General features: G+C 49.4%; 3 protein-coding genes across 5 annotated transcripts; 2 read left to right on the forward strand and 1 right to left on the reverse strand.

Annotated features, from left to right (window-relative positions):
• Positions 1-11,161: 11,161 nt before the first annotated feature.
• LOC123378588 (butyrophilin subfamily 1 member A1-like) lies at positions 11,162-71,776 on the reverse strand. 2 transcript variants are annotated; one of them, XM_045032602.1, is made up of 10 exons: positions 71,638-71,776; positions 54,462-54,609; positions 52,713-52,954; positions 43,133-43,249; positions 37,865-38,212; positions 28,915-29,196; positions 24,853-24,969; positions 15,396-15,416; positions 15,265-15,291; positions 11,162-11,925 (listed from the first exon to the last, which is right to left on the reverse strand). In XM_045032602.1, the coding sequence occupies exons 3-10, from the start codon at positions 52,768-52,770 to the stop codon at positions 11,363-11,365; spliced, it is 1,533 nt and encodes a 510-aa protein (XP_044888537.1). In that variant the 5' UTR covers positions 52,771-52,954; positions 54,462-54,609; positions 71,638-71,776; the 3' UTR covers positions 11,162-11,362. The 2 variants fall into 2 exon arrangements, with proteins under 2 accessions (XP_044888537.1, XP_044888538.1); XM_045032603.1 differs by lacking the exon at positions 43,133-43,249.
• Positions 71,777-78,225: 6,449 nt separating this feature from the next.
• Positions 78,226-98,082, forward strand: LOC123378312 (E3 ubiquitin-protein ligase TRIM39-like). Its single transcript, XM_045031905.1, has 8 exons — positions 78,226-78,665; positions 80,767-80,862; positions 82,772-83,002; positions 83,833-83,855; positions 83,944-84,047; positions 89,907-90,459; positions 97,623-97,872; positions 98,020-98,082. Exons 1-8 carry the CDS (start codon positions 78,243-78,245, stop codon positions 98,080-98,082), a joined length of 1,743 nt encoding a protein of 580 aa, XP_044887840.1. The 5' UTR covers positions 78,226-78,242.
• Positions 98,083-105,322: 7,240 nt separating this feature from the next.
• Positions 105,323-140,090, forward strand: LOC123378587 (butyrophilin subfamily 1 member A1-like). Of its 2 annotated transcripts, XM_045032599.1 has the most exons (17): positions 105,323-105,565; positions 109,683-109,795; positions 112,726-113,073; positions 114,395-114,676; positions 119,598-119,702; positions 122,145-122,165; positions 124,231-124,251; positions 126,544-126,564; positions 128,969-128,989; positions 130,624-130,644; positions 133,123-133,143; positions 133,392-133,412; positions 135,151-135,171; positions 136,381-136,401; positions 137,192-137,212; positions 137,333-137,359; positions 138,751-140,090. In XM_045032599.1, the coding sequence occupies exons 2-17, from the start codon at positions 109,696-109,698 to the stop codon at positions 139,260-139,262; spliced, it is 1,584 nt and encodes a 527-aa protein (XP_044888534.1). In that variant the 5' UTR covers positions 105,323-105,565; positions 109,683-109,695; the 3' UTR covers positions 139,263-140,090. The 2 variants fall into 2 exon arrangements, with proteins under 2 accessions (XP_044888534.1, XP_044888535.1); XM_045032600.1 differs by lacking the exon at positions 119,598-119,702.
• The last annotated feature ends 1,950 nt before the right edge of the window (positions 140,091-142,040 follow it).

Genomic DNA, 142,040 nt, shown 5'->3' on the forward strand with positions numbered 1-142,040 from the left:
GGGCAGGAGCAGCGTCTTAGCCTCTCTGTGTTAATTCTCACTCACACACAGCATCTCTGCCCACCTCCCTTCCTGGGACTGGCTCCAGGTGTGGGGAGAGCTCTGGGGGTTCAGACACAGGCAGGGGTTTAGCACCAGAGCTGTGTGTGCCTCAGCAAGTCCCCCAGAGTCCACAGACCCTGAACGCTCCCGGTAATGCTGTGAGAACTTCCCGTTCCCTCCAGACATCGGCCTGTCCCACGGGGACTCAGTGACCACGTTCCCATCTGCTCACATCCCACAACTCCCCAGCAAACCCTGGGCTCAGGTTAAACTCAAGACACACCCTTTGTGACAAATACTGCCCCAGTCCTCAGGGCACTGTGCTCATACCTGATTTCACCCCCTGAGCAGGACTCCCCATTCCCAAACCTGCCCTGATTGCCCAGCTGGAAGCAGGGGAAGAGCCGTGGGTCCTGGCTCCAGTGTTTTTGCCGCCCCAAGCAGTGGGTGGGGGGAAGCCGTGATCGGCGGCACTTCGGCGACAGCTCTACCACCACTGCTTCATTCTTCTGCGGCAATTTGGCGGCAGGTCCTTCCTTCCGAGAGGGACTGAGGGACCCGCTGCTGAATTGCCACCGAAGCCCCAGACGTGCCAGCCCTTTCCATTGGCCGCCCCAAGCACCTGCTTGCTGCGGTGGTGCCTGGAGCTGGCCCTGCGTCCTGGATCTCCAGGCCTCTGAGGAAATTAACATCCCAAAGAGGCACCTGCGCAGGTGAGGAGTCAGTGACACTGACACAGAAAGTATCTGGCAAATGAAGGGGAAATCTGAAAATCCCCAAATGTGCTATAAGCCCCCTTCAGTGATTGCGTTGTGTTTTCCCTCTTTGCTACTCCCCTTTGTGTCCTTTCTGCCCTCCCAGGCACTGACTCCTGCCTGGATTCCCTCTCTCTCCCCCAGCAGGTGAGGAGACAATGAGTGAGAACGAGGAGGGGGATCCACAGCAGGAAGGTCCTGAGGAAGTGGAACTGCGGGGGAGGTTTCTGAGAGGAGCTGAAGGGAATTTTTCCCAGTGCTGGGAACAGAGAAAAGCCTGGAGTCATCGGCACAGGTCAGAGAGGAAGCTGGGAAACAGCCCATGGAAGAAAGTGGATGAATCCATTGAATGTGGGAGAGGAGGCAATGGTGCCCAGGAAACCACAGCCCAGCAGACAAATCACAAAGAAAAGAAACCCTAGAAATGCTTGGAGTGTGGGAAAAGCTTCAGTCGGCAGTCTGGCCTTTTTAAAGCCTAGGAGAATCCACACTGGAGAGAGACCTTATGAATGCGTAAATGGTAGGAAAACCTTCAGTCAGCTCTCAGGCCTTATTTGCCACAGGAGAATCCACACAGGCGAGAGGCCATATAAGTGCTTTTATTGTGGGGAAAAGTTTCAGTGCAGCATCAGCCCTTACTGTACATCAGAGAATCCACACAGGAGAGAAACCCTCTAAATGCTCAGACTGTGGGAAAAGTTGCAGTCAGCGCTCAGCCTTATTAAGCATAAAAGAATCCACACAGGAGAGAAACTCTTGAAATGTTTGGACTGTGGGAAAAGTTTCAGTGAGAGCAAGCCTTATTAGGCATGGGGGAATCCACACAGGACAGTGACCATATCAATGCCTTGAGTGTGGGAAAAGCTTCGGTCAGCTCTCAGGCCTTATTTGCCACAGGAGAATCCACACGGGAAAGAAACCCTATAAATACTTGGACTGTGGGAACAGTTTCAGTCAGCGCTCAAGCCTCATTAAGCATGGGAGAATCCACACAAGAGAGAGACCCCATAAATGCTTGTGTAAGCAGAGTCAGGATGAGCTCTACCCTGACATCTGGTGGTGAATTATAGTGAGTGTGGAAAAGAATTTCAGGGGCTGATCTTGTTTGCATAGGCACACCCACCCCACTTAGCATGAGTCCACGGCAGCCCAAAATGGTCACTTTGACGGCTGTGGGATCCCCAATTTCTCTGTTATTTGGGCAGGAGGAATAAAGTGTTGTAACCATGATTATGTGAATGAGAGACTATGACACTGTTTTATGACAGAGGGTCTCACCATCACCTAAGTAGCACTCGCTAGACAAGGGACATGGGTTCCAAAACCTAGTGAATTGAGAGAGGTTGGGGGCAGGTATGTGTACTTGATGGTATGGGCGCTCCTTCTTGAGGGCCTGGAACACCAATTGCACTGTTTTCTCTTTTCACTGTTGAATAGCTGAGCTAGTTTTGATTCTATTAGGAATCCATCTAGAGGCTGCTGAGCTGAATTCATTTTGTGCCAGTGGTGCACCAGCACTGGGGCTCCACTACTACAAGCTGAAATCACTAAAAGAGCTAAACTTACTGTGCTGAGTTCAGTGAGTGCTGTGTCACCTAGTGGGGGAGCCTGAAGATATATCACTAAGTGGCTGGCAGAGCTGAGCAGTTTGCAGGATAGTTGGGCAGCCCACGGAACAGTGAGTGAGCAGAGTGGACCAATTTGTGGGGACGTCTGGAACGGCTGGTGGAGTGGAGCCAGTCGTGGTGAAGGCTGCAGCAGAACCCCATGGAGAAGCGGGGCAGTCAGCCTTGGACCATGTAAGGTGCCCCTTAACACCCTGTGTGCCCCCCACCCCATTTGCACCCAGGCTGGCAGGGGGGTGGTAAAACTCTGCAGATGAACTTTTGAACTCTGGGGCAGCACTGACCAGGGACAGGCTTTTGGGTTGTTGGACTTTGAGGTGATTGGACTTAAGACCCTGAGGGGAAAAGGACACTGCCAAAACTTAATTGGTGGGTCTTTTGCTCATGGTTTGTGTTATGAATCCTGTTAGTGGTGTTTCCATTGTTTCCCTCCTTTATTAAAAGGGTTTTGCGACACTCAGACTCTGTGCTTGCAAGAGGGGAAGTGTTGCGTCCTAGAGGTGCCCGGGGGTGGTGGAATGTAATTGTTCCAGGTCACTGGGTGGGGGCTCGAGACGGTTTTGCATTGCGTTATTGAAACGGACCCCCTGGATACTGAACCCGGCCCTTGTTGCTGCCAACTCAGAGGGGCAGAAGGGTTACACTTGGATGAAAGGAAAAGCTTCAGTCCCAGCTCATAACTTCGTAAACATCAAAGTTTCATTTGAAGATCAAACCTTGCTTGACACCAGACAGTCCGCACAAGAGAACCTTCAATAAATGCAGGAAAAGATTCAATCTGAGCTCACACATTATTCCCCATCAGGTAATTCAGAGGAGAAGGAGCTTGAATGTGTTGGAAGCTTCATTTGGTGCTCACATGGCATCAAGCCTCAGCAGATCCACACAGGGAAGAGCCTCTCAGATGTCCTTAGCGTGGAAAATGCTTCCGTTGGAGCTAACACCACACTGGACATCAGAGACTCCTCCACACAGGAGGGAAATTCTCTCAGTGCCCTGACTAGGGCGGGCCGTAGTAAAATGTCCATTTCCTAATTCCCACGACCAGCAGGGGCATTTGGTTCCCAAGTATCCAGTTGTCCATGTCTGGGAGCAGGTTCCAGCAGCAGCTGACCCGGAGCTGATGAGTGACCCTCTGGTTTTGCCTGGTCTCAGCAAAGGCCAGGCAGAGGAGAAGTCCTGGTCAGCCCCTCCTCCCTGCCACAGCCCTGGCTGCTGAACTGCTGGGTCTTCCTGCCGACCTGCTGGGGGAAGGGAGAGAGAACCTGCTTTTGACACCACACCCCAGATCTGTCATGATGATGCATTTAGTACCAGATGGGTCGTGTAAGGTGTCATTGGTAAAGTTCTGATTTGCTGAATATGAGTATCCTGTTCATATGCATGTATCAGTTTGGTAGCTGAAGTTATGAATATTGACTCTGTATCTTTATTTCAAATGTATTTACACCTGGTGACAACCACTAGGAAAGATGCTTCCAGTGTAGACAGCTGGTTGGGAAGGGCCAGCAGGGGAAACAATAGGCCTTAGGAGAATCTTACCCCTACCTGGTGAGCCTGCTGGAGAATGCTCCAGGCAGCCTCTGAGCAATGGGCTCAGCAAGGTGGGCAAGGGCATGTGACCAGACCACATGACACTGAGCTCCATTTTGGGTACCCGTGTTTCTCCACAAACTGGGCTGGGAACCAAGTTTGGAAGAACGAGTTTCGGCCACATGGAACAGCTCTCTAAGGCAGGGAGTGACATCATCGGTTGTTCGTTGCTCTCCCGTTGCTAAACACCTGAGAGAAGCTCCGAAAGAAAATGACTTGGCGCGGGGGTGGGGAGCCCAAGCTGGAAAGCGAGTGCAGCTTGTGCCTTCAGCATCTGCAAGCCTGTGTGGGTCATCAGTCAGGGTGAGCACTTGCTAAATCAGACCCAATCTTCCTAGGCTTTTAGGCTTTGTTTGCAGTTTTGTTTATTTACTAGGTAATCTGCTTGGATCTGTTTGATATCACTTCACTTCTGGTTTCTGTAGTTAGTAATCTTGGTTCATGTTTTAATCTGAACTCGTGTGCTTTGGAGTCAAGTGTCTGGGGAAATCTGCAGCCAGAACCTGGGATGGGAGGAGAAGGGGACAGACGGACAAACGTGCACAGAATGTTTCTGACCCTTCCCCCAGTCACCAGGTCAGTCTGTGCAGAGTCAAGTGATAATGGTGATGTCACCAGTCCTTGATATGTCCTTCACGGTGTAACCGTGGTGGCTTTGTGGGACACAACTGAGGGTGCCAAATTCAGGCTGAACTGCTGAGAAGTAGGGCAGACGCCCTGAGGCTGGTGGCTAATCCTCCCTAGGATTTACCAAACCAGCAACAAAAGCAACTTCTGCTTCACCCTACTGGCTAACAAGAAGTCATCAAAGCAGTTTCGCCAGGCATTCCAGTTTCTATATCACCACCAAAACCACTGGGTTCAGAGACAAGTGATTCTTTACAACCAATCTCATCTGAAAAAAAGTTCTTCTGATCCCAAAGCTCAAACCGCACACCCAGGTCAATGTAGAACTTAGATCTTATCCCAGAATCATGCTGATGCCAGTCCTTTAGTGTCGGAAAGCTAAAGGTTTGTTCACAATAAAAAAATAACATGAGAACTAAAATTGGTTAAAGGAATCAAATACGTACAATAATTGCAGTGTCTGTGTGTCTGTGTGTGTGTGTGTGTGTCCATCCCCATTACCCCAGCCCTTTCTGCCTCTGCCCACCCACTGCCTCTGTGCTCTCTCCTTTTGTAGCAGAGCTTGGCTCCCTTACTGGTTGCAGCTGTTATAGGGGCCGATGCCCGTTCTGGCCCGGGGGTGCTCGGTCCCTACCCCTCCCCACAAGGTCCTGCCCCATTCCACTCCCTTCCCCAAGTCCCTTCTCCCATCCTGCCTTTTTCTGCCCCTGCTCTGCCCTCATCCGTATTCCACCCCCTTCCCAAATCCCCGCCCCGCCTCTTCCCTGCCTCCTCCCCCCAAGTGCGCTGCATCCCCCCTCCCAGAGCATCCTAAGTGCCGCGACACCAGGCCTGGAGCTCCAGCTGTGGTGAGAGTGGAGCGCGTGCCAGGGATGTGGCTGGTTACATGGGCAGCCCTACAGCTGGGTGCAATGTGACCGAGATTTAATGCATTTTGCACTGGGGAATTCGTATGTTCTTGCAGCTGGATGGTGGGGGTTGGGGAGGGTTCGGACTTTTTGCAGTGGCTGGAGCCAGCCCGTGAGATGGAGCCTTCCTGTGAGGGGAGAGACCTGGGGGAAAGGGCTGGGGCTGAGCAGGAAAGTGAGTCTGGAGCTTCAGCTCTCACAGCCCCAGGGAGGCACCTGGCCTCAGCTCTGGGCCAGATCTGCCGCTGGGGCCAAAGCAGAGGGTTCTTTTGGTTCAGGTCTTGGGTAACCTGCATTGCGCTGTACGCTCATTGCTTACAATCACTTCAAGCCTCTTTGCGTAGTTACTAACTGTGTGTTCTATTTCCCCCTAAAGCCCTGTGTTTTGCTAGATGTGCTTGGGGCACCTGCTCAGGACCAGAGACTGGTGCATGATCCTCTCCACTTGGAGGGAGGGGCAGACTGGGGAATAAACTGATACCGTCAGGCTTTTGGCCAGGGCAAGACACTGCAGCGCCGGGGACCTAGGCTGGGGAGCTGGGGAGAAGCTTCATAGTCCCTGCAGCTGGGTGTGTCCCTGCCTGGGCAAAGGTTTGTGTGAGTGCAGGCCCGGGAGTGATCCGCATCTTCTCCCAGCAGCAGAGTGAGAGGGAGCCCAGGCTGGGGAGACAGAGGGCTCAGCGGTACCCCAGCTCTAGGTTGCACCCCAGGGGGTCCCCTCACTATAACAAATAAATTAGTGCATCTCTCCCCAAACTAGTTCTAGAAGCACAAAGAACACCATGGAGACCAGGCCTTTACACATTAGGAACCATCAGAGCTAAGGTGACGTGTACAAACTTTGTGCAGTGCTGTTGTGCATGCCTGTTATGATACAGACTCACAAGTGTGGCCCTGGGGTGAATTCCCTGCCCCCCCACAGCATCAATTTCCTCCAGACTACCAAGGGAAGTGGTGCTTTCTCCATCCCTTGAGGAGGTGCCTTTCTGGAGTCTGCTTTGGTCCAAAACTCGCTACTGCACCATACAGGAGGCCTGTGATGTGCAGACGGGTCAGATGAGATGCTCTAACCGTCTCTTCTGGCCTTAGTCTCCAAATCTCTGCAAAACTGATTGTGGCACATTGAGAGCCTCTGAGGTTTCCATGTGCTGCCTGCTTGATCCCCAGCACTAACCCTGAGTGCGTGGGGGTGTCACAGGGAGAGCAGCTCAAACATGCAAAGGGGCTGGCCAGGGGCAGGACATTAGCCCTGCAGGGCAGGGGTGGGTGTGGTGGTGAACTCACAAGGGCCTTTTGCAGCACCTCAGCTGATTGGTCAAAGGAGGTTGGGAGGCGGTGATCTCACAGAGCGTCCATGACAACGGCCAGGTAGGACAGGCTGCAGGGCTGGGGCGATCTCAGAGACCCCCGGGGCTTTGCTGCGGAGAGTCTCCTTCTGTAGGTCTCTCCTTGAGGACTGAGAGAGGATTCTGGGTCAGGCCTGTGATCATGAGGAGGAGCCTCCTTGGGGTTTTCCCCTTTCCCACTGCTAATTGAGCGAGAAGACAGACGTCCCTGTGGAACAGGTAAGAGCCCCAGAGAGGTTTGGTACCTAGGCAGCCTGACCCACCTGGTGCTGGCCAAATTCAAGGCGTGGAAAACACTAAGTTAAGATGGGAGAATTTTTTTACCACCTAGGCCTTTGTCCATTAGAGTCAGGGGGACATTGGGGTTCATCATTTTTGGTTTCCCTTTTTCCTACTTCCCTCCCTCGACTGGCGAGGAGGGGGCTGCTCTTTAGCCCTCGTGGAGGGAGGCCGTCCCAAAGAGATGGGACAGGAAGACTGCTCTGAGAGCGATCCTCACTGGTGACCTGAGCCATCCCTGGGCCGTCTGGGGAACCCTCAGCCTCCGCCAGCGTCTCAATGCTGATTGGCTGAGCAGGGGATCTAGTGACAGGGTGGAGACTCAGGACTTTGTTGTTCTCTTTTAAGGCCCAGCAAATAAGCCAGAACCAATCATCTGCTTGGTGAATTGTTCTCCTTCCTTCTCGCCATTGGCTGTCTCTGAGGCGTTCCTGGTTCTCTCGGATGGTCTAGTGCTTCTACAACACGTGCTGAATAATCCGTGTGAATGGTGGTTGGTCTGTAGCTCGTTCGAGGTCACTTTGTTCTGATCATTCAGTGTGTGAAACTCCAGACTGATGGTTAGTTTGACAGTCAGGACACCTGGGTCCTGTTCCCAACTCTGTGCAAACAGGCTCTGGGATGTAAGACAAGGCCCTTCGCCTTTCTCAGCCTTCGTTTCTCCCTCTGTCGGTTAGGGATAAGAAGCCTCTCACAGCTGCCTCCTGGTGGGGGAAGGCTGGGGAGCTGTGGGGACCTGTCTGAGTGGTCACTAGTAGCAGCGTAGCACAGGAGGTGTCCTATCGGGTTGAGTCATTGCAGATTATGATGTAGTGCAGCAGACCCCCGTTTTGCCAACCTTGCATTATGCAGCTTTCCACGTTAACCGAACCACCAGTGCACACAGGTGCAGCAGCCGGCGATTTGTCCCGTGGCCGCTAGGTGGCGCTGCAGCCTCGCACTGTCCCGTTCCCCCGGGTATCCGAATGTTTGATAGGGTGACCTGGCCCCACCCGGCCCCGGTTAGATGCCGTCAGTGGGGTCTGCTGTGTAAGGGCTGAAAGAGTCAATTTTACTGGTATTTTATCATCTTTCAATCAGTAAGGGGAGCAACTACGTACCCTGACTGACGCATCTTATCTCGTTTCTAAATCAAAGCGTCTCCTCTTTGTGGGCGAAGAGACAGTTTAAGGGGACGCCACAAACGGGAGATGCTTTTGGTTTGGAAAACAAAACATTTTTGCAAAGAATTTTCATCCAAATTGATTCATGATTCCACAAACCAAACTTGTTTAATGTTCATGGGATTTTCTAACAGAAATCTGTGTCGATGAAAATCCGCCCTCCCCCGCCAAATTGATGGGCTCTGTCCCTCCCCCGGGGGGCTTGTTGTCTGCTGATGACAGCGAGAGTGAGAGCTGTTGGCTTTTCTCTCTAGCTCTGCCATGGCTTTGCCGTGTGACCTGGGGTAGGTCATTTCCTCTCTCTGTACCTCAGCATCCCCATCTGTGCAATGGGAAGAGAGACACGTCTGTAATGGCTGGCAGGAGTGAGGCTGGGATAGAGAACGGGCATTAAAGCACTTTGGGGAGGAGAAAGAAAAGCTACGTTCAGGACTGGTAACTAGCCAGCACCTGTAGAACATTTGCTGTGAATGGGTATAGGTATTAGCTATTGGTTATAGATCAAATTATCATAATAAACGTGGCATCTTTGCCTTGTCCCCAGAAATGATCCTGTGTAGTTTTGTCTGCATAACACTTAAAGTGACAGGAGGAAAATAATTTCCCCTCTCAACTGATTAAGAGCCAGATTTCTAAAGGTATTTAGCTGCCTAATGACATGGAAAGATGCCTAGATTTTCAGAAGTGTCTAGGTGTCTAACTCCTATTGATTGGCATCTTTAGGTGCCAAATCTATCTTTTAGATACTACATTGGTTGCAATTAGCACAACAACAACAACGTCTGAGATACAATAAAGTTTCATTTGCCACATTTCTTGGATGTTATAAACCTACCAGTTCTCCTATTGTCCACAGAGTCTTTTAGAAAAATTTGGGATTTTAAGACAATTTTTAATTTTTAAAGAAGAGCACAATATCTCCTAGGCCTCTTTTATTGGTCAGAAAAAGGCAAGAATGGTCACAAAAAAAGTCATCTGTAAGTCACCCTTGTAAATCCTGGATGCATCATTTCACAGCCTGAAACTCAGCCCCTGTGAGTATTAACTTGAAGGCAGCAGGGTTTGGCTTTAAGTTTGACACTAGAGACCGAGTGGCTAGCCAGCAGTTCTGCAGAAAAGGACCTAGGGGTTACAGTGGACGAGAAGCTGGATATGAGGCGACAGTGTGCCCTTGTTGCCAAGAAGGCTAACAGCATTTTGGGCTGTATAAGTAGGGGCATTGCCAGCAGATTGAGGGACGAGATCATTCCCCTATATTTGACATTGGTGAGTCCTCATCTGGAGTAGTGTGTCCAGTTTCGGGCCCCACACTACAAGAAGGATGTGGAAAAATTGGAAAGAGTCCAGCGGAGGGCAACAAAAATGATTAGGGGGCTGGAGCACATGACTTATGAGGAGAGGCTGAAGGAACTGGGATTGTTTAGTCTGCAGAAGAGAAGAATGAGGGGGGATTTGATAGCTGCTTTCAACTACCTGAAAGGGGGTTCCAAAGAGGATGGATCTAGACTGTTCTCAGCAGTACCAGATGACAGAACAAGGAGCAATGGTCTCCAGTTGCAGTGGGGGAGGTTTAGGCTGGATATTAGGAAACACTATTTCACTAGGAGGGTGGTGAAGCACTGGAATGGGTTCCCTAGGGAGGTGGTGGAATCTCCTTTCTTAGAGGTTTCTAAGGTCAGGCTCGACAAAGCCCTGGCTGGGATGATGTAGCTGGGAATTGGTCCTGCTTTGAGCAGGGGATGGGACTAGATACCTCCTGAGGTCCCTTCCAACCCTGATATTCTATGATTGTATGACTGAAGGATACCAGAACTGTACTTGGCATTTTCCAGTTGAGGGACTCACCCTCAACAGAACAGCACTCACTAGGCATGGGACATGGGTACTCTGTCAACATGAGCACAAGAAATTGGGCTCTGGGGACAGCCATAGCCTGTTTTGGAACATGTGGCTATTCTGTGCCAGCAACAGGGCATAGCTGGGTCACAGGACGGGATGGGAAGAGCTATATGTGTCCCCCACTGAGAGTGCCCAGCCCTGGTTTGCCTAGTCCCAACTCAGCTCTCCATCCTTAGCTGCTAATCACCACTTTTCCCCACAGCTGCTCCCTCCAGCTGCCTCTCTGTCTCTGTTAATGCAAAGTCACCCAGGGCTCTCTGCTGCCCATGGCAATGGCAAGGCTAGGGGGACTAGTTATGTATTCAATATTTATTTAAAAAACTCCCCATACTCGTTTCTGGGCTATGGTGACTTCTCTACCGCTGACCTCACACTGGGGCTATGGAAGATGACAGGGGAGGGCCTGACGCACACACAACTGAATCTGTCCCTTTTTCATCCCAATTCAGCTCTTTGGTCGGCATGTGGGCCAGAAATTACAGCCAGAAAAACAGGAAGCACAAAATAATGGGGTTGTCAACGACACCTTTATTGGGTCTATGAAATCACAGGGGTTAACGCCATGCTCAGCATCCACATCTTAGCACATAAGCATGGGCGGTGAGTTGTATGGGCCAATGGTGGCCACGCTCCACCAATATTTAGAGCACGGGACCTAACTCCACCAAAGTTCAGGGCTGGGTCTCTCCCCCAGACCCGCCTCCTGCCACCCCTGCGCCTCCCCAGTGTGATTTTTCACTGCCACCATTGGCAGTGCAGTGGGGCTAAAGCGGCTTCCTACTCGCCTGCTCCGTGCCTGAGTCATACAGGGCCCTGCTGGTGCCTCTCTCTTGTGATCTGGGCTCTTCCCTTCCTGCTGCTGCAGCCCCCTCTCCACCCCACCCTTGGCCACAGCATCCACCCCTGGCATTACACCCACACGTCCCCCTCTGTACCTGCACCCTCACAACCCAGCAGCCTGCTCCCCACACACCCGTCTCTTCCCCCTCCCCCACCCAGTACACAGGCCCGAGACTGGGAACTGGGGGGGGGGGGGCAGGTGATGCCCTTTGTGCCATCCCCATAGAACAGACCTGGGGGCTGGTCAGCGCTGGGAGGGGACAGTCTCTGCCACGGGTGTCACTCTCAGGGACAGAGATTCCCTTTGGCCTGAGCTGGGACAGGGAAGATTATTAGGGGAGCAGTGTTTTTACCCTCCTCTTTGTAACCAACATAAAAATAGGGGCGGAGTGTCCCTGAGAAGGTGTCAGTGAAAGTGGAGAGATGGGACCTGTCAGTCACATTGTAAAATGAGACCTCGCCCCCCTCATAGTCCAGGAAAACCCCCACCCGGCTGGGCCTGACGCTCACAGAGATGGGGGTCCTTGGGGAGGAGGTGCAGGCCTCGTATTTCCCATCCCTCAGCCACACTGTCCAGTATCCATTCCCAGGAGTGAGTCTGACCTTCCCTGTCCTGATCACAGATTCCCTACAAACCCCCACAGTCCAACTCGTTTTGTCCCCCACCTCCACCTCCCAGTAAAACCTCCCGCCCGTGAATCTGTTTGTGCCCAGGACAGTGGGAAAAGTATTAAATCTCTCAGGGTTGTCAGGCAGATCCTGTCGTCTTTCATCGTATGTCACAGTTTTCTGATCCTCAGAGAGAATGAGGTTAGGATGAGCCGTGTCGGGATCCAGAGTCACGTCCACTGGGGAGAGAGTCACAGAGTCAGTGCTGGGGGCAGGGGCTGGTCACTGGGATCAAAGGGAAATTAACCCGCGTCCCCGTTAATCGCTGTGACATGGGGTTCGTCACCCTTAAGGGGAGTCAGGAGCTCAGCTAATGCCAGGGGGACGGGGCAGGGGGAGGGTGGTGGGGAGCAGGAGTGGAAGGGAAGGAAGGGGGAGAGCTCCAGGGGGGAGCAGGGGTGCACGAGGCCGGCACCAAGGCATCAGAGGGGGATGAAAAGGTGGTGTGGGCACCAAAGGGGTGGAGGGGAGGGGAGGGGCGGGTGCCAGGGGGTCAGGTCAAGGGGAAGGACATGGAGGTGGGCAAGGGATGGAGAGGAGACGGGGAGGGTGTGTTGAGGGGGCTGAGGGTGGGTTGCACTAGGGGAGCAGAGAGGAGGGGCAATGCCATGGGTCTCGGAGGAGGGGAGTAGTGGGGACAGAAGAGTAGAGAGGGGAAGGGACTGGCACAGGCAGAGGAAGGTATCAGGGAGGCAAAGGGGGAGGGGCAGGCTGTATGCACACGGGTGGGAGGGGAGGGGAGAGGAGACGGGCAGGCACGGGCAGTGGATAGCGCCCCTGGTGCAGCCACTGCCAGCCTGTCCCCAGCCACCCAGGCCATGGTAGTCCCGCCTGCGCTCTGCCCCTCCCCGAGGCCCCCACTGCCTGCTGCTACCGGGTGAGTGAGCCCGTCCTCTCTTCCCCCTCCTCCGCTCCTGAGCTCCCTGCCCCCCTGCTGCTCTCTTCTCCTCCCCCCTCCTCCCCCATGAGACCCCTCTGCCTGCCACTCACCGTGTCCCTCATCCCCGCAGCGGGCGGGGGTGCCTGGGCTGAGGGGAGACAGGGAGCTAGCCTCCCCCAAGGTAAGCTTCACCCCCTGCTCCTGAGGGCAGGTGCCAAGGGGCAGAGGGAAGGTGCTCAGAGGTGGGGCAGGAGGCAGACATTGGGGGCAGCAAAGGAATGGGAGGGACAGGTACTGTGGGAGCTGCAGTGGGGCTTAGAGGCCACTCAAGCTGGTTCCCCATTGTGCTGGTTGCGACACAGGCAGAGCGGGATCTTCACCTGGATTTGAGTGACTGAGGGGCACAGACCCTAGTGACTGTCAATAGGACGTGGGCTCCAGAGTCCCATAGTGCTGCACAAAAGTTACTCCTGGCCTAAATCCCTGGCTTCAGCTTCACTGTGATGAATAAACCTCCTGCTGACCCCATAGGTGCCAAAACTCACTCACCGTCTAAGTTTGTGCAGTAAATTTTCCTTCAGTGCCTGTTTCTCCCTCTGGCCGTGACCATGGCTGCCTCCTCCAGGCGCCTGGACGCCTGTTCCCCTGCCTGGGCCCAGCGAGCTCCACAGACTGGGGGCAGAGAGGTGTCCAGCCATCCCAGGCCGTTTGGTAGGTGAGCTCAGGGGCTTGCTCGGATTGGGACCCTCAGGCGAGGCCACACACAACAGCTGGTGGGGACGGGCTTCCCTCGGAAACTTTAGCTCAGTGGCTACAGCATTCCCCTCGGATGTGGGGGCTCTCGGTTTAAACTCCCCCTCTGCCCAAGGGGGAGGAGGGATTGGAATAGGGCTCTGCCGCTCTCAGGGGAGAGCTCTAACCGCTAGGCTATGCTGACGTGGGGGGCTCCTGCACTCTCTCCTGTTGAGGACTGTCCATGGTGGATAAATAATTAAAGGCCCATTGGAGCAGGGGGCTAGACCCTGGCTCTCCCACCTCGCAGGGGGGTGCTCTAACCACCCAGCTGTAGAGTCAGTCGCATACTCACTCTCTCTGGCCCAATCACAGGTGCTGACTCCGTGGGTGCTCCGGGGCTAGAGCACCCTCAGAAATTTAAAAAGAAAAGAAAAGTGGGTGCTCACCAGCCACCCTCCAATCAGCTGTTCGGTGGGCCCTGCTGATCAGCTGTTTGGCAGTGGGTGGGAGGGGCTGGGGGAGGGGGCAGAGTGGGGGCAGGAAGGAGTGGAGCAAGGGTGGGGCCTTGGGGGAAGGGGCAGAGCGGGGCCTCGGGGTGGGGATGGAGCACCCACCCAGAAAGAAGAAAGTCGGCATCTGTGCCCAATGACCTTTAACTATTCAGTCCATAGTGGAACAGCTTCCAGAGAGAGGAAGTCTCAGAACAGAGTATCTTATACCCCAGGGGTAAGGGCCCTCCCCTGAGAGACAGAAAACCCCTTGGGCAGAAGGGGGCATTGAAACAGGGTCTCCCATGTGACGGCTTTAACTACGGGGCTAAAAGTCATTGCCAGCTCCTCCACCCCTGGCTGGTTTGTGTGGAGTGAAGAAGGTGTCCAGTTCATTCCCACAAGATATGCCGTAGGTGCTAAGCTGCCTGACTCCAAGAAGGGGGGTCCCTCTGTAGATCACTAAGCAGAGACAGGTGCCTATCTCCACGAGAGAGGCAGGGCCTAGCACACACCACTGTCATCAGCATCTCCTATTGTCTAGCTTAGGCATCTCCTCACCTCATGTCTTGGCTTTTGTGAATCGCAGTGTCAGGGCAGGTCTTCCCGTAGAATCCTGCACCGATGCAGATGTGCCACTGTAGCACTTTCATGAAGATGCTCTACACTGACAGGAAGGCGCTTTTCCCATCAGTTCAGGTAATCCACCCCTCCCTCCCAGCTCAGTGCATTCAGATACCTGGCATGCGAGGAGCCCTGGCTATGGTGCTGCAATGTGTGTGCACATCCACTGGGCTCTCTGATCCCTGCTGGAGCTGCCAGCCTCTCCCGGCCTGCACCAACACATACCCATGGTCAGGCTGGGTGCAAACACACACACAGAGCCACTGCTGTGGACAGAAAAGCTGCTGTGTGGGCACGATTTGTTGCAACTGGGTCAGGAGACTGTCACAAACTGGTTATAAAAACCTGCCTGTCCTTGTAGTGGGGACAGGGCCTGCCTCACCCCAGAGCCAGGGAGACAGTGAACAGCTCTTGTCCGGTCCTGTTACACTAGAAGGACATTGTGGCTAGATCTCGGTCTGCGCATGGAAATCCTGCCATTGGGAAGAGCGAGTTTTGCAGTTCAGTGCCAATTATGGGCCGATAAGAATGTCCATTGTGCATAACCCAGGTATGGCCCTGGAAAGGTGACACTGGGGGCAGCATTCCCTCACCGATCAGCCCTTTCCCAAAGAGTGTGTGTCCCTGTGCTAGGCAATAGATCTGCATTTCGTCTGCCCCCCCCCCCGTGATATTGCTGTTTTTAGCCTATTGAATTTCATAGGAAAATGCTCTGTGCAGGGAAAGGAGCAGACAGCTCCCAGGGCAGGTGGGTCTCACCATAGATAAAATACCAGCGGTATGTACAGTACCTGCGTAGAGCTGGGCGCTTCTCCACCCTGCAACCAAACACAGACAGAGGGGTGAGAACGCCCCTGGACACAGACACACTGAGCAGGGGACAATGTCACACAAAGGTCGTACTGGGGGGAATGGAACTTACTGAGCTCAGCCTGGAGTTTGTCTGAAAATAAAACACAGAGAAATGAGTCAATGTAACATTATTGTGCAGAAGGGAAGTGAGTCAAAATGGCCTTAAAGCACGGAAGCCCCCTGGGTAACAAAGGAAACTGGAAAGAAAGAAATACAGTACAAGGAGCTCATCTGGTCAGGTGCAAGAGGTTGTTAGAGCCAAAGAGGGAACCTTCTTTGGGGGTTACTTGCTGTGTGCTGAGCTTGTGTTTGTCAGTCTGTTTGTTTGTTTGTTTGTTTGAAGGATCATGTGCCGTGGCTGGCAGTTGGAGGCTGTGAGCTTCAAAGGGAGGTTTGAAAGCTCGAAGCCTCTGGTAATTGGTTGAGTCTTAATCAGTGGGCGGGGCATTCACCCAGGGCTTTATAAAGCCGCGCACAAGCGACCAGGGAGCTTTGCATACAGGGGCTGCTAACAGGGAGTTTCGCAAGGGAGTTTGGAAGGGCAGTGGGAAGGGAGCGGGAGTCCCTAGTCGTTCCTAACCCTTCCCCTGTAGTCCCCTTAAAACCTATAAACCAAACCACATTTCAAACCCCCTTTCTGTAAACCACCCTTTCACTAACTAGGAGACAATGCAGGCAGAAGCCCAGCAGCAGAGTGGGGGCTATCCAGTGTATTGCACTGAGTGTTGCATGTATGATTACCTGCCCTGTGGGCGGGTGGCGTATGTGTGCAGTCGGTGCAAGGAGCTCCTGGCCCTCAGAGACCATGTACGGACTTTGGAGGCCAGGGTGGCAGAACTGGAGGAGCTAAGGGAGGCAGAGAGGTATGTTGATGAGGCTTTCCGGGACACTGTAGAATTGTCCCACCTCCGCTCAGACAGCCCCGTGCTGTTGAGGAGGAAGAAAGGCCCAGGGAAGCAGAGCAGTCAGTGGGAGCAGCGGGAAACCTTCCCGTAGTTGGGACCCTCCTTCCAGATGGTGCTGGGGTTGCCTCTCGCACTGAGGTTGCCTCTCCGGGGGAGGGAACTCCAGTTTCTAGGAAAAGGCAGGTGTTAGTAATGGGAGAGTCGATCATTAGAAACGTAGATAGCTGGGTCTGTGATGACCGGGAGAACCGTATGGTGACTTGCCTGCCTGGTGCGAAGGTTGCGGATCTCTCGAGGCATCTAGACAGACTTATGTGTAATGCTGGGGAGGAGCCAGTGGTCGTGGTACATGTAGGTACCAATGACATAGGGAAGGGTAGGAGAGATGTCCTGGAAGCCAAATTTAGGCTGCTAGGTAAGAGACTGAAATCCAGGACCTCTATGGTGGCATTCTCAGAAATGCTCCCAGTTCCACGCGCAGGGCCAGGTAGGCAGGCAGAGCTTCAGAGTCTCAATGCGTGGATGAGACGATGGTGTAGAGAGGAGGGGTTTACGTTCATTAGGAACTGGGGAAACTTTTGGGATGGGGGGAGCCTATACAGGAGAGATGGGCTCCACCTAAACCAAAGTTGAACCAGACTGCTGGCACTAAACATTAAAAAGGTTGTAGAGCAGTTTTTAAACTAGGAGATGGGGGAGAGCCGACTGCTGCAGAGGAGCGTATGGATCGGACACAGACGTCTCTTAGGGGAGAGTCTGATGATAGAGAATCTCTAGGGTATAGTCAGGAGCAGAGGACAGAAGAATATAATGTAAAGGCCGGATCAGATGATAAACAGTCACATAAAAAAGAAATTGGCACATCAGAAAATGGCAGACAAATAAACAGGGACAAGTTTTTAAAGTGCTTGTACACAAATGCTAGAAGTCTAAATAATAAGATGGGTGAACTAGAGTGCCTTGTGATAAAGGAGGATATTGATATAATAGGCATCACAGAAACCTGGTGGACTGAGAGCAATCAATGGGACACAATCATTCCAGGGTATAAAATATATCGGAAGGACAGAACAGGTCGTGCGGGGTTGGGGGGGGGGAGTGGCACTATATGTGAAAGAAAATGTAGATTCAAATGAAGTAAAAATCTTAAGTGAATCCACATGTTCCATAAAATCTCTGTTGATAGAAATTTCATGCTCTAGTAAAAATATAACATTAGGGATCTATTATCGACCACCTGACCAGGACAGTAATAGTGATGATGAAATGCTAAGGGAAATTAGAGAGGCTATCAAAATTAAGAACCCAATAATAGTGGGGGATTTCAATTACCCCATATTGACTGGGAACATTTCACTTCAGGACGAAATGCAGAGATAAAATTTCTTGATACTTTAAATGACTGCTTCATGGAACAGCTGGTACGGGAACCCACAAGGGGAGAGGTGACTCTAGATTTAATCCTGAGTGGCGCGCAGGAGCTGGTCCAAGAGATAACTATAGCAGGACCGCTTGGAAATAGTGACCATAATACAATAGCATTCAACATCCCTGTGGTGAGAAGAACACCTCAACAGCCCAACACTATGGCATTTAATTTCAAAAGGGGGAACTATGCAAAAATGAGGGGGTTAGTTAAATAAAAGTTAAAAGGTACAGGGACTAAAGTGAAATCCCTGCAAGCTGCATGGGTGCTTTTTAAAGACACCATAATAGAGGCCCAACTTTAATATATACCCCAAATTAAGAAACACAGTAAAAGAACTAAAAAAGAGCCACCGTGGCTTAACAACCATGTAAAAGAAGCAGTGAGAGATAAAAAGACTTCCTTTAAAAAGTGGAAGTCAAATCCTAGTGAGGCAAATAGAAAAGAGCATAAACACTGCCAAATTAAGTGCAAGAGTGTAATAAGAAAAGCCAAAGAGGAGTTTGAAGAACGGCTAGCCAAAAACTCCAAAGGTAATAACAAAATGTTTTTTAAGTACATCAGAAGCAGGAAGCCTGCTAAGCAACCAGTGGGGCCCCTTGATGATCGAGATACAAAAGGAGCACTTAAAGACGATAAAGTCATTGCAGAGAAACTAAATGGATTCTTTGCTTCAGTCTTCACGGCTGAGGATGTTAGGATGTTAGGAGGATGTTAGGAGATTCCCAAACCTGAGCTGGCTTTTGTAGGTGACAAATCTGAGGAACTGTCAAATGTGAAGTTGCGGAACTATTAACTAAGGTTTGTATCCTGTCCTTTAAATCGGCTTTGGTACCCAATGACTGGAAGTTAGCTAATGTAATGCCAATATTTAAAAAAGGGCTCTAGAGATGATCCCGGCCATTACAGACCAGTAAGTCTAACGTCGGTACTGGGCAAATTAGTCGAAACAATAGTTAAGAATAAAATTGTCAGACGCATAGAAAAACAAACTGTTGAGCAATAGTCAACATGGTTTCTGTAGGGGGAAATTGTGTCTTACTAGTCTATTGGAGTTCTTTGAGGGGATCGACAAGCATGTGGACAGGGGGGATCCGGTGGACATAGTGTACTTGGATTTCCAGAGAGCCTTTGACAAGGTCCCTCACCAAAGGCTCTTACGTAAATTGGGTTGTCATGGGATGGGGGGGGAAGGTCCTTTCATGGATTGAGAACTGGTTGAGAGACGGGGAACATAGGGTAGGAATAAATGGTCAATTCTCAGAATGGAGAGCGGTAACTAGTGGTGTTCCCCAAGGGTCAGTCCTCGGACCAATCCTATTCAATTTATTCATAAATGATCTGGAGAAAGGGGTAAACAGTGAGGTGGCAAAGTTTGCAGATGATACTAAACTGCTCAAGATAGTTAAGACCAAAGCAGATTGTGAAGAACTTCAAAAAGATCTCACAATACTGACTGATTGGGCAACAAAATGGCAAATGAAATTTAATGTGGATAAATATAAAGTAATGCACACTGGAAAAAATAATCCCAACTATACATACAATATGATGGGGGCTAATTTAGCTACAACGAGTCAGGAAAGAGATCTTGGCGTCATCGTGGATAGTTCTCTGAAGATGTCCACGCAGTGTGCAGAGGTGATCAAAAAAGCAAACAGGATGTTAGGAATCATTAAAAAGGGGATAGAGAATAAGACTGAGACTATATTATTGCCCTTATATAAATCCATGGTACGCCCACTTCTCGAATACTGTGTACAGATGTGGTCTCCTCACCTCAAAAAAGATATTCTAGCACCCCACACTCCAAACCTCTTCCCTAGCCCTGAGCCCCCTCCTGCATCATGTACCCCTCGCCCTCAGCCCTCACCCCTGCACTCCCTCCTATCCCCAAACTCCGTCCCAAAGCCTGCACCCCCACCCCCTGCCGCAGCCTGGAGCCTGCATCGAGCACAGAGCCTGCATCCAGACCCCCTCCCCCACCCAAACTCCCTCCCAGAGCCTTAGGCAGTAAATCTAAGTGCGTGTTTTGTCCTTTGAGTGAGGTGCATTACTGAGTGTATATATTTATTAAAACTGCGCGCGCTTAGGGGAGGAGGTGGAGAAGAGACAGGGCAGGGGCGGGGCCTCATGGAAGGGGTGGATTGGGGGTGGGGCCAGGGGCAGCAAGGGGGCGTGTCAGTGATGCGGCCCTCGGGCCAATGCACTAGTCCTCATGCGGCCCTCGGGGTCATTTGAGTTTGAGACCCCTGAACTAGCCTCTGTTTGTCAGAGGATGGAGATGGATGGCAGGAGAGAGATCACTTGATCATTGCCTGTTAGGTTCACTCCCTCTGGGGCACCTGGTATTGGCCACTGTCGGTAGACAGATACTGGGCTAGATGGACCTGACCCGGTACGGCCGTTCTTATGTTCTTATGTTCTTCAGCAAATGGAAAATATTAATGCTGTGAGGCCAGTAGAAAGCCGCGTTAAGTACATTGGGTGAAGCAAATGATAGGAATTAGGGGGTTAAAATGGAATTAGAAGAGGGAATAGCCAAAGATATAAAACAAATAAAGGGAGGTAACGACAATGCTGAGAGTGATTTCTTTGCAACAGTTTTTACCATACTGAGTGTGTTGGGAAGAGACCAGCCCTGCAGCTGCTCTTTTCAAGAAAAAAACATCAGGGATTGAGGTGTGCGGCAGAGATAGTAGAACAGACTGATGAATGAAAAAGCCAGAAGTCACCCAGACCAGAGGAGATCCTTGCCAGGCTGCAAATGCCCAATAGTTGTGAAATGTCCTAAAAGCGATATGGCTGAGTTGTTAACAATAATATGCATCTCATTAAAATCAGCTACTCTTCTGGAGAATCGAAATGTTGTACCCAGCTTTTCAAATTTTGGTAGGACTTGTCCTGAGAATTACAGCCCAGTGAGCCTTACTTCAGTACCTGGTAAATTGGTTGAAACAATAACTAGAATAGAATTCTAAAACAGTTGTATGAGCATGATATACTAAGGTCTAACCAGTTTCTGCAAAGGAAAACGAGGTCTCATGATGGTAAAAATCAGAAAACGAGAAATGCCTGATTTTAGTGGAAATCAAGCTTCTTCTTCAATTAGATGCAGCCATGACTGTGCGTGTGCCCAGAATACCGGTGCCTGGACATTTGGCTTCACACTTCCCATAGAGGGGTGGTGCTCACGCCATGTGGCCTTAGCCCCTCCCTTGGCTGTATGAGGTGGCACTGCCCCAACCTTCCACAGTTCCTCCTTACTTCCCATGGCTGGAGTCAGAGCTCTGTGTTGTCTTGAGCTGGCAACCTCTCAACCTCTTCTCTTCTTGTATATAGTTAGTAGTAACTTTAGTGTTAGTTAGATTATTCATAGGTGCCGATTCTGTGGGTGTTCTGGGGCTGAAGCACCCACGGGAAAAAATTAGTGGGTGCTTTGCACCTATTGGCAACCAAGCTCCCCTCCCTCCTTGCCCTATCTCCTCTTCCTCCTCCCTCCATCCCTGAGTGCGCTGCCTCCCCGTCCTTCCGCCTACCTCCCAGCGCTTCCCCCCGGCCACCTCCAAACAGCTGTTTGGCCGTGTGCTGGGAGGGAGGGAGAGGAGTGGGAATGTGGCGCGCTCAGGGGAGGAGGCAGGGCTGGGGTGGGGATTTGGGGAAGGGATTGGAATGGGGGCGGGGCAGGGGTGGGGCCGCATGGAAGGGGCAGAGAGGGGGCAGGTCCAGGGGCGGGGGGGGGCCAAGCACACAGGGGAAAGCAGGGCAGTCGGCGCCTATGGTGGTATTAGTTATGTTTTCCTCGGTGATGCCCTCATCAGGGACAAACACTGTCATTCATGTCGGAGAGCAGTCCCCAGCGGTGATCCTCTCACACGGTGCTTGTTGTGCCCGTGCGAGGCCCACATTAAAGAAATGTTGCTCAATCATGAAATGGACTCAAGCGGCTCGAGACCTTTGCCTAAAGCAGCACCTGCTTGAACAGGCTATGTGACCTGCTTTGGTTTTGAGGCCCTTGTCTGATTGGAAGTGGCCCTTGGGCTCTGAGAGCACTGCTGCTTTGCAGTCCAGAGCAGGTGACCCTCTCAAGAAACGGAGGAGCCGTTCCCCATTGCATGCACCGAGGAAAAGGTCTCATAAGACCAACTGAGACCACACCAGGTCTCAAGGAGACTCTTTCACCTTGCACAGTGTTGGTGCTCGTGTGCGATATGGCATGGGTGCCTCTAACCTTTCCCTGGTACCATGTAGAGAGATTAGAGACCTGGCATTATGGGCTCTGGTTCTGGACCCAGGGCATCTGTTGAGTCTGCTACCAAAGAGGATGATGGTGCTACTGACTGTCTCCATGTCAGCAGCATACCAGGCAGCTACAGACCTCCTTTGCCTTTCACCCTAACTTCTCCTTTGGTCCAGGACTTTGCCAGGGCTATGCCATCTATAGCCCCATTGGCTGAACAGGCTGTTCAATCACTGCACCCTCATGTTCCCTTCCACAGGCTGTTGAATCAGAGCCAGTATCGGGACTGGTGTGGGAGACCTCAACAGCTTTCACCATCCTTGGCTTCGGCACTGTCAGCCAGTCCAGTACAAGAAGTGGAAGATTGGACAAATGACCAGGGAGGAGTATAAAAATATTTCTCAGGCATGCAGGAGTGAAATCAGGAAGGCCAAATCACACTTGGAGTTGCAGCTAGCAAGAGATGTTAAGAGTAACAAGAAGGGTTTCTTCAGGTACGTTAGCAACAAGAAGAAAGTCAAGGAAAGTGTGGGCCCCTTACTGAATGAGGGAGGCAACCTAGTGACAGCGGATGTGGAAAAAGCTAGTGTACTCAATTTTTTTGCCTCTGTCTTCACAAACAAGGTCAGCTCCCAGACTGCTGCACTGGGCAGCACAGCATGGGGAGGAGGTGACCAGCCCTCTGTGGAGAAAGTAGTAGTTCGGGACTATTTAGAAAAGCTGGACGAGCACAAGTCCATGGGGCCGGATGCACTGCATCCGAGGGTGCTAAAGGAGTTGGCGGATGTGATTGCAGAGCCATTGGCCATTATCTCTGTAAACTCATGGTGATCAGGGGAGGTTCCAGCTGACTGGGAAAAGGCTAATGTAGTGCCCATCTTAAAAAAGGGAAGAAGGAGGATCCAGGGAACTACAGGCCAGTCAGCCTCACCTCAGTCCCTGGAAAAATCATGGAGCAGGTCCTCAAGGAATCAGTTCTGAAGCACTTAGAGGAGAGGAAAGTGATCAGGAACAGTCAGCATGGATTCACCAAGGGCAAGTCATGCCTGACTAACCTAATTGCCTTCTATGATGAGATAACCGGCTCTGTGGATGAGGGGAAAGCAGTGGATGTGCTATTTCTGGATTTTAGCAAAGCTTTTGATACAGTCTCCCACAGTATTCTTGCCAGCAAGTTAAAGAAGTCTGGGCTGGATGAATGGACGGTAAGGTGGATAGAAAACTGGCTAGATCGTCGGGCTCAATGGGTAGTGATCAATGGCTCCATGTCTAGTTGGCAGCCGGTTTCAAGTGGAGCGCCCCAAGGGTCGGTCCTGGGGCCAGTTCCGTTCAATATCTTCATTAATGATCTGGAGGATGGTGTGGACTGCACTCTCAGCAAGTTTGCAGATGACACTAAACTGGGAGGAGTGGTAGATACACTGGAGGGTAGGGATAGGATACAGAGGGACCTAGAAAAATTAGAGGACTGGGCCAAAAGAAATATGATGAGGTTCAACAAGGACAAGTGCAGAGTCCTGCACTTAGGACGGAAGAATCCCATGCACTGCTACAGACTAGGGACCGAATGGCTAGGAAGCAGTTCTGCAGAAAAGGACCTAGGGGTTTCAGTGGATGAGAAGCTGGATATGAGTTGACAGTGTGCCCTTGTTGCCAAGAAGGCTAACGGCATTTTGGGCTGTATAAGTAGGGGCATTGCCAGCAGATCGAGGGGCGTGATCATTCCCCTCTATTTGACATTGGTGAGGCCTCATCTGGAGTACTGTGTCCAGTTTTGGGCCCCACACTACAAGAAGGATGTGGAAAAATTGGGAAGAGTCCAGCGGAGGGCAACAAAAATGATTAGGGGGCTGGAGCACATGACTTATGAGGAGAGGCTGAGGGAACTGGAATTGTTTAGTCTGCAGAAGAGAAGAGTGAGGGGGGATTTGATAGCTGCTTTCAACTACCTGAAAGGGGGTTCCAAAGAGGATGGATCTAGACTGTTCTCAGCAGTACCAGATGGCAGAACAAGGAGCAATGGTCTCCAGTTGCAGTGGAGAAGGTCTAGGTTGGATATTAGGAAAAACTTTTTCACTAGGAGGGAGGTGAATCACTGGAATGGGTTACCTAGGGAGGTGGTGGAATCTCCTTCCTTGGAGGTTTCCAAGGTCAGGCTTGACAAAGCCCTGGCTCGGATGATTTAGTTGGTGTTGGTCCTGCCATGAATAGGGGGTGGGACTAGATACCTCCTGAGGTCCCTTCCAACCCTGATATTCTATGATTCTATGACTGCTGTGAATGACAGAGCCCAGCAGGGCAGGTTTAAGTCCACTCTGAAGGACAAGTTCTCCAAAAGGATGGATTAAATGGGCAGGAAGATTTACACTTGTTCTTCCCTGCAAATGGGGATTGTATGCCAGCAGGCATTATTGTCCAATTATGACTTCATAAATTGGACAGTGATGCCTAAGTTTGCAAACATTTCAGGAATCTGATTTTGGACAAAATCTACAGGGTTCTGACCAGTGTGCGGGGTGAGGGGCTAAGACTACATAAGCAATGAAGTATGCAACCCTCTAGTTTAAAAAAAAGCCACATGATTTTGCTCCATGATCTAAATTTTCACTGTGAGATTCTGTGCTCGGAACCTGCAGCATCAGTGCACGTAAGAGCTAAGTTATGGACAAATTTAGCATTCCTGGCATCCGCCTGATCCTGGGCTGCTCTGGTGCCAAAGCAGCCCCTGAATTAAGTCAGGGCTAGTCCACATGGGTGTTGCAGTGAAGTCATCTCCAGAGCACTGTCTTCTAGCATAGGGGGACTTGCAGGCACACCACCCTCATTTCTATCCTGGGGCTCCCTATGGTTTTTTTTTTTATAGTCCAAAGCACATACAATAAATTTCCCCTTCTGGGGGGTTCTGATACATTATAAATTAATTATTTATTCATTTTCTTCCCTCTTGTCACTTTACCTTTCGCTCTGTGTTGCCTCCAGAAGCAGTAACCGGCCAGGACAATGAGAACAGCCAGGAGAGGCAGGATCAGACCCAGAGCCACCCTCCAGGGATTGACTCTTGGGAAAAACAGCTCTGCAAGAGAAAGTGCCATTGACTTGGGAACAAATATGTACTTAAGAACACAAGAACGTCCATACTGGGTCAAACAAATGTTCCATGTAGCCCAGTATCCTGTCTTCTGACAGTGGCCAAAGCCAGATGCTGCAGAAGGAATGAACAGAACAGGGCAATAATCAAGTGATCCATCCCCAGTTGCCTGGCAGTTAGAGGTTGAAGGACACCCAGAGCATGGGACCACATCCCTGCCCATCTTGGCTAGTAGCCATTGATAGATCTATCCTCCATGAACACACCTGATTCTTTTTTGAACCCAGTTATACTTTTGGCCTCCACTAGATCCCCTGGCAATGGGTTCCACAGGTTGACTGTGCATTGTGTGAAGAAATACTTCCTTTTGTTTGCTTTAAACCTGTTGTCTATTAATTTCATTCCTTGGTTCTTGTATTATGTGAAGGTGTAAATAACATTTAATGGTTCACTTTCTCCATACCAGTCACAATGTTATGGACCTCTATAATATCCCCACCTAGTTGTCTCTTTTCCAAGCTGAAAAGTCCCATTCATTTTAATCCCTCCTCAGAGTTAAGCTGTTCCATACCCTTAAACATTTTTGTTGCCATTCTCTGTAGCTTTCCATTTCTAATATATCTTTTTTGAGATGGGGCAATCAGAACTTCCTACAGTAGTCAAGATGTGAGTGTGCCATGGGTTTATATATATTTATTATGATATTTACTGTCTTATTGTCCACCCCTTTCTAATAGCTCCTAACATTCTATTAGCTTTTATTAATACCACTGCACATGGAACAGATGTTTTCAGAGAACTATCCACAATGACTCCGAGATCTCTTTCTTGAGTAGTAACAGGTAAGTAAGACCTGATCATTTTATATGTATAGTGGGGATTATGTTTTCAAATGTGCATTACTTTGCATTTATCAACATTGAATTTCATCTGCCATTTTGTTGCCCAGTCACCCAGTTTTTTGAGATCCCTTCATAATTCTTCACAGTCTGTTTTGGACTTAATTATCTCGAGTAATTTTGTATCATCTGGAAGTTTTAACATCTCATTGTTTACCCCTTTTTCAGACCTTTTATAAATATGTTGAACAACACTGGTCCCAGTACAGATTCCTGAAGGACATCACAATTTACCTCTCTTCTTTCTGAAAACTGACCATTTATTCCTACACTTTGTGTCCTGTCTTTTAAGCAGGTACTTGTTAGGATATAGATATTCAGGCCTGTCTGCAAAGGCCTGTACTTTAAGAATTTAGGTGTATTCTTATCACTTAGCTAGTTATAGAGGTATAAAAGAAAGAATAAAAAATCACTGTTTGTGTAGTGGCCTTCTCTTACTGTGACAGTCTGAGGCCTGGTTCTTTAGCAGCCATAAACTGGGAAATGTATGGTCACGTCCTCACATTCCAAACTAGTCATATTAAAATAAGGCAATCTGGGGCTGTTAGGAAGGTGATTCAGTCTATCACCTCCAGAGAAAGGAAAGAGCCTAGAAATTTAGTTTGATAGTTTTCTCTCTGGTAAGAACTCACTTATCAATAGACACAGCTGCAGAACCCTTCTGTCTGTATAGATGTAGTTGTGAAATCCTCACTTCTGTTTATATGTTTTGTATGTTTATTTGCATGGTCTCTGTCTGGTTCTGTCATTGTTTCTGACTGCTGTATAATTAATTTTGCTAGGTGTAAACTAATTAAGGTGGTGGGATATAATTGGTTAGCTAATCATGTTACAATACGTTAGGATTGGTTAGGTAAATTGTAGTAGAATGATCGGTTAAGGTACAGCTGAAAATATTACTATATAAATTAGGGGCAAACAGGAAGTAAGTTGGGATTCGAAAATAAGGAAAAGGAACTTGAATTTAAGCTTGCTGGAAGTTCACCCCGATAAACATCGAATTGTTTGCACCTTCGGACTTCGGGTATTATTGCTCTCAGTTCATGCGAGAAGACCAGGGAAGGGTGAGAGTGAAGGAATAAGCTCTCTAACAGTACTGATCCATGAAAACACCTTCCCTCTTTTCTCATAACAGCTTACTTTACTTAAGAGTCTTTGGTGAGGGGCCTTGTGTGACGTTATGAGTGTGATATAATATCACATTGAAAGATGACAGGGCCAGAAAGAGTTAATTAACTCACAGACTGACCTGACCCATGGCCAAACTTTAGAGACTGGTTAGGAAGATATGGAAATGAACAGAGCTTTGAAATGCAAGTCTGCATTGTTAGAGGTAGAAGGGTAGATGTTTGCTCAGGTCTTGTGATGTAAGCAAACAAATCTTGTCTATTGCTATAGCTTTGATTCAAAGACCAAAAAGTAACATTTAGGAAGATACTTGAGTGAAATAGTATTATTGTCTATGTGTCTCTTTGAAGGTTGTGGTAACCTGTATCTGAAGGGTTTAATGGATAAATTACCGTGTGCTAATTGCCAGGATGTTTGGGAAAAGGAGAGTTAAGACTATTGTTTTCTCAGGCCAAAAGGCTGCTGGAAATGTATAAGAACCCTGGGACACGATCCTTCTTCATCTCAGAGCTGCTTTGGGTTTCAAGAAGGGGAAACCTTAAGCCATAAGGATTGAGATCGGCAGTCACTGACTGGAGCCGCCCTGAATATGGACACTGGACTATAACCTATGGACTATTTCTAAAAGGACTTTTGGCAACTACAAACTCATCTCTACTATGTATCTGAACCTTAAGAATTAAATTCTAGTCTGTATGTATATGGATCTTTTAACTAACACTCTCTCTCTCTTTTCTTTTTAAATACATTTTAGTTTAGTTAATAAGAATTGTCTATAGCGTTTATTTTGGGTAAGTTCTAAGTTATAATTGGACCTGGGTATGTGGCTGATCCTTTGGGATTGGAAGAATCTTTTCTTTATATGATGAGACAAGATTTTCAGTAATCATCATCATATCTGATACCCATGTCTGGATGGAGGCCTGAGACTGGGCACTTTAAGGGAACTGCGGTATTTGAACTTCTAAGTAACCAGTGAGGTACTGTAGAAGCTGTTTTGTGCTGGCTTGGTAGATCTAAGTATTAGAATAACCACCAGCATTTGGGGTTTGTCTGCCCTGTTTTGTTTGCAGTTCACCCTAATTGAGTGACCTCAGCTGGTTCCCACGGGCAGCACTGTCATTCCTTGTCAAAGGCTTTCTGAAAGTCAGGTACCGTACATGCACTGGATCACCCTTCTCCACATGTTTGTTGACCCCCTTCGAAAAATTCTAATAGATTAATGAAGCATGATTTCCCTCTACAAATGCCACGTTGACTTTCCCCCCAACAAATCATGTTCACCTATGTGTCTGGTAATTCTGTTCTTTACTATAGTATCAACCAATTTGTCTGGTACTGAAATTAGGCTGTAACTGCCAAGCTTGCTTCTGGAGCCTTTTTGTCTTTAAATAAGAATTCTCCTCATATCCCCATGGAGAACTGTGATGTTCCAGCACATAGAGAGAGACGTCAGATATAAATACTCTTGCTTGAAAATTGCAGCGTAACACAATTTTGTTTCTTAGAATCCAGAATTTTAACACACAAGAACCCAAAACAGAGAGGGGGGCAGCTCCCTAAGGCAGCAGGCACAATAATAATAATACTACTAATAATAATAACTCCCACCTTAAAGGGTCCTAGAGCTTGGTCTCTCGTCCAAGCCCAAATGTCTACACTGCGATTTAACAGCCCCTTAGCCCAAGCTCCACAAGGCTGAATCAGTTGGTATGGGCCAGCCGTGGGTTTTGAATTGCAGTGTAGACATATCGAAACAGAACTAAGCTTATTCGGAAGTTACTAAGAATTGCTCAACATGTTGAAGGGCCAGGCCAATACACAGGAAACACAACGATAAATACTCTCTGCCCACATCGGCAGTGTCCCTGTCCATCCATGTGCAGCACAGATGGGCACTGACCTGCTATGGAAATCACTGACTCTCTCTCCTGGTTGAGTTGGGGGTTCCTGATACAGCAGGACACTTTCTGGCTGGACTCTTCTCTTAGAACCATGGCAATCTCTGTCTGAAACAGGCCACCAGCCTCTTGGAATATGTTTTCAGAGGCTGATGGTAAGAGCTGCCCCTGGAGATCTCTCCACTGAGCCTCAGGCTTTGGGTACCATCCGGATGATCGACACACCACCCTGATCCCTCCGTCCTGATGTCCCTCCACAGAGATGTCAGGATCAGAGCCCAAACCTACAGAAGAAATAAATAAATTTGTGATAATCCTACAGTGCCCAGCAATGATCCAAAAGCTTTACTATACTGTTATCAAAAGCCATTTCCTATCAAACTAATAATTGAATATGAGAGGGGTAGCCGTGTTAGTCTGGATCTGTAAAAGCAGCAAAGAGTCCTGTGGCATGTTATAGACTAACAGACATTTTGGAGTTTAAGCTTTCGTGGGTGACACATGCATCTGAAAAAGTGGGTATTCACCCACGAAAGCTCATACTCCAATATGTTTGTTAGTCTATAACGTGCCACAGGACTTTTGTCATTTTTTAATAATTGAATGTGAGTCCACGAGTGCAGCTGGTCATCTAATTTGGCCAGATTCCTATTTGATATAGGGTAGAATTCATGTTATTGTCAGGGCTGTTCTATGCACACACTTTCTCCAGTTTAGTTAAACTGGTTTAGTTAAGTGCAAATCCCTGTGTGTACACTCTTAAATCAAGACTTAAACTAAATCAATATAAGCCATTTCCAAACTCATTTAAAAGGTTCTACCTCAATGTTTGCACTAGTTCAGCAGTTCTCAAATTTTAGGAACCCAAGGACTCCCATTTTTATTTCAAATTTTTAGCAAACCCAGCACCAGGCCCTGCTTTCACTCCACCCCTTCCCCCAAGACCCCATCCTTGCCCAACCTCTTCCTGCCCCTGCTCTGCCCTTCCTTTTCCCCACCTCTTTCTAGCCCCTCCCCTGAGCACACCCCGTCTCTGCTCTGCCCCCTCGCACCCAGCGCCTTGTGCACAGCACTGAACAGCTGTTCCCTGGCATGCAGGAAGCACTGGGAGGGTGGGGGAGGAGTTGATCAGTGGAGTGAGAGGCCCCAGACATGATTCCGCCCCCTCTCCCAGGGCGCCCCGTCTCTGCTCTGCCCCCTCGCGCCCAGTGCCTTGTGCACAGCACTGAACAGCTGTTCCCTGGCATGCAGGAAGCACTGGGAGGGAGGAAGTGGTGTTGGGGGAGGAAGGGGCAGGAGTTGATCAGTGGTGTCAGTGCACCCCCAGGAATATCTGGAGGTCCACAGACCCCAGTTTGAAAAACGCTTCACTAGTCAATTGAAATCAGTGCACATTATGTGAAAACAAGATTTAAATAATTCACTAATAAAAAAAGTCTTTATAGGGGGATTCAGGTTGCCTTGGCAGGGCCTTGTATCCTTCCAGAATGCCAAAATGGGTAGCAGAAAACTGATACCCCTTAGAGCCAGGAAATACACTCACCAAAACAGAAACACAAACCAGGGGCAGCAGGAATCAGAGGCAGGGGAAAGCTGAGCCTCCCCAAACAGCCAGGATGTGGCCTGTCCACACTCCGCCCCTTCTCCCCTTCCTGCTTCTCACTCTGCAGGTGTCCGGCTCTTCCATAGCTGTCAGCCTCCGGGGCCGGGGGAGCTGGGGCTGCTCTGCCTGGCTTCCAGGTCCTGGCACTCTGGGGCCGGGAGGGCTGGGGCCGTGCTGCCCGGCAGCCCAGTGATTTGGAGACAGGAGGGCTGCAGCCACGCTGTCTGGCCTCCTCTGCTCCAGGGCTGTGTGGTGCTCCATGGCTGGGAGGGCTGGGGCCATACTGCTTGACAGCCTGGTGCTTTGGGGCCAGGAGGGCTGCGGTCACGCTTCCTGGCGTAATGGCAAAAACACAGCCGGAAAATTTTCCTACCCCTGCGCTCCAGCCCTCTGGGCCCCAGAGCACCAGGGGGAGGAGAATTTGCTGGCTGCTGTTTTTGCCATTATATTGGCACTCCAGCTTGGAAAGGCTGGAGCTGTGCACTGTTTGGCCTCCTGGTTCTCGGGGGGGGGGGGGTGCTGCTGTTGGTGTCACTAGGCATGACTCTAGGTAACTCAGGAGGGTGGAAAACCACAGTGTCAATGAAGCCTTCCTGTACCAGGCCTGAATGAACCAAAGTTATTCTATGATTGCCCAAAGCGCTTCCATGTTTAAACTCTAATCGACCTGACAGGCCAGCAGCAGAGAATGGAATGTGTAGCAGCTGGGTATCAGTGCGACACGGGTACCAGGAGGCAATAATGAGGCCTGCCTGCACCTGGCTAAGGGGGGCAGGATAACAAATCAAAGGGAGTAAGACAAGATAACGGTTCAAGAAAAAGTTACTAACGAGCTAGACAGTTTGCTGCCAAGTATGATTTAACCTGCTTAATGTAATTGCTACTGCAAAGTGTATCTGCTACATGGGAATGTAAGGGGGGGGAGGGGGAGTAGAGGGGTGGGGGGTAATAGAGACAGCTTAGCTGAAGTTGTGTATAAAGAGAGAAAAGCTGCTTGTAGGTGTGTGCTTGATCTGAGACGTGTCTGTCTCTGGGCACCGCTTTGAGATCTCAAATAAACTTTGTCTGCTTCTCCACCTTGGTGTGTTCATTGGAGCAAAGCACACCGGGCAACGAACCGCTGTTGCCCCCTCGGGCCCTCTGTGCCGGCAACACTGCTAACCTGGGGCAGAGACCAGTGGCTACAATGGAAGGAGCCTGGGGGCACAGGCCAGTGGCCACAATGTGGGCTGGGCTCTGTTGGGCACAGAAGGGATGGTGCCTCAGGTGGAAGGGGCAGAGCTGGGGGCAGGTGGGGGGCTATTGCAAACACTAGATAAGGTCACACATTCCACACCAGATCACACTTGGTGGGGAGTTATTACCGATGAGCTAAACTGAAATAAAATTATCTTAATTTGAAGCACGTGTCTTGTGAATTCAAATGGATTTCTTTATTGCAGGGTCAGTCTGTGGGCAGAGGGGCCCTTAGGCTGCTTGGAAATTTCACATAGATCATCCTAGAGAGGGAAAACAATTGCCCAGGAGAAACAAAGAAGGGATGGGTGTCTGGTGCCATTTCCTCTCGGGATTCTTGACCAGAAAAGCACAGGCTAGCAGGGGTCTCACAACAATTTTTTTGGTGGCTTAAGAATGAAAAACCCATCTCTGACCTGCAGCCCAGCCTGAGGAAGGTGAGTCAGGAACTCACTGGCAATCTGCAAACTCCTAGCCTCCCCATGCCTTAGCCGGGCAGGAGCCGGGCAACTGCCCATGGGAGTGCCCCAGTGACTGAACCCTGCAGTCCCTCCACTGACAAGAGCCGCCTCCAGTGCCATTCACGCTGGCCCCACATGTCTCCGGAGGCACTACCCAGAGCCCCCAAAGAGGCTGGATCGTGCAGGGCCCTGATCCCTGCTGGCAGAGCCAGCACAAACACTGAGGAGGTGCATCTTGCTGCCTTTGGCAACAGGTATTCAGGAGCAACAGCTGGGCACTGCTTTGCCTTCCGCAATCCCTGCCCACACGTTAGAGGCTGTCATGACTGCAAAAAAATCCACTGGCGGCCACAGCTGAGAAATGCTAGGCTAAGGAGTCCTGCCTCTTTCTGAAGAGCTGTAACTCACAGGGCTTTGCTCCAACAGACTTGTGGGAAATGCCCAAGAGCCACAGGCAAGAACTGAGATTATAAAGCCTAAGATGAAAAGTATATGTAACCTCCAATGCTTCTGTTGCTGTTTCTTTTAAACCATAGTAGTCAATTTTTTTTCCTGCCAGAAGGGTGGAGCAGCTGTTCACTGACTCCAGCTAGTCGGGGACTAGCAGGTAAACAAAGGAAAAAGTCCATGAGCCCTCACAGCATGTTCAGTGGGCATCTCCAAGTGTGCGGGTCTGTGCTATTCCCAAGTATAAAGAAAAAAGGTGCCAAACTCTTCAGAGAGCGACAGCCCTACCAGAGGGGAGGTGAAGATATTGCCAAGAGAGCTGATACTCACAGACCTGCTTTTACTCATTGCAGCAAGAGGATAACCACAAAGAGAAGAGCTGGGTACTTGCTGCTGGTTCAGTTCAGGGCAGCATGGTTACTGTGATAGACCCAGGCCAGTGGGGAACAGCAGAGTAGTCCTATTAGTATCCAGGAAGTGGGCGGGCGAAGCCCACTGCTAAAGGTCCTCCCCCCAGCCTCAGGGGAGGATCCACAGGTCCGGGACACTAACTAATTACATGGAACAACCAATGAAAAAAACAGGAGCGGGAGTGAGGTCACAGGGCTAAACGAAGGGAACCTGACGGGGACACCGAGCAGAGAACCCCAGACAGCGCCCGCTGCTCCTTGAAGGTGGCAAGGGAGCCAGCGGACACCACCCAGAGGAACTCTGCCTGGATGCGTGAACGGACGGAGGAGTGGAAATAGGCCCCACTGTCACAGGAAATCCCGTCGGCCAAACAGAAGAGTAGTCGATAGGAGATATACTGGCCACTGGATTAACAGTTTTCTGTTCCGAGTGACCAGAGCAGGGGCTGCTCCAGGCTAATGAGACCACCTGACTCTAATTAACCTGCAAAGAGTCAGGTGAGGCTGTTAAGCACCTGACTCTAATTAAGGCCCTGCTGATACTATACAAAGGGCTCACTCCAGTCAGGCAGGGGAGCCAGAGGAGAGGAAGTGCGGCTGAAGGGCTGGTTACTGAAGACACCCTCAAACCATCGTTAAAGGAGCCCTAAGGTGAGGGTGAAGAAGGGAGAAGCAGGAGAGCTGTGGGGAAGTGGCCCAGGGAAATGTAGCAACTCTGGCAGTGAAAGGTTGGCTGCCAACAGCTGCTACCATTAGGGTCCCTGGGCCGGAACCCGGAGTAGAGGGCGGGCCCGGGTTCCCCCCAACCCACCACTACAGGAACAGCTCCTGGGAGGGGAAGTCAGGCCCCTGTCAGGACAGGAGGCTGAACAGAGACTGTGGGAGTTCTCTCCCCAACCTCCTTGCAGCCTATGATGAAAAGGGCTCAGTAGACTGTAACCCTGGCCCTAGAGAGAGAAGGGCTACGTGGAGGGTCACAGTGAGCCACTGAGGCAGCATAAACCACCTAGAAGCGCAGGACGCACGGGAGCAAGGCCGGAGCTCTGCCACAACACCTTAATACCAAATCAATAGTCTATATTTTAAATGCATAGGATTTGAGGCCTGTGACCCATTTGGTACTGAAAAAATCTGTATGTTTCATTTTGCTGTTTGCAAAGTGTTTGTCATATTGATGTCATGATAAAATTATGTTTAGATTTATGAGGAGTCTGTTACCCCTCAGACTGTCCTCTTGTGAACCTAAAGATTGTTTTAGTTTGACCCCAGCTTTACTACACTGTGGTGTCTTTATTCCAAACTGAAGTCACAAAGGGTAGGGGCTCCATGACTGTCCAGATGTGCATATTTATCTCGTGTGTTATCCAGAGGTGGGAATTCTGCTCTGAACCCACTCACTATTCCCACAATAAAACAGAATTACAGTGGGTGCTTGTGTAACCAGTTTGGTGGGTTACATGTACAGTACAGAAGGGAATGGCCTTGTGGTTAGAAAGTGAACTCTGGGTAATACCCAGGTGTGGCCACGGCTGGCAGCTCAGGTTACCCATAGCTGACAGTTATTGTGCTGTGGACGGGAGTGAGTGGCTGGAGAACGTAACACTGTCAGTGCATTACGAGGAGGAGAAGCACAAAGTACAAGTATAGCAGAGTTACTGGCTATGATTGTTTCTCTTATAGTGGCGATTAGAGGCCCCAGCTGAGACCGAGTCCCCAGTGTGTTGGGCATTGTGCACACATCACAGGAGACAGTCTGCCCTGAAGAGTTTACAGTCTAGACAGGCATGATGGAGAAAGGAAACAGAGGCACAGAGACTTGCCCAAATTCACGCACAGCTCAATAGCAAAGAAAGGAACAGAAACCCTGTCCCTTGACACTCAGTCAACAGCACTATTCACCAGGCACCCCGGCCTCACCTCTCCTCTATTGCTCTTCTAGCTTATGTGCACATGCTTCATATTGTCTAATGATGGTGGTGAGCTGCTCCATAATCCTGCTGGTTCCTGAGCAGGGACAAGGGACCAGCTCTCCCGTTTAGGAACACAGACAGTGCCTCTCCCTGCACACACTTTGTGGCCGGAAGCTGGACCGCAGTCTGGGGAGCCCAGGCAGCTGTGTGAAGCTGTGGATCCTCCACCTGCCCTGGGTAGGGAGTCAATATCAGTCCCTGCCCCTCGGACCCCCACCCAGGGCAGATGAAGGGTCCACAGCTCTTACCATGGTCCGGCTGTGGCTTTTTGACCCCCAGGACCCTACTCCCCCATCCAGGCCACAAGCCGGCGCTACGTTGGGGTAAGAGCTGCTTGAGCATCTATGGGGAGCCCAACCTGGGGGGCGGGGGCTGGGGTCAGGGACATGGGCCAGGGACTGCTCTCCGTCCCCCTCCATCCTGGGCAAGTGTAGGGGCCCAGGTTCCCTGGCCTGGCTCTGTCTTCTGGCTTGGCAGGGGTGGAGGGCCTAAGGGGAAGAGAAGGGGCAGGGCCACAGTGGGGGGGGGCTCTTGACCCCCCTCTTTTAGGAAAAACACATCACCCCTTTCCAGGGCTTGTGACTTTGCATTAGGAATAAGGAGGGAGGCTGTTAGCCAGTTAAATGGGGAGGTGGTCGCTCTGTGGGGCTTGCAGACAGCGGCAGTAGAGGGCACAGGAGGGGTTCACTGGGGACAGTTCACTGGCACTGAAGACGACCAGAAGCCCCCAGGATTCACAGCTGCACTGGAACTCTACCCAGGATCCCTGAACAATGAATGCAGCTGCAGTGCTCAGCGTCTACCCTCTCGTATGGTGGTGCCCCGGGGCCGTGAGTCCTCATGTTGGATCTAACTGCATTTTACTGCTCCCCATGTATATATTTCCTTTTCCTCTATTCATTGTACTCCTCTGGTGCGTGTGTGTGTGTGTGCGCGCGTGTGTGCGCGCGTGTGTGTGCGTGTTTACACCAGGGGGTTGGAGCGGGTGCTCCAGGGGGGGAAGGGACTTACCCCGCTGTGCTCCAGTTCATGCCTGTTGGTTGCCAGAAGAAATCCCTGGAGGCACAGAGAGCTGTAAACCTGGAAAGCAGCCATTTATTGCCACACATAGCAACAACAAGGTTCTATTACCGCGACAATCAAAGACAGAGCAGACTCCATCTCAGCCACAAGGGCGCTATAGTTGCATATTAATTCCCAGCAGAGACCTGTCAATGCGGAAGTTAGGCTGCCCGGCAGTGCCTGGTTCCTTTCCAAAATGCAGAAAATGGCTAAACTTGAATTTCCAAAACCCAAGAGATACATAGTAACGGTGCACAGCGTCCCAGCCCTGCCACCTGAGCTCTGCCTCCTGGGCTGGCAATAGGTGCTGGGCACGACTCAGTAAGGGTGGTGCTATAACACACAGATGTGAGGAAGGGCGATGGGAAGGTGCCACTGCTGGTGCTGTGTCTCTCGGATTTGGATTCCCGCAGCCATCTGCCTGCCGCCCACTGCCTTCCCCGTGTTCCCAGTCACTGTAGTGACTGGGGGAGGCCCAGGCGCTGGCTTCCAACTTTTCCCAGGGGTGCTCAACCCCCGCCTGGTCCCCGCCTGGTCCCAGCCCTGTCCCCACTCCACCACTTCCCCCAAGCCCTCATCCTGGCCCCGCTTCTTCCCACCCACTTCTGCCTGTTGTGTCTTTGATTGTCGCGGTAATAGAACCTTGTTGTTGCTATGGCAACTGATTTGGATTATTAGGGGATAGGCCAGCCGGTTTTGGCTGGTTTGGTTAGTTCAGTGTGTGGCAATAAATGGCTGCTTTCCAGGTTTACAGCTCTCTGTGCCTCCAGTGATTTCTTCCTAAAACTGTTTCCCCCAAGGATACAACACTGCCCTCTCCCCTGATAGTGCCCACTCCATCCCTGCATGGGAGGCACTGTGAGGGACAGGGAGGAGTTGATCAGCGGGACCACTGGCAGGCAGGAGGCAGTGGGGCAGGGGGAGGGGAGGTTGGCTGCCATGGGTGCTAAGCACCCGCTAATATTTTTCTGTGGGTGCTTCAGCTTTGGAGCTCCCATGGAGTCAGCTCCTGTGGGTAGAGGGATTAATTGGAGCAGGCTGGCTGAGCTGTCACTGCAATATGAGGAGAGGTGTGTGTACCTTGAGGGATCATGTATGCCTCATTTCAGCGCTGAGGTCTGTAGGGTGTCAGTAGAAGTGCACCAAGGTGTTTGTGTGCCATGGGGACAGTCAGCAGTCTGGTATTCACTACACCTGCCCTAAGCCTCATGTTACAGAACTAGCTGCACCAGTCCCCTTGCCGTTCTCTCTGGCAGCAACTTCAGGGGTCAGACCTCCTGCTTTTACATGTCCTAGTGGGGGGATTTCTCAACTCTCCCACTCTTAGACCAGATAGTGGGCTACAGGACCCAGTGTATCCATCACCGTTATCCTGTGCCTGCCAGACATGAGGCCAAAATCAATCAGAACTGGTGAGGTTAGTGTGAGGAGGATCAGATATTGTTTGGCCCCAGGTGTGCACAAAGAGCTGTAATACCCACAACATATTCATATCACCTGACTTTTTGGGGTGTTTGTGTATTTTATTCACCTCATAAATTTAACCCATTAATGCTACCCCAGGCTCCAAAGAATCACAACACTCTTCAAGACAATCTGTGTGGATTTTAGCGCCCTTAGCAAAAACAGTAAACTAGAATAAACCTTAACCAGAGCAGAGCTGCTGCCGCGCTATAAGATAAATCAGGTGTCATCTCACAATGACCCTCTGATCCACTTATTACCCCGCTGAAGACGTCAAAGTACCACAACAAGTTACTGACCTGCCACCTGCAGTTCCAATAAAGCTTCTTCATAAGTGACACTGGAATGAAAAAAGCATGTGTACTGTCCCTTGTCGGAGAGCTGGATATCACGTATTCTCAGGGAAACTCTCCCATTGGTGATGTCGTCCCTCAAGAGCTCAGTTCTTCCTCGATATTCCAACATCTGCTCTGCATACTGATCCTGCCCATCGCGGTACAGGTGCACCACTGCAGAGAACTGGGATCGGAACCATCTCACCTCCATGTTCTGAGCGCTCATCCTGGGTGAAAGGTGGCAGGGCAGGACGGCCTCACCCCCTAGGGAAGCAGCGATTGGATGGTCAGGTCCAGTTACGGTAAACTGTGCTGAGAAATATGCAATGAAAATAGAAATTAAATTGACAGGGGGTTGGAGGTAGCATTAATTTAGCAGCAAGACAAAATAAAAGAGCATCTTGCATTAGAAGTGAACACCCTGTATCCAAGCAGTGCCCTTGGCATGTCTATGAGTGCAGAGTCTCACATGCTCGGGGTAGCTGCATCTTCGAATCCCTCTGGGGTCTACTTAAGGATGGTCCCTCAGGTCTCCAGCTGTCATCTTTCTCTGGGCAGGGACCCACGTCCCTCTCCTTCCACTGGGGTTTAAGGCTTGCAGTTTCCTTGCAATTCACTGTGGTCTTCCCACCAAGTCTGACCAAAGTCCAGCACCTGTGCTTTGCTTTCTGTCCCAGGGCTATGAACAGTGTGTGCCAGCGGCTACCAGAAACCAAACAGCTCTTCCAAACAGGGAACATTTATGGACAAAAGCCTGAGAGATAAATGTTACCACAAACAAATCAAACTTCTGAACATGTTACACTTATCGCAAAGGATTCTCATCTGACACATGGGGACAGACTCTCTGTCAAACTTTTCTCAAGGGTTTCTCTCAGTTTGTAGCCCAAGATCCTAGGCCTCTGGTTAGTTTACATCAACTTTCATACCAAAAATCTTCATTCTGTTTGGTTTCTGGGATCTGCTCTGAACTAGTTTAACCCCCTGGGGTGGTACTTCTGTGGAGCTGTTACCTGTCCCAACAGAAATTACCCCCCATCATTTGAATATCCTGCAGGAGATGGGATAACCCTCCCCCATGGAGTAGATTACAATCCGGAGCCCACAAAGTTACATATAGAACGGATAGATACTGTGATGTTGCACGCCATATGCTTTATGAAAATAGACTTATGAATCTAAAAGTGACATAGCTGGAATGTGCTTTATGCAAAAGGTCTCTTGTAACATATCATTGAAAAAGTTTAATGTGCTGAATTTGATTTTCCTATTTGTATGCATAAGAACGGCTGTACGGGGTCAGACCAAAGGTCCATCTAGCCCAGTATCTGTCTACCGACAGTGACCAATGCCAGGTGCCCCAGAGGGAGTGAACCTAACAGGCAATGATCAAGTGATCTCTCTCCTGCCATCCATTTCCATCCTCTGACGAACAGAGGCTAGGGACACCATTCTTACCCATCCTGGCTAATAGCCATTTATGGACTTAGCCACCATGAATTTATCTAGTTCCCTTTTAAACATTGTTATAGTCCTAGCCTTCACAACCTCCTCAGGTAAGGAGTTCCACAAGTTGACTGTGCGCTGCGTGAAGAAGAACTTCCTTTTATTTGTTTTAAACCTGCTGCCTATTAATTTCATTTGGTGACCCCTAGTTCTTGTATTATGGGAATAAGTAAATAACTTTTCCTTATCCACTTTCTCCACATCACTCATGGATTTTATAGACCTCTATCATATCCCCCCTTAGTGTTCTCTTTTCCAAGCTGAAGAGTCCTAGCCTCTTTAATCTTTCCTCGTATGGGACGCTCTCCAAACCCCTAATCATTTTAGTTGCCCTTTTCTGAACCTTTTCTAGTGCTAGAATATCTTTTTTGAGGTGAGGAGACCACATCTGTACACAGTATTCGAGATGTGGGCGTACCATGGATTTATATAAGGGCAATAATATATTCTCAGTCTTATTCTCTATCCCCTTTTTAATTCCTAACATCCTGTTTGCTTTTTTGACCGCCTCTGCACACTGCATGGACATCTTCAGAGAACTATCCACGATGACTCCAAGATCTTTTTCCTGACTCGTTGTAGCTAAATTAGGCCCCATCATATTGTATGTATAGTTGGGGTTATTTTTTCCAATGTGCATTACTTTACATTTCTCCACATTAAATTTCATTTGCCATTTTGTTGCCCAATCACTTAGTTTTGTGAGATCTTTTTGAAGTTCTTCACAGTCTGCTTTGGTCTTAACTATCTTGAGCAGTTTAGTATCATCTGCAAACTTTGCCACCTCACTGTTTACCCCTTTCTCCAGATCATTTGTGAATAAATTGAATAGGATTGGTCCTAGGACTGACCCTTGGGGAACACCACTAGTTACCCCTCTCCATTCTGAGAATTTACCATTAATTCCTACCCTTTGTTCCCTGTCCTTTAACCAGTTCTCAATCCATGAAAGGACCTTCCCTTTTATCCCATGGCAGCTTAATTTACGTAAGAGCCTTTGGTGAGGGACCTTGTCAAAGGCTTTCTGGAAATCTAAGTACACTATGTCCACCGGATCCCCCTTGTCCACATGTTTGACCCCTTCAAAGAACTCTAATAGATTAGTAAAAGACGATTTTCCTTTACAGAAACCATGTTGACTATTGCTCAACAGTTTATGTAAGAATGATACAAGATTTGAACTTGTATTGCTGATGTAGTCACACCAAGTGAGGACCGTCAATAGGGAATCAGGAACTGGATGGCTTCCACTGACAGCACAGCTGGCTGTAAATGGCCTTGTTTACCTTAAAGCCTTCCTGTGTGTGGGCGGGCCACCCTAGGAAGAATGGCGTCTGGGATCTTACAAAGACGTATGACCACGTCATCTGATACTGAAATCCATCTCAGAGATGGTACTTTTCCAGAGGGGGTTGGGGGTGGGATTCCAAACAAAGGTTTCCCCACCTGAGGGAAATTCTAGATAAGGCAGGGAAAGTAAACAATGAGGGTCTTCATCTGTCTTAAGAGACGTTTCCCCACCCCAAGGAGATACCTGAAAGCATCTGGAAACAAAAGAACTGTAACCACAGGGGTGGGAGAGAACAGGCTGGACTCAGGTCAGAAAAGGCAACTGACCTGGGAAGGATTTTACCTGAAGTAACATCTAGGGTGAGAAGTTCTCATTTGTAACTGATTTCCTAGTGTATTAAGCTTTGCCTTGTGTGTTTTGGTTTATTTTGCTTTATGATTTACTTTGTTCTGTTATTACTTAAAACCACTTAAATCCTACTTTTTATACTTAATAAAATCGCTTTTGTTTATTAATAAACCCAGTGTAGTCATTGTTACCTGGGAGGCAAATAGTTCTGTATCTCTCTCTATCAGGGTTATAGAGGGTGAACAATGTATGAGTTTACCCCGTATAAGCTTTATACAGAGTAAAACAGATTTATTTGGGGTTCAGGCTCCCAGAGAGGCTGAACACTGGGTGAGTCCCTGTTAACCGAGAAGCCCCAGGGCTGGGTGAATCTCAGAGTCTGAGGAACTGCAGAGGAACGTGGCCCATTCTCTGAGTCTGGGCTGGAGCTGAACTGGAGGGTCTGGCTCAGCAAGACAGAGGTGAGGGGCGCCCGTTCTGGCAGGAGGGTTGTTCTCAGTGGTACCCCAGAGCATCAAGTGACAGTCTCAGGGGGGTCTCTGTGACCGAACCCATCACAGATACTATCTACAGAGAGGGTGCAAAATAGACAGAATATCCGTGATGTTAATTTGATTGTCCCCAAATACAGCATGTGGTTGCAATATCTATCACCCAGAGTTCGCAGGTGAATGTAGACACTGTCCCTATTATCTCTGAATATGGCTGAGCACTTCTCACAAGCACCTTGGGTATAATGGATAATGTGTGTGGGGGGAGGAGGGATCTAGTTCTCTGACACACCAAGGACTTTTCATGCTGCTCCAGTGCAGCGCCCTCCCTGACTGGTGGAAGGATGGTGGAAGGACTGGCAGGACGTGAAAAGAGATCATTGCCACTGTGCAGGTAAAGTCAGAGGTCAGATAATGAACAGGGAGAAGAAGGCAGACAGAAAAGTGCAGGGGGCAGAGAACAGGCCATTGTGGAACTGAACAGAAAGGGTTGGGGGGTCTCAAGGCAGAGACTCAGCATCCGGAGAGACAGAGAGAACTGGTTAAATTAGCAGGATGGAAACCACAGCAGGAGGGAACCAAAATGCCTGAGTAGCTGTGGGGGCAACCCCGGGGGTTCCATGGGATACAAGAAGACTTTCACTGAGGGCACAGAATGAAGAAGTCAGCAGAATATATCCTTACATCCTCATTGTGAGATGAGGTCTCGCTCTCACCCATAGACGGCTAAGCCTAGTGCAGTGTGAAGGACTTGTGGGTTTTCATTTCATAACTGGAGAGTTGGGAAGTCGTGATTTATTTGTGGCTGAAGAGTTGATCTATGACTTACATGGTCTAGCGGTGTAGTGTAGCGGAATTGTGTAGTCTCCCTTTAAATAGTATGTGAGCCCTGTAATGGTGCTCACCATGTTCTATGTCTTAGAAGCCTCCAGTCAGAGCAGCAGCGTGTACGTAGCTGGGCCTGACTAGATTGCGTATAGATACATCGTCACTAGGATCCAGCTGTGCTCTGCAGTTTATGGTCGTTGTGTAAAGAGCAAAAGACCAGGGCTGGATTTAGGGGTAGGTGACCCAGGCAACCACCTGGGGTGCCAGGATTGATGGGCACCAGGTTCAGGGGTGCCAGCCTTGGGGTCCTGTGCTTTTTAATGACGAAAGGGAAAACAGAATGTTTGAAGTGAAATGTTTCAGGTATTGATGTTAGTACATTCCAGTTATTCCTAAAATAAAAAAATTTCTTTTAGCTTAGAGGAAACAATTTTTTTTTGCATATATATGGCATGAATAAATACAGACATACAGATCTCAGCATGCACATTTATTGTCTTATATGACAGGGCTAAATCATGCATGCAAATCATGCATCAAAGTAATGAAATGGGATACAAATGCAATCAAAGAAAAGGTATTCAAAAGTTTGACAAATAGAAGGGGTGGGGCAACAAAGAAACGCTCCTCGCCTAGGGCACCATTTGGTCTAGGGCTGGCCCTGCAAAGAACAGACGTGGTTTACGAGACACGGCAGTGATGTAAGATGGATGTTAGTGAACAGCAATAGAACAGCAGCAAACCCCGCGAGGAGGCCGGAGCTCCTACCTGACACCAGCCTGTGAACCTGTAGGGCGAGGCAGAGAGTGACGTAGCCAGGCAGAGCAGAGCCCACTGTGGAGCCCAGGGAGAACGAGGGAACCTTCCCCATCATCATAGCTGGGTCTGGGGAACAGGAGAAATAGCAAACTAGACGGTGAGTGAGAGAGAGGGATGCAGTGACAGCGCCACGGGGCAGTGGGAGGAGGTAACAAGCCTCTCTGCTGCCCAACATAGACCAGAAGGGAAGGGAAGGGATTTCCCCCACAGCCCTCGTCTGCCCTGGCTCTGGGCAGGGTCAGATGTCCCTGTGTCAGGAGCCGGTCCATACCACATGCCCACACCATGGCTGCACCTGTGAGTAGTATACCGCTCAACATCATTCATCACCATGCATTTCTGAAAGGTTTCAGTGCCCCATCTGGGGCTTATGTCCTGCTTTCCCACCCTGTTTCCACTGGCACTGAAGTTTGCAAAGGGCAAAGATAGAGAGCACATGGTTGAATCAGAAAGAGAGAGAGAGAGAATTCTTACCTTTCCAGTCTTTCGGTAGAATGAGACAACTTTCCTGGTTCAGGCCCTCCCAGACTTGTTATCACTGCCTTTGGATTGGACCAATTAGAGTTTGTTCTACAACAGCATCATAGAATTCATTTTCCTGAACCAATCCTAGAGTCCCAAGATTTTAAGCAAGAGCCATCTCCCTCCTCTTTCCCCTCCCTTCTTCCCCAACCTTTAACTGTCTTATTCTCATCTAAAGAAACAGACCCCCAGCATTTCCCCTGCCACGTAGCCCTTTTACAGAGGGGTTTTTATAAGTGTTAAAACCATAAGCTTTTAGTAACACACCATTTTAAAAGTTTTCCCCTAGGTTTTAAACTAACATGGGTTATTTTTTAGTAATGAACCAACAGGCTTGTGCAGCAAAGCTCCTGTTAGCAAAGCAACCTCTCTGAGTCAGTGGATCACAGAGAAGGAGTTTGCGTCTTTACCTGCTTTTTAACAAACACATGTTAAAGTTACATTAAGTTTTGCCAAGGTATAATGACTTGAAAAGACAAACCTATCTGAAGACACATCCCTTTATTTACAGGAGTGTTTCAATTAAAAAAAGAGCAGGCAGAAGCACCCTAGGTTTAAAACCCCAGGTTTTTAGTAACAGACAGTTTATAAACCCCTTATTTTGTAAACCATTGGATTAGAAAGAAGAAGAAGATTGCTTCTTCCCCCACTTTTTAACAAATAGAGGTGAAAGTTATATTAAGGCTTTTAAGGGAATAAACACTTGAAAAGACAAACCTATCTGAAGACACAGCCCTTTTCTATGTGTTGTAATAAAAATAGCATGCAAAAGCACCCCACGCCTAAACCCCAACTGAGGGCTTGGCTACACTTACAAGTTGCAGCGCTGGGAGTTACAGCGCTGGTCATGCAGCTGTGGAAGGGCCAGCGCTGGAGTGTGGCCACACTGACAGCTACCAGCGCTGCAGTGTGGCCACACTTGCAGCACTTTCCAGCGCTGTATTGAGAGGTGCATTGTGGGCAGCTATCCCACAGAGCACCTCGTCCCGTTTTGGCGCCGTTTTGGCGCTGAGTATTGTGGGAAGGGGAAGGAAGTGTGCGGGTCATTCCGCTTCCTGTTTGCCAGCGCCCCGTGGTGCATCGCTTCACATCCCAGCATTCACTCTTTCCAGCAGCGTTTGGCGCCATTGTGAGTGTCTTTCTGTTACTCTCTGTGTGAATCGCGATTTCTGTGGCAAATGGAGCCCGATCTGCTGAGGACTCTGCTGATGAGTGTCACCAGCACAACACGTTTGGCAGTCCAGCTATTCCTTCAGCTCCAAAGTGACAGTGAGGATTCCGACGATGATATCAATATGGATTTGCCTGCCGCGTGTGACACTAAAGTGCTTGCGGCATTTACGGAAATGCTCAGCACCGTTGAACGCCGCTTTTGGGCTCGGGAAACAAGCACTGAGTGGTGGGATCACATCGTCATGGAAGTCTGGGATGACGAGCAGTGGCTGCAGAACTTTCGTATGAGAAAAGCCACTTTCATGGGACTGTGTGCTGAGCTCGCCCCACTCTGCGGCGCAAGGACACAAGATTGAGAGCTGCCCTGACGGTGGAAAAGCGAGTGGCTATTGCAATCTGGAAGCTGGCAACTCCAGACAGCTACCGGTCGGTCGGGAACCAGTTTGGTGTGGGAAAGTCGACCGTGGGAATCGTTTTGATGCAAGTTTGCAAGGCAATTAATCGCATCCTGCTAAGAAAGACCGTGACTCTGGGGAGCGTGCAGGACATTGTGGATGGCTTTGCACACATGGGTTTCCCTAACTGTGGAGGGGCGATAGATGGGACGCATATTCCTATTCTGGCCCCCCCCACCTGGCATCAGAGTACGTTAATCGGAAGGGGTATTTCTCTATGGTTCTCCAGGCGCTTGTGGATCACCGCGGGCGTTTCATTGACATTTACACAGGCTGGCCTGGAAAGGTGCATGATGCACGCATCTTTCGGAACAGTGGCCTGTTCAGGAAGATGCAGGCAGGGACTTTTTTCCCAGACAGGAAGATCACAGTAGGGGATGTCGAAATGCCCACTGTGATCCTTGGAGACCCCGCGTACCCGTTACTGCCTTGGCTCATGAAACCCTATACAGGGAAGCTTGACAGGAGCAAGGACCGGTTCAACTACAGGCTGAGCCGGTGCAGAATGACTGTGGAGTGTGCTTTTGGGCGTTTAAAAGCCCGCTGGCGTTGCTTGTATGGGAAGCTAGACTTGGGGGAAAGCAGCATCCCCGCGGTTATATGCGCTTGCTGTACCCTCCATAATATTTGTGAAGGGAAGGGTGAAACATTCAGTGAGGCATGGACCACCGAGGTTCAAGTCCTGGAGGCTGAATATGCACAGCCAGAGAGCAGGGCTAATAGAGAGGCCCAGCACAGGGCTACAAGGATTAGGGATGCCTTGAGGGAAGAATTTGAGGCTGAAAGCCAACAATAATGTTTGCTGCCTTGCATGGGAGTGAATTGCACTGCTTACACTGTTATGCTATTATCCATAATAATAATATGATTTGTAGTGCCTCTTTCTTTACTGGGCTAAGGTATCTTTCACTATCTGCTATAATAAAGACTGTTTTCAAAGCCAAGAATTGTTTTATTGAAAAGAAAAAAACTTCCTTGACAGACAGACAGACACACAACATTTCATGAACACAAGAGGGCAGGGGTGTGGGTTGGTGAACTGTACAGTCACAAGTTTGCATATGCCCTGTCTGGATTGCTGTTTAATGAATCCTGCACTTCAGGGTTCATATACTGCATGGTGATGGGGGTTGAATGCAGAGGGTAAGGGTGGTGGTAGGTATCAGGGCTGGTTGGGGAACGTACAGGTGTTGGAGGCAGCTGGTGGTGGTAAGAACCTGGATGCTGGGGAAAGGTGGTTTGAGCTGACATTGGGGCACAAGGCACAAAGGACGGGGCGGGTGGGGGAGTAGCACGGTAGTGCTCTGCTTGCATGGCAACGAGTGACTCTATAGACTCCGCTTGGCGCTCCAGGATGCTTAGCAGCCGCTCCGTGGTTTTCCTCTTGGCCACTGCATTTCTCTTGCGTGTCCTGCTTTCTTTCTCTCGCCAATCCTTCAAGTCCTTACTCTCTCGAGCAGACTGATTAAGAACAGTTTTCAGCATGTCTTCTTTGCTCTTTCGGGGATTTTTTCTCAAATTTTGAAGCCTCTGTGATGTTGAACATCTGGGCAGTCCAGTAGTCAAGGTCACTGTAGAAACAGAAATGACAACATTTAACACGGGCAGCATTGTATCCACTATCTCCAGACATGAATTGTTACACTGAGGGAGTGAGTTCTTATTTAAGCATTCTTTTACCCACACGCATAACACTACAGAAGCCACGACATGGTGAGTGAGCAGTGCTTATATGGGGAGAAGTGGGGCTTGGGTGTAAGAGGGGAGCTGGTTGCTTCGGGTAATCTGGAGTGCTAGAGGGGTTGAGTGAAATGAAGATGCAGATGCAGGGGTGATCTTATCTCCCTATCTCTTCACTAAAGAGTCTCCCAACATTTTTCACAGGACTTAATCCTGGAAGATGTCTCCCTACTGCGAGTCACTAGGGAACAGCGGGGGGCTCTTTTAGAGCAATGTGGATTCCGCCCGGGACCCTATGCGGCTTGCCTGTGTTCAGAAATGGTCCCCCCACCACTGGCAGAAGAGTGGCGCGGACGCGTCACCGTCACTGGGACAAGGGACACAGTGGCTCTGCCTATAAACCTGCGCAGGCATATTGCCCACGCTCTGGATGAAGCTTTTGCTGAGATAACTGAGGCAGATTACCGCGACGTGATAGACCACATCAACGGGCTATTCCACATCTAGAGGCTGGCATGCATGCATCCATAACCCCCCCTCCTCTCCAGAAACATTTCACCCAGAAAATAAAAGCCGCTTACCGGTAACACGCTCCTCTGCTTGTCCTTCTGCAACTGCTGGCTGCTGCGATTGCGTGCTTTCCTCCTGGCTTGAGAAGAGCTCCTGGCTGCATGCCTCCAGGGAATCTGCGGTTTCTTCCCCCATGCCAGGAGCTTCACTCGCGGTTTCCTCCCCCCCCCACGCCTCCGCCTCCGCCGCCTCCTCCTCCTGTCCCCCAGCCTGCTCAGAAGTGTCCATCGTTATCCTGGGATTGGCAGTGGGGTCACCCCCAAGTATCTCATCCATCTCCCTGTAAAAACGGCAGGTCGTGGGAGCAGCTCCGGATCGTCGATTCCCCTCTCGGGCTTTGTAATAGGCACTCCGCAGCTCTTTAATTTTCACCCTGCATTGTACTGCGTCCCGATCATGGCCCCGATCCAGCATGGCCCTTGATATCTGCTCAAAGATATCGTAATTCCTACGGCCGGAGCGCAGCTGTGCCTGAACAGATGCCTCACCCCAAACACTGATGAGGTCCTGCAATTCACCAGTGCTCCATGCTGGGGCTCGTTTGCCGCGTGGAGGCATGGTCACCTGTAACTGATTAAAACTGATTGCACTCCACACCTGGCTGCAGCAAACAGGAAGGAGATTTTTAAATTTCCCGGGGCATTTACAGGGCGGGTCACCTGAGGCAAGAGCAGTAGAGTGCAAACTGATGTGCAGAGTGGCTGAACAGGAATTCTGGGATAACTACTTATTCCCTGGAGGACAGGTAAAGCGCTGGTGAGTGTCCACACCTGCTGGGCAGCGCTGGATCACCAGCGCTGCACTCCTTATACCCCTGCCGGGATGGGTTTTCAGCCAGCGCTGCAACCAGGGAGTTGCAGCGCTGGTTGTGCCCTGCAAGTGTGGACGGGGTGTTGTTGCAGCGCTGGAAAGCCTCCACCAGCGCTGCAACTTGTAAGTGTAGCCAAGGTCTAAGAAAAAGTTTTTCCCTGAGGTTTTTAGTGAGAACAACTTAAAACATCCTTTTGAAGGCACTGAATTAGAAAAGAAGAAAAACGCTTTGACAAAACAAGGCTATCTGAAGACACATTCCTTTATTTAACCCCCTTGGCAAAGGTGTTTCAATAAAATGTGAGTCTGCAGAAAAAAACCAGGGTTATAAAATTAATGTATAGTGATAAAAATGTTTTCCCCTATGTTTTAGGCTAACGTGGATTATTTTGTAGTAAAAGCAGCCTGCTTTTTCAGCAAAACCATTGTTAGCAAAAACAGCCTCTGTGATGAGAGATAAGAAGGCCAGAACATAACAAGAAAGCCCTAGGCCTGCTTTTAAAACAAAATGATACCAAAAACTTGTATTAGAAAGAATAGTAACTTTAACTGTAAATAAGCTTACTATATAAAATGAACTTTTTACAATAAAAGTTTTAAAAAGCTAAAGTAAGTAGCCAGAGGCCCTCCCACATTTTCACCAGAATAAAACTGCTCTGCTCTTGTCTAAACAACGAGGACCTTCTTTATTTTTTTCCGCCCTGTAACAAAAGCTGACCAACGCATAATATAAACCATTTAAAATGTGTTTAAAGTAATGCCTAAAAAAACCCTCTTCAACTTATTAACAATGTAAAACAATAAAAAGATAACAAAACCCAACCCTCATGGCCTGTAAGTTGTGCAAAAAGCTTTAAAAGCCACAGTTACAGTTGGCATGGGTTGTAACTGGACTTTTTAAAAAAGGGTTAGAACATAAATTTTTTTAAAACCCACAGTAAAACACAAAACACAGCAACTTTTCTAACAATGTAAAATAAGACTTTTTGGGGGTTTAGTAATAAATTTAACAGAGATTATTTTTAAATGAGCAAACTTCCTTTAAAAAGCTATAAATTAAAGAATACAGGTTGCAGCTTTTAAAGACTGCTGGTTACAGAGATGTTAATGGGTATATTACCAATTACAGTGTCTTTTTATTAACTGTTTAAACACATTTATTATAGAAAATAAGAATTTTTTAACCATTAAAGTTTAAAGAAGCTAAAGTATATAGCCACGTTTCTCCCCCCACCCCAGAAGATGGTATGAACTGTTTTTTAAATATGTGTTTGAAATAACGGTTGTTGAAAATAGTGTACATTTTTAGGGGTTGTGCATTAACATGGGTATTGGGATTTATGTTTGTTGTTGTTAGTAAAAAAGAAGCTGCCCCAAAGGTTTTACTGTTGCAAGCTCCTGCAGAGATGCCAGATACGCCCCAAGCAGTGGGAACCATAGACCCAGACTACATTGTGAGCAACCAGGCAACTGCAGAGATTGACAGGGATGCTGAGCTGCTGCTAGCCGAGAGATGTATGGGAAGCACCTTGTGGTAGGAAGTGACCCCGGGAATGCCGTAGAAGCTGATCATTAATCCCTTAATGTGGAATTCCCTGGCTCCATCGGGCCCTGGGTCAGAACCAGTGGAGCAGGATGGGCCCAGGTTACCTTACCACCCCCACCCCTTGCCACTAAGTTTGGCTACTGTTTGTTCTGCCCTGTCCAGAAGGTCAGGAACCCTAACTGTTATTGTCAGCCACACGCAGGAGGCTCGGAAGCTACAGACTGCTTGTTCTACCCTGCCTGGGGACTGTGGGTTGATATTTGCTCAGCCCAGCCAGGAATCCTGAGACCTCACTGTTGCAATTATTCGATCCCACAGGGAGTCCAGGCAAGTGTGTGACGGCATGGGTGGTGGGCGAAACCTGCACTTGGAGAGGCTAGCCCCTGGCCTGGCCCACCCCTCTGCCTGAGGCTCCTCCCCGCCTACCAGAGCCCAGAGCCCCCCCCCCCCCCCGGCATGGCCGCCAGCACCTCCTCCCACTCCCGGGCTGCCTGAGTGCCCCCAGCCGCGGAGTGCCAGGTGGGTGGCGCAGCCCTGCTCCCTCAGCCTCAGAGCACCAGGCAGTTGGGGTGGGTGGCATGGCCCCCCTATCCCAGCCTCAGAGCACCAGGCAGTTGGGCAGGTAACACGGTCCCCCTCCTTCAGCCCCAGAGCACCCGGGTGGGAGGGCAGGCAGCATGCCCCCTTGCCAGCACCAGAGCACAGGTTGTCCCCCACGAGCCCCAGCCTGGGGCCCTGGCCATGTGGGGGGAAGAGCCCCCCCACAGCACAGCACCAAGAAGAGGCCTGGGGATGGAGCGTCAGCGGGGCCATGCAAGGCTGTTTGGGGAGGCTCAGCCTTTCCTGACCTCCATTACCCACCACCTATGTGGGACGAGGTGCACCAACCCCACACTGGACCAAGAGGTGTGGCCCCCCCTTTGACAAACAGCCCCCCCTCACAATCTGACATTCAGTTGGTGACAAAAATACATTCAAACGTTAGGCTGACCAGTCTACAGTTCCTTGGTCCCCTTTGCTCCTCTCTATAGACACTTAGGGCTAGATTCAGAAAGATTTAGGCGCTTTTCATCAGTAAAACCTTCCTGGGCTGAGGGCGTGTTCTTTTCAAACTCTTGACCAACACACAAGTTTTACTGACAAAAGTGAAGTGTAAACGTAACCTTAGAATGGGACTCACAAGAGCTACGCATGGAGCTGCCTAAGCTAGACAATGGGAGACATATTGGGTGTGTCCTGAGCCCTACTGCTGATGGGCTGGGCTGCTGGAGGTGCCAGCCACAGCCAGGAACCCTCTCTGGAGACAGCTGCCAAGGCTGGTTTGCAAGAAGCCAGGGAACAGGACACTCCCCTTGCACCTTTTTAGCCCGGTGGTTAGAGCACTCAGCTGGGATGTGAGAGCCCTGGGTTACAGCCCCCTCTCTGCCTGAGTGGGGGGGAAGGGATTTGGACCGGGCTCAGCTCTTGTTAGGAGAGTGCTCTGAGCACTGAGCTGTGGATACTGTGATGGGAGGCCCCATCAGTCTGTCCTATGAAGCTGTTGCCCTCTGGATAAATAATTAAAGCTAATTGGAGCAGGGGGACTGGACCTTGTGGGTGGGTGCGCTCACCACCAGCCTGTAGAGGCAGGCTCCTGCGTGTGTTTTCTTGTGCTCTCTCTCTCTCCTTCAGAGAGTGATTTGGCTGGAGCCTGAGAAAGGGAACATACACAGGAGCAGGACCCAGTCTGCTGGTGGTTACAGCACTGGCCAGTGTCCAGTCCTGTCTCCCCAGAGGAGCTTTAACTGGAGAGGCAGGACCCCTGACATCAGCATAGTCCCTGATTTGAGCACCTCCCCGAGTCACCAGCTGCCCGGGGGGCTCTTCCCTTTGCCCTGCGGGGGCTCTGAGGCCCCCTGGCTGGAACCAGGTTGTGGGAAGAGCCATGCAGACAGCTGTGGGGAGCTCCAGCCCCCCTGCCTGCCCTGGGCAGGGGGATGGAGGATGAGAATATGGGCCGAGGGCTGTTCTCAGGCCCGCCCAGCCTGGGCACATGGAGGGTCTGTGGCTCCCTGGCCCTGCTCAGGCTCCCATCATGGCTCAGGCTCCCATCCCTGCTCAGGCCCCACCCACAAACCGGCGGGGGGGGGCATGGATGGAGCAGCAGCTCCTGGACCCCCGTTTTTGGGAAGGCTCCGCTGCCCCTGTGCTGAAGGCCTTTTCTTCCCCTGGTTTGTGACTTGCTTTGGGGCTCAGGTGGGAGATAGGCACCAGACGCCTACAATATGGCAGCAGGGCATGTGCCCAGAGACAGACACATAGTAAAAAACGTAGGTGCTGAGTGAGTTTAGACCCCTACATTTTCAGCTGGAATTTTGTGTGCCACTGGGGAGCTTAAAACTGGGACTCTGCCTGGTGCCTAAACCCCAGACTTAGCTGCCTGATTCCTTTTGTGCATCTGGACCTTAGTAACTAAGGGAGGGGAAGAGAAACACACACACAAGCCGTCATAACATCACCTAAGGAAAATTACACTGGGTCACTACCTGCCCATCACAGCTAACATTAAAGAAAGCAGCTGAGTGGAAGGGAGACCAGCCCTGTGTCTGCATCTTAATCTGTTTTCAAAGGAGCAGTGAGATCTCTGAATTTGCAGGGCCACTTCCACAGCCTTGTTTACATTCAGAGTAAGGAGGTGCCTGTTTACCCCATGGCCTTTTGGCAGTAACAGCTCGTCTAGATTAAGTACTGTAAGGAAATCTCAGCCAGAGCCATTTAGGTGGAGCTCCCCTACCTGCTGAATCCGGGAGAGATCTTTTCCAGCCGTTTCTGCCTCTGCAGGGCGCGCCCATCCACAGCCATTAGAGGAAGAGTTGGTATCACAAGTGTCCATTTCCCTTGCTGAGGCTGTCTCATCCATTCTCTTCAGGGAGTCCTGCACCTCAGGGGCTTGAGACTGGATTCTTCATGCTTTATTGAGTCATTTAAGCTATTTTAAATTGAACTGAGCGTCCTACTGCCTGTTGCTTCCACCTGCTGCAAAAATGGAAGTAAGGAAGTGGTTGGAAAATTACAGTTATAGGCTCCCTGGTACACACTGATGGTTACTAGGGTGACCATTGTTGCAAAGAGATCACAGTTCTCTTAAACAGGCATACACCTGTGGTGAGCACAGAGCTGGCAGGTCTGGTGCCAGCAATCTCAGTGATCCACATGAGCCAACCTGGGGTGTCAGCCCTGAAGCCTGCTTTTCTGCCTCGCTACTGATCACTGACAACAATAAATTCTGTTTATGCCGCACCTTCTGCCTCAGCTTTCTGCTCCTGATCTGAGCAACTACTCAGAGTTTGAGGCCTTTGCGGGTTTTCCAGGTGGGAGAAGAAATTGAAGGTGGAATGTGGTATTTTTGGTGCAATCTTGTTTACTTACAAGGAATGGACAAAATTGGGTTTCCCTGAAGACAGAAGGAACCAACAACAGGTTTCTTGCACACAAGACCCAAACCATTCTTCAGCGAGCACCCAAAACCTCTCTGCAGGCTTTTTCCATGGCTGTGCTGCTTGGGCAGGCTGTGGCCTTGTCTACACTGCCACTTACAGCAATTCAACTTTCCTCGCTCAATGGTGTGAAAAAACACCCCCTGAGTGACGCAGGCTTCAGCGCTGTAAAGGGGCAGTGTAGATAGTGCTACAGCATTGGGAGCCGTGTTCCCATTGCTGGGAGCTACTCCCCTGGTGGGGGTTGCTTTTTACAGCGCTGGGAGAGCTCTCTCCGAGTGCTGGAGCCATGACTGCACAGCCACGTTAAAGCACTGCCATGGCAGCTGTGTAGACACACCCTCTGTCTGTCTGTCTTGCTTCTCCATCACCCTCTGGAGCCCTCTGCCGACAGATTCGGCTCACACACCCCTTTGTCGTAGGTGGGGCTGTCTAGCTGTATCTTACAGCTAGGTTTAATCTGACGCACAGTGGAAAACTAGCATGTGCCATGTTATGAAAGACTCTATTGTAAAACATACACACAAGAGGGCTGAATGGAGGTTTTGCAGTCAGCCATAGCATTGGCATTTCCTCACTTTGCAACCTGAACATTCTTTTAACGGTGTTGTTTTGCATGTAATTTCCTAGGTTTTAAAAATTAAATGGGGGAAAAAATAGAAATGTTTTCATCAGCACCAGCAACCAGAGCACTGTGAGCACAGGAGAGACAGGGTTCCTGCCCTCAGTTCAAGTGCCTGGCACCACAGGAATCCGGCATCCAGGAGGTGCAATCCTAGGTTACCTCCTACTCAGCACCTTCAGTCTTGGGCTGGACCACGCTCAGTTTCTCTGCGTGGATGGTGCACATTCAGTCCCGTCTCTCACAGGAGAGCAGATGTTGTATATTTTATAGTAAATGTGAGAACTGCCTACCCAAATAAGTGCCATGATTTCTAGGGTACTGAGCAAATACAGAGGTTCTCACTGGGAGGATGCACCCCTCTGGGGGGGCACAGAATGTATTCAAGATGGGGCACAAGAAACTTTAGGAGAGCCAGACCAACCTTTCTGCTGCACTGCTGCTGGCAGTGGCTCTGCTTTCAGATCCAGGTGCCCAGCCAGCAGCTGCCACTCCTTTCCCTGCCTTCAGCACTGGATGGTGGCATATGTACTTGTGCGGCAGGAGCAGTTTGAAGGGAGGGGCACAAACAACTAAAGACACAAAAAAGGGGGGGGCATGATTAAATAAGTTTGAGAACCACCTCGTATATGTTAAATGTGAGACCTGCCTACCTAAATAAGTGCCCTGATTTTCAGGATACTGAGCATCTACTGATTCAACTAACTAAAATGGTAGGTACAAGTGCTCAGTACCATTGAAAGCCAGACCACTTATTTAGGTACCTAAATAAGAATGTTGATAATTAAGTTCAGACCCCAGCTTTGAATCATAGAATCATAGAACGATAGATTAGGGTTGGAAGGGACCTCAGGAGTTCATCCAGCCCGACCCCCTGCTCATGGCAGGACCAACCGCAGCTAAATCATCCCAGCCAGGGCTTTGTCAAGCCGGGACTTAACAGGATTCCACCACCTCCCTAGGGAATCCATTCCAGAAACATGGTTTCAGATAATTCTTTGTAAATTATTGTTCCTCAAATGCTAGAACCACAAGTTTGTGTTGAAAGTCTCTGTCCCTCCCATCTCTGGAAGCAGGAATTGTTCTAAACGTCAGACTTGGCAGCAATAAGTTAAAAAAACCTCTCCTTAACTGATTTTTTTTCTTCACACATTGTGTCACTGCAGGTCAGAACAGATGTTGAGATTCATGAGGAGTTAACATCAACCTCTGTGTAAGGTGGCAATAAAGAGAAACTTCCCTGAGTTTTTATTTCTAAGCACGAGCACATAGTGCTCAGGTGTCTAAATTTGGCACTAATGCTACAATTCATGCAGTCAAATATCATTAACCTCAGTGGAAATATATAGGTGAGTGGTAGACAAGACTGATCTGATCGACTGAATGTAATTTCTGTACACACACGCACATCATACATCATTTGAAAGTCTATTAGGTCTACTTTAAGATGAGTTATGATAAGGAGCTGTCAAATGTCACCGTTACCATACAAATGGAGATAAACAATGACACCCATCAACACTTTAAAATGACCACTTTGAAATATTTGCCTTTTTTCTGTTAGTGTAATGACTATGTATTAGCTCAAGATATAAGATTGGATTTCTTTGTGACTTTAAAGCCCCAACAACTAAAGGGTAAAACAAAACTGAATAATAAATTTGCATGGGTATCACTGAAATGTAATAGCGCCAGTGACATTTCTATTCATCATCAACATCATCTTATTCATCATTACGGGCTCTGTGGAGACTGCTTGGGTTGCCCTCGTCTTCCCTGCCTTGACACCTACACAGTTCCACACAGGAAAGAGTTTTCTGACAACAATCTCACTGCTGCCCTTAGAGTCCATGATGACAGTTTTCTCTGTTCCCATATCACTCCGAGTTCCATTGACAGAACCAGGAGTCTGACATATGCTTATGAATATGACATAGCTGGACTATGCTTTATGCGAAAGGCCCCATGTAAGGTATCACTGGAAAAGTTGTAATCTACTGAATATGGGTTTCCTATTTCTATGTAGATATCAGTCCTATATCTGAAGTTAGAAATATGAGGTGTAAATCTGAATTAATAATTTAGTTATACTAAGTGAGGGCTATTAATGGTACTTCAAGAACTTGATGACTCTTAAACAAGAAACAATGGGCTGTGAATGGTTTTGTTTCCCTGTAAGCCTTCCTGAGGCCCTATGGGTCAGCCCATGAAGTATGGAGACCGGGGTCTTACAGAGACATGTGACCATGTCACCTTGTTACTGGAATCCATCTTAAATGTGGCACTTTTACCCAAGGGGGTGGGGGAATCAAACAAAGGTTCCCGCCTTAGGGAAATTCTGTACAAGGCGGGGGGAGTAAACAAGGGGCAGATACTCTTGCTCACCACCCAAGATGTCTGCTGGAACTAACAGAGACTGAACGGGGGCAGGATCGGGCCCAGACTAGAAATGTGTCTAGTCTGTGAAAGAAGCTTATTGGAACATCTTTGAGGGTGAGATATTATGTGCAACAAGCTTCTTAGTGTATTAAGTTTAGCCTTGCGTGTTTGTTCTATTTTGGTTAGTAACTTATTTTTTTCTGCCTGTTATCTCTTATGACCACTTAAATCCTAGCTTTTATACTGAATAACATCACTTTTGTTTATTAATAAACCCAGTGTAAGTAATTCTTACTGGGTGGGGGGGAGGTGGTTGCCTGTTTCTATCTCTCTTTGCTCTGAGAAAGAGGAAGAACAATATGAACTCCTACTGTATCAAACTGTATACAGGGTAAGACAGATTTATCTCGGGTTTGGGTCCCACTGGGGCTGTGCAGCTGGGTGCTGAGAAAAGTCCCTTTTAACTGAACCTTTCCAGAGCTGAGCTAAGCTAAGTATCTGTATTCTGCCCAGGGGTGTGGCCCAGTCTCTGTGCTGGAGGAGGCCTGGAGTGTCTGGCTCAGCAAGACAGAGTTAAGGGGTTCCCAGGCTGGCAGAAGGGTTAGTCTCAGGCAGTGATGAGCTGCTAAAATCTTAACAACTGGTTCTCTATAAAGTTCTGATTTAAGGGATGTGCCAGAGCCTGTATTTTTTGTACCAATAGGGTTACCATACGTCCATATTTTCCCGGGAGGAATTTTTAAATTTTAAAAATTCCGCCCAGACAGCGATTTAAGAACCGAAAAGCCTGACATGTCCAGGAAAATACAGATGTATGTTAACCCTACCTAAAGTTCTTTTTTAAAAAGATGGGCCTGAACTAGAAATGAGCTCCTTTTCACATGGGTGGGTCCCCGCCTCTCCCTTGGGGTGTGCTAGGGTGACCAGATGTCCCTATTTTATAGGGACAGTCTCAATGTTTGGGTCTTTTTCTTATATAGGCTCCTATTACCCCTCACCCTGTCCCGATTGTTCACACTTGCTGTCTGGTCACCCTCGGGTGTGCACATGTGTGGGTCCCAGCTGCTCCCTGCCCCCCCTCCTTGAAGCAGGCGTGCAGGGTTAGCGCCCTGGGAACTGCACGGCACCGGTGGCCATGGGGCTGGCTGCAGACAGGGGCTAGCACGGGGCAGGGGCTGGCTGCGGGCAGGGGCGGGGGCAGGGGCTAGCAGGGGGCAGGGGGCGTGGGGCAGAGCTGGCTGGAGGCAGGTGATGCAGACAGGGGCAGGGGCGGGGGCTGTACCAGGGGGCGGCTGGGGCAGGGGTGCAGGCACGCGCACACAGGGAGCGGCTGGGAGCAGCCCCCCCTCTCCCCCCCGGGGACTCCCCAGGCAGCAGCCGGAGCCCCAGGGCCAGGGGTCCGAGGAGCAGGAGCAGCAACAGGGCCAGGAGGCAGCTCACATGGCTCCCGCAGCACAGCGCAGCGCCCCCGGCGGCCGGGAGGAGGAATTACAGGCTTCCCAGGCAGAGCCCATCAAAGCTTCCCTCGCAGGGAAACCAGTTAACAAGCGGTTCTAAAACCGCTTCTAAATTTAACAACCGGTTCAAGCGAACCGGTGCGAACCGGCTCCAGCTCACCCTCAGGGGTATCTCAGCACATCAAGTGACAGTCCCAAGGGGCCCCGGACGAGGGAACCCGTCACAGTGAGATTTTCACACAGATAAATGTTTCCCTAAAACTCCACGGCTTCAAAATGATTTAGTAATAAGTATTTAGCATATTTATCTGGAGCGTTCAGTCAATTAACTACACAGAAATTTTGTTTTAAAAAACTGTTTATAGAGCCCTGCCCCACACATGCAGCCCAAGTTCACAGGGAGCAAACACACACAAATACAGAAAACGTTACACTCAGGTGTGCCCTCTTTCCAACACTCAAGGAAGCCATTCCAAAGGTCACACCCCACACGCTGGATGTACCTCAGTCACCACAACTATTTTGTAACCCACCAAGCAGTTTCACATTCCAAACTCGCAGGGACGTTCTGCACAGAAGCAGGAAGGCCAAGACCTGGGGAATCTCATAATTTCACAGGCAGCAAATTCACCCTGGCAGTGCCACTGGCATCCAGAATCTGAGCTCATGGCCTGGCCCACACACTGTACTCCTGTGACTTAGGGTAGCTCCCCTGGCTACCTTAAATTACACTGGGGGAGGGGGATGTTTTCTCACCTTCTTCCCACAAAACAGCCTGTAATCTCAAGGGTACACAAGTGGTGTGACCAGGGTCCCAAAGGGGCCACACTGAGATTGCTTGATCAGTGCAAACTCCAAAAAATCAGGCAGACAATCCCAAAAAGTTCTACCAACCCAAAGGATCACACGCATTACCCACTGGGTCAATGAATATTTCAGATCTTTCCCAAATACATGCTTACAGCCAATTCTTATTAACTAAACTACAATTTATGAAAAAAAAGAAAAGAGAGAGTACAGATTAAAAGATCATTATACATAGAGATATGAATAGAGTTCTTAGGTCAGCTTCATTGTAGAGACAATGAGCTTTAGAGTTGCAAAAAGTTCTTTCAGAACAAGTTCCATAGGTTCTAGTCCAATGTCCAATATCAGACTGGAGCTGGGTACTTCAGTCTTGTGACTCAAACTTCCCCTGATGAAGCTTAAGCAGATCTGAGATAACAGGATCAGGGCTCAAGAATTCCTTTTATCATTCTCTGGCAGCCTCTGAACAGTAGGTGAAGGGCTTTGAAGTAGACCTCCAATGTCCTAAGCACTACTAGTAATTAGTTACATGGATTAGCATAAGGCAATTACCCATATCCTGCCATTTAGAGATAGCTTATTACATATTCCAACGAGAAATGAAGACAATGATATTACTACCTTAACAGTTCATCTAAAAGTTAATGTCTCCTTTTGAGCTCTGAATTAATAGAATACAGTGAGAGACAGCAACCATTTGGTTACACTGTCAACCTCTAACAATATCTAGATATTAACATCCAAAACCCAAAGTCATTATCTACTAATATGTCTCTAAAGGTTGAATCTGGCTCAATGAGCCTGCTAGTTGTGTGACCCTTTCTGACCATGTGTCACAAATTATGTAAAGCACATTTGCAATCCCACCCCAGTGCTGCTAGTTCTGTGCTGCACATCCCAGAGGCTCGGCAATGCATCCTGTCTTGCTAGCTCATGTACTTGCAGAGAACACTGAAAATGAGTTGAGTGTAAGTGATGCAGTGACACCTGCCTGAGTCTGCAGACAGCCTGAAACAATAGTGCTAAGAAATGGAAAAGTCTCCATTCCTCACAGCTCGGTGGACTCAGGATGCGGGGAAATTCAGCACGTCGTCCACCGAATTCACAGGATTCCTTGGACTGGTTGCCCAACCTTTTATCTTCTGTGTCTCTGCCCTGCTGCAGACAGGAGGGGGGTGGAGCCACCCCTCACCTAAACAGCCAAAGCCTCAGTCAGAGAAGGAATCTTCTCTCCTTCTTTCAAACATGCAACAGTCCAAACCCACCCTGGACACTTCAGTTCTAACCAATTATCACCAACTGCGGGAGCTCTGATTGCTGAGTGAGCTGCGAGGGGAGCTAGCAAACCGCCTGCCACAAGCTCAGCTCGCTGAAGCGCACACTCTAGACAGGGGCGGCTCTAGGAATCCCACCGCCCCAAGCAGGGCGGCGCGCCGCTGGGCACGCTCTGGCGGTCGCCGGTCCCGCGGCTCCGGGGGACCTCTTGCAGACGTGCCTGCGGAGGTTCCGCTGGTCCCGCGGCTCCGGTGGAGCATCCGCAGTCATGCCTGCGGGAGGTCCACCTGAGCCGCGGGACCAGCGAACCCTCCGCAGTCATGCCTGCGGCAGGTCCACCGAAGCCACGGTACCAGCAGACCCTCCGCAGTCATGCCTGTGGGAGGTCCACTGGTCCCGTGGCTCTGGTGGACCTCCCGCAGGCATGACTGCGGAAGGTCCGCTGGAGCCACCTGCTGCCCTGCCAGCAAAATGCCGCCCCAAGCGTGCGCTTGGTGCGCTGGGGTCTGGAGCCGGCCCTGACTCTAGACATGGAGACTGGAGGGTTTGGTCTTCTGGCAATTCCAAAATATTTGGAAAAAAATTGGTCCGACTGAAAATGAAAAGGTTCCGAATTGTTGGCAAATTGAAAACCATTCCTCTCCAGTCAGACAGAATTTCCATTCAGCTGGTATGTGGGAGGCCCAGACTGAAATCCCTCCTTTGCCCGATTTAGATGGGGGAGTTGATCTTAGCCGTCCCCTGCCCCTGGACATTGCTGTGGTGTTTAACACTCACTCCCGGCCCATCCACACAGCAGCAGCTGGCAGGTGTTATTCCCGGCTCAGGTAGATGGACAGACACTAGCTCTGGTCGAGCTGGCCCCTAAAAACAGCAGCGTGGCCACGGCAGCTTGGGCTGACCACCCCCGTGTGCCCCCAGGAGGCTCACTGGGATTGGATGTAGGCTGCTAGCCGGTGCTGCTGCAGGTCCTGCCTTTTGGGGAGAGAGGCCTTGAGGGCTGCAGAGCGAGCCGGCCCCACGCTCACCCTGCAGTGGCAGCGCCTGTCTCGTGGGGCTGAGCCCTGCTCCCCACTCTGGCGGTTGTGACCTGGCACATGGGGTCTGAGTGCCACTCAGGCTGGGCCCAACTGCCCTTCCATTCTGACGAAGGAGGGCGGCCAGGCCACATTTGCGAGTGGCGCTGCAGCCCTGTGCACCCTTTAACCTGGACGGCTAAACCGCAATCTGTCTGGGGCCGATGCATGCACCCCTCCTGGCGATGCCGTAAAACCACCGCCCCAAATGGCACAGAGCTGTGATGACCTTCTTCGGTCTGCACAGGGTGAGTGTAGACGCTGCTTCACTGCGGGAAGCCTAACCGTCCTCAGCAACTATCCCACAATGCCCTGCTCTGCCCACCAATGTAAACTCCATCTCCCAGGGCTCAGAGACCAGAAGCCTGGTTGGCCCTTGAAAACCCCACATGTTTTTGAACTGCCCCTAGGCTCACCTCTGTTCTTTGCATCCAGCTGACCGAGACGTGGTCATTACACTGGGCATCCAGGTTCCATGTCGGTGAGTGGCATTGCAGCCCGGTGCGCAGGAGCTCCAGTGGGCTCTCTCAAAACGCCCAGAGTGGGGGGCAGGGCTCAGCCCCACGAGACAGGAGCTGCCCCTGCAGGGTGAGCGTGGGGCAGGCTCACTCTGCCACCACCCCAGGCCCCCCCATTCCCCTGCATGCATAAAATGAAATAACAGAAAAGTCCTGAGAAATAAAACGTAAAATAACCAGAATGTCCCGGGGTTCTGGCTGGAATTCGGGGTTCTGTTAGTGTTGACTGTTTTCATGGGTACGTTTGTCTGGGGCAGGAAATGCACCCCTGAGAGGCTCTGGATTAGCCAGGTGGAGCTGGTGGGTACAGGGCGCAGAGGCTCGAGCCAGGCCATGCTGACCAGTCAGTGCTCTGCCAGACGCCCTGGTTCCCAGGGCAGCTACCCAGCAGCTGGGGCGGTGCGGTTCCCAACACAGGCAGACACACCGGCGCTACCTTGGCTCGAGCTAGCTGACTGAAGGCAGCAGACGGGCTGTGGTGCACAGACAGCAGCTCAGGGGTTAGCCGTCCAATTCCCGTCCCACCAGCTCAGCTAGGGATGGTCAGCCCAAGCCGCCACTGCGGTTAGATCTACCTGAGCAGGGACTGACCCCTCCCGGCCGCTGCTGTGTAGACGAGCTGGGAGTGAGTGTTAAACACCACAGCACTCCCCGGGGAGGGGGACGCCCAAGGTGCACGCTCTGATCTAAATCACACAGGGGAGGGATTTGAACCCGGGCTTCCCACATCCCAGCTGAGTGCTCTCACCACTGGGCCAGGGGATATAAAGGAGGAGGTTGGGCTCCTCTGCCTCTGGCCATATGTTTTTAACGGAGCCCTTTTCCTTCGCATTCTAATACAGGCCGTTAAAATGCCCAGAAACGGAACAAAACATTTTGTTCAATCTCAGATAAATCGTCTTCAATTTACCAGAAATTCTGAGCAGTTTCATTTCCAGTGCAACCCTGACAAACATTTTAACGAATATTTAGAATTACCCGCGGACCAGAACCTCCAGTCTCCTCCAGATGGACCGCGCTGAGGGCCGCAGCGTGTGCAGCTTTCTCTGGGGGTGGCAGCGCGTTTTCTTGCAGTTCAGCCTCCAGCCTCCTTTGCTGTTTATTGGTGCTGATGCTGAGTGTCTCTGGACAGAGTGGGTTAATCCCCGTCGCTCATTTGGCGCCTTGGGCAGATCTTGTTTCAGACTCAGGGACTCAGCACTGTCGGGCCAGAAGCAGGTGTATGTCGGTCAGCGCAGCAGTGGTGCCCAGGGCTCGCACAGCCAGGGGTGGCGGGGATTTGCCAGGCCGTACTGGAGCCAATCACATATTCATTGGGATGCTCCCGCGTTCCAAGCTACCAAAGCCATCAGCTCTTGCCAGACGCCTTCTAGAGGCAGAATCAGAAAGTCCCAGCCCTTGAGCTGAGGCTCAGGAGCTCCCTCCTCTGGTCCAGACCCCACTTCCAGTGCACAAGTGAAGTGACATGAATCCCTGTGTTGGGAAAGTCGGCCTGTGACGGGTCTCTGAGTGGAATCTCACAGGAGGATTTCTAGGTGGGATTTTTGGGGGTGTGTTTGCACTCGGGTGTCTATAATCCCATCTCTAGATAAGCAGGGTGGGCTGGAAGGCCAGATTCTCAGAGGCATTTAGGACCCTAGAGATGCAGATGGGTACCTCATGGGAGTTTCAAAAGACCTTACACGGTTAGGTACCTACCTCCCATTGGTTTCAATAGCCCTTAGCTCAGGTGCATCTGCGAACCCCACGAGGTGTGTGTGTGCCTGGGCAGGCACTGACATACCTCTCTCACTCTGGCCCCTAGTGAAGTTCCAGGGGCCGTACTGGTCGGCACGTCTGCCTCCGTTAGGCCTGGCTCCTCTGTGCTCAGACCTGTGAGGGCCCAGGCCCTTCCTTCCGGGCAGCAGGGGCAACCAGGGACCTGCCCCTCTCTGAGCTCTATCTGTGAGCGTGTCCTGTTCTCAGCTACCCCGGGACCTCCTGGCCCTGCCGCCATTCTCTGCTGGCACCACACCGGGAGCCCTAGGAAAAGCTAGACTGGGAGGAAAGCTGGGGCTGCAGTTCACGTTTCATCATTTTGAGTTACGTTGTGAATAAAGCAAAGTCCCAGGCAGGGGTGAGTCCGACCCCGCGCGGCCCGTGCTGGCTCCGTTCAGAGTGGGAAGAGTCCCACCCCGTGCAGCCCGGGCCAGCTCCATTTGGAGGAATGGGGGAAATTCTTCCCCAGCCAGGTACAGATTTTAACGGCCCCTGGACAGTGCCACAGGGGGCCAGGCCAAGAGCTCAAATTCTGGAGGCGGGTGGCACTGCCAGGGGGCCGTTCTCCAGAACCTGCGAGTTTGGAATATGAAACTATTTGATGGGTTACCAAAGAATTGTGGTGCCAAAGGCAGGGCACAGAGATCCCACGGGTGGGGGGGACTGGCCTTTGCAATGGCTTCCCTGAGTGTCAGAAAGAGGACACACCTGTGTGTAACTTTCTCTGTTTGTATTTGAGTCTGTTTATTTTGTGCACTTGCAGTCTATAGTGGGGTGTCCAGGGATAGAAAAAGTTTCTAAAAACAAAATTTCTGTGTTGTTAATTAATTGACTGCTCCAGGTATTGTCATAATGCTAAATACTTATGAGTGAAGCATTCTGGAGCTGTGAAGTCTTAAAGGAAATATTTATTTTCATGAATTTTTCCTCACCCCTTTATAATTCTTCGCAAACCACTCAGACAGCTTCTCTGGGCTGTGAGTCAGACATTGACAGTGCCTTGTTGGTTACAGTCAGGATCCTTGAAGCAGATGTCTGAAGAGATCTGCAGCTTTCTGATTCATGGCCTGTAGTGTAAACACCTCCAAGTGACCTGAAATGCTCAGAGAAGTCACCTCTTTGCTTTGGGTTTTCTAACAGCTAGAAAAGAGCTTTTACTTCCTGGCCCTGAATTGGGACCGGCAGGCAGGAACCCCGCACGCATTCCCAAGCAGGGTGCTGCATTCTGCACTAACGTGGTCTGTTAACTCGGGCTGCTCCCTAAGGTAGAGAGGCACACAACTCACCCCACCGTCCCCTCCGCCGCGCTGGCTGCTGACTGACTCCAACACTTTGCTAGAGTAAGAGAGTCCCTAGCCTGCATGCAGGATCAGGGGACCCCCATCCCCTGTTCTTAATGTAATGGCCTGGACTTCCCACACAGCCCTTGGTACATCACAACTGCCTCACCTTTGGAAAAGTCACCGAGTGGAGAAGCAAAAAAACCAAAAAAAGTGATGGGAAAAACTGAGCCCTGGATGTTATTCATTGTATTGCACTGGGTTTTATTGTTACCCAGTAACTCTCTGGAGGGTTAAAATCCTCGCTGTGCACAGTGCCCTGAGGCGTAGAGCCCCCGAGTGTTGGCCCAGGAGTTCGGCTGCTCGCTCTCCTGTGGGCGCGGGGGGCTCCAGCAGATGCCCACGGTGTGCAGGGAATGCAGATCAGAGGTGGGGAAGGAGGCCCCGATGCTGGTGGCCCCAGCCAGTAAATACAATAAGAAAACTTCAGAGGATGCAGCATGTGGCAGCCCATCTTCTACCTAACACCGGGGATGAGACTATCACCCTGCCAGGCCCACACCCTGCCCTGGCTCCCACTGAACCTCATTGCAGGGACCGGATCCACAAACGAAGTGGGCCCCAATTCTCAGTACTCGCTTCTTTCTCCATGCACCCAACCTGCTGCCACAGCTGGGACCACTGAATTGGGGACAAGGGCCTTCTCAGTGACAGGTGCCCAGATCTGGAACCCCCTTCCTCCCCACCCCGCACAACGGCCTCGGAGAATGTGCACAGATCTAACCACTATCAGAGCCAACTGCCTGGCCCAGCTCCTCAGAGCGTCTCCCCTGATGGAAAGGGGAGGCCGTGTGCATTAGTGGACAGGACCCAGCACTGACATAAGGCATCTGGGCTCTGTTCCCAGCCCTGGCTCTGACGGGCTCCGTGACTTTGGAGAAGTCACTGCCCCCATGTGCTCTCGTACGGAAACCGGGGGTACAGCACCTAGCACAGTAGCAGGGCCATGCCTAGGGAAGTGCAGGGACCAGGACAACCCCCCACTCAACCCTTTCCCCCCCAAGCCCCTGCCCCTTCCCACACCTGCTCTGCCCCCACCTGCTCCCATTCCACCCCTTCCCCCAGCCCTATCCGCTGTGATGGGTTCGGTCACAGAGACCCCCTTGAGACTGTCACTTGGTGCTCTGGGGCACCACTGAGAACAACCCTCCTGCCAGAACGGGCACCCCTCACCTCTGTCTTGCTGAGCCAGACCCTCCAGTTCAGCTCCAGCCCAGACTCAGAGAATGGGCCACGTTCCTCTGCAGTTCCTCAGACACTGAGATTCACCCAGCCCTGGGGCTTCTCGGTTAACAGGGACTCACCCAGTGTTCAGCCTTTCTAGGAGCTGAACCCCAAATAAATGTTTTACTCTGTATAAAGCTTATACGGGGTAAACTCATAAATTGTTCGCCCTCTATAACCCTGATAGAGAGAGATGCAAAACTGTCCCGCCCCCATTTCTTTGTAACAATTTCTTACAATGGGTTTATTAATAGACAAAAGCGATTTTATTAAGTATAAAAAGTAGGATTTAAGTGGTTTTAAGTAATAACAGACAAAACAAAGTAAATCACAAAGTAAAATAAACCAAAACACACAAGGCAAAGCTTAATACACTAGGAAATCGGTTACAAATGAGAACTTCTCATCCTAGATGTTACTTCAGGTAAAATCCTTCCCAGGTCAGTTGCCTTTTCTGACCTGGGTCCAGCCTGTTCTCTCCCACCCCTGTGGTTACAGTTCTTTTGTTACCTGAAAGCATCTGGAATCTCCTTGGAGGGATGGGGGGTTAGGGAGAGGTGGGGGGGGGGGCTGTCTCTCAAGCCAGCTGAAGACCCTCATTGTTTACTTCCCACTCCTTATCTAGAATTTCCCTCAGGTGGGGAAACCTTTGCTTGAAATCCCACCCCACCCCCTCTGGAAAAGTACCAGCTCCGAGATGGATTTCAGTATCGGATGACGTGGTCACATGTCTGTGTAAGACGCCAGTCTCCATTCTTCCTAGGGTGGCCCGCCCGCATACAGGAAGGCTTTAAGGTAAACAAGGCCATTTACAGCCAACTGTCCTGTCACTGGGAGCCATCCAGTCCCTAATGCCCCATTGACGGCCCTCACCTGGTGTGACCACATCAGTAATACAAGTTCATACCTCATACTTCTAACTTCAGCTATAAGAATGATACACGCATACAAATAGGAAAATCAAACTGAGCACATTATAACTTTTTCAATGATATGTTACAAGAGACCTTTTGCATAAAGCATATTCCAGTTACATCATATTCAAATTCATAACCATATTTTCATAAAGCACATGGAGCACAACGTCACACTGGCAGGGCCATCCCTAGGGGAGTGCGGGGCCCGGGACAACCCCCCTCCCTCCGCCCCAGGCCCGACCCCACTCCACCCCTTCCCCCCTGCCTCTTCCTGCCCCTGCTCTGAGCCCACCCTGCCCCCACTCCACCCCTTCACCCAAGTCCCCTCCCCCTCTTCTCCCAAACAATGCCCAGAGCCAGCGAGGCAGGGTGGGGCATAGCGAGACCCGAGGTATTGCTGCCAGCCCCGCGCTGCCCAGGCCCCGCATACCCCTGAAACAGGAGGCAGGGGGAGAGGAGCATGGCCAATGGCGCTGCTGCCGGCCCCTGCACCCCCAAACCACGGGGCCCAGGGCAACCACCCCGAACAGTCCTACGGACAGGACGGCTCCGCACAGCTGGGGCCTCTGGGTACTACTGTAATACAGTAATAATGGAGGGAGGACACTCAGGCCCCACATCCCCCTGAAGCAGGAGGCAGGGTGGAGCGGAGCGGGGCTCAGCAATGCATGGAGTGCTCTCAGCACATCTTTCCAGGTGACCATGCCTGCTCCATGCCCCAGGCGATCCCCTGCTTGGAGCAACGCCGAGGTGCTAGACCTCATCAGCATTTGGGGAGAGGAGGCTGTCCCGTCGCAGCTGCGCTCCAGCTGTTGGAATTATGATACCTTCGGGCAGGTATCAAGTCCCGTGACCAAAAGGAGCCATGACCAGGAGGCACTGCAGTGCAGGGCACAAGTGAAGGATCTGAGGAATGCCAGCCACAAGGTGCGGGAGGCAGACTGCCGCTCTGGTGTGGCGCCCATGACCTGCCCGTTCTACAGAGAGTGGGGGGCGACCCCTCCTCCACCGCCAAGACCACGCTGGACACTTCGGGGGCTGTGCCAGCCCACAATGCACCAAGCCAGGAGGAGGAAATCGGGGAGGAGGGGGGCCTAGAGCCAGAGGAGAACTCGGCCTCCATAGCTGTGTAACCCTTCTGCCTGTCAGAGTCGGCAGCCACAAGGCACCGTGCTCACTATCTAGGGCAGAGGCCCATGGCGCCCACGGGGGGCATCTACATGCGCCCGCATCCTGGCTGGCGGTCAAGCATCTGCTGAAATGCTGCCGAATTTCTGCGGCATTTTGGTGGCGATGCCTCTCGATGACATCGCTTGCCGCTGACAAGCGGCGTCATCGAGAGGCAGCAATGCCGAATTTCAGGACCCAGGATGCCCCGCAACCGCACTCCGCCTTCCCACAAGCCTCAGCGGCAGAAGGGGAAGAGGTGCTCTGTGGGATAGCTGCCCAGAGTGCACCACTCCAAATGCCACAGCACGTGCCGCAAGTGTGGCCACGCCATGCGTGGGCAGCCGACAGTGTGAACACAGGACAGAGCTTTCCCTGCAGCGCCCTCGGTGGGGCGCTGTAACTCCCAGCGCGTTACATCTGCACGTGGAGACATAGCTTTAGCCGTCCAATTGCCACTAACCTTCCTGGTGAAAACGGAAACAAAGACGTCGTTAAGCTCCTCTGCCTTTTCCACATGTTCTGTTATTGTTTTTCCTGCCTAATTGAGTCACCGGCCTACCCTGTCCTTGGTCTCCCGCTTGCTTCTAACGTATTTGTAGAATGCAAAGGTGCCAACTTCCCCTCTGGCTGGTGGGTGCTCGAACCCCCCCCCTGCCCAGGCCCTGCCCCCACTCTAGCCCTTTCCCCAAGCCCTGCCCTGCCTCTTCTGGCCCAGCTGTACCCCCGTCCTGCCTCTTCCCATCCCTACCCCGCCCCATCCATCCCACCCCCTTCCCCATGTTCCCACCCCACCTGTTCCCCGCTCCTCCCCCTCCCGCCTGGAGCATCCTGAGCGCCGCAAATCAGCTGATTTGAAGTGGCGGAAAGTGCCGGGAGGGAGGGGGAGGAGTTGGTCATTGGGGCCGCCGGTGGGTGAGACGCACTGGGGGGAGCTCGACCTCTGGCAGGTGCGGAGCCCCTGCGGCAGTCAGCCCCATGCACTCAGCACCTATGGTAGAGTGTTTTCTTGTTACCCTCTATGTCTCTAGCAGGTTTGATCTCGTTTTGCCTTTCAAATTTTGTTGCTACATGCGTGAGTCATTTGTTTATATTCCTCCTTTGTAATTTGACCTAGATGGGCCTATTCTCAGCTCAGTCTGCAGCAGGAGGCAGCTGGCAGCGCTTTTATGGGAATAAGGAAGTGAAACTAAACCTGCTACTCCTGGTTCACGTGGGTGTGAGCAGGAGAATCAGAGCAAGTGAACTGGATGCAGCTGCCTGACAAGTCTGCAGCAGCTCCTCAGTTAGAGTGAGGTGAGGGAGGACACACCCTAACAGGGCCAGGGAAGGGGGGGTCTCTCTCCCCAGGCCCAAGGATGGGTGGTGCCTTTGGGTGCAGATATAACACAGGGCTCACTCCAGGGAGCGCAGAGAGGCACCGAGCTCGGGGGAAGTACAGGGGGTCTGCCAGCTCCCAGGGACAGCCAGAGCCTGGGGAGACACCGAGCCCAGAGACGGAGGGTAAGGACTGACTGTCCCCCTCCCACCAGCTCTTCAATCAGGCCCTGAGTCGGGACAGAGCCCCAGCCCCAGGCAGACCGATTCAGGCCCCGTGTGTCTCTGACTCTACCCAGGGTACAGAGCGATTTGTCTCCGTGCAGCTGGGCCAGGGCTGCTGGGGGATCCCACTGCTGCCTGCACACCCCGGAGCGGGGAGAGCTCTGCTCTGGGGCAGGGAGGGGGAACAGCTGGGCTCACCAGCCCCCAGGGCCAGGGTAGGACAGCAGCTGGACCGGGCCCGTCAGTGACTGGGGGCTGCGCGTGGCTCAGGCTCAGGGCTTGTTTGGGGCCACCAGGGTTTGTCACCCCAGGGCGAGGGGTATGTGGAGAAGGAGGTACCAGGGCTGAGGTCCCCTCTAGGGAAGGAGCTCCCCCAAACCTTCTCATGCCTGGGGCGTCTGCACAGAGGGACTGGAAACCTCCTGTCCCTCATTGCATCACCCATGGAGCTGGGCAGATCTGGGATCTGGGACCCTCCCTTCCCACTTACTGCTTCTGCTGCCCCTCCCAGTCTCTCCCCGGTCTCCCTCCCGCCCCTAGGGCTGGGAGACTCGGTCCCTGGCCCAGGCCCAGGGCGGTGGCTCTCCCGGAGCTGGCTCGGCTCCTGCAGGCGCTGGTGGAAGCAGAGTCTGGGCGGGGGGCGGTCAGGAGGGCAGCAGCTCTGGGGCTCGCAGCCCCCTGGGAGCAAAGCTGGGGCGAGGGGGGGCTGCTGGTGCAGAGTCACTTCCCTGCCTGGCTCCAGCCCTTTCCCCCAGGTCTCTCCCCTCACCTGGAGTCTGCGCTCAGGAGCAGGTGTGGGCAGAGTCCGGGGCTGGTTCTAGGCACTGGAGAAAGTCCCCCCCCCTTGGAGGGAGTTACTTTTAATGACCAAGTCTGAGTTTCAGTGAAAGCTCGGGGGCAGGGGGCTCCGGGCTGGTGGTGAAGGTGGCTGCTGCCTTTGTAACCTGAGTAGATTCCCCAAACACTTCAGCCAAAGCCACACTGGTTTAAGTTAAATATAAAGCAGATTTCTTAACTATAGAAAGATAGATTGTAAGTGATTAGGTAGCATTGGCATAGGAGATCAGAGTTGGTTACAAAAGGAAAAGGCAATAAAATATAAAATCACAAGCTACAGGGGCGGCTCTAAGAATTTGGCTGCCCCAAGCAGGACAGCACGCCGCAGGGGGCGTGCTGCCGGGCGCCAGTCCCGCAACTCCACGGGACCTCTTGCAGCTGGTCCACGGCTCCAGTGGAGCTTCTGCAGGCATGCCTGCGGGAGGTCCACCCGAGCCGCGGGACCAGCGCACCCTCCGCAGTCATGCCTGCGGGAGGTCCGCCGGAGCCACCTGCCACCCTGCCGGCAAAATGCCACCCCACACGCGCTTGGCGCGCTGGGGTCTAGAGCCGGCCCTGACAAGCTAATTCCTAACCTAGCAGTTCTTGTAACTGGAATGAGGTGTAGTTAGCACCCGCTCCTCCCATAGTCTCAATGGACTCTTTGTCTTCCTCACAATCTTGCTTCCTTGTGTAGAGATGGGGGAGGAGAGGCAGGCGAAGTGATGACATCGCTGTCCCCTAGTTATACTCTTCTCCTCACGTTCAGGAATACCTCCCTTCCACCCCGCTGGGGTGTAGACACTCCGGCTATGTCCACACTGCACTTTGTCCTTAAAACTTGTCTCTCAGAGTTGTGAAAACACATCTCCCTGAATGACAAAAGTTTTAATGATGAAAAGCATCGGTGTGGACACTGCTTCCTCAGCAGCAGGCACTCTGTCAGCAGTGAAGTTACTGCCCCTCATTAGAGGTGGTTTTATTTTGTCACCAGGAGACAGGGAAGAGGAGATACCTCAGGAACGGAAGGGGAAAAGCAGGGATAAAAGTTACCAGAGCAGGGCCTTTTTCCCTGGCAGGAGAACATCTCAGCAGTCCCTGCCTGGAGCTGGGCAGGTACCAGGCAGACAAATGTCTGGACAAGGCTGCTTGTCCCTTCCTAAAATGCTGTGATCAGCTTCTGAAGGAGACTTCAGTCACTGAAATATTTTACACACACACTCACATGCATATACAAGCATACACCCACCCATGTGCACAAACACACATACAGTCATGCACACACCTATTCACATTGCCACAGTGCACACAGATGGGTAAGTACCTGCTTCTCCTTGGCTGGCTCAGTCCCTTTTTGCCTTGGAGACAGGCTTGGGCAAGGTAAAGTACTTCCCAGTCACACAGGGTCTGACTGATCCTTTTCTCAGTCAGTCCCCTGCTGTTTTTCTCCCCTTCTGGGGACAGAGTGCAGCCTGCCTTGCTGAGAGAGAGTAGAGTTTTGCTGCACCTTCTCACTGGCTGCTTCTCACTCCACCCCTGCTTCCCTGCCAGGAAGGGTTTAAAAAGGTCTCCTGCAATTGGGGCCAGCTGAACCTAATTAGTTCCCTGGTAACCCCTGTTCCAGCTGAACCTAATTTCTCCTTGGCTATCTCTCCCCACTGGATAGGGAGAGGCCTTTTAATTACTACCCCTCCCTTGGTAGCTATTTGTCCTGGGTTTGCCACAGCACACACAGTCCTATGCATGCAAACACACACGCATACACATGCATGCACACAAACACTCCCCATCCTAAAAGAAATCAAAATTTTCATGGGAGGTTTTGGTATTTGCAAGAATTCCTTGCCAGTTTCCAGCTGAGGGATGTGTCTGCAAATGGTCTTGCAGCTGTTCATAAGTCTGTATTATCTGCTGTTCTCGTTGCCTGAATCTGATTCCTCCTGTAATTGCACTTTCACTCAAATGTATTATTTACTTTTAAACAGTTTTTTTTACTCGTATAACACTTGCTGTCTATTTAGTGTGACTTTGTCATTTACTATTTTTAATACTGAGGGTTTTTGGGGGGGGAGGGGTTTAATAGCACAAGTTTATTCTTTGTGATCATATGACTTCAGCATTCAATGATTTCCTGGGTTGCCCATCCTGTGGTCCAGGGGTAGCAGCTTGTGACAGAAGAGGATTCTCCATCTCCCAACTTGCTACCCCGACCTGGACCTGGGGTAACAATCTGAAATGGAGGGTGGCCTCTCCCCTCACAATTTGCTACTCATGTGAAATCTCTGTTTTACATTTGGACACAAATAAACAATTTTTTTCTAGATAAGAAAATGATATCGAATTAGAATCTTGTTTTATTTATGCCCAAATGTAAAACAGCAATTTTGCAAGAGTAGCAAGTTGCGATGAGAGTGCCCACATCCATCAAAACTTCGACCCAAGGGCCAGGGGATGGGGAAACTGGGGGTAGCAAATTGTGATGTTCAGGAAACATCCCGCCTGGATGGCAGTAACTGCTATGGGTGGACATTGTGATGTTTGTAATGCTACACCTGGCTCCACAGGGAAAAGGTCAGTGTCTCCCTGGAGCAAACGCTCTAAATAAAGGTCTCAGGTCTGAGGTAGCACCAAAGGCCACCGGGGTCTCCAGCCCAGGAAGGTCAGGCAGGAGCTGCTGTGGCTTGTGCTGCCTGGTGCTCAGCAAGTGGCTCAAGGCAGGCTTCATGTTGCCTCACGGGGGCTTCCTCTTGCCAGAGCCTGTGGCCCTCCCACAGCCCTCGGCCAATCCTGGCTCACCAGGGCACCATTTCAGATTCTGAGGGTGGGATGCAACTTTCCCTGTGATTCCAGGGGCTACTTAGGCACCTGAAAGCTCTAGGGATACAAACTCAAATGAAAGCCAAACTTAGAGTTTATATAAATTTAGAACAATCAGGAGAAAATACAGCAAGATATTCCCAATCCCAAGCCTTGAGGTATCAGTTCTGGAGCTTTAACACAGGTATCAGAAACACAGGTTTGGTACTTTGAATGATATCTTTAGTAGAGATAATAAAATCTGCTCAAAATCTGATGACTTAACAGACAAACTTGGTGTTACCGCCATTATCTTCTCTATTTTAGTCAATTATTTTTCACGCCATTCAAAACATATTTATTTAATTTTAACATATGCAATTAAGGTTATTTATCTCCTTTATTAAGAAAGGGAATTTATTTTTCTAATTATTTTGCATTCATGTTTACCAATTGCAATCATGTTTGTGATTCATTAACATTTGACTCCATCTTTACTCTAAGTATCATACTTGGAACTGCATTTATGTTCATACGAAAGTTATTGTTTTACACATATAGCTAAAATACAATTTGAAAATAAGCAACCTTCAGCTGCACAATGTCTAATATTATGTGTTTGTTTAGCTAATTTTTTTCAAAACTGGCATTGCTAACGTGAGAAAAAACTAAATTTACGTTCTAGAAGGATACTATTATTTAATTGTACGGCTTTAAATAATAAATGACAAATCACAATTTGGCATTAAAAATAATAAAGATAATTATTCCAGCCAGGACAGCTTAGGCTTTTTAAAACCCAGTACTCAAAGAATTAAATGAGGACATAAAAACGGCCATAATGGGTCAGACCACTGGTCCGTTTAGCCTAGTATCCTGTCTTCCCGGCTTGATGTTGCGGCGGATTATGGGGGATGGAGAGAGAGAGACATAGGCCTTCTCTCACATGCTAAAGTCCCTGTAACCAGCTCATACTAAAGCTGTCAGGTTATTGGGACGTAGACCATGTTTGAGATAGGGCTGCTAACTTTTTAATTGCTGGTAACTGGACTCCCAAGGTCCCGCCCCTCTGCCTCTTCCCCAAGCCCTGCTCCCTTATCCACCTCTCTCCCACGACCCCACCCCTGCTCCACCTCTCCCCCGAAGGCCCTGCCCCCATTGATCACTCCTCTCTCCTCCTCCCCCATCACATATTGAATTGTCTCAAGGAACCTGCCTGCAGGTAGGAGGTGACCCCAGCTGAGCAAAGGCTGGGTGGGTTAATGATCTGGTGCCATACCCTGCCCTGCAGTAATCGGACTTTTGGTTGGGGTGCCATTAAGAGTTGCCAGGTCCCTGAAAACTGGGCATCTGGCAACGCTAAATGGCACCCAGGCACAGAAGCAAAAAAACAGAATGTCCAGCTAAATCTGGACAGGTGGCTACCCAAGTCTGAGATTTCTCTCACCTGAACACCACAAATATCTCAAAGCCTGGCCGTTAGCCCGTTCCACTACAACAAAGTGTATGGGGGAAGCAGCCCAGATAGGCAGCACATGGCATTGGTGTGGCCCACTGGAGAGAATAGTTGCCTGGGACTGAGAATTCCTGGGCTCTGTTCCTGGCTCTGCCACTGGCCTTCTGGGGGTGACTTTGGCCAAAATCATTGTATGTCTCTAAGGCTCACTTTGCCTATCTGCACAATGGGGAGGGTGATGTTTCTCTCTCAGATCTAGCACTGAAAATAGCTAGGTATAAGCATCATTACCTCGCCACAGTCATGTCTAAATGACAACATGAAAATTACAACTGACTAAATGACCTCTAATGACTGCCAACAGCATTTCTCTTTCTGTTAAAAAAACCAAGGAAACTCCCTGACAAAGTATCAGAGGGGTAGCCGTGTTAGTCTGGATCTGTAAAAGCAGCAAAGAGTCCTGTGGCACCTTATAGACTAACAGATGTATTGGAGCATGAGCTTTCGTGGGTGAATACCTGCTTCGTCAGATGCATGTAGTGGAAATTTCCAGGGGCAGGTATATATATGCAAGCAAGAATCAGACTGGAGATAAGGTTAGTTCGATCAGGGAGGATGAGGCCCTCTTCTAGCAGTTGAAGTGTGAACACCAAGGGAGGAGAAACTCCTTTTGTAGTTGGCTAGCCATTCACAGTCTTTGTTTAATCCTGAGCTGATGGTGTCAAATTTGCAGATGAACTGGAGCTCAGCAGTTTCTCTTTGAAGTCTGGTCCTGAAGTTTTTTTGCTGCAGGATGGCCACCTTTAAATCTGCTATTGTGTGTCCAGGGAGGTTGAAGTGTCTTCTACAGGTTTTTGTATATTGCCATTCCTAATATCTGATTTGTGTCCATTTATCCTTTTCCATAGGGACTGTCTGGTTTGGCTGATGTATATAGCAGAGGGGCATTACTGGCATATGATTGCGTATATTACATCGGTGGACGTGCAGGTGAATGAACCGGTGATGGTGTGGCTGATCTGGATAGGTCCTGTGATGGTGTTGCTGGTGTAGATATGTGGGCAGAGTTGGCATCGAGGTTTGTTGCATGGATTGGTTCCTGAGTTAGAGTTACTATGGTGCGGTGTGTAGTTATTGGTGAGAATATTCTTCAGGTTGGCAGGTTGTCTGTGGGCGAGGACTGGTCTGCCACCCAAGGCCTGTGAAAGTGTGGGATCATTGTCCAGTATGGGTTGTAGATCCCTGATGATGCGTTGGAGGGGTTTTAGCTGGGGACTGTATGTGATGGCCAGTAGAGTCCTGCTGGTTTCTTTCTTGGGTTTGTCTTGCAGTAGGAGGCTTCTGGGTACACGTCTGGCTCTGTTGATCTGTTTCCTTATTTCCTCGTGCGGGTATTGTAGTTTTGAGAATGCTTGGTGAAGATTTTGTAGGTGTTGGTCTCTGTCTGAGGGGTTGGAGCAGATGCGGTTGTACCTCAGTATTTGGCTGTCAGGAACAGTATCTCTGATGATGCCAAAGCACAACTGGTTGCTGAGCTCTGTGCCTTTATCCTCACACAAAACTATTTCAAATTTGATGACAATATATATCTCCAGATCAGTGGCACTGCTATGGGCACCTAAATGATAGGTTACAGACTATAGTGAGTAGTTCTGCAATTTCACATTTGGGTTCCTTCAGAACTCTGGGGTGAATCCCATCTGGTCCTGGTGACTTACTGCTGTTTAATTTATCAATTTGTTCCAAAACCTCTTCTAATGACACCTGAATCTGGGACAGTTCCTCAGATCAATCACCTAAAAAGAATGGCTCAGTTTTGGGAATCTCCCTCACATCCTGAGCCGTGAAGACCGATGCAAAAAATTTATTTAGTTTCTCTGCAATGGACTTATCATCCTTGAGTGCTCCTTTAGCACATCAATCGTCCTGCTGCCCCACTGGTTGTTTATCAGGCTTCCTGCTTCTGATGTACTTAAAAAAAAATTGCTATTACTTTTTGAGTCTTTGGCTAACTGTTCTTCACATTATTTTTTGGCCTTCCTAATTATATTTTTTACATTTCATTTGTCAGTGTTTGTGATTCTTTCTATTTTCATCACTAGGATTTAACTTTTACTTTTTAAAGGATGTCTTTTTGCCTCTCCCTGCTTCTTTTACTTTGTTGTTTAGCGACGGTGGCTCTTTTTTGGTTCTCTTACTATGCTTTTTAATTTGGGGTATACATTCAAGTTGAGCCTCTATTATGGTGTCTTTAAAAAGTTTCCATGCAGCTTGCAGGGATTTCACTTTTGGGGCTGTACCCTTTTATTTCTGTTGAACTAACCTCCTCATTTTCATGTAGTTCCCCTTTATGAAATGAAGTGCTACAGTGTTGGGCTGCTGTGGTGTTTTCCCCACCACAGGGATGTTACATTTAATTATATTATGGTCACTATTACCAAGTGGTCCAGCTCTTTTCACCTCTTGGACCTGATCCTGTGCTCCACTTAAGACCAAATAAAGAATTGCCTCTCCTTTGGTGGATTCCAACACCAGCTGCTCCAAGAAGCAGTCATTTAAGGTGTCAAGAAACTATATCTCTGTATCCCATCCTGAGGTGACGTACCCAGTCAATATGGGGATAATTGAAATCCCCCATTATTATTGAGTTTTTTTATTTTAATAGCCTCTCTATTGTCCCTGAGCATTTCACAGTCACTATCACCATCCTAGATGTCTTGAGAGATCTGCAACCTTCACACCAGACAGGCATGTCACCATGCGGTTCTTCCGGTCATCGCAAACCCAGCTCTCTACATTTCTAATGATCTAATTGCCCCTTACTAATACCTGTCTTTTCCCAATAACTGGCGTTCCCTCGCCCGGCGGGGTAACCTCAGTGCGAGAGGACACCGCAACATCATCTGGAAGGAGGGTCCCAACTATGGGATTGTTTCCCTCTGCTCCAGTTGGATGTTTTCCTTCCCTGAGACTTTCATCCTCCTCAACAGCACAGAGGCTGTCAGACCGGGGTGGGACCATTCTGTGTCTTTGAAAGTCTCATCTGTGTACCTCTCTGTCTCCCTCAGCTCCGCCAGCTCAGCCACCCTGGTCTTCAAAGCCCGTACATGGTCTCTGAGGGCCAGGAGCTCCTTGCACCAAATGAACACACACACACCACCCGCCGATAGGGCAGGTAATCATACATGCTGCCTTGGGTGCAATAAACTGGATAGTCTCCACTCTGCTGCTGGACTTCTGCCTACATTGTCTTTTTACTCCTGCAGCTGGTTCCTTTGTTGTTGTTTTGTTTATATCAAGGGGGTGTTTGCGGAGTTTAATTTTAAAGAATATTGAATTCTAGCCCCCACTCACACTTCCCCTGTAAACTCCCTCGCAAAACTCCCCTGTTAGCCGCTCCTGTTCGCTAGCTCCTCTGGTCGCTTAGGAGCGGGCTTTTTAAAGCCCTGGTCTCCTTGAGTAGCCCCACCCCCTGGTTAAGGGTTGATGGGTGCTAAGAGGCTTAGGGATCACAGCCTCAGTAAGATCAGTAATATACCCCTCCCAATCTCTCCCGTCCTGCTACATCCCTTTACCATGACTCCCTGTCCTGCTGGGTAGCTCCTTCAATTTATTTATATTCTCTTGCAGGCTACCTGAGCAAAAGACAGAGAAATAAAACCCAGAGTCCAACTGCAATGGCCTCACCAACTCCATCACGGAAAATGGAAGAAGAAGCCACTTGTTCCATCTGCCTGGAGTATCTGGCAGAGCCGGTGACCATAGACTGTGGGCACAACTTCTGCCGAGCCTGCATCACCCAGTACTGTGAGCACGGGAAGCCTGAATCCGGCACTAAGTTCCCCTGTCCTGAGTGCCGAATGCCATTTGAGAAAGGGAAATTCCGGTCCAACAGGAAGCTGGCCAATATTGTAGACAACATCAAACAACTGAGGTTAAAGCCAGGGAAAGGACAGGAGAATCTGTGTGAGCGACACCAGGAAAAACTCAAACTCTTCTGTGAGGAGGATGGAGAAGCCATCTGTGTGGTTTGCAGGGAGTCCCGGGATCACCGAGTTCACACTGTGCTCCCCATTGAGGAGGCCGCCCACGATTACCAGGTGGGGAATTACGACTGCTCTGGGTTCATTCAGCTCCTTTAGGGACCTGCTGTGCTCCTGCCCAGAGATGTCTGCTGGGATCAGTGGGAGACCTGTTCTCCGTCTGCCGGGATCAGTGCTGGAGTGCACCAGCCCCCCAGGGTGCAGGAGTGTGACCTGAACCCTGACTCCAGGGCAAGCACTGCAGGTGCTTCGGCAGCCAGGCCCCGTAGCTGCTAGCCCTGGGGGGGTCCCGCAGCCCGTCGGACACGAGGGGAAGGGTGTTGGCCAGGCATGGCGGGAAGGGGGCAGATTGCAGTTACTCCAGGTCCAGAGGATTGCAGAGCTACAGTTCTAGGTGAGCAATAGCAGTTCCTGTCTGGGTCCCTGGGGCCGTCTGGGCTCTTCAGCCCTAGTGCCTGAGGTGCCCACTCACTGTTCAAGCAAACAGGAACTTGTGGGATTCAAGGCCAGACTCATTGGGGCCCTTCTGCCCTGGCTCCTGCCCAGCTCCTGCTGCTGCCCCGTGAGCCTCACACAGACGTGCACCCAGCGGTTAGGCCCGGATCTCACACCCTGTTCCACATGCAGCTCCGTGAGCCTGGGGGTTCCTCTGTGCATCGGGCTTCTCGGTAGCTTTGGCTCACATCCAGCCGCGGCTTCCCACAGAGCCCAGCCAGCGCCTGGTGCAGGGCCCCTCCTTACCCGGAAGGGGCGGGGGGGGGGGTGAAGAGGGGACGGGGCCGATGGGAGCTGAATCCCCCTGCTTTGCAGGCTAGTCACACAGCTCTCAACCAGCCATGGTCCAACGGGACTCAGACAGCAACAGACAAACAAACTAGGGGCACAGTTACCTGAAGAGGGACTTAAAATGCTGAGGGGTTCATGCCCCTTCCCAGGATCTGGGCAGCTGCAGGGTTCACTCCCCCATCCTGGGGTCAGGGAAACTGCGGGATTCAGTCCTCACAGCCAAGGATCAGGAGGTTGCTAATGGGTTCACTCTCCACTGCCAGGTTCAGGGGGGATGCAGGGTTCACTCCCCCATCCTGAGTTCAGGGGGGATGCAGGGTTCACTCCCCCATCCTGGGTTCAGGGGGGCTGCAGGGTTCACTCCCCCATCCTGGGTTCAGGGGGGCTGCAGGGTTCACTCCCCACACCCAAGTCCAGGGGGGCTGCAGGGTTCACTCCCCCGTCCTGAGTTCAGGGGGGCTGCAGGGTTCACTCCCCCATCCTGGGTTCAGGGGGGCTGCAGGGTTCACTCCCCCGTCCTGGGTTCAGGGGTGATGCAGGGTTCACTCCCCCGTCCTGGGTTCAGGGGGGCTGCAGTGTTCACTCCCCCGTCCTGGGTTCAGGGGGGCTGCAGGGTTCACTGCCCCATCCTGGGTTCAGGGGGGCTGCAGGGTTCACTCCCCCGTCCTGGGTTCAGGGGGGCTGGAGGGTTCACTGCCCCATCCTGGGTTCAGGGGGGCTGCAGGGTTCACTCCCCCGTCCTGGGTTCAGGGGGGCTGCAGGGTTCACTCCCCCATCCTGGGTTCAGGGGGGCTGCAGGGTTCACTCCCCCGTCCTGGGTTCAGGGGGGCTGCAGGGTTCACTCCCCCGTCCTGGGTTCAGGGGGGCTGGAGGGTTCACTCCCCCATCCTGAGTTCAGGGGAGCTGCAGGGTTCACTCCCCCGTCCTGGGTTCAGGGGTGATGCAGGGTTCACTCCCCCGTCCTGGGTTCGGGGGGCTGCAGGGTTCACTCCCCCGTCCTGGGTTCAGGGGGGCTGCAGGGTTCACTCCCCCGTCCTGGGTTCAGGGGTGATGCAGGGTTCACTCCCCCGTCCTGGGTTCAGGGGGGCTGCAGGGTTCACTGCCCCGTCCTGGGTTCAGGGGGGCTGCAGGGTTCAGGACTGACCTGGAGCGTTGGCCTCTCTATTGCCCCTGGGGACTGCCAGGCGCAGGGTCCTGATTTCTCACCAGCTCGTTCCATTTCTCTTGCTACTGGAAGATGCCCAGCCAAAAACCCCCATTCGGTTTTAGTAAGAGGCCAACCGTTCCCTTACTGTCTGGCCCTGCCTCCTCCCGTACCCACCCGTCAGACAGGCAGACTAATGGCTGTTTGTGGCACATGATGCTCCTGCAGGTGAAACTCCAGGAAGCCCTGGGCACGCTGCTGATGGAGCTGGAGGAGGCCCTGGCGCTGACATCCGAAGAGGAGAAGAAATCCGTGGAGTGGCAGGTGGGTGTCTGGGTTTATCTTTCCCTGAGCCCTTCCCCTGCAGCGTTTCCAGGGATAAGCTGCAGGCTGAGGTTATATCCTGCTCTGGCTGTTTGCCCCAGGATGGCGCCATGGTACCAGGGGCAGGAAATGTCTCTGGTGGGGATCCCAGTGCAGAAGCCCTGGGAGGGCAATTCTTGGGCCATGGGCGCAGCACAAGCCCACCCCAGGGCTCTCCATACCCCCAGTCTCCACTCACTTCACAGCCACTGTCTCTGGACCCACCCGCACATACTATACACGTCCCAGCTTGGTCCATCGCACACTGCACCCACCCCAGATCATCCCCCCGCCCCGTCCTTACACACAGACCCACGCACTCTCATGCAGCCAGACCTGCCCCCAGAGCTGTGGGGGTTTCAGACCCTTCTGAAGGGCAGGCAGGGCACATGCCAAGTTTGCAGAGAAATCCCCTCTGATTGGCTGTCTTTCCCTGTCTGATGGCGAAGGGCAGCCAATCAGAACTATTTGCTCAACAATCTGGTCCCTCAGCCTGTGTAGCAGGGAGATTTCCGGCTTCCTGGCTGTGCAAAGAGAGCGTTGTCGGTCCTTGCCCAATTCCCTCCTGTCACACTGCCACCATGTGCTGCCCCTCACCCTTGGACCCTACCCCATGTGCTGGCCTCTCTTCCCCCTCCCATGTGCCATCACTTCTTCGTGCTGGCCAGTATCCCACTCATGGGGGATCATTAAGGAATCATTAAAAAGGGGATAGAGAATAAGACTGAGAATATATTATTGCCCTTATATAAATCCATGGTACGCCCACATCTCGAATACTGTGTACAGATGTGGTCTCCTCACCTCAAAAAAGATATTCTAGCACTAGAAAAGGTTCAGAAAAGAGCAACTAAAATGATTAGGGGTTTAGAGAGGGTCCCATATGAGGAAAGATTAAAGAGGCTAGGACTCTTCAGTTTGGAAAAGAGGAGACTAAGGGGGGACATGATAGAGGTATATAAAATCATGAGTGATGTTGAGAAAGTGGATAAGGAAAAGTTATTTACTTATTCCCATAATACAAGAACTAGGGGTCACCAAATGAAATTAATAGGCAGCAGGTGTAAAACAAATAAAAGGAAGTTCTTCTTCACGCAGCGCACAGTCAACTTGTGGAACTCCTTACCTGAGGAGGTTGTGAAGGCTAGGACTATAACAATGTTTAAAAGGGGACTGGATACATTCATGGTGGCTAAGTCCATAAATGGCTATTAGCCAGGATGGGTAAGAATGGTGTCCCTAGCCTCTGTTCGTCAGAGGATGGAGATGGATGGCAGGAGAGAGATCACTTGATCATTGCCTGTTAGGTTCACTCCCTCAGGGGCACCTGGCATTGGCCACTGTCGGTAGACAGATACTGGGCTAGATGGACCTTTGGTCTGACCCGGTACGGCCTTTCTTATGTTCTTATGTTCTTATGTACCACCATCTGCATGTGCTAACCCCTGTCCTCCCGCGATCCCTCCCTCCACCCAGATCCTCCTTTCCACTGGGTCAGGGAGAGGCCAGATGCTCCCACCCCTGCTTCACTGTTCAAGGGGTCACCAAGGTTGGCACTGCCTGTCCCCAATCCAGCAAGGGCACCACGATCTACGGGAGCAGCGACACAGCCCTCCCATCCTGCCACTCAGACCCCCTGCGCACAGTGCAGGAGAGGGGTTGGGGTGGGCACACTGAGGCAGAGGTGGGGAGTGTGACCCCGTTACATTCTGCCAGACGGACATTTTTCAGATCCTTTACCATGATCCATGACTCTAAAGTCTCCTCTGGGTTCATGATCTGTACACCCCATGGCCAGCTCTGATCTGTGAGGCAGACTCAGCACAGCTCTGGCTGGGGGGCTTTCTTCCCGCTCCATTTTCTACTAAAGGGCAAAGTGGAGAATTGGAGACGGTCGATCACACGTGAATTTAAGACGCTGCACCAGCTTCTGAGTGAGGAAGAGCAGCTGCTCCTGCGGAGGCTGGCGGAGGAGGAGCGGGAGACTCTGCAGAGACTACAGGACAATATCACAAAGCTCTCGGAGCAGAGTGCTGCACTGATCAATTGCATCACAGAGCTAGAGGAGAAGTGTCAGCAACCGGCCACTGAGCTGCTGCAGGTGAGACTGTTAACAACCTCCCCATCTTCCATCCTGCAGCACTAAACTCTCCGGTCAGTGACCGGATCCCAGGAATTAGTGACCAATCCTATTTCCAGTGCCTGTTCGGACAGTTTCCTGACATGAACAGAAGCCCAGGCCCTGTCAGAGCCGACATGAGCCATGGTTGTGGATTGCGGCTCCGATGCGCACACAGATTTTGTATGCACACAAGGCTCTGTTGATATTGGGACGGGCTGAGCACCCACACTCCAGCTGAAGCAATGGGAGCTGCAGCTGCTCAGGGTGAGGCAGGGGGGCTGGAACAATTTGCATAGTGGGGATACTGAAAGCCATTTAACCAAACTGTAAACCCTGTATAAAATGGAGACCACTTCAAGGCAGGGAGTACAGCAGTACCCCCAGCACCCCTGGCTCCAGCCCCTCTAGAGTGAGGATCTGTGCACCATCTCCTGAGATCTGCAACAGGAAACCAGGAGCGGGAGGCTGGGCACAGCTGAGTGGCAGCTCTGCGGGGAAGGGGAGGGACAGAGAGGTGCATTAGGGATTCTGCTGCTTTCCTGGTCCCAACAAAGCTCCTTGTTCAGTGTTTGCAGAACATCACATGCCCCCCAGTCTGTGCCATTGTCACATGACACTGAGCTCCTCTGAGAGTCAGAGCCAGGGCGATGGGGCACCTGAAATCGGTGATCGCTGCCAAGTGTCCTGCACAGAAGCCGCTGCCCTGACGTGCTAAATGTTGTGGATTCAATGTGGTAGAGAATGGAAAGTCACTCGGTGTTTTAGCATGTAGTGTTAACCCAGCTCCCTGTCTCTCTGTCTCCTTTCAGGGTGTGAAAAGCACATTGATCAGGTCTGTTCCCATTTCCTTTTCTCCTTCTGAGCCCGTGAGCGATGTGTGTGCAGAGCAGCCGAGTGATGTGGGGACCTTTTTTTCACAGGAGTGAGCATGTGAAACTCCAGCCACCAGAAGCCGTTTCTCCTGCCCTGAAGAGCGGGTATAAAATCTGCCTTGACATGAGGGGAATGCTGGAGAGATTCACTGGTGAGTGAAGCTCCTGGGATGGGTTTGCTTTGCATGTGGGTGGAGAACAGAATTGACTTGTGTTGTGGATGGGGACAAATGGTGAGGACCACATTGGACTGGGAGCCTGGCATGGCAACAGACAAGGCGGATGAGTCAGTGGTGCCGGAACAGCGAGGGCTGGGGGTCATCATGGCTCTCCCACTTTTTGCAAGTGGATGGGCGTGGCTTGTCCACTTTTCCCCAGGGCAGACCCCTTCCCCTTGGGGCCTCTGTGGAACGAGGTGGGGTGGGGCCTGTTTTGGAAAGGCTCGACCGCCCCTCTGAGATCTCTGGGCTGAAGGAGGAGGAACAGACGGTCTGCCTGTGCCACTCTCTCCTGCTGCTCAGCCGTTCGGCTGCATGAGGAGATGACGCCTGGTGGCTGCTTATGTGCTCGGAGTGCAGCGTCTTTAGACATTCAGGTTGGGCTTTCCAAGAGGTCTCAGCACTAGCCAGACTGTGTCCCATGAATATCCATGCCCTAGGGCTTGTCTGTATGCCAGTGTTGCCGCACTTTCTCCTGGTACAGTTGTGCATAAGGGGACGAGGCTGAACCAGTGTAAGGCACCTGTATACCAGTGTAACTGTTCCCACTGGGGTTCTACTTTTCAGCTACATCAGTCAGACTTCATCCCCCAACTGACATGGTGACACTGGTACAAAACCTGTCTCTGGAAAGACCTGAAACCCCCCGTATGTGCCCTGGGGATAGAGGCAGGAGAACACGGAGCACGTCTGAAAATCTCACCCCAAGAGCCTGATCCTCTGCTGCCCGAAGAGGCGGCAGGGACACCAACTCTCCCCCAAGAACCCCTCACTTTTACTGGGCTCCCCCGAGGGGAGCTGCTCCCGTCAGGGAGGGGGGTCTCCGCGCTGAGCACCACTTCCTCATAGCAGATGAAGGGGGTTGTCTCTCCTGCCTGACTGAAGGGATGTAGTTGGTGCTCAGGATCTCAGGGCTGCAGAGAACCAGAACCCCCTGCCGCAGGGGAAGCAGCTTCCCCTCTGTGCCTGGCAGGAGCTGGCACATCCCTGCTGCCTTTCCCCTCACCGTCCCCCACCCCAGCACGGGCTCTGCCCACTGGGCTCTGGGCCTGGCTGGGTTCTGGGCAGAGGTTGTGGCAGGCCCCTAAAAATGGGGCAGCCACCAGTGTCCAGACACTGGCCCTGCACCCTGTGTCACCCGTCTCCTTTGGCCTCCACCCCGCCCCTTCCCCCTGAACCCCGGCCCTCGCCCCGCCCCTTCTCCCCACAGCTCAGCCCTCACCACGCCCCTTCCCCCTGAGACCCGGCCCTCACCCCGACCCTTCCCCCCCACAGCTCGGCCCTCACCCCGCCCCTTCTCCCCATCTGGCCCTCACCTCGCCCCTTCTCCCCTCAACCCGGCCCTCACCCCGATCCTTCTCCCCGCCTGGCCCTCACCCCGCCCCTTCCCCCCCGAGACCCGGCCCTCACACCGCCCCTTCTCCCCACGGCCCGGCCTTCGCACCGCCCCTTCTCCCCGTCTGGCCCTCACCTCGCCCCTTCTCCCCACGGCCCGGCCCTCACCCCACCCCTTCTCCCCACGGCCCGGCCCTCACCCCGACCCTTCCCCCCCGAGACCCGGCCCTCACACCTCCGATTCTCCCCACGGCCCGGCCCTCACACCGCCCCTTCTCCCCACGGCCCGGCCTTCGCACCGCCCCTTCTCCCCGTCTGGCCCTCGCACCGCCCCTTCTCCCCACGGCCCGGCCCTCACCCCGACCCTTCTCCCCACGGCCTGGCCCTCACCGCGACCCTTCCCCCCCGAGTCCCGGCCCTCACCCCGCCCCTTCCCCCCCGAGACCCGGCCCTCACACCGCCCCTTCTCCCCACGGCCCGGCCCTCACACCGCCCCTTCTCCCCACGGCCCGGCCTTCGCACCGCCCCTTCCCCCTTCGTCCCCGCCCTCTCCTCGCCCCTTCTCCCCTCACCCTGGCCCTCACCCCGACCCTTCTCCCTGCCTGGCCCTCACCCCGACCCTTCCCCCCCGAGACCCGGCCCTCACACCGCCCCTTCTCCCCATCTGGCCCTCACCCCGACCCTTCTCCCCACAGCTCGGCCCTCACCCCGACCCTTCCCCCCCACTGCTGGGCCCTTGCACCGACCCTTCCCCCCCGAGACCCGGCCCTCACACCGCCCCTTCTCCCCACGGCCCAGCCCTCACACCGCCCCTTCTCCCCACAGCTCGGCCCTCACCCCGATCCTTCTCCCCGTCTGGCCCTCACCTCGCCCCTTCCCCCTGAGACCCCGCCCTCACCCCGATCCTTCTCCCCGCCTGGCCCTCACCCCGACCCTTCCCCCCCGAGACCCGGCCCTCACACCGCCCCTTCTCCCCACGGCCCAGCCCTCACACCGCCCCTTCTCCCCACGGCCCGGCCTTCGCACCGCCCCTTCTCCCCGTCTGGCCCTCACCCCGCCCCTTCTCCCCACGGCCTGGCCCTCACCCCGACCCTTCCCCCCCGAGACCCGGCCCTCACACCGCCCCTTCTCCCCACGGCCCAGCCCTCACACCGCCCCTTCTCCCCACGGCCCGGCCTTCGCACCGACCCTTCTCCCCATCTGGCCCTCACCTCGCCCCTTCTCCCCTCACCCCGGCCCTCACCCCGACCCTTCCCCCCACGGCTCGGCCCTCACCCCGACCCTTCCCCCCGAGACCTGGCCCTCACACCGACTCTTCCCCCCACCGCCCGGCCCTTGCACCGACCCTTCCCCCCGAGACCCGGCCCTCGCCCCGCCCTTTCCCCCCCTCACCCCCACCCTCACATGGCAAGAAAACCCTACATAAGTTATGATTGGACATGTACATGTGCATATTTATTTGTTTCTCCTAAAGCTAATTAAATATTTTAGGAAAAAGTGTCTGTGTGGCCAACAGCAAGAGCCAGTGGCCACACTTTCAGGCCACCAAAACAATGTGTTGTGAGAACCCTGCTCTAAGGGCACAACTTCCGGGCTCCAGGCTTCTTGCTCTTTTGAGTTTTCCTGGGAGCGCCTCCCCTCAGCAGCTTCCAGTCTCTATGATTCGCTGTCAGTGGAGCCCGGGTAACCCATAACAGGCTCTTTAGCTGCCAGCCAGCCACCTCGAGGTTTAATTACTTCCAGGTGGGGCTGGGTTGGCTGGTTCTCCTTTTCAGACAACTGCCACAGGTAGGCTGGTCCCTGACTCTCCGTAAAGGGCCAGGCCCTATGCTATACCTTCCTCATCAACCTAAAGCCAAGCTGTACCCAAACGTTGGCTTGACCATGGCTAACGCTCGGTTGTGTTCTGCACCCAGGGCGTACTTCCTGCCCTGTTGCCACAAGGAAATCTACAAGGGCCTTGGCCATATTTTTATTCTTGTCAGGGAAGCATGAAGGGCCCAGAAGTTCTGTTCCCCAATCTTCTAGGTAGCTCCTGCAGTGGACAAACTCCCTGATAGTTTCCAGCATGTCATAGTTCAGGGCAACTTGTATTCTTTGTAAGTCAAATCCTTTGCTTTCACCACTGGTGTCATGCTCCTGTAGCAGATATGGTCTGTTACAGAGCTTCCTTCTGAGCCAGATACTCACCAGGTGTGTTCAGTGCAGGATCCTTTAGTGCTTTGCCGGGTGTGGCCAGGTTCCTTTAAATAAAGTATCTTACACACAGTGCCACCTACTGGCTGAACAGTATCATTCTATTACATTTCCTCCTCTAAGTTCTACATTCCTACATGTGTAATATTGACATATCACCCTGTCTCTGAAGTTCAGTACAGATCAGTTCGTTAAGTGTCTCTGAATCGCACCGGTTTTCTTATTACACAACCTGACTGTGTGACAACTTGGTCCTTTGGCTGTCCATTAGCAACAACTTGCTGGTCGGTCTGGAATCCTTCAGCCTTCCTCCAGCTCTTCAGCCACCATCTAGAGAGTTTGTTCTGTTGATTGTTCTTTTTGAGGAACAAAATGTTGATTGGTTCTGTCTGGCTCAATCATATACAATCCAGGCACTGAATTCTTTTTCTTTACTATAGCTGAGGTTTCCCAGCCTTGCTCTCCATCCATTTTGACACAAACACCTTCAACGAGGATTTGACCTGATAGTTCCCTGAGTGTTGTCTGATGGAGAAAGGTTCATAAGTTCATTTTTCCTTTTTATCTAATTGGGCTATTCTCCTCATGTCTGGCCATGTTGCAGATAGGGATTCCCACCCCCTACACTGGATCAGTAGTTCTGAGTTTTCTTCCCATCAGGACTTGTGCTGGACTATATCCAGTAACTGCTATTGGTAACTCATAAAAGCAAGGAATGAATCTTCCTGTTGTAGGATTTTCTTGGCTATCTGTACAGCTCTGTAAGCTTTTCCAATTGCTTGTGGGTTCTGTGGACTGATCAAAATAATATTTTGTTTAGAATAACTTAAATTCTGCTGCAGTGAATAGTCATCCATTCTCTGTCACTGGTTGTTCTGGAATATCAACATAAGCAAAAGTGCACTTCAGAGCCTCAAGAACATTATGTTTTTCAAGTGCATTATTTGTAAATATCTGGAAAAATAGTCCACAGCAAGCAGGTAATGATGCCCTCTGAATTCAGTTAAATCTGCAGCTCTTTCAAGGTCTCTCAGGTAAGGGTGTTTATACACTGTATGGTTCAGTATTGTCTCTTAAGTGGATTTGTACTGGATCTACTTTTAAAAGGCCAGTCTCACCAACCCTCCATTGAGTTCTTCCACCTTGCTCACTAGGCCCATCACAGTTGCCATGCTGTGACCGAGAAGGTCGTTAGTCTGGGAACCTTTAATCATACACACGCTGAATGCAACCTGCTCGACAGGCTGACTGGGCGCTGGGTGAAGAAGTATTTCCTCTTGGTTTTTGGTTTGAAACCTGCTGCCTGTTAATTGAATCAGGTGACCGCTAGTGTTTGTGTTATGTAAAAGAGTAAATAGCACTGGCCCGCCCCGCCCCGCCCCTCAGAGCCCTCTTTTGCTGAGCACCTGCCTCTCCCCTTTCCCCCATCTGGTCCCCGGGCACCCACCCCTCCTTGCATCCCCTCTCTGCCCCCATCAGTGACCCCCTCTCCCCTCATCCCCCTCTGCCCCGCTGCTGCCCACCTGCCTCTTTGCCTTTTGCTGAACCCATCAGGCACAGTCATCCTCTCACTACCCCCTCGGAGCCCACGGTACCTGCCCATTCCCTGGTCCCTCCTCCGTCCCCTTACTCCCTCTGCCCCCCTGGCACCCGCCACCTCGCTTCCCTCTTTCCCCCTCTCCTCCTGCGCCTCCCCCCACACTCTCCTGGCAGCCCCGGCCCCTGCCCCTCCCCCAATTCCCTCTGCCCCTCAGGGGCCCACCCCTCTCCTTGCCCCTTCTGCCGGCCCATTTCCTTGGCCCCTCTGAGTCCCCCTGGCGCCTACCCCTTACCTCAGCCCCCTCGTGCCTGCCCATCCCTCCTGTCCTCCCCGCTCCCTCTCCTCTGCTCACCCCTCCTTGTTCCCTCCTCCGGTGCCTGCCCCTTATTGTGCCCAGGGTCACCGCTCCCCTCACTCCCCTCAGCCCCCACTTGGGCTAGCCCCTCCCCTCACTACCATTGGCTCCTCCCCTCCAGTGACCCTCCTCTCCCCACCCCGCCCCTCTGGTGCCTACCCCTGCTCCCCCCCACTGACCACCTCCCTCATGTTCTCCCTGCTCCACCACCCTTCACTAATTCTCTCACCAGAGTCAGATGGGCCCTGACTCCCCTTAACGAGCAACAACCCCCCGACTCAGCGATTAACGGGGATGTGGGTTAATTTCCCTTTGATCCCGGTGACCAGCCCCTGCCCCGGCACTGACTCTGTGACTCTCTCCCCAGTGGACGTGACTCTGGCTCCAGACACGGCAAATCACTGGCTTGTCCTGTCCGAGGATCGGAAACGTGTGAGACATGGAGAGACACGCCAGGATCTGCCCAACAACCCTGAGAGATTTGAAACTTCTGCCTGTGTCCTGGGCGCCGGGGGGTTCGCGGGCGGGCGGCGTTACTGGGAGGTGGAGGTGGGAGATAAGACTGAATGGGCTCTGGGGGTTTGTAGGGAATCTGTGAGCAGGAGGGGGCAGGTCACAGCAGCACCTAAACATGGATACTGGATATTGTGTCTGAGGGGTGGGGAATACAAGGCCCTGACCTCCCCTCCAACCCGCCTCCCCGTGAGCATCAGCCCCAGCCGGGTGGGGGTTTTCCTGGACTATGAGGGGGGCGAGGTCTCGTTTTACAATGTGACTGACAGGTCCCATCTCTTCACTTTCACTGACACCTTCTCCGGGACGCTCCGTCCTTGCTTCTATCCTGGTTACAATGCTAGGGGTACAAACGTCGCTCCCCTGATAATCTGCCCGGTCCCAGCTCAAGCCAGAGGGAACTTCTGGCCAGGGGCGGCTCTACCTTTTTGGCCGCCCCAAGCAGTCATGCGCGGGAGGCGCCCCGGAGCCGCGGGAGCAGCGGACCTCCCGCGGGCATGACTGCGGAGGGTCCGCTGGTCGCGCGGCTCGGCTGGACCTCCCGCAGCTGCGGACGGTTCGCAGGTCCGGCGGCTCTGCTTGAGCTGCCGCAGGCATGCCTGCGGGAGGTCCAGCGGAGCCGCAGGACCAGCGAACCGTCCGCAGTCATGCCTGCGGGAGGTCCACTGGAGCCGCAGGACGAGCGCCCCCTCCGCAGTCATGCCTGTGGCAGGTCCGGTCGTCCCGGGGCTCCGGTGGACCTCCCGCAGGCATGACTGCGGCAGGTCCGCCGGCCCAGCCTGCCGCCCCCCCGGGAAAGGGCCGCCCCACGCGCGTGCTTGCCGCGCTGGGGTCTGGAGCCGGCCCTGCTTCTGGCCTGTACAGTGACACCCTCAGCAGAGACTGGCCCCTCCCAGTCCAGCACCAGGCCATCACCTGCCTGACCCCCCTCCCTCAGTTCCCAGCCCCAGGCCTGTGAGCTGCAGGGAGCGGACAGAGCAGAGAAGGGGTGGAGGGAGCAGGGCTACCGGGCACAGGGGGGTGCAGGCTGCTTGGAAGTGGGGATGCAGGGTCAGAGGGAGGTGCAGGCTCCTGGGCTTTTAAAAGTGAGAAGGTGGGTCGCACGCCGCAGGCATTTCAGAGACAATGGTTTGTGCAATGAGTGAGAATGACAGGCAGAGAAATGCTCCTACCTGAAAGGAGAGAGCCATGAGCAGGTGGGGCAGTCCCGCGGCTCTGGGGAGGGGACTGACCTACTTCAGCCCCAGGCCAGAGCCCTGCTGCGCTGGGAGGATGGATCAGCACGCAGGGCACCAGGAGGGTTAGGGAATGAAGTCGCTGCCCCTGACCCGGGGGAGCACTAGGCATCTCAGCCTCCGCTTCCCTGCAGCCCGTCAGCATGTGCCCGAGGCCCATTGAACTGAATTCACCCCCCCGTTACACACAGTGACCGGAGTGACCGAGCCCTTTATCTGCCCCGATAGGGCCCCATCCAGGGTAGGGGGCTGTCTCTGTGCAGCTGGGGGAGGGGGGTCAGTAGATTCCCAGGGCCATTCACTGCATTGTCCAACTCCCAGAGAAAAGCCAAATCCAGTAGCTGAGTGAGCGCCACAGGTCCAGTGAGCGAGAGGGAATGTCCCAGCATCTCCTGTCCGGGGGAGATTTCCTCACGTGTCTGCTCCACCAGGGCCACGCGGCTCCCCGCCGGCCCACATCCTTATTGTCTCTGTCTGGAACCAGGTCCCAGCATGATGGATGGGGAATGGGGATCAGGCCAGAGCACAGGCACAGACTGCACGCGTGCTCCAGGGCTGGAGCACCCACAGGGAAAAATTAGCGAGTGCTAAGCATCCACTGGCAGCCAGCTCCCCGCTCCCCCCCTCCCCTCCCAGCGCCTCCCACCCGCTGTGAACAGCTGTTTCCCAGCATTCAGGACACTTCAGGAGGGAGGGGAGCACTGGGGATGGGGTGCTCTTGGGGGAAGAGGTGGGGAAAAGGCAGGTCAGGGGGTGGGGGCTTGGGACAAGGGGCGGAGCGGGAGCGGGGCGAGGCAGGGTGGGGTCAGAGGTTTGAGGGAAGGGGTGGAGTGGGGGCAGGGCCTGGCACAGAGGCAGGGTCGAACACCCCCCCTGGCTAGAGGAGAATGTGACGGGTTAGATCACAGAACCCCCCTTGGGAGCTGCCACCTGATGTGCCAGGACTGCCGCTGCCCCTGCTTTCCCTGCCAGCTCGGGGCCCCAGCACCCTGTCTTGCTGAGCCAGACACTCCCGTCTGCTCCAGCACAGACCCAGAGTCTGAACCACCTGCCCCAAAGCTGCAGGCTCACAGAAGTGAAAGCAGCTCACAGAAGTGTGCTTGTCTTTAGCACTCAGATGCCCAACTCCCAATGGGGTCCAAACCCCAAATAAATCCATTTTACCCTGTATACAGCTTATCCAGGGTAAACACGTACATTGTTCCCCCTCTATAACCCTGATAGAGAGAGATCCACGGCTGTTTGCCCTCCCCCGACACACACAGGTATTAACACAGACTCTGGGTTAATTAATAAGTAAAAGGTGATTTTATTAAATACAGAAAGTAGGAGTTAAGTGGTTCCAAGTAGTAACAGACAGAACAAAGTGAACTACCAAGTAAAATAAAATAGAACACCCAAGTCTATGTCTAATAAAGTAGGGAACTGGATACAGATAAGATCCTCAGCAGTTCCAGTAAGCTTCCTTTTACAGATTAGTCTCCTGCTAGTCTGGGTCCAGCAATTACTCACCCCCCTTGCAGTCACTGCCCTTTGTTCCAGTGTCTTTCAGGTACCTTTGGGGGTGGAGAGGCTCTCTCTTTAGCCAGCTGAAGACAAAATGGAGGGGTCTCCCCTGGGCTTAAATAGATTTTCTCTTGTGGGTGGAGACCCCCCTCCCCTCTCCTATGCAAAGTCCAGCTCCAAGATGGAGTTTTGGAGTCACCTGGGTGAGTCACATGTCCATGCATGACTGAGTTCCTTACCAGCCAAGCCACATTCCTGGGAAAGCCCAGGTGTGGGTTGGTGTCTCCAAGTTCATTGTTGGCTTAAGTCTTTCTTGATGGGACACTTACGGAGAATAGTCTTCTCTCAGGAACCCGACCAACTGCTTCACTACACCCTACTTAGGATCAAACAAGTAGGCAGCCAATATTCATAACTTCGAGTACAAAAATGAAATATGCATACAAATAGGATCAATAGATTCAGTAGATTATGACCTTTACAGAGATATGTTACATGGCATATGTAGCATAAAACACATTCTAATTATATTTATATAGAGAGAGATAGATACATTCATAAGCATATTTCCATAAAACCTTATGGGTGGCACTGTCACAGAGAAATCAGCACCTCTGGGCCAGAGTATGGGGCTTGAGAGCCCAGCCCCAGTGTGAGGGACCCACGCTGGATGAATGGAACCTGCTTATGGGAAGGAGCCCAGGAACATTTCTCCTCCTCTCTCCGTGTGTTTGCTTCACCCCAACCACACACGTCCCGCTGCCACACACTTCTCGTCTGCCTGGAACCTGCTCCTGTGGCCTCCAGCCTCCACTCCTCCTCCCTGTCCCTCCTCAAAACCCTCTTCCCAGGGAGCCCTGTGCCAGGGAACACTGAAACATGGGTCAGAGCCCCGGGTCTGTGCAGAGTGTGAGCTCCCTGAGCAGGGGCCATGGCTGTGGATCTGTCTGACATGCCCAGTGCTGGGGGGCTATAGGGAGTGTGACTAGGTGCCTAGATGGGCCACACCAAGGATGCTACAACTTAGGGCAGACTGCAAGGAATAGGGCAGACAACCCCCAGGCTGGTGGATTCTTCTATAATTAGATTCACAAAGTCAGTAACAAAATTGCCTCTGTAATACCACACTGGTTATGAAGAAGCCACCTACAATCCCCTTTAAGCATCACAGTGCTTGTCCCCCATCTAGACAGCCAATTCTAATATAGTGAGAGGTTATTGAAACCCTGCTTTCACCATACGTGAGGTTCACCAGGCCTAAAGGACTGGACACTGATCCCCAAGTCAATGTGAGTCCCAGATCTTACCCAATAATCACGCAGATGTCAGTGCTTTAGTATCTAAAACAGGTTTTAATAACACTGGTCTACAATTTTTGAGAAGTCGTCTGCTTCAGATATAAAATGTGCTATTTATTATGTATTTTGATGTGCTGAATTCAAATATGACAATTAAAACAACTGATTGGCTACTGTTTCTAAGATATTTAAGTTTTTACATTTTATGTCTATGTATATTGTGTAGATAGTAGAGTTTTAATCATAAATTGTAAACCTAGGTCTTTTCATGTGTTTACGGTTGCTTTACATGATAATATTTCACCTGTCCTGTTTATGTAACACTTTAAAAATCAGCAAAAGGGTTATCTAACTAAAATTTATTATGAAACAAAAGGCAAAAAACTATTCTGTACATAGTTTAGTCCTATTCAGTGTCTACTCGGCGCTTCTTGGCTTGTCTCTTGTATTCATTAAATGGAGCATCTCTTGTCACTGTACAGCAATAGTCTGCAAGCATTGATGGGCTCCATTTGCCCTGATAGCGTTTCTCCATTGTTGCAATGTCCTGGTGAAATCGCTCGCCGTGCTCGTCGCTCACGGCTCCGCAGTTCGGTGGAAAAAAATCTAGATGAGAGTGCAAAAAATGTATCTTTAGTGACATGTTGCAACCAAGGCTTTTGTATGCCTTGAGGAGGTTTTCCACCAACAACCTGTAGTTGTCTGCCTTGTTGTTTCTGAGAAAATTTATTGCCACTAACTGGAAGGCTTTCCATGCCGTCTTTTCCTTGCCACGCAGTGCATCGTCAAATGCATCATCTTGAAGAAGTTCACGAATCTGAGGACCAACAAAGACATCTTCCTTTATCTTAGCTTCACTTAACCTTGGAAATTTTCCACGGAGGTACTTGAAAGTTGCTTGTGTTTTGTCAATGGCCTTGACAAAGTTCTTCATCAGACCCAGCTTGATGTGTAAGGGTGGTTGTGACGATGCGGTTCTGGCGGGACCCAACTGAGAGTGCCAATTCAGGACAAATCGCTCAAACAGGGCAGTCACAGACCTAGGCTGGGGTTTTTCCACCTCTAAGGCAAATCAAACCAGCCAGACAAAAAGGACTTTGGTTTCACCCCACTGGCTAACCACAAGTCACACAAGCAATTTCCTTAGACACTCCAGTCTCCCAGTATCACCACCAGTGCACTCGTCCTGGGGATGAATGGTTATGAAAACCAACACCCCAATAAAAGAAAAAGGTTCTCTCGATCCCAAAGGACCAAGCCCCAGACCCAGGTCAATATACACATCAGATCTTACCCACAAATCACGCTGTTGCCAATCCTTTAGAATCTAAAATCTAAAGGTTTATTCATAAAGGGAAAAAGGTAGAGCTGAGAGCTAGAATTGGTTAAATGGAATCAATTACATACAGTAATGGCAAAGTTCTTAGTTCAGGCTTGCAGCAGTGATGGCATAAACTGCAGGTTCAAATCAAGTCTCTGGAACATCCCCCGCTGGGATGGGTCATTCAGTCCTTTGTGCAGAGCTTCAGGTTGTAGCAAAGTCCCTCCAGAGGTAAGAAGCAGGATTGAAGACCAGATGGAGATGATGCATCAGCCTTATATAGGCTTTTCCAGGTGTAAGAACCTCTTTGTCCTTACTGTGGAAAATTACAGCAAAATGGAGTCTGGAGTCACATGGGCCAGTCCCTGCATACTTCGCTGAGTCACAAGGCGTGTTTGCCTTCTCTCCATGGGTCAGTTGTGTAGCTGATGGTCCTTAATGGGCCATCAAGCAGGCTAAGCAGAGCTAACACCAACTTGTCTGGGATATCACCCAGAAGCACAACATAAGTTTGAAGTACAGACAGTACAGAGCCAATACTTATAACTTCAACTACAAAATGATACACATGCACACAGACAGCATAATCATAACCAGCAACCCATAACCTGGTCTTAGACACCTTACATGACCCCCTTTACCTAAGATTTGGTGCCACTACAGGACCTTGGTTGCAAACCATGTTCTATATGGTCCCAGTTTATACCAATAACGTCACAGTGGTAACAAAATCTTCCTTGATTCAACAAGTGGTGGATGCTGAACACTTTTCCTCCCAGGCTCCAATGACCGTCGGAGTGGCCAATCTTTCTTGATGTAGTGGGAATCTCTTGCACAGCTATCCCATTCGCAGAGAAAACATCAGTACTTTGTGTATCCAGTCTGCAGACCAAGCAAGAGAGCAACAACCTTCAAATCGCCACAAAGCTGCTACTGATGTTGGTCATAGTTTATGCACCTCAAAAGTTGTTTCATGTTGTCATAGGTTTCCTTCATATGGACTGCATGACCAACTGCGCTTTTGTGATGCAAAAGTCACTTCACCACAAACATAGCAGAAGTTATCTGCACTGTTCACACAAGTACGAGGCATCTCTGCTCACTTTGGCTAAACAGAAATGTGTCCCTTTGCAAAATCAAACACTGACAAATAAGAGAGCATGACACTGTATGATTTCTAGAGCTGATATAGGGCAATTTGTTCAGCAGAGTGATGTAAGCTTCGTTATGATTGCATCATCCATGACTTCTAGGAATAACATGATGCAATTCATATCATGTATGAGGCAATACCAGCTTCAGATTGCATCATTCATTGTTTTGCCTAAAAAGCAAGTACTGTCCAAACCCAGTCATAGATTTATTCATAGATCCAGTCAAAGATGTATTTTAGTCATTTCTGGTTTAAATTGAGATCCCTTCCCTTTATAACTCACTTATCCTCCGCCATTCCCAAGTCAAGGGTCGTATATACTGACCCAATAGCATATCTTGAAAACTAGAGCCAATCGACAATTTGAAGCATCATTTTCGTTCTCAGTGACCCAGAATTAGTAAAGTTGGACTCCATTTATTTCAGAGGCATTTTGGCTGTAGAGCAGTGTGATAAATGGAAAAGGAGAGAAGAGCGTAGCAGGGATTAAGGGATCAGGATACAGACAGAGACATGAAAAGCCTCTAGGTCCCAGTTTCACAGCAGAGACGGCAATGCTGCTGATTTGGAAAAGTCTTTCTGGAATCAGTTTGAAAGGTTATTGCCCAAGAGTAAGTCCAGGGGCAGGGCCGGTGCAACCACGAGGCAAACGAGGCGGTCGCCCAGGGCGCCAAGTGGTTGGGGCCGCCAAAGAGCGGAGAGCCCCAGCCATGGAGGAGCCGGCGCGGCGCAGGGGGCAGCAGCCCTGCAAAGGTGGTGGCGCCACTCGCAGGGAGCAGCTGCGCCCCCCTCCCTCTCCCCCCAGGCTGCAGCCCAGCACCCCCCCACCCACACACACACTCCTGCAGGCTGCAGCAGATGCATGCGGGCGGCGGCCCCCGTGTGACCCCCCGGCTCTCCCCTTGTCGTGCTCAGGCTCTGCGGTTCCTGGGCATGTGAGCCGCCGCCGCCAGGGCGCAGAGCCCTGAGCCTGCTCCCGGGAGCCACAGAGCCCGAGTGCAGCGAGGAGGGAGCTGGGGGGCGCACGGGGGCCATTGCCCGCATGCATCCACTGCAGGAGCCCCCCCCGGGGGGGGCACCGGGTCACAGCCTGGCCAGCCACATACCCCAGTTCCCCCCTCACCGTGCTCGGATTCTGCGGCTTCCTGGCGTGTGAGCTGCTGCCGTCGCCACTGCCCCTGCCGGAGGGCTCCAGCAATCTGCGGGAGACAGAGGCGGCGGGCGGCATCCGAGTGCGCAGCCACCTCCTCCCCGGGCTCCAACTTTCCTGGCTCCTGCCGCTCTCCAGCCCCTGCCCTTCCAGCCGGGTGCGTCCCCAGCACAGCAGCAGCCGGGGCTGGGGGGGGGGGGGGAAGTTGCTTTGGGCCCCGTGGCTCAGGGAGCTGGGAAAGTTGGAGCCCGGGGAGGAGGCGGCTGCGCGCTCGGATGCCACCTGCCACCTCTGTCCCCCGCAGATCGCCGGAGCCCAGCGTCGGCTCCTGCCCTGGGAGCGGAAGCAGGAGTTGGCGCAGGACTAGGAGGGATGCTGCTGTGAACCGTGGCCACCAGGCAGAGTGGGGGTCCCAGGAAATGCTCCTGACCATCACCGTCAGGCTGGCTTGGCCCCGCCCCCACCCTACCCCTTCATGGCACCGACCTGAACCTGGGAGTTGTAACTTGCAGCCACTCAGGGTCCCCTTCCCCACATGTTGCACGGGCCAAGCCTCCACAGCTCAAAAAACCCCTGGACTTTCTAGTTGTATTTCCCTGTATGGATTAATCTGGGATATCGATGAGAAAACAACCTAGTTAAAATGTTACATGATTAAATCCTTGATATTTGTATTAACCTAACTTTCAAAAATATGCCCCAACTTTTTTTATTTGCAGTGTTTAAATCAAAACAATTCGAGCTGCAATGATGTATCCTGCTCTTTAAACTGCTCAGAAAGCCTCAGCATACAAAGAAATTAATGTAGCTAACATTTTAAAAAGTAATTCAACTGATTATAAAACAGCCACAAAACTAGGACAATCACGCCAAGACAGTTGGTTTCACACTTCCTACATAAGGAAGTGATTAGTAAAGTAAGAAACACATATTATGCATAAGCGGAGTCAATGTCAAATAGAAACAGAAGTTTCAGTAAATATTAGTTTAAACTTGACAAATTTTACCATATGAAATCCCATGGAAGGGGCCTATTTTATAAAGAACATTCCAAAAAAGCACTTTTCAGCAGTTGTTGCAGAGTTGTCAGGTCATTTTTAAGTAGAGATGTCAAAGGTCTGCAAATCTGTTATTGAACTTATCACTATTGTGACAGAGCCAGGGATAGCTCCGTGGTTTGAGCATTGGCCTACTAAACCCAGAGTTGTGAGTTCAATCCTTGAGGGGGCCACTTGGGGATCTGGGGCAAAAATCAGTCCTTGGTCCTGCCTAGTGAAGGCAGGGGGCTGGACTCAATGACTTTTTTAAGGTCCCTTCCAGTTCTAGGAGATTGGTCTATCTCCAGTTATTATTACCAGTGGGGTACAGGAGTCTGGTAGAGGGCAAATATACTGGTCACTGGCTGAGTAGTTTTCTGTTCCCTGAGTGACCAGAGCAGGGGCTGCACTAGAGTAATCAGGAACCTGCTAGAACCAATTCAGGCAGCCAGGCTGATTAGATCCCCTGCAGCCAATCAAGGCAGCTAATCAGGGCACCTGGGTTTAAAAAGGAGCTCACTTCAGTTTGTGGTGCACGTGTGAGGAGCTGGGAGCAAGAGGTGCAGGGAGTGCTGGGGCACTGAGGAGTACAAGGGTTATCAGACACCAGGAGCTGAGAGGGAGAGGCTGTGCTGCTGGGGCACTGAGGAGTACAAGGGTTATCAGACACCAGGAGGAGGGTCCTGTGGTGAGGATACAGAAGGTGTTGGGAGGAGGCCATGGGGAAGTAGCCCAGGGAGGTGTAGCTGTCATGCAGCTGTTACAGGAGGCACACTAGACAGCTGCAATCCACAGGGCCCTGGGCTGGAACCCAGAGTAGAGGGCGGGCCCGGGTTCCCCCCAAAACCTCCCAACTCCTGATCAGACACAGGAGGGGTTGAGCCAGACTGTGGGGAAGATCACTGAGGTGAGCAAATCTGCCAATAAGCGCAGGACCCACCAAGGTTGAGGAGGGACTTTGTCACCCTATGAACACTTGAAAAGGACCAGGGTGATGGGGTTTAGCTCCAGGGACACGTGATTTTATACAGTCCCTTGTGCTGTCACATTATTTAAAAGAAACACAGCGGGTGAGGTGAGATCTTTTATTGGACCAACTTCTGTCAGTGAGAGGGACAAGTTCTGGAGCTACAGAGTCCTTCTCCGGGTCCGGAAAGGTCTGAACAGTGTCACAGCTGAACACTAGAGCTAACAGAGTTAGTTAATTAGCACATATCCAAGGGGACCATTCAAGGTGAAGTAGCCCATTAACTCCCTTGTAATCCCAGGACAAAAGGGGAGATTAGTGGGCTGCAGGTTGTTGTAATTAACAATATCTTTATGTATCTGTTGTAATTAAATCCAATATCTTTATGAAGATCATGATTTTTAATGTCTAGTAAGGTTTTGAATTCAAGCTCCCAGGCTCGTCTTTGAAAAGTGTTCGGCAGGTTTCCTTTGAGGCTGAGGACTGATAGGTCAGATATTGAGTGATTTTTGTGGGGGGCCCAGCTCATGAGTTCTGAACGTTTGAGGTTGGCAATACTGGATATTACATCATGTCACCAAAGAAATGTAAGTCAAGGTTTCTCGGACTCTTTTGCAGGCAGCATCTTAATACAGTTATTGTTTCATGGGCCAAATCCTCCCTCTCTGTATTAACTCTAATGAACAAGGCCACATGATGCAGGATTCATTTCTGAAAGTTTATAATGAGTGATGTTCTGGGGGTGGGGGGGGGTGCAAGGTGGCAGTTTCGCCTAGAGCACAAAATATCCTTGCACCAGCCCTGTCCAGGGGTAGAGTTTGTTCCAGTTTTTCCATGAGAATTCCACGGTACATCTAGAGTAAATCCAGAGACCTCAGTTGTGTGGCTTAGACCTTCCCTTGCAAAGCTTAAGCAGACCTGAGATTAAAAGGCTCAAGCCCTGGGACATTTTCTTTATGGTCTCCTAGCAAGCTGATAAACTTCTTGATAGCAAGTTGATAACCTGTCTCCCATCTAGGTGCCACAGAATGGGCTAATTGGATTCTCTGGCTCCCCTTAGCCCTACCATAAACCTTCTATCCACCCCATCACAGCAATAAAAACATGTAACTTTTGCTTCTGTTTCAAAATTCATGCAAACATTTGGAGTCAGTTTTTCAGATCCCCTGCAGTTATGATTCATCCAAATATTTTGGGGAAATAATTCATTCCCCACCTTCCTGGAAAAAAAATACTATTATGGCAATTTCTGAATGTTGCTGAATGTTTCAGTGGTGAAAGAAAAGGTTAAGCAGTATTTAGACTTGTGCATGTCAAGACTTTCTATGGGTCCAGATCTAATGTCCAAGGGTGCTGTGGGACTTGGCTGATGTGATTGCAGAGCCATTGGCCATTTTCTTTGAAAACCTGTGGTGACTGGGGGTGGGCCCAAACAATTGGAAAAAGGCGAATCTAGTGCCTGTCTTTAAAAAAGGGAAGAAGGAGGATCCAGGGAACACCAGGCCAGTCAACCTCATCTCAGTCCCTGGAAAAATCATGGAACAGGTCCTCAAGGAATCAATTCTGAACCACTTAAAGGAGGGGAAAGTGATCAGGAACAGTCAGCATGGATTCACCAAGGGCAAATCATGCCTGACTAACCTGATTGCCTTCTATGATGAGAACTGGCTCTGTGGATGAGGGGAAAGCAGTGGATGTGATATAGCTTGACTTTAGTAAAACTTTTGATACAGTCTCCCACTGTATTCTTGCTAGCAAGTTAAAGTAGTATGGGCTGGATGAATGGGCTATAAGGTGGATAGAAAACTGGCTCAACGGGTAGTGATCAATGGCTCGATGTCTAGTTGGCAGCCGATATTAAGAGGAGTGAGGTCCTGGGGCTGTTTTTTTTCAACATCTTCATTAACGATCTGGAGGATGGTGTGGACTGTACCCTCAGCAAGCTTGTAGATAACACTAAGCTGGAGGGAGAGGTAGATATGCTGGAGGGTAGGGAGAGGGTCCAGAGTGACCTAGACAAATTGGAGGATTGGGCCCAAAGAAATCTGATTAGGTTTAACAAGGACAAGTGCAGAGTCCTGCACTTAAGACAGAAGAATCCCATTCACTGTTACAGCCTGGGGACCGACTGGCTAAGCAGTTCTGCAGAAAAGGACCTGGGGATTACAGTGGATGAGAAGCTGGATGAGTCAGCCAAGAAGGCAAACAGCATATTGAGCTGCATTAGTAGGAGCATTGCCAGCAGATGAAGGGAAGTGATTATTCCTCTCTATTTGGCATTGGTGAGGCCGTATTGTGTCCAGTTTTGGGGCCCCCACTACAGAAGGGATGTGGACAAATTGGAAAGAGTCTAGCAGAGGGCAATAAAAATGATTAGGGGCTGGAGCACATGACTTATGAGGAGAGGCTGAGGGAACTGGGATTGTTTAGTCTACAGAAGGGAAGAGTGAGGGGGGATTTGATAGCAACCTTCAACTACCTGAAGGGGGGGGGGGTCCAAAGAGGGTGGAGCTCGGCTGTTCTCAGTGGTGGCAGATGACAGAACAAGGAGCAATGGTCTCAAGTTGCAGTGGGGGAGGACTAGGTTGGATATTAGGTAGGATATTATTTCACTAGGAGGGAAGTGAAGCACTGGAATGGGTTCCCTAGGGAGGTGGTGGAATCTCCTTCCTTAGAGGTTTTTAAGGTCAGACTTGATAGCTCTGGCTGGGATGGTTTAGTTGGGGTTGGTCCTGCTTTGAGCAGGGGGTGGGGCTAGATACCTCCTGAGGTCCCTTCCAACCCTGAGATTCTATGATTCTTCTATGAGTCCATGAGAGGTTCAGGCACTCCTGGGTGCTCACAAATATGTTTGGAGCTGGGCCCACAAAGGTTAATCTGCCCCTGTAAGTCCCTGCTTCTTAGCTTGTGGAGAATTAAAGTAAACAAACAAACACAGACTACCAGGCCTGTGAGCAAGTAAAGCGCCTCCCTTCCCTCGTTGGTCTGTGCCAGTTTAATAGCATAGACCCCACTGACCTGGGCAGTGGCTGAAAGTGCCTGTGTGGCTGCTCAGGGGCCTGGTGGAAGGGGCTGGGGTCTGGGCCTGGTCCCAGGTGCGGCAGGTGTCCCTGTCACACACAAATGTAACCCGTGACGTCTGCCCTGCACCCTTTGTCATGCGCCGTAGGAGGGAAGCCAAGGACTCGCTGCCCCTGAGCCCCGTGGCACTGGGCAGCCTGTGTGAGTGGGGGCTGGGGCTCTTGCCCTGTCTGGCTGAGGAGGGTCATCTGACAACCCTTTGTGGGCGCCTGGAAGAGGCCCCCTGGGATGAGCAGCAGAATTCACTTGTGCTGGGGAAGCCGTGGTCACTGCAGATGCTGCCGGGGATGTGGCTAGTTCCTGGGTGCAGTGATGCAGCAATTTGGCAACACGGTTAGTAGAGATATTGCGGCATCTGAGCTGAGGAAAGCAGAGACGCTGCTTTGGCTTCCCCCAGCCCTGCTGTTCCCTGGATGCTGTTGGCTGAAGAATTTCTTCACGGGGAGGAGATCACTGCTGCTGTTTCACAGATAAACGTGAATGCCCTGGCCCCACTGGAGCAGAGCTAAGGTAAACAAACAAACCAACAGCCACATGTATTGTATCCTGTAATGCATGTGCTCTGACTGTAGGATGCTGAGTACTCAGCTGGTTAAATAGAAACATGGAGTTCAGCAGCTGAAGATGCTACCTTTGCACTTTCCTAAATAAATGGTGGCTGTGTTGATGGATATCAGCCCTTCTGTCACTCCACAATATGAGTTATAGCATTTAGTACACAACCCAGGTGAAATGCTGCTATTTATTTATTGTGTTTAATAAGACAGAGTTTTACTCTTACACAAAACTGGAACCCAGCCATGTCCCTGCCCCCTCTTCCTTTCATAGGAGTCTAGCATTCAACCCCTGGCTTAACAAGTCCTTTCAGCTGAGGGTGACCCATTCATTTGGGCTGGGCTAAGCAGATTTCTGCTCCCCTTTACTCAAACAGAAAAGTCAGCAACATTTTCATTAGTACTAAAGTGATTTGTAACCCAACGCCAGACAAAGTTGGTCCTTTTGAGCCACACTGCTCTATGTGCTGGATATCTACGCAGAGTGGGTGTGTTCATGTAAATACAGTTTGCTCCTGACGTCTCTCCCCCCTCCCAGCTAGCTGTCCAGGGAGAGCTCATTCAGACTCTGCTCACATCCTCCCCTCGCCCCCATGGCTGAGAATTTGTCATCGCAGCAAAGCCCTCTCCAGATGTTACAAACTGCATGAGTTTTCGTAAGTTAGCCTGTTTACTGGCCTTATAACTCTGTCACGCCTCTTGAGAGTGGGCATGGCAGGGATAGGGGGAACTCCTTCTTGAGCTAGGGGTGGTGAGGGTTCCCTTGAGGGCATCCTTGCTACTGGTGCAGGCTCCTGCATCTTGGCTGGTGGGAGCGGCAAGCAGGTGGTCGGTGGGAGGGGCCAGGCACCGAGGAACAGTGGCTGGCAAGGAGGCTAGTCAGAGTAAGTGCTCAGATGGCAGAGTAAGCCAGGTGCTTTCTTCCCCGGGTGGGAGGTGAACTCACACAGATGCACCTCAGAACCCTGGGTCCTACTGACCAAGGACAACCGCTGTGAGGTGGGTGTGGTGAGGGGGCACAGGGGGGCACGGTAAAGGATCTTTTGGTTGTAGAACCCAAGAACCTGAGGCAGAAGACACTGCCCCATCCAGTGGGTGTGGGTGTCCTGCTCACAGGTTTATGTTTATGATGAATCCTATTTGCAGCATTTCCCTAATTAATGTCGGGTGACTTCCCTCCTTTCATTAAAAGCTTCTTTCCTATACTCGGACTCTGTGCTTGCGAGTGGAGAAGTTCTGCCTCTCGGAGGCACCCAGGAGTGGTGTGTAATTTTTCCAGGTTATTGGGTGGGCGCTTGAGCCGGTTCTGTGTTGTACTGTTGAAATGGAACGTCTAGATATTGAACCCGGCCCTGGTTGCTGCCGACTCCACCTGGCAGAAGGGTTACACATACTTATAGCTTCCTTTCACAGGAACCGAGCTGACAATGTCACCACCACATGGGCTTTTTCTTTCTCTGGTGGAGAGAGAGGAGCCCATTTCGAGTCTTTGATCTCTGATCATCACACGCAATGACCGCTTGCCTTCAAATGAGCATGAATTAGCAATTTCCTGCTAAAGTGCTTCATTTGCATTACATGATTATTTCTTTCTTGTTTGATTGTTCTACCCCTGTAACTAAATAACCAATGTGAATGTTTTCTATTACAGTCTAATAGACTGTAGACAGGATACAGGTAAGTGAAAACAGTGCATGTAACATCCCACAGTTTTCATGAAGTTTAAACATCAAATAAATTTACAACCATTTTGATCTATACTGATGCACAAGTGAACTGGCCTGGGGCTTCGCCACAAGCTGGCACCTGATCTTCCAGCATCACAGTAGCCAAGCCAAGAGCAGGGACTGAGACCCCATGTGGATTGTCACAATTGTGTGTTTCTTTCAAAGGAGCTGTTTTTTTAAAAATATCACAACCATGTGACTTTTCTGAATTCCTCCTGTGTGCTTTCACTTTCAAGTTCACTCTGTCACTGCAGTAGAGAGAGGCACATGAAATGCTGATTAAAAATCATTCAGAATTAAAGTCTGTAAGATCTGAGGAACATCAAGGAGCTGGGGAAAAACTTTAATGCCCTGAAACAAAACTGGAAATATGTCATGGGAAAACAAACAAACAAAAAGACCTTCTGGCTTGACTCTGAGGAGGGAGAAGCTGGGAACTCCCCACAGACTGACTCGGCTGAGAAGTTTCTGCCAGTTTAAACAGGTAAGTGAAACCCAAACACACCTCCTCTTAGCTGTATTTACATGTGTTTATTGCTGTAATTCAGGCAGCAGCATGTTCCAGCTTTAAGTACAGGCATAAGGGGCCAGGAATATCCGATAATTAGCTTCAGCTCTGCCACTGTAGTGAATGGTGGTCCTGTCTCCTTACACTTCAGGGGTCATCAGGGGACCAGGTGTTATCACTAGGGGGAAGCCACATCCTTCTCGTGTGAGAAAGTGATCTGTGATGTAAAGGGGCAGCACAGAGCCCTGAGCAACATTACTTCAGCACCCCTGGGGTGCAGGGGAAGGGAAAGAGGGATCTCTCCACTACAGGGTGCGCCTCTAGTCCCGAATTAGGCTGGAGAACTGACTGTGAGAGTTAGGTATCAGAGGGGTAGCTGTGTTAATCTGGATCTGTAAAAGCAGCAAAGAGTCCTGTGGCATCTTATAGACTAACAGACGTTTTGCAGCATGAGCTTTCGTGGGTGAATACCCACTGCGTCGGACACATGTAGTGGAAATATCCAGGGGCAGGTATATATATGCAAGCAAGAATCAGGCTGGAGATAACGAGGTTAGTTCAATCAGGGAGGATGAGGCCCTGTTCTAGCAGTTGAGGTGTGAACACCAAGGGAGGAGAAACTGGTTCTGTAATTGGCAAGCCATTCACAGTCTTTGTTTAATCCTGAGCTGATGGTGTCACATTTGCAGATGAACTGGAGCTCGGCAGTTTCTCTTTGAAGTCTGGTCCTGAAGTTTTTTTGCTGCAGGATGGCCACCTTTAAATCTGCTATTGTGTGGCCAGGGAGGTTGAAGTGTCTCCTACAGGTTTTTGTATATTGCCATTCCTAATGTCTGATTTGTGTCCATTTATCCTTTTCCTTAGAGAGAGAGTTAGGCCATGCTGGATTCCTAGGACGCAGCCCCATGATGGAGGAGGATTCCCCCTCCCCCAAATCCTGCTCTTCAGCTGCATAGTCTGATGGCTGGAGAGTCACATGGTGAAATAAATTTCTTTATAATAATAAATAATAAACAAATAAAAACCTTGGAGAAATAAGTCCCCTCCCTGCCCCCGTTCTTGGGCCTGACCCTGCCTGCATTGACGTCACCACTGTCTTGAGTGAGTGAAGGATCAAGTTCTTTGTCTCAGTTTCTGTGCCTGCCAAAAGCGGGTTATTAACATTCACTCACCTGCTGCAACAGGGAATGGTAGCAAGCGATTTTTTTCAGTCCTGTGAAGATGTAAATTGCTAAGAAAATAGGAAGATGTGGATTTAGAACAGCATTGCCTGTTTGTGAGAAGGTTCTGAAATACGCTAATGTCCCTTCTAGAGGAGTCGTTCCCGTGACCCTGTTGAAAATATTTTTACACATTCCAAACACTGGATCATGAATTGTCAGACTTGTACGTTTAACAAACTACAAAATAGACAAGCTATATCAGGAGAAACATGGCCAGTTCTCCAATATCTGGAAGCAAAATATCATGTTACATACACAAATCAAGGTCTGAACAATTTTGAAACCCACTGAAGGATACCAAAAATGTAAATTTCAGAAAAGGCCCCACGAAATGGATCATGGCAAGAATATAGAAAGCACTTAAACTTCAGCAAATGGAAGAAACCCAAATGATAGACGAGAGAGAAAGAGACAGGGAGACATAACTCCATGTCAGTTTATTACTGAAAAATAAATGTTGGCTATATTGTTTAACTGCTCAAACTTTTTATAGTGAAGACAAAGGGTCTGACTGCAGCTCACATAGACATAGCCAAGCTAATTATAATGTAGCTAGCTTGGGTGTGAAGGGAATTAAAGATAAAGGAACTGGCACATGAAATTGCAAGCCCATTAGCAAGGATTTTTAATGAATCTGTAAACTAGGGAGTTATATCCTATTGCTGGAGAATTGCTAATATAGTTTCTATTTTTTAGAAAGGGGGGAAAAAGTGTTCCAGGATATTACAGGCTTGTAAGTTTGAGCTCAGCTGTAGGCAAGGTCTTGGAACAAATGTTGAAAGAGAAAGTATTTAAGGACATAGAGGCAAATGGTAATTGGGATAAAATACAACATGGTTTTACAAAATGTAGATTGTACCAGACCAACCTGCTCTCCTTCTTTGAGATAATAACTGATTTTCTAGGCAAAGGAAATGCAATAGATCTAATCTACCTGAATTTCAGTAAGGCATTTGATACAGTTCCACATGGGAAATTATTAGTTAAATTGGAGAAGCTGGGGATCAACTTGAAAATTGAAAGATGGGCAAGGAACTGGTTAAAGGGGAGACTACAACAAGGGGAACTGTCAGGCTGGAAGGAGGTTACTAGTCGAGTTCCTCAGGGATCAGTATTGGCACCAAACTTATTTAACATTTTCATTAATGACCTTGGCACAAAAAGTGGGGATGTGCTAATAAAATTTGCCGATTAATACAAAGAACTTGGGAGGATTGCCAATATGGAAGAGGACCAGAATATAATTAAGATGATCTGGACGACCTTGTAAACTGAAATAATAGACATGGAATGATATTTAATAGTGCAAAGTGAAAGGTCATGCATTTAGGGACTAACAACAAGAATTTTTTCCTATAAGCTGGAGACATATCAGTTGGAAGTAATGGAGGAGAAAGACCTGGGCGTATTGGTTGATCACAGGATGACTATGAGCCATCAATGTGATGCGGCTGTGAAAAAGGCTAACATGATCCTGGGGTGCATCTGGTGAGGTACTTCCAGTAGAGACAGGGAAGTGTTAGTACCATTATACAAGGCACTGGTGAGACCTCATCTGGAATACTGTGTGCAGTTCTGGTCTCCCATGTTTAAGAAGGATGAATTCAAACTGGAACAGGCACAGAGAGGAGCTACTAGGATGATCCGAGGAATGGAAATCCTACCTTATGAGAGGAGACTCAAAGAGTTTGGCTTGTTCAGCCTAACTCACTAAAAGAAGGCTGAGGGGCGAGATGATTGCTCTCTATAAATACACCAGAGGGATAAATACCAGGGAGGGAGAGGAGTCATTTAAGCTAAGTGCCAGTGTGGACACAAGAACAAATGGATATAAATTGACCAACAACAAGTTTAGGTTTAAAATAAGAGGAACGTTTCTAACCATGAGAGGAGTGAAGTTCTGGAGCAGCCTCCCAAGGGGAGCAGTGGGGCAAAACCCCTAACTGACTCCACGGCTGAGCTTGGTAAGTTTATGGAGAGGATGGTGTGATGAGACTGCCCACAATGGCATGTAGCTGATCTGCAAGTGGCTGGTGATGGGACACTCGATGGGAGGCGCTCAGAGTTACTCTGTGTTGATTTCACTGAATTGTTTTGGTAAAAAGAAAAAGGAAAGAAAAAAATCAGAAAAAATGAAAAGTTTCATTTCAGTATTTTTTAAATTAAATGCTTCAATTTTTTATTTAAAATGACTTTTCATTTAGAATTTTACTTCAATTTTATTTTATTTTTTTAAATTACAAAGCTTTAAAAAACAAAGGAAGTTAAATGTTTCATTTCAAGTACACTTAATCCTGTCTCAGCCTGGGATGATGGACTCGTGGCTTTCTGGAGGGCCTTGTAGCCCTACATTTCAATGATTCTATTCTATGATTCTGGGTCAAATGAAATGTGAAATGTTATACAGATTTACCTCTTGATTTGCTGAAATTTATTTAAAAAAAAGATTTTGAGTCAACCTGAATTTTTTAACTTTAAAAAAAATAATAGTCATATTTATTTTATTATTGGAACTACCACCAACTGAAGAATCCGTTATTTACGCAGCTTTAAAGAAGCGGTGGGGCAATAAGATTTTCAGTTTATAGGCAGCTTTTCTGTAGAATCTTACAGTGGTGATCAAAACACAGTTACTTACCATTGTGCTCTTTAAGAGGCCATGTCCTTTTAGAGTTGGTCAATACACTTTTTGCTGAGATGTCATTGAAAAAAAATGATTAGCTCTTGTAAGCTGGTCAAAAAATAGCAAAAGATCATGAAAAAGTGCAGATTTTTTGCCTATTCATCTATTCTTCATACTCCAGCCTCCAGTCTTTCTCTTGTAACAATCTCTGCATTATGCTCATTTTTCTCTCTTGCTGTCCTTATAGAGTTATAAGGAAAATGAAGGTTTCCTCCTTCCCTCATGGCCCTGTGGTGAGTTCCTCTCGGGCTGGCTACATCATGTTCTTCATTATTCTGTCCGTTCACAAAGGGGACTCAGGTAAGAAATTCCCACGGCTTCAGTGTGCTGTCTGCTCTTGTGATAGATGTAATATCTTTAGCATATGGATATGTGTCAATTCCAACCTTTAGGAACATATACAGTTAAATTTATATGTAACCGAACACAAACTATAACTGCAAACTGCGCTAGTATCTAGAAAAGAAATCTTCCCACTCCATCTAAACCCAGTCATTCTTGATTCAGTTTGTCCTTTCCCCAAATCGAGGGGAATAGTTAGGGCTGGGCTGGCAGTCTGGACTAAAGATCAACAGATCTGGAGTCAGCCAGACCAAGGAGCAAAAAAAGCTGACCCATCAGGGACCTTTCACTGGCAGTTGCCTGGCACTCTATTTAAATCAGAGAGCTGTTATCTCAGGCAGCCCAGCTGATACCATCTGCCAGCATCCACCTCTTCTATTCAATATGGCCTTGGAACCATTAGCTAAAAGCACTGGAGTCTCTCCACTTACTGCTGGCATTGAGGTTTCTCAGCAAGCATGTTAAACAATGTAGCACAAACAGTTACTCCTCCCCACCCACAAATCCTGACAGCTCTGTTCCCGATTTACCAAATTCCTGTACAAAAGATAAGAGTTTGTCAGGATTTAAAGCAGGATGGCATAATGCAGACATTTTCTCTATTCCTGAAATATACTACATTGATCGATGGGATTTTGGGCGGGGCAAGGAGGAAGGCAAGCTAGGTTCAGCATGTAGGGATCCTGAGACTGCCAGCATTATGGTGAAAAGGAGCATGTTACCCCACGTAAATGATCAGCTGAAAGTGCACAGAGGCTTTGGTATCTACCAGTGCCAGGATAAATCCTCCGATAGCTACAGCTGGGGAAAGTGGAGAGCTCTGTCATTGGCACTTTGAAGTAAGGCTTGCAATGTTGTTGTTCTGTTAAAAGGAGGGAGTTTGCTTTGTTTTGTTTTGTTTGGGGGGCGTGTAGTATATATTTAGGGTGCAAAGTCGAACACTCAAAGATTAGGAAATGCCAGATTTAAGATTACAGGTGCAACATTAATTCAGCTCCCTCGTATATACACAGTCACACATTAATTTCCCATCAGACTCCTTCCTCATGTATCCAAGGGACAGGATGGATGGTGCTCAGGGAATGAGGGAGCTGTGTCTCATTGCACTGAATAGGAAATGAACAACCTTGTGGGCTTTTCTAGGGCATCCATCACTGAAGTGTCCTGAGTGCCTCACAAACATGAATGTTTGATCTTCTCATTTCCGGTGTGAGCTAGCAGAGTAGAGGACACTGCCCATTATCCAAATTCCCTTTATCTGAAACTCCACAGTGTGTCCCCCTCTGTAAACAGTGGGGGTTCAGATAACAAGGAGAGCAATTTACAGCAGTGAGTCTCATTCGTGCTACACAAATGCAACAATGTATCCACTCACAATGGGGTTCCATGGCTGCAACATTGCGTCCAGATCAAACTGCTGTCTGTGCAACTAGCCAGGTCTCCTCTCTCATCAGGGAGCCCCACAACACACTTCAAAATAGCACTTCCCTTTATCCGAACACCCGCTCATTCAAAAGTTTCAGACGTCCCTCGGGCCATTTGAGTAAACGGGAGTGTTCTGTGTTGTTCTTTGTTACTATTTTAGGGGTGGGAAACTGAGGCACGGAGTGATTAAGGCCAAAATTTGCAAAGTTCACCATTAAATGTAGGCCCCAATGTGAGACGTCTGAGGTGTCATTTCTTTCAGAGTAGGTCATGTTTTTATATGTTCTGAGCACGCTGTGGACAGCTAATTAATCTCTATGACACTCAAGGGAAGTAGTTGGGTAGGTAATTTTCAGATGGGGAAACTGAAAAGTAAAGTGCAACACCCCACAGTGACTCAGGATCTGAGACAGGATTGAAACTCAGCCTCTTTTAATGCCTAAACTCCTTACTACTGTAACGATCGAGTAGACACTTCCATTGACTTCCATTGAAGCGCTGAGTGCTCAGCACTTCTGAAGTTTGACATCCAGAAAATGAAGAACAAAGTGTGTTATGCAACCAAAATAGAGCAGTCACTGCCCGCTCCCCCTACAATTGCCTACACAGAATCACATGAATGTTAAGGTTGTAAAGTCAAGCACTGGAAGTTAGGACATGCTAGAATTCAGGCCCCGTGTGCATGTGCATCTTGATACAGTCCTGTCCAATACCACACAGTGGAGCCTGGGATCACTTTCAGTGTAGAAGGAAGGGCCTGGCTGTCAGAGCACAGTCCGTGCAGTGAACAGACAGTGAGGCTGGAGCTTGCTTGAAGAAGATGGAATTTTTGGAGATCTGGTCAACCTTTTTCGCCTTCCTCTGCAGCGTGGGGCACGGGTCACTTGCTGGAGGATTCTCTGCAGCTTGAGGTCTTCAAACCACAATTTGAGGACTTCAGTAACTCAGACATAGGTTAGGGGTTTGATACAGGAGTGGGTGGGTGAGATTCTGTGGCCTGCGTTGTGCAGGAGGTCAGACTAGATGATCATGGTGGTCCCTTCTGACCTTAAAGTCTATGAGTCTAACCCCCCCCCCATACAGACACACAGACCCAAATGAGAAATAAACAAATCATCTCTATTGCACATGCACAAATGGTGGTTTTCAGAGAATTATAACTTGGCCAAATATGGGTGGATTTTCATAGGGCCAACAAGAGTCACCTCTCTGATTTCCAGCACTATCTGCCTGCCAAATTTCAAGTCTCTGCTCCAAATATGGGGGTCCTGGATTGGCTGCAACAGTTTTAAGATTTTATTTTAATGTTAGCAAAACAATGTCTTATTGCCTCCTCATAGCTGAGGTGAGTAGCATTAGACCAGCTGTAATGACATATAACACGTCGCTTGTAATGATTACATTTTAATCCAAAGTTCATTTTTTAATATTTATTTTCTTTGGCTCTTAGCTATGAAATGTAGCACAATTTAAAGTGATTGGACCTGACCACCCTGTCATGGCCACTGCAGGTGAGGACATTGTGTTACCCTGTCACCTCAGCCCCAGGGTAAGCGCTGAGAACATGGAGGTGAGATGGTACCGGTCCCAGTTCTATTCCCTTGTGCACCTTTATCGTGATGGGGACGATCAGAATGAAAGGCAGATGCCAGAATATCAGGGAAGGACAGAATTTCTGAGAGATGACATTGCCAATGGAAGCGTTGCCTTGAGAATACGCCATGTCAGACCCTCTGATGAAGGACAGTACAGGTGCTTTTTTCGATCAAGTGTTTTTCATGAAGAATCCCTGTTGGAACTGAAAGTAGCAGGTCAGTAGCTTGGGCTGGTGTTTCCTTTTGATACAACATTCCCTCCCCCCCTCATTTGTATATTATCATGACAATATTATTTAGACTTCCAGCAGCCCTGAAAAATTGTTTGACATCTTCAACACGTGTCTCTCTGCATCTCAGGTTGTCCCCCCTCTCCTCACCCCAGACCTCTTTAGATTTAAAAGGTTACAGCTTCCTAGGTGGCCATGTAGTCACGTATGAGAAAGCTGCTGTTGGTCCCATAGTGGGAATCCCAGAGACAGGAAAGGAACCAAACCATATTGAAACAGATGGATCCACATACACAGTAATTCCCTCTTCCTTCAGATCCTTCCTCTGGCCCTTTAGATTTACTTCAGTGTTTTCCACATTCACCCACTTTCAAATCCCAGCCACTGTTGAACGCTAAGACAGTGTTTATTCAATGAAAAGGAGGCATCTTGCTCCAGTCTGCTTCTCTCAACATTGTTTTGCATTGGGTGGGGGTGGGGGTAGGGGGGGGATGTAATCTGAGTACAGCACAATAGTCAGCAGATGCCTAAACTCTCTTTGATTGTCAAGTTGAGTTATTGTCAACAGAAAATCTTCCCAGCACAATGAATTGAACCCCTCCCACTTCCTTCCACCCAGCCTCATTCAACACATCCCATAAAAAAAAAACATATTGAGAGACTAGATGAGCTTTGCAACACTCTCCAAAATTCATCAGATTAAGGGTCTGCAAGGCCAAGGAAATGGGGGCAGTTAGAGCTGGCTAAGAAATGGGACTGAGCTCCCAGAAACATTTCTACACAAATAAGAGTTTTCATTTTAATTGAAATTTTTCCTTCAGAGTTTTCCAGTTTTTATGGACCTCCCACACTCTCCCTAGAAAAAGTTTCAAACCAAACACTTCAACTAGCCCTTAAGTTAGTTCCTTACTTTAGAGTCCTTCTCAGAGAACATCCTTCCTCAACCACCCAGGCAAAAACATCAGAACTGAAGTTCAAGAGATCTGAAGTGTCGTGATAAGAAGCACGAGCAGAGAGTTGGCCCCTGAATTTCACAGAACTCAAACTTCATGGGGCTTAAGATCAAACTGGAGGTGATCAGGGAATGCGGGGCATCTCACTGGAAGATCTGTTTGAAGAGAAAATTAAGAATGTGGTTAAGTTTTTTGCTGGAGCCGGGCCATAGTTTCCTGGATGATGAGTATTAGGAATTCAGAGGGGAAATCCATCCATTCCTTTTATTAGAGATTTAAGCATTTATATTTTATACTGAATAGTCATATAAGTTAGCATCGAGAATTTAAGCAGTTTATCCCACTTTCCTTCAGGTCTGGGCTCTGCTCCTCTCATCTCCGTTGAGGGTTATCAGGATGGAGGGATTCGAATGGTGTGTCGATCAGCTGGGTGGTACCCAGAGCCTGAGGTGCTGTGGAGAGATCCCAGTGGACAGCCTTTAACATCACTGTCAGAAACAAAACCCCGAGGGGCTAATGGCCTGTTTGAGACACAGAGTTCTATCATTCTGTCAGAGACTTCTAACCAGAGCCTGTCCTGTCAGATCAGGAACACCCTCCTCAACCAAGAAAAGGAGTCGACAGTTTATATAGCAGGTCAGTTACTATCCAAACAACACACAGTGGTCACCAATAATTAATAAGTACATAAAATGAAAATTGGTGAAATAAATTATGACTGATCAATAATATGAAAGTATTTGCACCAAAGACAGCTACTGTTAAAGGTCTCATGAGTGCTCATCCTTTTCATTTACTGTTAATGTCTTTGAAAATGTTAAATGTCAGACACGTCGTCTTCTCTTGTCCAGGGTGAATAAGTAACGTGACACTTTCTTGGGTGTTCCCAAGACTGTGAGTCCCATGGTACCGCCTGTCTCAGGGAGAGAGTGCTAAGCTGGTGTCAGCTCCCTGGCACCACCAGCCTGTCACCCCCCAAACAATCTGCCAGCCCTGGCTTTGCCTTGCTGGTTAACACTAGGGGCATCCCAGGTCCCAAGCTCCTCTGAAGCATCCCCCTGTAGTGTCCAGCCCCACTACCAGGTTCACTCTTCCCAAGGGAACAGTATACACACAGCTTGATTAGTATACAACTCAGGATCAGGTCCTTTATAACAACCGTGCACTGAGGTATAATTATAGTGAAAACAATCGTAAATTTATTGACAAAGATTAAGTTTTAAGAGATAGAGTAAAGATAATGTAAACAGACATGGTTACACGTAAAACAAAAGTATAACATGCTTATTAGAGGCTAAACTTAACTTGAAGAGACTAAAATCCTTGTCTAAATAGTTTCTCGCCTAAAACAGTCCTTCCCAGCATCACCAGTGGCTAGGATCCACCACTCATGGATGCAAAAAGTGCTGGGATGAATAACAAAATATCTTACTTGTCTTCCTCTTAGACCCCAGAATCTATCATTTTTTTTTCCTCAAAGTCTGTATGACTCCCCTGGTTCCTGGATGCTGGCTGCAAGGTTTCTTCAAATATTCCTGTTTACTCCGTATTCAGCTGAGGCTCCCATTGTATTGACGTACAATACTGAATTTTCATCTTATCTCCTGTCTGGAAGAAACCTGTCTGTCCGTTCTGCCAGGGACACAGTTTGTAGATCATATTTTCAGTACATACACACACCTTCTTAAGTATCATCTGTACATACATCTCACAATCATTAGGAAGAGCAGGATGACAAAATCTTTTATTTGGTCCCTGCCAAGGCTAAAATTCCCCACTCTGCCACTTCGAGTGCAGAAGGTGGGGGCCTGCACGAATGACGCCCTAAGCTTATCTTCTACCAACTCCTCCAAGGCTCAGAGTCCTCTGCCTTGGACAGGTATTGCTGCCACCACCAAGTGATTTACACAAAATATTAACAGAAGGGTCACTTGGAATCCCTATCTCCCCAAAATATCCCCCCAAGCCTCTTCACCCCCTTTCTGGGGAGGCTTGAGAATAAAATACCAACCAGTTGCCTTAGCAATGTGAGCACAGACCAACCCTTTGTCTAAGGACGTTGGAATCAAAGGATTCTTTTTTAAAAAAGGTAAATTTTATTATAAGAACAAAATAGGAACCACATCTGAAAAAAACAGGATGTTTAGGGATTAAACACCAAATATGACTTTCTTTGGGTCCAGCTTAAAGGTTACAAGCAAAACAAAACGAAAGCACCTGGGGTTAGCGCAAAAAGATCCCTGATCGCATCTTCTAACATTTCCTAATCTACTTACATATCTGGGGGTTCCAGTGAGTAGTTTCTAGGGATGCTGTAGATGATTTCTCATACCTGGCTCAAGTTTCTTACAGCATATTTGCTCTCTGTTTTCTCTCTTCTGCCCAGAGACCCTGCACCCAGCCGATTTTTCCAATTTGAAAAGGTCCAGCTTCCCTACTGGTTCCCCTGATCAGGTGCCAGCTCATTTTAAGTTTACCTCTGCATCGCAGTGAGACTTTTTAACCCTTTACAGGTACAGCAGGTAGAGAACAGCTACTAAGAAGGATTTTATAGTTAACTGACTGGGCTGGCATCCATAAAGGTTACTACCTTTCTCCCTATATTCATGACAGTCCCTTACATCATTTTCTTGACCGTTAAATACTGTGAAAGTGGTGTGTTCGGTGCAGTGAGTTTCCCAGGCCTGTCAGCAGTTGCTCACCCGGAGTAGCAAACCCTTTGCCAGAGGGCACCAGTGGGTTTCTGGGTCACGGCTGGTTTTACAGATTTGGAGGTGGTGATGATGATGATGATGATCACAGCCATAGAGCCTGGGAGCCCTAGTCATGTGCCAGATGCTGTGCAAACACAGAACAAAAAGGAAGTCCCCGCCCCAGGGGGTCTTACAATCAGTGGTGGATTAACACACAGGCCCATGGGGCCCTGGCCAATTTGGGGTCTTCACAGGAGCGCCAGAATCTGTGTAGGGGTGTGTGTGGGGGGGGGGCTCTAGTGCCAGAACAGCGTAACTCCTGCTCCCCATCTTCCCCCCACCCCCAGCAGCCTGCCACTGCTTCTCTTCTCCCTGGGGCTCTGCCCCCTGGCCGGGCTGGAAGCTGTAGCCAGGCCATGGTAAGAACTCCCTGGGGAGCCTGGACCTGCCACCTGCCCTGGGAGGGAGGCTGGGGTGCCTGAGAGCACCTCCTGGCCCATGTCTCTGCCCCCAGGGCAGGTGGAGAGGCTGCTCATAGTGGCCTAGGCTCCCTGCGTGGCTCTTACCAGGGCCCAGCTCTGGCTTCCAGCCTTGCCAGGGGGCAGGGCCTCGGGGGAGCAGGAGGATCATCTCCCCCACCATGAAGCCTAGCCCCTGCCACTGCTACTCCATAGCCTGCCCAAGGCTGCTAAGCCCATGTTAAAAAGTGGGGGGACATGGACCTCCCACTTTTAAAAGTAGGGGGCCACAGCCCCACTGGCTCCCCCACTTCTGGTGCCCCTGGGCCCCCTAGGCATGGGGGATTCAAATGTCCTTTGTGCCCAGGGCCCTAGCAAATCTTAATGGGCCTCTGCTTAGACAACAGGTGGCTATAGACAGGCATGGGAGTATGAATAAACAATGAGACCATTGGTTAGCACAATAGGGTGTCATCTCAGCACACTAGCAGTCTGCCCATTGCCAAGTTTTGTGATCATCTTGTCTGACTCCAGTGTAACACAGGCCACAGGATTTCCCTGACTTAATTCCTGTTTTGGGGGGTGGGAAGCCATCCAATCTTGATTTCCAGTGATACAGAATCCAGCCTCCACCCTTGGTAAGTTGTGCCAATGGTTAATAATCCTCACTGTTAAAAATGTGTGCCTCATTTGTAGTCTGGATTTGTCTACTTTCAACTTCCAGCCATTGCATCTTGCTCACTGAATGAGGCGCACAGAAATCTGCAGCCCCTTCAGCTAGTGCAGAGTGGATTGGTGGTTACATATCAATATGTTGCCTGTACCTGGATGGTGAGGAACTCTGACCTGAATTGGTAGAGTGACTGCCAGTGATAGCGTAAGGCTCCAGCCCATACACAGAGAGTGGAAGGGACAGAAAGAAACACAAGTTATGTCCATGGATCATAATTCTATTGACAGTGACAGACATTGTTGCAAGGAATTTCTGCCTGCAACAGATAAAGAAACACACTGGGCACAACCCATGGCTCTCCCCCCATTATAATGCAAATTCTGTTCCCAACGACATGCGCACCCCCCAAACAGGTCACACCCTGAACACCTAACCTGGGCACTTACTTCAACCCTCAATATTTGCTCATGTTGCTAAGACTGTAATTAAGGTTGGATTCTTTATACAAAACAAAGAGGTTGACTGGGTCCAGGAAGTCAATGGGGTTATACTTACATACTATTCAGCGTCGTCCTGCTTAATACCTGACAGGACCAAACCCAAAGTGAAAAACCGAACCTAACTTTAATACATTTTTGTCTGAAACTTTTTTTCCAAGCAAAAATGCAGATTCAGAAAAAAAAAAATTAAGGATTCATGTCAGTTTCACTCAACTGTTCATCTAAAAAATACCCTCAAAAGACAAAACGTTGTTTTGACATTTTTGAAACATAGTTTGATTTTTCAAATTGAAATGACTCATTTTTGAATTGCCTCCAGTTTTATTTTTTAAAATTGCAACAATTTAAAGAAAAAAAATCAAAATTAAAATGAATTTTTACTTTTTGGTTCATAATAATTTTGGGTCAATCTGAAAATGATTTACAAAAATTCTGATTATTTTTTCAGAACTGATAGCAAACTGAAAAATCTGTCATTTGTACAGGTCTAATTACATGAGTGAACTTTAATGTTATCAACTTCATTGACATAAAATTAAAAAAATTGTGGGGGGGGGTTGGTGAATTTGATAAGCCCAATATCAGTTCTCTTCCTATGTGTATTAATTAAACCAATACTTTAATGGAGAAATGAAATGAGCTACAGTTCCCCTTCCTCTACTTTTCTCAAAGTTGGAACCTGGGTTTGGCCGATGGATACAGAAATAGCTCCTATTCCATTCATATCTTTGCTGTCTTTAATATTTTAAATGGCTATGTGTGTGTGATGTGTTTCACAGTATTACAGTCACCATTGCATTCTGATCATTAACTTGTACATGGCTAAATTTAGCTATTACTTCAGGGAGTGCTGATTTTTTCTCCACATGCAGGGATTGTTTTAAAAGTATGTTGAGAAACAAACACACACATCCCCCGCCGCCCACCCCCAGCCCTTTCACGTCTGCTCTGTGACACTTTCATATTCCCCTCCCCCACTCTTTCTTCTGGCTGGTTTCCACATTAGAAATATGGGATCCTCACTTCCCTTTGTTTGATGCACTTTCATCCCTCCCTACTCTGTTGTAATTATGTAGCTGAAACAGTGTTTAAAATCAGTTTCTGGCATTTTTTGTTGCTCAAACAAGAGCATTTACAGCCTTACCTCATAAATCTTGCCGGGATGTATTTTTCTGAGATACAAGTATTTTATTTTCCCAAACTACCACACCTCTCGGGGGTTTTGTTTTTCAGGTCCTTTTTTCCCAAGGGTGTCTCCCTGGATGGTGGCTCTGTACCTGCTCCTGGTTATTTCCTTTGTTTTGATAGGCGTTGCTGCTTTTCTCTTCAAGTTAAGAGGTAAAGGCCTAAAGAGGCGAATACAATGTGATAAGAGGGGGAAAAAAGATTTCCTCTTTAGAAAAGATACTTGGTAAATGGACAAGACAGAAGTGACTAGACATAACAGCATAGAAAGGATGAAAGAGACAGGCTCTGAAAATGCAGCAGATGAGGAAAGGAGAAGGGAAAATAATAATGATATAGGACCAGGCTCCGCTGAATAGGGATGTGATTACACACAAGATTAAGCATGTACTGAACTGTTTTCCAGAATCAGGGCTATAACCATGGTGCAGCATTATACGTTTAGTATGAACATGTGGTTATCCTGATGATAAACAGTCTGAGCAGTTATGCATGTGCTATCACAGTAGCTGTGCAGGGAAAGTGATTAGTCAATTGTGCCACTAATTTATTTGAGGTCTGGCCCTAATAATGACATGGACAATCTTGGTTTGTTATCCAAATTAGCCCAAATCCTCCTCCTTCCCCTCCAAAGAGAGCCTCTAGTACAATTCGTTCACCTTTCCATGCCCCTCTTCCAGTTCTTGGCTGGATCTCATCATACCTGATGCTTCACCGTTTACTTAACACAGAGCCCTGTATAGATCGGCGCTCCTGGTGATTTGTAGAATTCAGGACAGACTGTAACTCTGTAACCTGCTCTGGCAAACGGAACAGACTGGAGAACAAATTGTGAACGCTGTACTTCCTCCCGTACTTCCTCTTGTTCTGCTGAGGCACCAGGACCTGGAGCCACAAATAGACTGGAGTGTTGAAATGCTGAGCATCACGATGGCACCCAGAAAATCGCTAGCACAGCACTGCGATCCACAAAGCCCGAGTTAGGCTCCCTGTTCAATGAGACTGGGGAGAGAGAGGCACCTAAGAATGAGAGCCACAAAAGCCAGAACGCCAGGCAGAGGGCCATCTAAACTAGCCAATGGCAGATGCCAAGGAGAGGGGTGTGGTCTGAGTCCTGCCCCATCTCCGAGTTTGGCACCTCAGTTGAGCTGGAGAGAGGTGTCTCTCTACGAGCCCCTCTCCTGCACTCAGGCACCTGAGCTATTTCTTGCAAATACAATGGCAGAGTAGGCCCAACGCCACACAAAATGGACAGGGGGATGAGAGGCTTCCAGGCACGTAAGTCTCATTGTGCATCTGGGCCTGAGTGATCATTGAACACCACACTAACGGGGTTGCCAGTTCTCCCAATTTTTGTACAAGTCTCTCACTCATTTCCCCCACTCAAAGCTGCAGCAATTGGAAAAATCTATTTGTGAGAGAATCTCAACCTTTTAAAAAAAAATCTGATACCGACAGTTATGGTTGAGGAGAAAAGGTCAAAGCCATAGAATGATAGAAATGTAAGACTGGAAGGGACTTTGAGGCGTCACTTAGTTCATCCCTTAGTTCATCGGTGGTAGGATTAAATAAGAGCATCCCTGACATGTTTGTCTAACTGTTTTTTAAAAACCTCTTACGATGGGGGTTCTTCAGCCTCCCAGATTAACATGGTTACTAGCAGCTCAAACACCAGAAGATGAATAAGAAAACATCATTTATTTAAATCTCACTTTTTAACCCAATCCCATGAGTCGAGGCCTGAGTCAGGCTGTTTGAAAACTTGGAGTTGATAATGCTGATACACTATGTGTGTGCTGTGTAATACCCAAGGGCTATTTGACTGATTAAATACCTACTTTTGTGAAAAAAATTGTAATAGAAAACAAAATATTTGAAGAAGTATTCATTGAACTTTCTACAACAACAATATTGCGTGGGGGCGGATACCAAGCATGAGATAGCTCATGACAAAAGACAACTTGAGAAAGTTCTAAGTCACTATAAGTAGAGTTTGTGTGTAGATACACTTTTCAGCCCTGATTTCTGCATCAGTAAACTGGTGTAATGCAAAGATAGGAAGGGGAAACTGACCCCTTTTGGAGTTCAAGAAGTGTTAAACAGATGGAGAACTGCTGACAAGATGCAGTTATTATGAAAGAAACACTTAGAGTCAGATATTTGGAAGTATATAGGTGCCTGAATCCCATGAAAATCAATGGGAGTTTGGCATCTAAACACCTTTAAATATCTGGCTCTAAATGCACATCATGTTCTCCAGATATTAATTTGTTTTTATTCTTTGAGGCTTGCACATCTTTCTCTGGAATGATTTATGAAGCATTCTTGATTTTCAAGGTTACTACATGATTTACACCTGACTGGATTTGCCTTGATGCTGAAAGTGAATGCAAAATGTGTGTAAAATGTTGTTCTATTATCGTAGCTTCTTTATGCCATTTTACAGACACAGTGGAATCATTAAGAATGTTTAATAGCATAAAAATAGAATGAAACTATATCATGAGGCTATGAAGACTTTTCTTTAGATGTATTTACTGAAACCAAAGAGCCTAAGTAATCTATACTCACTTACACCGGTTTGTTTTGTTTTAGGAAACCTTCATGCAGAAATTGGTAAGTTATTCCCTCTGCTTCACTCCCTCATACCTGTGTGTGTCTGACAGTGTTTTAATTTGATTATTTCATATAATTTTTTTAAAATAATGAAATGTTTGCAAGTCCAGGCAGACATAATTTCATGGCCTAAAGTGAACGGAAATGTTGCCCTACATTTTCAAATGTGACTACAAGTAGTGACTTTGGATACCTTAGTTTTTGGGTGCCAAACTTGAAATCCCCTGGACTGGCTTGATTTGCAGAGGGGGTACACTTATCACAATCCCAATGCCACAGGGTAGAGATGCGCCAGAGCAAATAAGGATTGATGAATCACATATAGGCTGTGTAGACTTCGCACCACTTGAAGTGAAATGTAGGGTGTATGTAGCTACATATAATAGGCCATGTCTACACTTACCAGGGATCGACGCTGCTGCAATTGATTGCAGCGGGGTTCGATTTAGTGGGTAAAGACCCACTAAATCAACTGCAGATTTGTTCTCCGGTCGACTCCAGTACTCCACCGGAATGAGAAGATTAATGTAAGTCAATGGGAGAGCATCTCCCGTCAACGCAGGGTGGTACAGACACCGCAGTAAGTCATCCTAAGCTACATGGACTCCAGCTGTGTTATTCACGTAGCTAGAGTAGTGTAACAGGTCAATTTACCGTGGTAGTGTAGACAAGGCCATCGTGAAAAGCAGGCAGTGCCCACACTGCAATGTGGTCTGAGTCAGTGAAAGGCTCTGGCAGGGAGGAGGCAGTGAGGAAAGGCTCCAGAAGCAGGGTGACAGCGGGACACTGCAGTGCTAAAAGCAGCAGCGTAAGTGGGGGAAGAATTGTTCGGGTGTGTAGAGCTGTGTAGAGTGCATAGCCCTCAGGTTCAGGAATGTCTGTGCTCTATGCACGTAGGCAGTGCCTCACCATCTACACAGCTATTAGTCCCCAGGCGAGGGGGCATGCCGTGCTGGTACTCTGCATGCTTCGGTAAGGAGTGTGCAATGCAGAAGTACCCATAGTAGCCTGAAGTTAGAGAGAGGAATGCCTCAATATTCACCCATCGCTCGGAGAGACTCCCATTGAGCTTTGTGCTCAGCATCTCTGCAGTCAGGACACATTTAAATACCTTACGCCCCTGTCCTGCAAACTCTTATGCATGTGCATAAACATTTGCTGGATCAGTGTTCACAGAGTGAGATTTTCTAAGATTCCTACGCGTGCATTTTCACTAGGAAAACAAGATGCTAACATTGGATTTATATGTGTTAGCTAACCAGAGGTAAAATCCCTGATGAAGACAAAGCGGGTTGTATTTTTAACAGGACTTAGCAGGTCATGGTGAAATTATTGAAACAGAACATTGATTGATTGACATGAACTGAAATAAAGTTCTGTTTTTCAGTTTGTGGAAGTTCAGGGGATTTTTTGACTTTTTGTCTTGATTTGAGCTGGGAAGAAAAGTTGAGCTCTTGAAAATACTTTTTAAAATTATTCATAGTTTTAATTGTAATGGGGGGAGGGAGGGTTAGCCAGTTGCATGTGAACAATAACTGACATACAGTCTGCTCAAATACATTTGGGAGAGGTCTCATGAAACTGCTGACAAGTCCGTAGTTCTTGAGACATTTTGAGGGGCAAGAAAAATGTTTCCCATCCAGTTCTACAATTGTGTATCGGTCGGCCCTCAAGCAGGTGAGTAACTTCCCTCCCATATACATTCTCAGGATTGGCCACATTGACAAATAGTCACTGGGAATTTGGGTTTTAATGGTTATAAAAATTGACCTTTCTCAATCTCATGTCTAGTGTCCTCAAATTATTGTCTGACACCACCACCACCCCCAATTTCCCTTGACTGTAGGGATTCAGATAAATATAAAATAGATAAACATATAAAAAGCTTAAAATAAACATTATCCATCAAGATTTAAAAAAATTGAATTCTGCCAAGCATAATAGCCATGTAAGTGATTAGAATGCTTAGAATAAAAATGGTCCTTTCACTAGGTCTGCACTCAAACAGAAGCTCAGTGTTGTGATATTTCTTTTTTACTCTGTTTTATCTTTCTTCTTTCCTTAGGGAAGATCCAGGCTGAAAAACGTAAGTTACATTCTTCTTAGTCATAGAATCTCAGGGTTGGAAGGGACCTCAGGAGGTATCTAGTATAATCTTCTGTGCTCATTTGTATCAGTTAGATTTGTTTTAATCTACTCACCAAGGGCTAGGTCCTAAAAGAGACTTAAGAATTGCAATTCCTAACTCCAGACAGAGAGCCCCCCACCTCACTATAGCCATAATGCTCACACCATGTCATGAAGGAACCCTGTCCTTTTTCCAGGTGGGTGGGTGCTGCCAGCCCAGTACAGGTGAAAGAGGGCTGCTCTGGGGCTGCAGGAAGTATAAATTCCCTCCAACTCTTCTGGTCAGCAGTCCTCTCCCCTTCAATTTGCTTCAGCCACTTGGAGCTCAGTGGTTAAAGCAGTCACCTGGGATGTGGGAGAGCTGTTTTCAAATCCCTGTTCTGCCTGATTAGGAGCGGGGACTTGAACTTGGGTCTGCCACACCCTAGGTGAGTGCCCTAGCAACTGGGTATTCTGGGATAGATGCACTGACACTCTCTTTCTCACTTTCATTCAATCTTCCTGATCTGGTGGCTCACAGCATTTGTGTGTGTAATGTGTGGTCTGGGCATGCCTACTGGATCAGGCCCCATAGGCTAGACAGGGGGATGCCTAGCCAGAGTATCTCCCCAAGCCTTAGATCTGAGCGCCTCTGTTGTGTGCATGCCCAAAGGCAGGTGCCTAGGGGATTTAGACACCTCTGGGGTTGGGGAGAAGGCAACTGGCAGCACATTCTCTGTGAGCTCTGGAACTAGCCCCCCTGCTTGGTCTGCAATCGTCTGTGTCACACTGCCTGATATGGGACACAGCAAGAACTCCAGTCTCAGGTCAGACTGCCAGAAAACAGGGCATGTGCCCCTCACTGGTGGTGAAAAGAACATACCAAGCCAGTAACACAGGGATGCTCCCGAATCGTTATTCTAGTTCTTATGAAGCCACACACGGTCCCCTCTAGCTCCTCATGCACCACCCAGACAAACCAGCCTTCTGTGATACGTGATTATTAAAACCAGAAATCACATCTATTAGGTTCTTCCAGATCTTCCCCCCCAGATCCCACCGATAGCCAATCCTTTAGTAACTAAAACCGAAAGCTTTATTCATAGTTTTCAAAAGGAAGAGAGTTGAGATTAAAACGAATCAGATACATTGCAGTTCGTTTCAGAGTCTGTAGGCCAGGATAATAGCAGTGATGTTGAATCTGCTAGCTTGCAATAAGCCTCTCTGGATCATCCCAAATACTGGGGTCCTCAGTCCATTGTTCAAAGCCCTTCTTTGTTAGAAACTGCAGCCCAGAAACAGGGGCGGCTCTAGGCATTTTGCCGCCCCAAGCACGCGCTTGGCGTGCTGGTGCCTGGAGCCGCCCCGTCCAGAAATGTGGAACAGGGAAGAGGCAAAGAAATTATGTCACTGTCTCCACTTCTATACCCTCAGCCTGTATGCATGGAAAGTTACTGGCACAAACATGGAGTCAGGGATCACGTGTCTTACGTGCCCCGCTGAGTCCCTGGGCCTCCACTGTGCACCATCCTCTGGAGATGCCCACTGAAAGAGTTGATTCTCCTTAATGACTCATCAACCACAGCTGGCTGGTCTTGATGTAAATCTGTCATGTGGGTGCCTCCACCCTGTTGGAATCCTCTGCTGCACTGCCTGGTGGCTAGACACACTGGATTTTTGACAACAATCCGTAACTCACTAACCCTTTCTTTTTGTCCCGTGACTGCAGATGTTAATGGGACACTACCTTGAATGGTCCCTTACAATATATGCTAATTAATCGGTTCCACCTTGCTTTTAGCTATGAGCTCAGAGTCCCTTTCCCAGACCTGAAGAAGAGGTCTGTGTGGCTCAAAATCCTGTCTCTCTCACCAACAGAGGTTGATCCAATAAAGGATATTACCTCACCCACCTTGTATCATGAATCCAAATGTAATTCATTCATAGATTTAAGCCTGGAAGGGACCATCAGATCATCTTGTCTGACCTCCTGCATAACACAAGCCAGAGTATTTCACCCAGTTACCCCGGTATTGAGTCCAATGCTCTGTGTTGGGCAGATCTTTCAGAAAGACATCCAGTCTTGGTCTGAAGACATCAGGAGATGGAGAATCCATCACTTCCCTGGATAGTTTGTTGCAGTGGTGGAAGTTCTAATTTGATTACTGGTTTTCTTAAAACTGTAAATCAAAATAAAATGGAAAACTCCTTAATATCTCTATTCAGTGAAAAAAATCTTAAGTAATGTCTTTATCCATTTGTTTTATTTTAGGGAAACTTCTTGAAAATATCAGTAAGTTTCATTCCCCTCCCCCAATATCACCTCTTATGTGAAGTTGTGCACTGTTAAGTTTTTTTTATTTAAAGAACAACATCAACTGGAAAACCACAGGTAACGTCAATAACTTATTAACAATAATCCCCATGCTATGTTATGGGAAGTCATAGTGCAACCAGGATTTTAAAATACTTTTAAGAACTGACCTTTCACTTACTCCTGTATAGCTCATACTCCCAATGAAAGTGAAGGGAGCAGGAGGCTCCCAAAGAGTGAAGGTTTACGAAAGACTAGTAAGCAATAATAGTACCTAGCTCTTATGTAAAGAGATTTCATCAGTAGATGTCAAAGCTCTTTAGTTCATGATCATGAAACTGAGGCACAGAAGGGACAACTAACATGCCCAGGTCTCCCAGCAGGCCGGTGGCAGAACCATGATTAGAACTCACGTCACCTGAATTCCAGTGCTGTGTCTCCTTCTCTAGTAATAATTAGTGACCAGGCCATTCCAACCGGTAACCCTTTGGAAGTAATGCTCCAGTCCTTCAGACACTTGTGTTCATGAGACATTTTTCTTACATGCCTAAGTGTTTTCAGGCCAGGGAAACCATAATGCACTTTTCACCTGCAGCCTGAGGCTGTGTCTCCGCCAGGAGCACTGTACTGGTATAGGAATTCCAGTGTATGGTAGTGGAAAGCATTCCTAGTGCAGATGGAGCTTGTGCCAGCAAAGCTGCGCTTTGAACTGATATAGTAAAGCCGCCCCCGCCCCCCTCGCCCCAAGCGAAACAAGCGACCCTGGTAATAGCGCTGTTTTGCCGTTATAAGTGGATCTCCACAGCACAGCCGGGTCAGTCAGGGCTCACACCTCCCCACACGGGCAGTGGGTATCATGGGCCGGGGAGACGTGGGTGCCTTCCCAAACAGGATGCAGGGCACCCCTCTCTGGAGCTGTCGGCTGGCTTGCTGCCTTTGGGCGCTCGGCCCATGGCCCTGCCCACACTCCACCCTGAGACCCCCACTCCTGCATTCCCCTCGACCCAGGCTGCTCCTCTTCCCGCCCTGCCTCTTACCCCATGGCCCACCACTCCTACGTCTCCGTCCCTTCCCCCGCACCCCCCACACCTGCCTCTCGCGCTTCTCCGCCCCTTTCTCCTGGGGGCCCCTCACCTGCCCTTTGTGACTCTTCACCACGGCCCCCACGGCCCCCACCTGCCTCTCATGCTTCTCTGTCCCTTCCCTGGCACCCCCACACTTCTGCACCCCTTTCCCCTGCACCCCCCACACCTGCCTCTCACATGTCTCTGCCCCTTCTCCTCCCCTTCCCCCTGAATCCCCCCCCGCCCGCCACCGTCTCGTGATTCTGCTCCCCAGAGAGGCACTGGTGACAGGACGGGGGCCCTTGGGGGTGGGGGCCACGGCACGGGTGGCAGAGCCCCTCAGGCGGAGGGTGTGGGTGGTGGGACCCCTTGGGGGAGGGGGCCGAGCAGGATCGGGGTTGGGGTGGAGTGGGGGGTGGGGTATAGGCAGGGCCTCACGGGGAGGAGGCTGAGCAGGGCTGGCCTCAGGTGGGGCAGGGATCGTGGCCACAGTCCAGGCACCGGTGGCCCCTCCCACACGTAGGGAGCTTCCAGTGCTCAGGCTTAGCCTCCCCAAATGTGGGAGTCACTTACCACCCCCACCTCCCCACACAGCTGCCAACCCCATGGGTGCTCCGGGGCTGGAGCACCCGTGGAAAAAACCAGTGGGTGCTCAGCACCCACCGGCAGCTCTGCCAGTCAGCTCCTCCCCTTCCCCCTAGTGCCTCCCACGTGCTGCAATCAGCTGTTCAGTGGCATGCAGGAGGTGCTGGGGTGGGGGTGGTGGAGCAGGGACGGGAAGAGGCGGGGGAGGGGGCAGAATGGGGTGGGAAGGGGTGGGGTGGGGGTGGGACGAGGCAGGGCAGGAGTGGGGATTTGGGGCTGGGGAGGGGAGCCTGGGACAGAGCAGGGGTCCAGCAACCCAGGGAATTTGGGAAGTCGGCGCCTCCGTCTCCCCCGCTCCTGGCTGACATCGCTATGCCAACAGGCGCCTGTGGTGTAGATCTGCTCTTCCTGTTCTACAAAGAAAATACGACCAGAGACCCTGACCCTGCAGACACCGATCTGCACTGCTGTGCATTGTCCCCTGGAAATCAACAGTAATTCCGGTGCCCAGGCTACGGAGACTTAGGCACACACTGAGCTTCCTTCTCAAGGTGTTGTCCCGTTGAAGTCGTGGCGCTCAGCGGGGTTACAGTAAACTGCCCGTTAGGGATTGGGGTCAAAGTAATCAATTAGAGGGCTTATAATGAACGCTGACCTTGAGAGCCATATGCAATGAAACAAAGCTCGGGATAGGCTTTCATTTACTTATCTAGTTCTTTCCCTTTGTTTTCAAGGTGAACTCCAAGAAGAAATTAGTAAGTTATGACCTCCTCTGATGCAATGGTTTGTGTGGAGTTGCATGCTAGGCTGTGTCTACTCTGGTGACTGAACAACAAAACTGTTGTCGTTCAGAGGTGTTAACCCTCTTTCCCCCCGAAAGACCAACGTTTTGCCACAACAAGTGCCAGTGTGAACAGCACGTTGTTGGCAGGAGAGAGCGAACACTGCTCATTGGGAGTGGAAATATTTTATCAGCCAAAGAGCTACCAAACAGCAGCTACGCTGCCCGACTTTTAGCGACAGGGCTTTGCCGACAGTCATGTCACTAAAAGCTGCGTAGTGTAGACAAAGCCCTAGTGAGCACTGTAGGCTTAATTCACCTGTAGGGATATGACAGGACACCCCAGGATCTGTGAATACATTTAAAGTCTGGGATTTTCAAAAGCACCTAAGGCAGTTAGGCACTCACTTGCCACTGAATGTCAGTGAAACTTGGGTCCCTTAAAACCTGGAAAATCCAAGCTCGGATCACAGCACCTAGCACAATGTTGAGAAGTTGAGTACACCAGATCCGGGCCTGCTAGGGACTCCATCACACCGGGGAAGCCTTCAGCTTGGGAGATCCAATTGCTTTTTAGTCTAGACATCAAAGGGGCCCACAGAGTAGCAGAAAATCCAGTCTTCTGCCTCAGCCACATCATTATTAATTATTGTTATAAAAATGCTGGAATGTGTTGCCCAAGGTGTAATCTTCGGCATAAGGTGTACGGCTGGGCTGGGGTGGGGGGGGGGGTTCTTCTCTTTTTTTGAGGGGGGGATTGTAAATTCACTGAAATATGTTTTTCAGGGCCCTGAAAGTATTTGCAAATTTGGGCTGAATTTACTCAATAATTTCAACGGAAAACACTTAAGAATTCAGAAATGGTAAAATGGTTTGTTTAAAAAATGTGAATTCAAATCAATGTTTCATTTCAAAAGTGTCAATCTGAATTGATATTTTGTTTCAAAATAGCCATTCAAATTGATATTCAAAACAGTTTGTTCAACCAAACTGTTTTGTTTTTTTCATTCCTCATTTCATGAAGGAAAAAACAACCTGAAACAACAAACGTTGGCGGGGGGGCGTCAATGGTCAATTTGGCCACTAAACAGAAAAATCAACAATTCACTGAGTTACACAGCTGCTAACAGCTCTTATTCTGTTAACAAGAAAAATAGAAAAACAAGCCATATCCTCAAATTGTTAGTAAAGTATTAGTGATTTTAAGGTCTAGTTTTTCATTCTTTCCACATGTATAACTCCCAGAGTAGTTAATAGGAGTTTGGAATGCACAAAAAAATGGAAAAAAATTCAGTAACAAGTGAGTAGACAAAAACATATTCCACCCATCAAAATCGTAATGCTTTTAAAATAATTTTAAGAGCCCGACCCTACACAGGATTACACATGTGAATAATGCTCTTCCTGTGCATAAAGATTTGCAAAATTGGGCATATCTAACACATTTCTGACATGTAACCTTAGGGGAAACATATACAATACTGGGAACATATACAATCATACGTGTGAATACTTTTGTGCTTATAATGAAAACTATCTGTCGGCACCTGGACAGGAGCAGGGCATTCTAGCTATTTGTATCTGTTTTGCTTTTTCTTCTTTCCTTAGGGAGATTGCAGGCAGAAATTGGTAAGTTAGCTTTTTCCTCATCTTCCCTTTTGTAAATAGTCACTGTAATGGAGTAGGGACTGTCTGTGTGGGGGATGGGAGAGCCAGGGAGGACTTTAGGTGAGGGACAGGACCTGAGCCTGTAACCTGAGCTAGGCAGGGGGGAGGGGAGGTCAACACCTTGGCCCGGGAAGCTAGACAAAGGCAGAGAGCGGCTGGAGAGGGTTGGGTCAGTTTCGGTTTGGGGCTGGGGGGTGCAGTGCAGGGAATCCCCAAGCTGGGAACTAAGCTCCCTGCACCCCCAGAAGGACCAGTTTGAGGGGTCCTGGCTGTGTCTCCAAGCTCTGCTGTAGCCTGTGTTCCTGTGTCCAATAAACCTTCCGTTTTACTGGCTGGCTGAGAGTCACTGCGAGTCCCAGGCAGAGGGGTGCAGAGCCGGACTCCCCCACACGCCGTGACAGTCATCTCACATTAAGAATTTTAACTCTGTTCTCCAGCGCAGTCCCCCTCCCTCCCCAAGGTTCACTATGCACTAAGGTCACCAAAAGGCAATGGAAGAAACATGAAAGGGAACAGAAATAAAGTTTCCAACAGAAACTCTGATGCTGTTTTATTGTTCGCTGTAGCATCCAAGTGATTATAGGCCGAGGCCCCAATTCAGCATAGCACCTAAGCAAGTGTTTAACTTTAGTCTTGAAACACATGCTTAAGTGTGTTTAAGCTTACCAAACTGCTCAAGACAGTTAAGACCAAAGCAGATTGTGAAGAACTTCCAAAAGATCTCACAAAACTAAGTGATTGGGCAACAAAGTGGCAAATGAAATTTAATGTGGAGAAATGTAAAGTAATGCACATTGGAAAAAACAACCCCAACTATACATACAACATGATGGGGGCTAATTTAGCTACAACGAGTCAGGAAAAAGATCTTGGAGTCATCGTGGACAGTTCTCTGAAGATGTCCACGCAGTGTGCAGAGGCGGTCAAAAAAGCAAACAGGATGTTAGGAATCATTAAAAAGGGGATAGAGAATAAGACTGAGAATATATTATTGCCCTTATATAAATCCATGGTACGCCCACATCTCGAATACTGCGTACCGATGTGGTCGCCTCATCTCAAAAAAGATATTCTAGCACTGGAAAAGGTTCAGAGAAGGGCAACTAAAATGATTAGGGGTTTGGAGAGGGGCCCATACGAGGAAAGATTAAAGAGGCTAGGACTCTTCAGCTTGGAAAAGAGGAGACTAAGGGGGGATATGATAGAGGTCTATAAAATCATGAGTGATGTGGAGAAAGTGGATAAGGAAAAGTTATTTACTTATTCCCATAATACAAGAACTAGGGGTCACCAAATGAAATTAATAGGCAGCAGGTTTAAAACAAATAAAAGGAAGTTCTTCTTCACGCAGCGCACAGTCAACTTGTGGAACTCCTTACCTAAGGAGGTTGTGAAGGCTAGGACTATAACAATGTTTAAAAGGGGACTGGATAAATTAATGGTGGCTAAGTCCATAAATGGCTATTAGCCAGGATGGGTAAGAATGGTGTCCCTAGCCTCTGTTCGTCAGAGGATGGAGGTGGATGGCAGGAGAGAGATCACTTGATCATTTCCTGTTAGGTTCACTCCCTCTGGGACAGCTGGCATTGGCCACTGTCAGTAGACAGGATACTGGGCTAGATGGACCTTTGGTCTGACCCAGTACGGCCGTTCTTATGTTCTTATGTAAGTGCTTTCCTGAATTGGGCCGTAACGTAATCAAGTTGTGGCATACAAGGGACAGTCTAAACCGATTAGACTGGCATTATCAAAAGCACCCGGGACTGGCCTAAATTTGCTCTTACTGAAGTCAGTGGTGAAACTCCCATTAACTTCAGTGGGAACAGAGCTAGGAAAATACTGCCAGTAATCTTTATAGTAAAAGCAACAGCGCTAATAAAGACCCAGAGAATTGTAGAAATGCAGAACTGGAAGGGACCTCAAGAGGTCTTCTAGTCCTGCCACTTCCCCCCATCCTGCCTTGGTACATGTGGGTGAAGCATACCTAGACCGTCCCTGACAGTGTTTGTCTGACCTGTTCTTAAAAACCTCCAGTGATGGAGATTTCACAACCTCCCTAGCTAGAGAAGCAAATAAATATTGAAGGCTCAAGTCATATCAACAAACTATTTGCATTTTAGGATTTGATCCTGCTGTCTTTGCACTCTCAATTACCAGTGAAGCCAACAGGAGATTAGGGTCTGTGAAGCAGGATTGGCCTGAATCCTACAAATAATTCAGAGCTGTCAACCTTTGAAAGGATTGATCTGTATGTGTAGTGAATCCATAAGGGTAATGCAACATGAAAGAAAATGTTAGTACTGATGATCTTGATACTGGGAATTAATTTAAAAGTGAAAAAAAATCCTTGAAAATTTTATTCACTTAAAGTTCGTAAATAATTTAAATGAAAATATTAAATGAATGATATAATTTGTATTTGTTTTTGTTTTATTTTAGGGAAACACCTTGACAATATCAGTAAGTTCTGTTTTTTCTTCTAATGAAACATCTTACATGAAGTTTTAGGCAGTAAAGAAAAATCCCATGTAATAACAATTGAACCCAGATATAGCAAAGACTTAAGCCAATATGTAACTTTACGCAATTCAGTGGGACTACTGCACATGAATAAGTGTTTGCAGGATCAGGCCTATATCTGGATGCACTCGGATAAAATATTACAAGCGTCTAATTATTTATGTGGATTTCTTTCTCTCTCTTTTTAGGTGAACTCCATGAAGAAATTAGTAAGTTATATTTCTCCCAGTTGAAACTTTTTTTGGAGGGTGTTACTTTCCATTATAACATAATTTTATTTTTCTACCCTCAAAACTCCTGCAGCTTTAGATTAGACATACAGAGAATGATTTGACGTAAAGAGGCAATGTGAGAAAATGTTTAAGTGACTAGAAGTCAGGGGTACTGACTCAGAATGCTGACTGAGAGTTGCAGCAGCACCTGGGCAGAGAAGTTGGAGAGGAATCAGTAATGGCTCCCTGGCCAGTTCTACACAGACCCCAGTCTTACTGAAGAGTAGAGTAGAGGGGTGGAATTTTTCAACCAATTTTATTTTTAGGGGGGGGGAAAAGGAAATTCAGTGACATTAAAATGTTTTGAGAATTCATGTTGAATTTGCCAAATTGTTTGGGTGTAAAAAATCTGAAGAAATTGAAACGTTTTGTTTTCACATTTTCAAAATGTAACATTGAGTTTTTGATTCAAAGTGACTTTTTGTTTTGAAAATGCCTTTATTTTTTTTAAGAAGATGCTTGAAATCAGAACAAGACATTTCATTTCAGGTCAAACAAAATATTTTGGTCAACCTGGAACTAATTTTTTACAGACCTTTTTATTCACTGAGAGTAACTAAATAAAAAAACTTTGTGGTTCAACCTGAAATGCACCACTCCCCGTCAATTATTTGGAATTGCTGAGATCTGAAAAACATGTTATTCACCCAGCTTTAGATTACAGCAGCCTTTGAGCTATTCTAATCCATACCACCTGGCTGCAGCTACCATAAATCTTGTCCACCAGCCAGAGGTTACCAGCAGGCACTGCTTTCTAGCCACACCCACTCCTTATTTGTTGCATGGTCCCATTGCGGTGGGCTGCAGAGTGGTTGTGCAGAAGCTGGCCATGCTAGTTCAAATCCTGCTAGGGACTTGCCTGTGCTGGGGAAGACATCAGCTGCTTCCTGGCTCTTTTGAACAACTCACATGACATGAAGGCTCTAGACTGCATGACAAATGTCTCCCCTACCTCAGCCATATCAGCATTAGCCTCCAGATGCTATGATATTGTTATTTGGAGTACTGTGTCCAGTTTTGCCCTGACCCACTATAGAAAGGATGTGGACAAATTGGAGAGAGTCCAGCGGAGGGCAACAAAAATGATCGAGGGCTGGGGCAATTGATCTATGAGGAGATGCTGAGGGAACTGGGCTTGTTTAGTCTGCAGAAGAGAAGAGTGAGGTGGGATTTGATACCAGCCTTCAAGTACCTGAAGCAGGGTTCCAAAGGGGATGGAGCTCGGCTATTCTCAGTGGTAGCAGAAGTGGCTACAACTTGGAAGAGAGAGAGGCAACACTGGAGCCAGAAGGAGGGGAAAGGGTATAATGGAGAGATGTCCCAGTTTAGAAGAAAGTTAAACCAATCCATATGAAGGATAAGGAAAGTAGACTGAGTTATAGAACCGAATGAATATTAACTGTTCAAGTGGTGTTAGCGGTTACCATTCTAGGGCCTACTCTTGCAATCTCTGCACACTGCAGACTCCCAGAAGCAGAACGGGGCCCCACTTCTAGAAACAGTTCAAACCTGTAAACCTTTGCATTTTTGTTTTCACTTGTAGCCAGAAAATCCACAATATGGACAGAAATGTAATTAACGATTATCTAGACAATATAAAATGAGAATATAAATCTTTGTTCATTGAAAAAACTCTTAAATAGTTTGTATTTATTTCTGTTTTGCTTTATTTTAGGGGCACATCTTGAAAATATTAGTAAGTTCAATTTTTATCCCAATCTAACCTCTCCGTTGAAGTTGTACACAGTTAAATTGTTGTTGTTTTTAATTAAAGGAATAATGTCAATTTGAAAATCAAATGCACGAACTTTGGCCACTATTCAGAAGGCACAGCAGCTCGGTCATTTGCAGGATTGGGGTCTTTGTAACAAACCGTTGTCTATAAAATGGTATGTCCGAATAAAAACAGACTTTGATAATAATGTTACGGTCTGTCCTTTCATTCCTTGCACACATGCCACTCCCAGGGCAATCAAAGGGTGATGGGCCGGGAGGAACAGTAATCAAAGTATTCTGAACTTTGATTTTTCATCATCATCATCGTCATTTTTATTTCCAATGACCAAAAAGGGGCAGGGAAAATGTCAATCAAATTGTCACATGCCCTCCCCCCGCCCAACACAAACTATTTTCTCACCAGCTCTAACAATTAATAATCAGACCTAAAGACACCTTGCTCTGCAAAACTGCAAATCTTAAAAAAATTATATTGGAGCCCTGAGCCGACACATTCTTAAACTTATGCTTCATTTTCAGCACACAGATGGTCTTGCTGAAGTCAGTGGGAGTACTCGCATGCTTAACATTGCGTACGAGCATCACTCTTTGTGTCACCAGTGCCTTTGAGTCCAAGCCTGCAAGTGTTTACATGCATGAGTAACTTTATTCATGGGCCTGAGTGTTGGTCAGATTGGGTGTTTATAATGCATTTTTGACCTGTAATCTTAGCTCCTGATCCTGAGTTTAGAGCCATGAGAGTGAACTGTTGAATTCAGCCCCACTGATTTCAGTGTAGATTCAGGCCTTTAGAATACCACCAGGAAGGTACATGTTAATAGTAATGAATAGCCATGATCCTTCTGCATTATACAACCCACTGGTGAATGTGTTACAGGCCTGCCTGCATGCTGCTCTACATACAATATGAGTCTGCTACAGACCCTTGCTAAATCTACAGCAATTTGGTCTTTTTTTTTTTAGCTCTGGAAGTCCCCACTTAAATCCCTGGTGAATCAGCCAAGATGGTGGCCATCACACTTGCATATGGTTAATTTTAAGTATGTGATTACTTCCACTGAAATAAATCAAGGCCTATGTACGTGAGCTGAATGACTATAATGAAAAATACATTTCCGTATATGCTAAGAGAATTTTTAATTGCCTTTTCCTTTTCTTTTTATTTAAGGTGAACTGAATGAAAAAATTAGTAAGTTATATTTTCTCATTTCTCTGTGGATTGCATCTTCTCATGATATTGTCCAGCTACTTTTCTCCCCAGACAGGAACTGCAGGCTGAATTCAAACACACAACAAATGATTTGTCACCAAGAAAGATTGTGAGATAGTGATTAAAACTGAGAGTATTGAATAGATATGCTGGTCCACATTCTCAGCCACCTAATGAAACAGCGTGACAGACGTTCTGAGTTTTGACAAGCTCTAGTCTGGGGTATTGTAGTACTTCCTATGGAATCACAGAGATGTGTTGGAACACTGCGAGTAACAACTCCAACACACACACGCAGGCCTTGACTTTGTACTAGAGTCCCAGATCAGCTACAACAATATAGTAACATACAAAACAACAATTTAACAGTGTCAAGTATCAGAGGGGTAGCCGTGTTACTGTTAAATTGCTTTAACAATTTAACAGTAAGATAAAGATACAAGACTATCTGTTGGTAAGGAGTTTGTCTACAGTGATCATCACATTACATAAATTCACTGCCTACAACCCCGTCCCACCCTGTGTAGTGGTTGTGTATAGGATGTGGCCTTTAACCCCATGTAGGGCTAGAATAATTGATACTGGAAGATTTCAGAGGTGCCTTATCCATGGTTTGGAAGGGAATCGTTCCCCAAAGACTGATTAAAAAGTCTTGGCATGAGATGGTTTTGATGAAGGGGTTGGGCTTAATTTAATCTTGGGAGAAAAGCTCTTCCATAACATCTTTATTTCTGATTTTTTAATTATTATTACTATTATTATTATTTAGGTGGACTTCAAAGAGAACTTGGTAAGCGTTTCCCTCCCCCTCCCTTTTTCTGTAATGCATCCTGTTTTATTAATCAGATTCAGCTTAACAATGAACTTATTCACATGAGTGCTCACCTTTGTTTGATTTGCTTGGTTTCAGAATGGAGAAAAGCCCTAGTTTGTCCAAGTAAGTAAAGTTTGTATTTAGCTAATGTCCAAATTTCACTTTCTGGAGAGATCCTTGCTCCCTTTCTTTGTAGAAATAGTTTAAAACAACACAAAACACAGGGAGGGAGAGGAATTATTTAAGCTTAGTACCAATGTGGACACAAGAACAAATGGATATAAACTGGACACTAGGAAGTTTAGACTTGAAATTAGATGAAGGTTTCTAACCATTAGAGGAGTGAAGTTCTGGAACAGCCTTCCAAGGGCAGTAGTGGGGGCAAAAGACATATCTGGCTTCAAGACTAAGCTTGATAAGTTTATGGAGGGGATGGTATGATGGGATAGCCTAATTTTGGCAATTAATTGATCTTTGGGATTATTAGCAGGTAAATATGCCCAGTGGTCTGTGATGGGATGTTAGATGGGATGGGATCTGAGTTACTACAGAGAATTCTTTCCTGGGTGCTGGCTGGTGAGTCTTGCCCACATGCTCAGGTTTTAACTGATCGCCATATTTAGGGTCAGGAAGGAATTTTCCTTCAGGGAAGGTTAACAGAAGCCCTGGAGGTTTTTCACCTTCCTCTGCAGAGTGGGGCACGAGTCACTTGCTGGAGGATTCTCTGCACCTTGAGGTCTTCAAACCACGATTTGAGGACTTCAATAACTCAGACATAGGTTAGGGGTTTGTTACAGGAGTGGGTGGGTGAGGTTCTGTGGCCTGCATTGGGCAGGAGGTCAGACTAGATGATCATAATGGTCCCTTCTGACCTTAAGTCTATGAGTCTATGAACCTTGGAGCGCCTCCCCATTCAGAGCTGGGTAAATCCTGGAGGAAGGACCCGGGGCAGATTGAACCTTCCCCCAGAGATGAGCTCTGCCCAGGGGTGGTGGATTCCTCTTCCTAAAACTGGGGGGAGGGAGGAAGGGGGGCATGAGGTCCCCCCTGCTCCATGGCCCTGCCCCTTCTCTTCCTCCGGAGGTCCCGCCCCCTTGGCCAAGCCAGAAGCTGGAACCCATTCTGCCTGGGATGGGGGAGGGGTGAGCGCAGCCCCTGGCTAGGGTGACCAGACAGCAAATGTGAAAAATCGGGACAGGGGTGGGGGGTAATAGAAGCCTGTATTAAAAAAAGACCCAAAAATCGAGACGGTCCCTATAAAATCAGGACATCTGGTCACCCTCCCCCTGGCCCATGTCCTCATCCCCTGGGTCCCCACCAGGGCAGGTGGAGGGTCTGCAGCTCCCCACGGCTGCCCAGAGCTGCACAGGTTCCCCGGTCAGGCTCCAGCTTCTGGGCCTTTGGGGGAGGAGAAGGGGCAGGGGGCAAGGCCCGTGGGGAGTGGGAGGGCCAGTCCCTCATTCCTGTACCTCTGGCTCTGCCTTTAGCATCATGATTCTCTCTTTCCACTGCAGCGAATGTGACCCTGGATCCAAACACAGCAAATGCCCAGCTCATCGTGTCTGAGGATCGGAAAAGCGTGAGGCGTGGAATTGCACGGCAGGAGGTGCCGGACAACCCAGAGCGATTCCATTCTTTCTGTTTGCTGGGCTGTGAGAGGTTCAGCTCAGGGAGACATTACTGGGAGGTGGAGGTGGGAGATGGAGGGTTTTGGGCTGTGGGTGTTGCCAGAGAGTCTATGAGGAGGAAGGGAGGGATCAGATTTAACCCTGAGCAGGGGATCTGGGCTGTAGAGCGGTGTGGGGATCAGTACCGGGCTCTCACCTCCCCGGAAACTCCCATGCCCCTGAGTGAGAGACCTAAGAAGATTGGGGTTTATCTGGACTATGAAGCGGAGTGGGTGGCATTTTATGATACTGGTAATGAGACCCTGATCTTTTCTTTCATGTCAGCGTCTTTCACGGGGGAGACAATCCTTCCCTTCTTCTGGGTGGGGATTGGAGTCCTGCTCAGAGTCTGCTCCTGAGGCCTGGAGATGGGGAGGTAGCAATATCCCACTGGGGTTCACTCTGGTTGTGGACCAGAAATGGACTGAACTAGTTGTTGTCCTGGGGACAGCTCAGATGGTGTAAAACAAACCGCCGTGGTTCTAGAGAGGGGGATTGGGGAGACAGAGAAGATGTCATGGGGGGTTGTAGGGAGCATAGGCACCGACTCTGTGGGTGCCGCAGGGCTTGAGCACCCACAGGGAAAAATTAGTGGGTGCTCTGCACCCACCGGAAGCCAAGCTCCCTTCACCCCCCACCCAACTCACCTCCTCCTCCTGCCCTGAGCACGCCGCGTCCCCACTCATCCGCCTACCTCCCAGTGCTTCCCGCCGCCACACAGCTGTAGCAAGCTCCGGGAGGGAGGGGGAGGAGGCAGGAGCGGGGCGGGGACGGAGATTTGGGGAAGGAGTTGGACGAGGGGCAGGGGTGGAGTTGGGCCGGGGCCGGGGCCGAGGGGGGTTGAGCACCCACTGGCGCCAGTAGAAGGTGGTGCCTATGGTAGGGAGAGGAGACGCTGAAGACTGGAAAGGGAACGTGAGGCTTTACTGGGGAGGGAGATGCTGGAAGGAAATGGAGGGTGAAAGACAGGGAAAGGGGGTAAGGAAAGTAGAGAGAGAGGGAATAGAACTGTTCAGTATTATGGAAAGTGATTGTGTTTTCTTAACTCAGTCCCTTTGTTCATGAAAAAAACTAGTTTCGGGCCTTAAATTATTCTTGCAGATTTTGGACACTCTCTTCTCAGTGTTCTGATTATTACACTATCATTGAATTGTTTGGAGTTCTCACATTGCCTGACTGGAAATATAGCCTGTATTTGAAAGGCTGTTCTTTCTGCTTGGTATTTTCTTTTCTCTTTCTTTCTTTCAAACGGTTTGTTTGTTGTTTAAAGGAGCAGCACCTTTCCCTGCATGAGCTCCGGCCTGTGTGCTGGGCATCCCAGGCCTGCAGGATGATGGGATCTCACCAGTCTGTGCTTGTGGCCCTGTGCCAGTCTACCTAGGGAATACCAGCAGCTCTGCCAGTTCTACTGAGCAGCATAGGCCAGTGTGAGTCTGCCATGCCAGGGTCCTCCTTCTCCTCCTGCTCCATCATACAGTCCATCAGGGACCTTTGGTGGGGCAGAAAATTCCTCTCAAATGCACCCCAAACTCCGTACCCCTTCCCACCCCCAAACTCTCTCCCAGAGCCTGCACCCCATTCCCCTGCCCCAGCCTAGGGCCTGCACCCCAAACTCCGTACCCCTTCTGTCATAGGTTTATTCCCCACAAGATGGGGACCTGCATAGGCTCCTCTAAACTAAAATCCTAGCTTAGATCTGGTAAAAGCTGCCACCAACTAGAAATTCCAGTGTCTAGCACACTCCCTGTTCCCTCAAACTTTCCCTGGGGAACACAGATCCCAACTTCCTTGGATCTTAACACAAAGGGAAATAACCTATTTCACCCACCTCCTTCCCCCCTCCCCTCTCCTAGTCCTTAGGAGAGATACCTGGATTCAAACTCCTTGAATCAAACAAAGAGGGATTCACTTTTCCCCCCTCCCCTTCCCCTGAAAATCCAAACAAGGGAAGAAATCAATCAAGTTCTAAAAAGAAAATATTTTATTAAAGAAAGGAAAAAAAAGTACACTCTCTCCGTATTACCAGGATGCAAAAATACAGGGTCTAACTTATAAACCTGGAGAGGTTCCCCCCCCCACCTCCTTTCTCAGAATAATCAAAGTAACAGCAAACAGAAATAAAGATATTTCTTCAGCAAACACACAATTGCAAATGTAGAAATCAATTATAAGACTAAACTGCCTTCTAATACTCACTATACTGAATAGAAGAAAATACTTCAGGAAACCTTGGAGAACTTGAAGAGTATGTCTGGCCTCCCTTAAATCCAAGAGAGAGCGGCAATCCAAACAAAGGACAGACAAAGCCCTCCCTCCACAGAGATTTGAAATTATCTTGTCCCTTGATTGGTCCTCTGGTCAGGTGTTCCTCAGGTTACTGAGCTTGTTAACCCTTTACAGGTAAAAGAGACTTTAACCCTTAACTATCTGCTTATGACAGAGGGTTAGAGAGGAGGAACCTGACGTTGTGCAGAGGGGAGTGAGAGGAGGGAGGCACCAGATATAAACCCAGGGGGAAGCTGCACGCTGAGCCCATCAGTGCAGGTTCTCAGCATTTAGTGTTTGTGTTTCTATTTCTTGGGCGGGTGGGGGGTGTCACAGTCGGTGTTGGTTTGGTTGTGTCTTTACCTACTTGTTTATAAAACTGTCTTCATGCATTTTTTTTCTCTGAAGTGAAAAGCTTAATCCTTTCGCAATAAGCTGGCCAAATGCTTCACTGATACAACTCAGAAGCAAACAGTGAAATACAAGTACATAGCCAATATTCATAACTTCAAATACAAGAATAATACACACATACCGACAGCATAAGCATAACCAGCAAATGACAACCTTTTCATAGACACCTCACTTCACCATCTTTGTACAAGATTTGTTGCAAGTATATGACAGTGGTTGCAATAATGGTATATATGGTCATAGTTCAATTAGATAAGGTCACACCCCTATCTGCTCTCAATGAACTTGCCTGGGAACGTTCCATCTGGAGTCTAGGTCGTGGCTTCTGCTGTGACTAAGCGAAATCAGGCATGGACGTGGGACTTGCCCATGTGACTCTAAACACCATCTTGTTACCTGTCATTTTCCACTCTCTCCACTGAGGGCTTTGTTTGAAACAATGGGGGTTTCCATCCACA

This window comes from Mauremys mutica, chromosome 10 (assembly GCF_020497125.1).
Source record: "Mauremys mutica isolate MM-2020 ecotype Southern chromosome 10, ASM2049712v1, whole genome shotgun sequence".
NCBI lineage: Eukaryota > Metazoa > Chordata > Testudines > Geoemydidae > Mauremys > Mauremys mutica.

Excerpts from the sequence above, each read along its gene's own strand:
- LOC123378588 (XM_045032602.1), bottom strand. The coding sequence starts at position 52,770 with ATGGGCGCGCCCTGCAGAGGCAGAAACGGCTGGAAAAGATCTCTCCCG. Across the intron at positions 38,213-43,132 it reads GGTTCACAGGCTGGTGTCAG|CACAGTTTACCGTAACTGGA; the intron begins GTAGGAGCTCCG and ends CATATTTCTCAG. Across the intron at positions 24,970-28,914 it reads GTCAGTGATTTCCATAGCAG|AGCTGTTTTTCCCAAGAGTC; the intron begins GTCAGTGCCCAT and ends TTTCTCTTGCAG.
- LOC123378312 (XM_045031905.1), top strand. The coding sequence starts at position 78,243 with ATGGCCTCACCAACTCCATCACGGAAAATGGAAGAAGAAGCCACTTGT. Across the intron at positions 83,856-83,943 it reads GTGAAAAGCACATTGATCAG|GAGTGAGCATGTGAAACTCC; the intron begins GTCTGTTCCCAT and ends TTTTTTTCACAG. Across the intron at positions 90,460-97,622 it reads CAAGCCAGAGGGAACTTCTG|GAGCCCCCCCCGGGGGGGGC; the intron begins GCCAGGGGCGGC and ends CATCCACTGCAG.
- LOC123378587 (XM_045032599.1), top strand. The coding sequence starts at position 109,696 with ATGAAGGTTTCCTCCTTCCCTCATGGCCCTGTGGTGAGTTCCTCTCGG. Across the intron at positions 113,074-114,394 it reads GTTGGAACTGAAAGTAGCAG|GTCTGGGCTCTGCTCCTCTC; the intron begins GTCAGTAGCTTG and ends ACTTTCCTTCAG. Across the intron at positions 137,213-137,332 it reads TGGACTTCAAAGAGAACTTG|AATGGAGAAAAGCCCTAGTT; the intron begins GTAAGCGTTTCC and ends GCTTGGTTTCAG.